Source organism: Myotis nattereri (genome assembly GCF_964212035.1).
Source record: "Myotis nattereri genome assembly, chromosome: Y".
NCBI lineage: Eukaryota > Metazoa > Chordata > Mammalia > Chiroptera > Vespertilionidae > Myotis > Myotis nattereri.
The window spans coordinates 31,652,540-31,781,902 of record NC_138094.1 but is presented as its reverse complement, the minus strand read 5'-3'; the positions used below and the strand labels follow the sequence as shown (position 1 = coordinate 31,781,902).

At 43.5% G+C, this 129,363-nt stretch overlaps 1 protein-coding gene across 1 annotated transcript; it reads left to right on the top strand.

Moving 5' to 3' along the window:
• Positions 1-12,817: 12,817 nt before the first annotated feature.
• LOC308512416 (centriole and centriolar satellite protein OFD1-like) lies at positions 12,818-73,476 on the top strand (the record flags this gene model as incomplete). Its single annotated transcript, XM_081082175.1, is given in 15 exon segments — positions 12,818-12,884; positions 41,160-41,212; positions 41,214-41,278; positions 43,284-43,357; positions 44,937-45,031; positions 45,931-46,120; positions 47,546-47,655; positions 47,659-47,676; positions 48,204-48,299; positions 53,215-53,339; positions 54,807-54,919; positions 55,916-56,029; positions 63,581-63,732; positions 64,388-64,540; positions 73,411-73,476. Coding segments are annotated over 15 exon segments (1,491 nt in total).
• Between the last annotated feature and the right edge of the window lie 55,887 nt (positions 73,477-129,363).

Genomic DNA, 129,363 nt, shown 5'->3' with positions numbered 1-129,363 from the left:
GACTTCCTTCTCCATGTTCAGTATCTGATGCCTGAATCAGTCGCCTGCACTCGTATCTCTGAGTGGGTCATGGGACGGTGACACAAGAACAAGGCACTGGTTCCTGATGTAAGGCTCCCATGTCCATCACCTGGGCCAGCCTGATGGGAGTGTGCCTAGAGAAGTCACCGGAGAATGGGAACATGCCACTCTATGTGTGGCAGCGGTGGACATGATCAGGGTCATGGGCAAAAAGCAGGAGTGTACATTTAGGTGACCATCACTCACCGCAATCCAGGTTCTCAGCAGGTCTGTGCTCAGTCTTGGTCTATAGACCCAGCCAGTTCTTCCAGTCAGATGGGGGAGGGGAAAACATGTTGGAAGAAATAACGACAGAAAACTTCCCTGATACAGGCCAGAAAATAACTATGCAAGTCCAAGAACCACACAGAGTCACAAATAAGATGAACCCAAAAAGACCAACACCAAGCCACATCATAATTAAACATTAATGCAAAAGTAAGAATCATAAAGGTTGACAGACAGAGACAGAAAGTTACCTACAAGGCATCTCCCATTAGAATATCAACAGATTTCTCAACAGAAACACACCAGGCCTGAAGGGAATGGAATGAAATATACAAAGTGATGTAAAACAAGGGGCTGAATCCATACCCAGCAAGGCTATAATTCAAAATTGAAGAACTAATAAGGAAATTTACAGACAAAAAAGGGCTATGAGTGTTTATTACCACCAAGTCAGCAATGCAAGAAATGCTAGAGGGATGGAAGTAAAAAGAAGAAACAGAAAGGCAAGGAGAAGCACACACATTAAGAATAAATATGACAAACAAGTACTTACAATAATAACATTAAAGGTAAATGGATTCAGTGCTCCAATCAAGACATGAGGCAGCTGAATGGATAAGGAAACAAAACCCATATTTTGCAGTCTGCAAGAGACTCACCTCAGAGCAAAGGATTCACACAGATAGTGAAAGAGGGAAAAATAAATTTTCAACAAATGGAAATGAGAAAAAAACTGGGGTGGCAATGCTTATATCTGAACAAAATAGAACTCTAATGAAGGTCATAGCAAGGGATAAGGAAGGCCACTACACAATACTAAAAGTAGCAAATCAACAAGAGGATATAACTCTGGTAAACATATATGCACCCAGTACAGGAGTGCCCAAATACAAAAAACAACTTCTGGAAGGTATCAAGGGATAGATAGATAGCAATAGGATCAATGTAGGGTACTTCAATACCTCACTGACACCACTGGATAAATCCTCTAAACAAAAAACCTCCAAACAAACAGCAATCCTAAATGACTCTCCAGTTCAGATGGACTTGACATCTCCAGAACATTTCATCCCAAAGCTACCAAATATACATCCTTCTCCAGTGCACACGGGACATTTTCAAAGATAGGCCACATATTAGGACACAGGCAAAGTCTCTTCAAATTCAGGAGGATAGAAAACGTAATAAGCATCTTCTCAGGTCACAATGGCATAAAACTAGAAATCAAGTGCAATAAAAACAATGAAAAAAATCAAACACTTGGAGGCTAAATAGCATGCTATTAAACTATAGTTGGGTTACCAAAGAGATCAGAGAAGAAATGAAAAGCATCCTGGAAACAAATGACAATGAAAACACACAATCCTAAAATCTATGGGACACAATGAAAGCAGTCCTGCGAGGGAAGGTCACAACTCTACAGGCCTAGCTTAGAAAACAGGAAAAAAATGGTAATAAATTAAGTAATCTTCAACTTAAATAATTAGAAAGAGTGCAACAATAAAAGCCCATATTACCAAAAAAGAAAGAGATAATAAAGATCAGAGCAGAAATAAAAGCCATAGAGACCAAAAAAATAATACAAAAGATCATGAAAGCAAGAGCTGGTTCTTTGAAAAAAAGAAAAAAAAATTGATGAACCTCTAGGGAGGCTCACCAAGAAACTAAGAAAGGGGACCCAAATAAACAAAATCAGAAATGGAAGAGTTGAAGTAACAAATAACCCGGCAGATATACAAAGGATTGTAAAAACTATAAGAACTCTACTCCAACAAATGGAAAACCTGGACAAAATGGACACATTTCTAGACAAATACAAGCTTCCAATACTCAATCAGAAAGAAGCAAAAAACCTGAACAGGCCGATAACTACTGATAAAATTGAAACGGTAATCAAAAAGCTTCCAAAAAACAAAATCCCTGGACCAGATGGCTTCACAGGGGAGTTTTTCCAAACATTCAAAGAAGCACTAAAACCAATCTTTTTCACACTATTTCAAATAATTCAAGAGGACGGCATACTTCCAAGATCTTTTCATGAAGCCAGCATTACCATAATCCCAAAACCAGAAAAAGACACCACAAAGAAAGTGACTTACAGGCCAATATTCCAGATGAACATTGATGCTGCAATCCTCACCTAAAGTCTACAACCCGGATACAACATTACATTAGAAAGATCATACACCATGACCAATTGGATTTATTCCAGGGATTCAAGGATGGTACAATATCCACAAATCAATGCACATGAAACATCGCATAAACAAATTGAGAGAGAAAAACCACACAATCATATCATCTGGTGCAGAAAAAGCATTTGACCAAGTGCAACAGCCTTTTCTGATAAAAACAGTCAGCAAAGTAGGAATAGAAGGATCATCCTTCCACATAATAAAAGCCTTATATGACAAACCTACAGCCAACATCATACTCAATGGGCAAAAACTAAAACCATTTCCCTCTAGAACAGGAACAAGACAGGGACACCCACTTTCACCACTCCTGTTCAACACAGTACTGGAAGTCCTAGTCACAGTGATCACACAAGAAAAGGAAAGAAAAGGTTCCCAAATTGGAAAAGGAGAAGTAAATTGTCATTATTTGAAGATGACATGATACTGTACATAGAAAACCACAAACACTCCTTCAAAAACTTAGTAAACTTAATAAATGAATTCGGCAATGTAGCAGACTACAAAATTAACGCCAAGAAATATATGGCATTTTTATACACCAATAGTGAACTTACAGAAAAGGAGATTAAAAAAAGAATCCCATTCATCATCCCACCAAAAAAATTAAGATAACTGGGAATAAACTTAGCTAAGGAGGTAAAAGACCTCCAATCAGAAAACTAGAAGATGTTGAAAAAAGAGATAAAGGAAGACATAAACAGATGGAAGAACATACCTTGTTCATGGATTGGTAGAAACAACATCATTAAAATGGCTATACTACCCAAAGCAATCTATACATTCAATGCACTCCGCATTAAAATACCAACAGCATATTTCACAGACCTAGAATGAACTCTCCAAAAATCCATCTGGAATAAAAAAAAGATCACGAATAGTGGCAGCAATCTTGAGTAAGAAGAACAAAGTAGGAGGGATCTCAATACCAGATATCAAGCTGTATTACAAAGCTACTGTGTTCAAAACTGCCTGACACTGGCACAAGAATAGACACATAGGCCAATGGAATTGAATAGAGAACCCAGAAACCAATTCAAACAACCAAGCTCAATTAATATTTGACAAAGGAGGCAAAAACATACAATGGGGATAAGACAGTCTCTTCAATAAATGGTGCCGGGAAATTTGGTCAGACAAATGCAAAAATTAAACTAGGCCACCAACTGACACCATGCATAAAAATAAGCTCAAAATGGATAAATAACTTGAACATAAAGCTGGAAACCATAAAAATAGTAGAGGAATCCATAGGCAGCAGAGTCTCAGATATATGCGGAAGCAATATCTTCACAGACACAGCTCCTGGGGCAATGGAAAATAAAGTTAAAATGAACAAATGGGAAGACATCAAAATAAAAAGCTTCTTCATAGCAAAAGAAACCATCAACAAGGCAACAACAAAGCCCACTGCATGGGAGAACATATTTGCCAATGTTCTCTCTGATAAGGGTTTCATCTACAACATTTATAGGGAACACATACTACTTAACAAAAGGAAGATAAACAACCCAATCACAAAAATGGGCAACGGACCTAAATAGATACTTTTCCAGAGAGGACAAAAGGAAGGCCAAGGGACACATGAAAACATGCTCAGAGTCACTAATCATCTGAGAGATACAAATCAAAAGGACAATGAGATACCACCTAACAGCTGTCAGAATGGCTATCATCAACAAAGGGCGAGTGCTGGTGAGGATGGGGAGAAAAAGGAACCCTCCTTCACTGGTGGTGGGAATGCAGACTGGTGCAGCCACTATGGAGAAGAGTATGGAGTTTCCTCAAAAAACTAAAAACGGAACTCCCATTTGACGCACTGATCCCACTTCTAGGAATATATCCCAGGAACCTAGAATTACCAATCTGAAAGGATGCATGCACCTCTATGTTCACTGCAGCACAATTTACAATAGCTAAGGTTTGGAAACAGCTTAAGTGCTGGTCAACAGATGAGCGGGTTAAAAAGCCCTGGTATATCTACATAGTGGAATAGTATGCTACATCAGAGCAAAAGCTGGCCCAGTATAAAACAAAAAGGAGCGGTTGGGAGCTTCAGTCACCCGCCAGCCTGAACACAACCCTCAGCCCCTCACCCAGACTGGCCAGGAACCCCAGTGGGGACCCCCACCCTGAAGGGTGTGTGACCAGCTGCAAACAGCCATCATCCCTTCACCCAGGCTGGCCAGGCACCCCAGTGGGGATCCCCACCCTGATCCAGGACAGCCTTCAGGGCAAACCAGCCGGCCCCCACCCATGCACCAGGCCTCTATCCTATATAGCAAAAGGGTAATATGCCTCCCAGCACTGGGATCAGCGTGACAGGGCAGAGCGCCCAAACCCCCTGATCACCCAGCAGCTCTTTGTGTGACAGGGGGCATGGCCACAACCTCCCTATCTGCCCTGCTCTGTTCATGACAGTGGAAGGCGCCCCAACCCCCTGATCAACCCTGCTCTGTGCCTGATAGGGGGGAGCTCCCCAACCCCCTGATCGCCCTGCGGCTCTGTGTGTGACATGGTGCGGTGCCCCAACCCCCTGATTGGCCCTGCTCTGTGTGTGACAGGGTATGGAGCCCCATATGGAGCCCCTCTGTGTGGGGTGCAGCACTCCAACCCCCCTTCTCTGTGTGTGATGGGGTAGAGCCATAACTTCCCCATTGACTCTGCCATGAGTGTGACAGGATGTGGTGCCCCAACCCCCTAATCCGCCCTGCTCTGTGTGTGACAGGGGGCGGTGCCCCAACTCCCCTATTGGCCCTACTCTGTGAGTGACAGCGGTGAGCTCCTCAAACCCCTGATTGGCCCTGTTCTGTGCATGACAGGGGGGAGCTTTCCAAACCCCTGATGGGCCCTGCTCTGTGCGAGACATGGGGTGACTCCGCAACCTCCCCATCGACGCTGCCTTGAGTGTGACAGGGGGCGGTGCCCCAACCCCCCAATCGGCCATACCCTGAGCACGACTGAGGGTGGTATGGCAACCTCGCAATCCACCCTGCTCTGTGCATGACAGGGTGCGGTGCCCCAACTCCCCAATCAGCCTTGCTCTGAGCCCGACCAGGGGCTGCACCTAGGGATTGGGCCTGCCCTCTGCCACCCGGGAGCAGGCCTAAGCCTGCAGGTCATTATCTCCCAAGGGGTCCCAGACTGTGAGAGGGCACAAGCCAGGCTGAGGGACCAGCCACCCCCCCAGTGCACAAATTTTTGTGCACTGGGCCTCTAGTTCAAGTATAAGGGGCTTTCAAAGTTGCGGAGGGAGGTATGAGAGGAAATCAGGGGGAGATGTGACTTCAGTAGAGTCACAAGATGCAATATTCCTGGCTTTTAATGATGAAGGAAGCGGTCACCAGTCACAGAATATGGGTGGTCTCCAGAAGCTGGAAAGAAAGTCTCCCCAAGAGCCTCCAGAAGAGAATGCAGCCTCCTGATACCTGGATTGCAGCCTGGTGAGCCCCACACCAGACTTCTGTGCTAATAACTGTAACACATTTGCATTGTTTCAGGCCACTAAATTTGTGATAATTTTTTACGGCAGCAGTAGATAACTAACACACATGTCAAAGCTTAAAAAAAGCCTTGCAGGCATGAGGAAAAAATATTTAAAGAAGTGTCAGCAAAAAGGTAAAAGAAAGTGAGGATAGAGGGAGTTCATTTACTATGGCACATGGATTGTAAAACTTTGTCAGAAAGGTTGGTCTGAGCACAATGCTGCATCAACGTGGAGCTACTTACAGCAATATGGAGAAAGAGTATGGAAAAGAACAGCGTTGTGTTTTTTTCCAGCCTGATTCCCTAACACTGAGACCAGGATATAATAAGTGCTCAATGTTTGCAGAATGCAGCTGCAAGGAGGGGACTGTAATTTAGACAGTATAAGATGACCCTGAGATTAGGGCAGAGGTAATGCTGGCATGAAAGGCAGGGTGGGATTGACTAACTCAGTTGAGGACCTTTGAGGGCATGGAGGAAAGGGGTGGTCTCAGGCCTGAGAGCTGAAGTCTGTGTTTGAACAATTATCACCACCTTTTTGAGAACCGGCTGAAGTTGTTAAGGTCCTTACATAAAGCAATCCTCATTACAAGGGACAGGGCCTGTTGCCTAAAGGTAGGGGAGCCCTGACTGGCTCCTGTGGGGAAGATAGCATCTGTCTCGAGTAGCTAGGGTGACTTTGTTAGGGGCAGAAATAGAACATTCAAGACTAGCTACCCTATATAATAAAAGGTTAATATGCAAATCAACGAAAAGGTGGAACAACAAGTTGCTATGACATGCACTGACTCCAGGGAGCAAATGCTCAATGCAGGAGCTGCTCTCTGGGGGTCAGTGCACTCCCACAGAGGGAGCACTGCTTGGCCAGAAGCTGGGCTCATGGCTGGCAAGTGCAGTGGCAGTGGCGGGAGCCTCTCCTGACTCCATGGCAGTGCTAAGGATGTCTGACTGATGGTTTAGGTCCACTCCCCAAGGGCTCCCGGACTGTGAGCGGGTGCAGGCCAGGCTGAGGGACCCCTCACCCCTGAGTGCCCAAATTTCGTGCACCAGACCTCTAGTTAATTATAAAAAACATTAGTCATGTTCTGCTCACTGTGATTGTTTTGTCCTGATTAAAGAAGGCACATTCTAACCTGGCTGGGAGTTGCAAGCAGGACTTAGGACCTCACTTGGAAATACGGCCCATCCTCCACATCCAGTGATGCCTTCCCCAGGATATAAGTGACACATTTTCCCATGGAACTCTGAATTAGTACCTTTCCCTCTAACTTTCTTCAAATTAAGAGAATCTATGGAGTTCCCTATACTGCACAGTTTTAATGAAAGAAAATAAGACTTTCTAAGAGCATCAAATACATGTGTTTTTTTTATTTATAAACATACATACTCCTCTCTCTCTCTCTCTCTCTCTCTCTCTCTCTCTATCTATCTCTCTCCTCTCTCTCTCTCTCTCTCTCTCTCTCTCTCTCTCTCTCTCTATCTCTCTCTCTCTTTCTCTTTAAAATATATTCTTACTGATTCAGAGAGGAAGGGAGAGGGAGGGAGATAAAAACATCAATGATGAGAGAGAATCGCTGGTCGGCTGCCTCCTACACACCCCGTAGTAGGGATCAGGCCAAAACCTAGACATGTGGCCTGACCTGGAATCAAACTGTGACTTCCTGGTTCATAGGTTGATGTTAACCCACTGAGTCACACTGGCCGGGCTCAATTCTTATTTATAAATTCATTCCAAGGACATATACAGCTTGAAAAGCTTTGAAAGCAGTTTAAAAAAAACAACAACAACTAGCTTTTAAGTAGCAAGAAAACAGTTATAGAAGAAAGTTTAAATTAAAAGAAAAAATAATTGTTTTACTTTATTCAAGAGTGGGAACATCCTCCATGAAAATGTGTACCTTGACTGAGGATGGCTGGGTGGCCTTATCACACCTTAGGAAATCAAATGCTTTTTACAATGACAAGAAAGAGAGTTTCATCTAATTTCTCTCCCAGGGTAGATGTCTGTCAACAGAAGGTGGACATGAATAAAAGGAGGGGCTTGCACAATCAATCCAGAAAATCAGCAATCTATGAGTAATCCAGAACCCAGTATTTATCTCCTCTGCCACACACCCTCCCTCCCAGCCAGTGAGCAAGACAATTACTCTCAAGTCAAGCTAAGTGCCCCCCAGTCACAGTGGCCCAATGGTGACATACAAAGCATACAAATAATTCTCACTCTGGCATAAAAGTGACAACTTTCTTGGAAGAAAAGCAGATACTGTAAATTTCTCAAAGTCTTCCTGAAACATTTTCTAAAGTAATTTTTACTTCTTTAGAAAAAATGCATACCTGGCAAACCATCTGTAATAAAAGGCCCATTCTATAAAACCTTACCTGGTCCTACTCATATCTGCAATCATAATCATATTTACAGACAAATATATCTATACTAAGAAAAGAGCAATATGCTAATTAGACTGGGAGACCTTCCAGGAGACCTTCCAAATGTTCTTCTGGACAAAGCCATGGTGGTGGGGCCAAGGTAGAGGCGGTTAGAGGCCAAGAGGGGAGGGCAGTTGTGGGTGATCAGGCTGGTGGGGGGCGGGGCTGTTGGGGGTAAGCAGATCAGCAGGGGGGCCAGTTGGGGGCAAGCAGGCCATCAGTGGGGGTCAGTTGGAGGTGATCAGGATAGCGGGGGTGGGGGGCAGTTTGGAGTGAGCAGGCCAGCAGGGGGACAGTTGGGGATGAGCAGGCCAGTGGGGAGGGAAGGGAGGGACAAGCAGGCCAGCAGGGGCGGAAGTTTGTGGTGATCAGGCTCGTTGGGGGGGGGGGGGGCATGTGGGTGCAAGCAGGCCAGCAGCGGGGGGCGGGGGGAGGTCAGCTGGGGTCGAGCAGGCCGGCAGGCAGAGTGATTAGAGGCAACGAGGCAGGCAGGCAGGCAGGTGAGCGGTTAGGAGCCAGCAGTCCCAGATTGCGAGAGGGATGTGTGACTGCTGTAAACTGGCAGTAGGACATCCTTCGAGGGGTCCCAAATTGGAGAGGGTGCAGGCCAGGCTGAGGAACACACTGTCCCCCGTGCATGAATTTCATGCACCGGGCCACTAGTAAAAATATAAACAAACAGATAAAAACAAAGATAACATGCTAAAGACCACAAATTTATTATATGGCAAAAGTCAAGATTCAAAAATATCTCCCCTACTAGCAGAATTAGGTGGGAAATTAACAAAGTAGAATTTAATAGGATGCAAAATAAAGTCTCGTACTAGGGCTTTAAAAAAAAAAAAACCTGCACAACAGGATAACCTAGTTTAAGACCAGTGCATCTACAAAAACACATTTTCGTTTATTGCAAGCTCAACAAGAGGCAGCAGTCTGAAACAGTGGTCCCAAAAAGCTAATGCAATTCTAAGTTGCATTAAGAGAAGACAATGTCCTCTTCACAAATAATATCATCCTGGGGACCATACTCAGTTCTGGGAATCACATTTTAAAAGAATCAATAACTGAACTGTGTGTTGGGAGAAGGGTGGGATCTAGCCTAGGGAATATTCTGCACAAAAGCTAGTGAAGGAACTGGGGATGTTTAAACTGTTTTATTTTGTTTTTCATCTCATCTGTAAAGAGGATATGCTGCATAATGGAAAAGGGAGTGGACTAGGAATGGCAAATGGGTTTCCTTTCCTGAGCCAGTTCTAATCAACTGGTAGTGACTCCCAGGACCTGGTGCTGAGAAAGATTCTGAGAGTAGAAAGGAGGGAGTGAGGGCAGAGAGAGAGACATCAACTGGTTGCCTCCCACATTATCCCAATCTGGGGATTAGGGGAGTAGAGGAGCAAACTGCAACCAAAGTAGGTACCTCTGACTGGGAATTGAACCCAGGACCCTTGGGTATGCTGCAATTCTCTAACCACTGAACAACACCCGCAAGGCTTCAGTGCATCTTAGTTCCTATACCATTCTCTGGCTATGTTTTTATTACCGTGTTAACATAAGAAACATTCAAACCTGTAAAGAATTTTGTGTTTATTTGAGCAAACTGTCGACAAGTGCCTGGAAGCAGTACCTCAACGGATTGGGAAAGTGCTCTGGAGAGTGGCGGGTTTTCTTCTATTTTTATACATTACAACCAAAGGAGGAGACATAGGTAGGTTACAAGAAATTCATTGGTGATACATTAGAGAGGCGGGAGAAACCAAAGGGGGTTTGGGGGTGAGGGAGAGAACCTGTGGGACTGGATAAAAAATAAAATGATAGACACATACTTAGAAGGGTGTAGGATAGCCAACAGTCAACAATTAACATGAGAACAATGAAGGAATTAGTGGTAACTGTCCGGGAGCCCAAGCACATTAGGTTGTGCCACAAGGGGCCCAGAAAAAGGGAAGTTAAAAGTTACCCAGATATTTCAAGGGTATCCTAGCTAATAAAAGACAAAAGGGTAATTAACCGTACCTCCGCTATGCTTCCCATTGGCTAATCAGGGCGATATGCAAATTAACTGCCAACAAAGATGGCGGTTAATTTGCATACATAGGCACAATGATGGGAGGCGAAAGGGGAAGGACAGAGGAAGCTGCCTGACGCTGACAGTGATCGGAAACCCAGGCAGCAGGCAAGAGCCGGGTGGCAGGGCAAAGGTGGAGAACCTGGGCCGCCTTTGCCCTGCATGAACTATGCAGCTGGGAAAGGGGTGTGCGGCCGCTGGGAGCAGGGCGGGAACTTCCCGGGGTTTGCATCAGGCAGCCGGGAGAGGGGCGAGAACTATGCAGCCAGGAGAGGGGCACCAGGTGGCTGGGAGCAGGGCGGGAACTTCCCTGGGTTTGCAGCAGGCAGCTGGGAGCGGGCGGGAACTTCTGCCGCATTGTCATGGCAATGCGGCAGAAGTTCCCGCCTCCTAGCTGCTTGCTCATTCACTTACTCGCTCATTCATTCACTCATTCACTCACCCATTATTCACTCACTCACTCACTCACTCAGCAAACCATCTCAGGTCCCTGGCACCAGGCCAGGCACTGAAGTTGAAGAAGGATAAGACAGAGCAATGTCCTCAAGATGTTAGTAATTCAGTAGGGCGAAGCAGGCACATGAACAAGGCAGTTGTACGCACAGATGCAGTGTACTGGGTTCAGTGAGAGCAGTAACTAATGCCGACTTTGTTCTCTTGATACAATGGGGCCTCGGGAGCCAGGCCGCCCCAAGCCTGTAGGCCTGTGCCTAGGCCAGGAGTGGCTGGGGTCCAGGAACATGACAGAAGGCGCAGGTCGGGCTGAGGGGTCTGACCCCACCCCTCACCCTCACCCCCGAGTGCACAAATTTTTGTGCACCGGGCTACTAGTCTATATATATAAAAGACTAATATGCTAAGTGTCCTGCCGTCAGGGTAATACGTTATGTCGCAATGCCCAGCTTCCTCTCCCTAGCGACTAGCCTCCTAGAAGTTTCTTCAGCCCAGGAACACAAGTTGCTTTATAGCCAGGTAGAAACATTCACAGTTAACCAAATGTCTGTGAAGTATTTTCCTGTGCCTCATCTCATTTGATCCTCACACAAGTCGTGGAGTAGGTAGATCGGAGACTTGGTAGAATCCTATTTTCTTTTCATTAAACAGAAAATGAAGATTTAGAAAGTTTAGAAACTCGACCCAACTGAAAAGAATTGAGAAATGGTGGGCCCCCACCCCCTCCCCCAACCCCCCCTTCCCCCGCTCAAAAAGAAATAAAGAAAAGAAATGGTGGACCTTAAAAATGACTTCAGGTTTTTTCACTGCACAAAATATAGTCAAACACTGCTGCAAATTAAATATTTTACCCTTTGTTCTCCCTGCATGATCTACAATAATAATGTGCTTCTTCGTGTTGATATTTACTGCTGTGTTGCTGACAATTACCTGAAAAGAAGTTGGAGTGCTTCACTGGGCTGGAAAAAGTTTAGCTAAATCAGAAAGCAGCTCTAATTAACAAGTTTGTTTTATATCTATAAAAGGCTAAGTTGACTCGCACATGGGTGATACATATAAAGCTCTCATTGGCAGCAATCACATGCATTTCAATCTGTCATTGTCGATCATGAATTTGGTTGACACTTCTATTATTGAGAAAGGGTGAACAGGGATATTAAAATATTTCTTCTAATTAATTTCCTTTCAATGTGCACAAATTCATGCACCAGGCCTCTAATGTTATTATAGATGCAAAAAGACAGATAGGCTCAGTGAAGATAATGTCCTAGAATGTAACTACCCACTATTACTGCTTTTGGTTAAAGTTTAATTTCCGATCGTCCTCTGTGGTTACTTCAGGTCTTTGAGTTTGCAAGACCATCATACAGGCCTTCCCTGAGCTTGTCAGGTTACCATGTGGCCCCTTTCACCCACAGCATCTTGGTAAGCCAGCTTACCTTTATCTTCCTCGGTATGCACAAGAGTGGGTACTTGCCATGGCCTGTGTTGCTCGGTGGTTAGAGCATCAACCTGAGCAGCAGAGTCACCTATTGGATTCCTGGCCAAGGGCACATACCTGGGTTGCAAGTCCAAGCCCACAGTGGAGTGGAATGCGGGTGCTGCAGGAGGCAACCTATAGATGTCTCTTTCACATTGGTGTTTTTCTGACTCCCCCCCCCCCCCGCCACCCCCCCTTCCTTCCAGTCTCTAAAATCAATGGAAAATATGTCCTTACTCCTTGGGAGAGGTACAAAGAAAACCAAAAACCAAAAAACGATAAAAAGGTAGATACTTAAAGTTTAGCTCACTGATTTTCAACCAGTGACTTTTGCCTCTCCAAGAACATCAGGCAATGTCTGAGACATTCAGTAAGGTCAGAACTGGTAAGAGGCGCTGCATTTAGTGGGCAGAGAGGCCAGGGATGCTGCTAAATCACCCCGCGGTGCACAAGACGGAGCCCCCTACAAAGGGTTTTCGGGTCCCAAAAGGCAACAGTGCCGCGGTTACTGCGTGACTTAATGAAAGGCAAAATAAGCAAAGCCCGAGCTGGGGGAGCTCGCTGGGTGCAATGCCTGGTCTGTGATGGGACCAGCTGGCCAGGGGATAGCCAGGTTGGGTCCAGCGCCCTAGGCCGCAACAGGAGGAAGACACAGGGTTAACACCCAGATCCCGCAGGCCCCGGATGTGGTGCAGAGCAGATGGCTTCTCCTCCAATCCCCGCTCTAGCCCAGTGGTCCTTGTGGGACTGGGAGGCCAAGCTCTTGCGAGAAGTGGGCGGAGCTTCCGGCGGTTGTTGGCATTGACTTGGCTGTAAAGCTCTGGGTTCCCGGATTCCCGGATTCCCGGATTCCCGTGCTGGGCTGGCTGGGTCTCGGGGAGAGGGCGGGATCGGCTGTGAGGTCCCCACCCGCCGCGAGGTGCCTCCACTTCCAGGGCCGCGGGTTTCACAGCCTCGCTCCGTATCTCTACTCTCCAGCCGCTGGTGAGAGTCGCGCCCAGTACACAACCCCACTCACCCGTGGCAAGCCGAGGGGAGGAAATGTGTTTATCCGCCATTTCCTAGTTCGAGTGGGCGGGAGAGCCTTGAGGTATACCCGTTCCTCTTGATTCCCGGCCCGCGGTTGGGCTCTGAGGACAGGTGAGGAAAAAGTACCGGGAGCACACGTGAGGAGATGTAGCATCTTGTTTGTTTCCGTTAAAGCACCAACCCGGTGCGCGGGTGAGGAGGCGAACCTTCTTGCTTGTTGTCCTGCAAGCGCCGTCCCCGCTGGGCTTTCGTGCTTTCCCGCTTTCCCGCAGGTCAGCCACTGTTCCGTCTTCAGAAATTCCCGTGCCCTCTGCCTGCCTGGTAACCGTTGGCATCTTCTCTTCCAGCTCACCGTGCCCCCCAAATATGACGTGTTGAGTCAAGACGAACTACGCACAAAGCTGTCCCAGACCTTCAAGCGCCGAGGTATCCTGGACTCCCTCAAGGTGTCGGCTTGAGGCATATCTGTTCTGTAACTTTTACAAGTGGAAGCGGTGACAGGGAGTCCGCATTTAAACCCACTGGGTCTTGGTTTTAAAAATAATATGATATGCAGGTGGTATTGGGGAGTGACGCTTTTATGTTTTGTAGAACTCGTTATCCTGGAAAGCATTCTCAAACGGTTGAGAGTTTGCCCGGTCTTCATATTCAAATAGATTTATTGACTGGCATTCAGGTAGGAGCGAGTAGCTGTATAAAATGAAAACATTTTAGCAACAAGGCAAGTTTTGTGAAACTGGTTTGTAGGTTCTTGAATTAATACGTGGTTTTGTAATAGTCATGTTTGGATGAAGGATATTGAGACAATATAATAAGCATTGTGTGCTGCTTACAGTACAATAGTCTGGAGAATGACAGCTTTTTTCTTTAAAATATAATGAAAGCTCTGAAGGTTTCACTTGGGCAGCACATACGTATAGTACGAATTAACAGCAAGGAGTAGGGTTACCTCAAATGTATTTTCATTACTATATACAGTTAGACGTGTATTTTACACTTATCAGGGGAAATACTGAGTTTTTCCTTCTCCCCCCATTGTTTTCGTAACTTAAAAAACAAAACAGAACACTTTATACCTATCTGAAAAACCCATAAAAACATAGAGGAAGAGAGTCTTTTCTGATTCAGCTATTATTGGCACAGTGGTGTGTGTGTGTATTCTTAGTTCACTGTTGTATAGTGAGCATTTTCCTGTGACCCGAAAAGTTCCTTGAAACCCTCCATTTAAGTGTCCCATGATTGGATGTATGGGTAATTTATGTAGCAGTCCCTGGTGAATGTTTAATCTTGGCAGAGAATAATTTACTAATACACTTTACATGTAAAGTAACATCAGGAATAGAATTGGTTTAAATGTGTTTTCATTACTACATATATTTCAGAAGTATATCTGAAATATAAATGCTGAATAGGTTATAACCAGGTCTGTGCATCCTTCAGTTGCATTTCTCATTTTTGCCTAGGTTACGTGGCATTCTTACATTCTTGTATGACTTTATCTATATAGAAAAGGCTAATATGCAAAGTGTTTCCTTGGAGGTTAGCCCGGGAGACCGGGAATTCGATTGCTCACTATGATGTGGTCTGACCATCGGGGGTCGCACAGAAAATTGCAGGCAGCGAGCTGGTGTTGGCGGGGTACTGAGGGAGCAAGGAAAGGGGGAAGCAGGAACAGGGGAGGGGGGAACCGCGTGGTGGTGGTGCATGAGGGAGCAGGAAAGCAGGGAACCTGATCAGCCGTGATTGCCAGCCAGGCCTAGGGACCCTACCTATGCACTAATTTCTTGCATCAGGCCTTTAGTCCTGGAAAATAAAAGGCCATAAGCATTTTTTAAAAAATCCATTTTATTGATTTTTTAAAGAGAGGAAGGAAGAAGGGTAGAGAGTCAGAAACATTGATAAGAGAGAAACATCGACCAGCTGCCTTCCGCACACCCCCTACCCAGGTACATGCCCTTGACCAGAATCGAACCTGGGACCTTTCAGTTCTCAGGCTGATGCTCTATCCACTGAGCCAAACCTGTTAGGGCCGTGGTTGCCAAACTGTGGCTCGCGAGCCACATGCGGCTCTTTGGCCCCTTGAGTGTGGCTCTTCCTAAGCCTTAGGAGTATCCTAATCTACACTAATAAAAGAGAACAATGGTAATTGGCATATGGCGATACCGTTTTTATTGGCTAATCAGGGCCATATGCAAATTAACTGCCAACAAAGATTGGCCGTTAACTGCCAACAAGATGGCGGCTAACTTGCATATGTAGGCACAATGCAGGGAGGCGAAAGGGAAAGCAGGAAGAAGCCCCCTGCCACTGACAGTGGTCGGAAACCCAGGGGGGAGCTAAGAACTGGGGGGCAGGGCAAAGGCGGCCCTGGGGCCGCCTTTGGCCTGCCCCCCAGCCATGATCGGAGAATCAGGCGCCTTTGCCGCCCTGGCCAGTGATAGCAGGAAGTAGGGGTGGAGCCAGCAATGGGAGCTGGGCACCGTCAAAGCTGGTAGTCCCGGGAGCTAGGGGTCCCTTGCCTGGGCCTAATGCGAAGCCCACGATCACGGCGCCCCCCGCTGCCACTGCAGGTCCCCGCTGCCCGGGACGGACGCCTAGGCCAGAGGCGTTAGGCCTGGGCAGGGGCGGAGCCTGCAACCGTGGGGAGCTGGGGTTCCCCTTACCAGGCCTGACACCTCTGCCGGAGGCCTCAGGCCTGGTCAAGGGGCCGATCCGGTGATTTGTGATCGGAGGGTGATGAGGGTCAACTCCTCTGGCTGAGGCGTCAGGCCTGGGCTGGGGGTGGAGCAAGCGATCAGAGGGAGATGGGGGTCCCCTGTCCAGGCATGATTCCTGGGCCAGAGGCCTCAGGCCTGGGCGGGGGCCAGAGCCAGTGATCGGGGGGCAATAGGGGTCCCCTGTCCAAGCCTGACACCTCTGGCAGAGGCGTCAGGCCTGGGCAAGGGTCGATCAGGCGATCGGAGGGTGATGGGGGTCAACGCCTGAGGGCTCCCAGTATGTGAGAGGGAGCTGGCTGGGCTGAGGGACACTCTCCCCTCACACACACACCCAGAGCACGAATTTCGTGCACCGGGCCCCTAGTTACGTTAATAACAATGTACCTACCTATATAGTTTAAGTTTAAAAAGTTTGGCTCTCAAAAGAAACTTCAATCGTTGTACTGTTGATATTTGGCTCTGTTGACTAATGAGTTTGCTGACCACTGGGTTAGGGCAAAGCATTTTTTTAAGGCTCTTTGGCAGAGCATGTGTATTCTTCTCAGTATAAATGTCTTTTGTACTATAGGATTTTTGATGTGTAAGTACTGTTCTGAACTTGTAGTTATATACTCTTGTTCTTTTCAGGTGTAGGATAGAAGATAGAGGTATAGCAACTCTATTTGTTTCCTGCTTGTATAGTATTGATATGAATACGTTGCGTGGATATAGGCAACATAGTCTTGAGCTCTGCTCAATTAATATGTTTCCAGATTATATGCAAAGTAGATTAGGACAATATTCAGTAGTTCAGTTAATTTAGAGGTTTTCTTAAAACTCAAAGGAAAACTAACACATTATAACCTTGAAGAAAATTACCCACTTTGAACCTAAGTTTTCATATTTATAAAATGTGGGAAAATTACTGTATTTCACAGTGCCTTGAGATGTAAATAATATATATGGAAGTGCATTTTTAAAAATATATTTTTATTGATTTCAGAGAGGAAGGGAGAGGGAGAGAGAGATAGAAAAATGAATGATGAGAGAGAATCATTGATCAGCTGCCTCCTGCACACCCTCAACTGGAGGTGGTGTCCTGCAACCTGGACATGTGCCCTTGACCAGAATCGAAACCAGCACCCAATATTTCTTCCAATATTATTTTCATAGTCTTCATCAATCCACAGAGAGTTGAGGAAGCAACAGAATTTTCTCTTATACATGCTATCTGAATCAAAGACTGCTGAAATGGACTCATAGGGAAGATAGTTAGAGTCTTCATGTGTTCTGACTAAGCAGCAATTCACTTGGAAGCAGGTGAAAACAGCTTCTCTGGCCAGAATCCATGGGCTGCTTATCTCATAGAGTAAGACAAAGTGTGCAGCAGAGTAGTACTAACTTTTGGCCATGGATCTAAAACAACTCCCCCATCAGACCTGCCTTGAGTGTGACGGGGGGCGGTGCCCCAACCCCCCAATCGGCCCTACCCTGAGCATGACTGAGGGTGGCATCACAACCTCCCAATCCACCCTGCTTTGTGCATGACAGGGGGCGGCGCCCCAACTCCCAAATCAGCCCTGCTCTGAGCCGGACCAGGGACTGCACCTAGGGATTGGGCCTGCCCTCTGCCACCCGGGAGCAGGCCTAAATAAAACGATTCTAATAAAACGATTCTAATTTGTGTGGCAAATCTGTGTATTCCTAGTGCAGCAAACCTGAAAGTTTGTTCCCATTTGTTTTTTTTTTTTTTTTTTTTCTTTTTTGTCATTGAGCTAGACACAACTGAGAAAGCAGGTCATTCACGAATTGATGCACCCTGTATTGAGTGGAAGTCCTCCACCATTTCAGTGGAAGGGAGTGCCCTCTTCTTTTTAAAACATATTTTATTGATTTCAGAGAGGAAGGGAGAGGGAGAGAGAGAGAGAAATATCAATGATGAGAGAGAATCATTGATTGGCTGCTTCCCGCATGCCCCCCTACTGTGGATTGAGCCCACAACTTGGGCATGTGCCCTTGACTGGAATCGAACCCGGACCCGTCAGTCCCCAGGCCAACGCTCTATTCACTGAGCCAAGCCAGCCAGGGCAGGAGCACCCTCTTAATAGGCAGGTATACCTGTGTCCCACATGAGAAACCAGAGTCTGCAGAAGTGGGTAATTTGCTTAAGGTCACAGGATTTCAAGATGGCAACACAGGGCAGTAAATCTAGATCTCTAAAATGTGCTCTTTAGATAAGAGAAATAAAGAATACATTAATTTTTTTGAAACCTGTTTTAATCCTCAAGTATTAAAACATATGTTTACCACTTCTTAATTATTTTAACTGTATTCCTACACCATTGCCTTTGAACATATTAGTTACATTTTATCTTAAAGGCAGATATAGCAAACTTTCCATATATTTTTTAAATTGACTTAATATTTTAGAGCAGCTTCATAGCAAAATTGAACAGAACGGAGAGTTTCTGTATGTCTCCTCCTCCTTCATGCACAGCCTTCCCCATGATCAACATTTATACAGTCAATGAGCCTACATGGTGGCATCATTGTCACCTAAAATCCATAATTAACATTAGGGTGCACTCTTTATGTTGTCCCTATGTTTTAATTCTCTTTCTATTAGCTGTAGTTGTCCAAAAGTTTCTTATTCAGAAGTTTTAAGAAATCTTGAACAGTGTTAGTATTTGAAAAACTTGAAACTTAAATATGCTGTATTTAAGTTTGCCTGAGCATTAGTCAATTACATAGTTACTAGAGGCCGGATGCACAAAAATTTGTGCACTGGCGGGGGTGGGGGGTGTCCCTCAGCCCCACTTGTGTCCTCTCACAGTCTGGGACCCCTCGGGAGATTACGACCTGCTGGCTTAGGCCCACTCCCGGGTGGCAGAGGGCAGGCCCAATCCCTAGATGCCTGCACCGCAGCTCCTGGTCGGGCTCAGAGCAGGGCCGACAGGGGAGTTGGGGTGCCGCCCCCTGTCATGCACAGAGCAGGGCAGATCAGAAGGTTGCGATGCCACCTCCAGTCACGCTCAGGGTAGGGCCGATTGGGGGCTTGGGGCACTGCCCCCTGTCACGCTCAGAGCAGGGCCCATCAGGGGGGTTGGGGCTCCGTACCCTGTCACACACAGAGCAGGGCCCATCAGGGGGTTAGGTAGCTCCCCTCTGTCATGCACAGAGCAGGGCCGATTGGGGGGTTGGGGAGCTCCCCCCATCATACACAGAGCAGGGCCGATCAGGGGGTTGTGATGCCACCCTCAGTAACGCTCAGGGTAGGGCCGATTGGGGGGTTGGGGTGCTGCCCCCTGTCACACTCAGGGCAGGGCTGATGCGGAGGTTGCGGCTCCACCCCGTCACACACAGAGCAGGGCCCATGTGGGGGTTGTGGCGCCGCACCCTGTCACACACTGTGCAGGGCCCATCAGGGGGTTGGGGCGCTGCCACTGTCACACTCAGGGCAGGGCCAATGGGGAGGTTATGGCTCTACCCTGTCACACACAGATTAGGGCCCTGCTCTGTGCGTGACAGGGGGCAGCGCCCAAAGCCCCTGATTGTCCCGGCTCTGTGCGTGACGGGGGGTGGCGCCACAACTTCCCCATCAGACCTGCCTTGAGTGTGATGGGGGGGCAGTGCCCCAACACCCCAATCGGCCCTGCTCTGAGCCGGACCAGGGACTGCACCTAGGGATTGGGCCTGCCCTCTGCCACCCGGGAGCAGGCCTAAGCCAGCAGGTTGTTATTTCCCGAGGGGTCCCAGACTGCGAGAGGGCACAGGCCGGGCTGAGGCATCCCCTCCCCCCCCCCCCCGAGTGCACAAATTTTTGTGCACCGGGCCTCTAGTACTAATATAAGGGTAATACGCTAATCAGACTGGATGTCTTCCAGACATCCTTCTGGACAAAGCCATGTTGGTGAGGGCTGAGGCAGAGGCAATTAGGGGCAATCAGGCCAGCAGGGGAGAGCAGTTGGGGCAATCAGGCAGGCAGGTGAGCGGATAGGAGCCAGCGGTTCCAGATTGGGAGATGGATATTGGACTGCCGGTTTAGACCCATTCCTGGCAGTTGGACATTCCCCGAGGGGTCCTGATTTGGAGAGGGTGCAGGCCAGGCTGAGGGATCCTCCCTCACCACTCCCTTACCCCACTCTTTCCCCCTACCCCGTGCATGAATTTTGTGCACCGGGCCTCTAGTATTATATATTTAAATGAATTAATCGTGAAGAACATAGTTAATTAAGCACCTGTTGATTGAGATTTTGTTGTTTTATTGTTTGGGTTTTGCCATTAGAAGCGGTGTGCAGTGTACACTCTTTGTTTCCCTGTGGAAGTGTAGCTGTGTGAATTCCTAGAGGTGAAAAGACTAGGTTAAAGAACACATGTCTTTTTGAATACACAAACACTAACAAATTTCCCTCCTGAGTGATTGAACCTGCCGACTTCCCCGCTTTCTTGCCAGCACTTCAAGTATGATGAGAGTTTTAATCTTAGCAGTCTTATTGGGAAAATAGGACCTCTTTGTTTTAGTATTAATTTGCATTTTCTTAGGATTTTGTTTATCGACATTAAATTGTCTTACTGATTTATTAGATCTCTTTAATATTATGAAAGTTAGTGTGCTTTCTCCTCATTATAGCAAATATTTTCTTCCAGTGTGTCATTTGTCTTTTGACTTTATTTCATGCCATATATAAGTTCTTAATTTTTATGTTATTAAATATTTCTCTTTATCACTTCTAGATTTTTGTATCATGCTTGGGAAGGACTTCCTTCAGAAATTATTCTTAAGAGATACATAACGTACAACAGGATAATGTCATAAGTCCAAAATTTATAAAGTGACTGAGTAATGGTTGAATGAAAGTTGTGAGACAAAACTATGTACATTGTGTTTTTTAGGTTTTCTCGTGGAGTTTTTAAAAGAAATGGCAGAATATCATCAGGCTAAAGAGACTTGTGACATGGACCCTCAGACAAGTGCAATTTTGCCTAGCAAAGACTCTCTTGGTAATTTCAGGCTTTTTTCATGATTCCAGGTTTCTATTTTCTTTTTGAATGAAGAAAAAGATCTGCTTTCCTATGTTGTGTGTGTTCCTAAACTGTGTGCAGGTGGAGTGCTCATTTCCCATTGTGTCAGCACAGTCCTACCTTCAGTGCTGCCCCTCCCTCTGTGATCACCAGGTGGATGCAAAGGCCCATGTTCTTGTTTGTTGGGTCAACCCCTCAACTGGCAGGCTCTTCCCTGTGACTCATCTAACTTTATCGTATAGCCATTAACGTGAGAAGATCCTAGACTATTTGCATTGCGGAAAACTAGAGAAGTCAGTGGCCCGTCACTTCATGTTATAGTTGAGGAAACCAAGGTCACCAGATGAAGGAAAAGTGATACTGGAGTCCAAGTTTTCTGGTCCATGATCCAGATCCTTTTCCATGGGACAGCCTTTCTACATACAGTACCATCCTGCCTTTAGGCGTATGCTCAGAAGGGAAACAGGTGGCTAAAATGCTGTGATTAATCCTGGCTCCTCCTTACTCATTAAAAGCAATAACTTGTTAGACAATAAATTCAAATATCTTAATCTGATTCTGCCAGTCTTTTTTTCCTGTGCATACTTTTTAGTGGGCACTGGTGTTTACATGATTGAGATTGCACTCTCGTGTGGGTTTTGCACTCTGTTAATGTTTGATTCTAATCCACATTTGGTTTGAGGGCTTCGGGTCTGCTGCAGAGAGCACTGGAATGAGAGGAATAGCAGACCTGGCTTTTGTCCCAGTTATGCCGTTGTGTAGTTGCTAAGCCCTCTGGGAGTCACCTACACTGTGTGGGCACCTGTGTCCTCTGTAAAATGGAAGACTTAAAACTAAGAATCTCTGATTCATTTTAAGATCAGTGTTTTGAACATGTGACTCAGCTTTCACCAAAGACCATAAAAGAACTCTTTGGCACTTGGAGACTGGAAAAAGATGCTATTGTTTTCTGACCTACCTTTTGCTTTCTTTATCCTGACTTTTATGATGGAAATTTTCCAGCATTCAAAAAAGTTGAAAGTTTTACAGTTCACCAGTAAGTTTGTATTATGTTTGCTTGATCACTTTCTGTTCATCCAGTAATCTATCTCAATTTTTTGAATTGTTTCAGAGTAAATTGCAGATGCCCCCTGTCCGTATCCCTGTACTCTTTGCTTTTGAACAGACTTCTTGCTCACCTACCCTGAGTCCTCTGCCCTGTTTGTGTTTTTTTAATAGCTGAGAAGCTTCAACATATTGATGACCAGTTTTCAGGTGCTTACCCTCAGCATCCAACATTAGGAACTCTAGAAATAAAGTTAAATGAATATAAGAGAGAACTAGAACAGCAGCTTCAGGCAGAAATGCATGAAAGGGTAAGTTTATCTTGTTGCTGTTAACAAAAGTGGTATTTTTGCTTATCTTTTCATTCTTAATCTTAGGTATATAGGAAAATATCTAGAATCTTTAATAAACTAGAGGCCCAGGGCATGTGTAGGTTCCCTAGTAGCTACCTGCTGGTGGGGCCTCCCTTTCCCTGGCCACCTGCTGCCAGGTGGGGCTGGTCTCAGGGAACGGGCTGCAGGTGGTTGGCCAGCCCCGCCCCTGCTTGAACTCCCGGTGAAGGGGACAATTTGCATATATGGCTTTCATTATATAGTTAATATGATATATACTCTTGTGTATGTTATTATTTTTTTTCCACTTGCTGTTTCTTTTTGCCTTTTGAATGAGTTTTACAGGAACAGTTAATGAGACTAAAGATGAATTAAACTATAAATATAGGGTGTCCCAAAAATACATAAACACACCTTGAATAATTATAAAGGCAGTGAATATTAAAACAACATTTTCACAATTGAGCTATCGGCTGTTAGAGTGTGTATACATTTTGGGGGGATACCCTGTATAATTAATGAATATTGAACTTAAACATGGAGAATTTGTTACTAATTGTTTAGTATTATTATTTACAATGATTTGTAGTCAATTTGCAGTTGAAGCATTTTAAAAATACTGAAGTAGTACAAATTAAAATGGAAGAGAAAGGAAGGTCTGAGGAGTTAGTGGTTTGGGAATGATGTTGGAGAGCTTGTCAAGCAAGATCGAAAGCCTTCTTGGGAAAAGATGTTCCTTGAGAGAAATCAAAAGCACCAGAAGACAATATTTTAAAATCATTTACTGGATGGCTCCTTCCTGCAGCTTGCTTGTAGATTTGCTAAAAGTCCAGGGGTGAGATGAGACATTTGCTGGAACAGTTGAGGACCTAGAGCAGTGATGGTGAACGTTTTGAGCTTGGCGTGTCAAAATTTTGAAAAACCCTAACTTAACTCTGGTGCCATGTCACATATAGAAATATTCATATATTTTTTTTGATATTTGCAACCATAATAAAAAAAGATTTATATTTTTGATATTTATTTTATATATTTAAATGCCATTTAACAAAGAAAAATCATCCAAAAAATATGTATAAAATGAACAAAAACAGAAAAACAATGTACATTTAACAAAAAATAATAATAAAAACAATGATAATCAAATGGTACGAAAACTAGAAATTAGTGACTTTTTTGGTCCTGAACTTTGTCTGCTAATTCTTCGATTGCAGGTTCATACTTGGTGCACTTCAAAGCCAAGCAAGCGCCACTAACATCATGCTAGCCGGTTCCTTTTGTTCATTTTAATATTATTTAATGCTGAGAACAAAGTCTCACAAAAATATGTTGATGAAAAAATTGTTAGCAAAGCCATCGCTAGGTTTTTTATATTGCTGAAAGTGTCAGGAACTCTGTTCCAAGCACTCAAAATTTCTTCTTCATAGTTGCACTCTTCATGTTTCAAACGATTTCGTTCCAGATTTTCAAGTTTTGACCTTAAGTCGACAAACACGAGTCCAAATGCTACCTTGAAAATCTGCAAGTTGCATCTCTAAATCATCAATTTGCATCCATTGGAAATTATTCAATTCCAAAGTACTGTAAACTACATCCAGATACTTAATTATTTTAATGGTCTGTTCTAGGCTTCTAAATTGGTTGAATCTTTCGCTGAACTGTTCAAAGAACGTGTTTACTATATTCTGGTACATAAGTATAGACTCCATTACACTTGTAGTAGCCTTCTCGAAATACTTTTTCATCTGAGGAAAATACGAGTTTTAGTTTCAATATCTTGCTTGAAAATTTTAAGTTTACTTTCAAAAGATTTGATGTATCCAAACATAACGTCAATATTTTTGCCAAAACCTTGTAATTTTAAGTTCAGTTCATTCATATGAACAGAGAGATCTGTAAAAAACATCAAATTGCTGACCCACTTATGATCATTGATCTGAGGAAAGTTTGCCAGATCCTTATTCTCAATAAATACCATAATTTCTTGAAAGCACTCCACAAATCGCTCAAGTAGTTTTCCTCGACTTAGCCATCTCACACGATTGAACATCAGTAGTCCACTGTAGGTTGAATCAGCTTCCTGTAAAAGTACAGAAAATTCTCGCTTGTGAAGGGGTCGAGAAGCTATAAAATCACAATTTTTGTTACAACTGACATTAAATCATTCAACTCAGAGAATCCCGATTTGGCACACAACACCTCCTGATGGATAATGCAATGAAAAGGTGCAAGTGGATGTCTAATAGCTTCCATAAACAATTTCAGGAATCCCACTTTTTTCCCACCATCTTTGGTGCCCTGTCTGTCGTGACTGACACAATTTTAGAGATATCAAGGTTTAGGACACTGAATGTTTTTATAACAACTTTACATATTTGGTTTCCTGATGTACTCATTGGCACTTAATCTAACTTTATCAACTCTTCTCTCATAGTGAGACCATCAGAATATCTAGCAATAATGGCCAACCGAGCATATGATGTGACATCAGTAGTTTCATCAAGAGAAATCAAAAAATATTTACATCTATTTAAGTCTTTTTTTTATTGACTTTGTACGTTTTTGCCAAGATCTGTTATTCTACCTTTTTTTAAATTAAATCTTTATTGTTCAGATTATTACAGTTGTTCCTCTGTTTTCCCCCCATAGCTCCCCGCCACCCAGTTCCCACCCCACCCTCTGCCCTTACCCCCACCCCCTACTGTCCTCACCCATAGGTGTACGATTTTTTTTCTATGTCCCTGATTCTATTATGATCACCAGATTATTTATTCACTTGATTCTTAGATTCACTTGATAGATGCATGTTTGTTGTTCATAATTTGTATCTTTACCTTTTTCTTCTTCTTCCTCTTCTTAAAGGATACCTTTCAGCATTTCATATAATCCTGGTTTGGTGGTGATGAACTCCTTTAGCTTTTCCTTATCTGTGAAGCTCTTTATCTGACCTTCAGTTCTGAATGATAGCTTTGCTGGATAAAGTAATCTTGGTTGTAGGTTCTTGGTATTCATCACTTTGAGTATTTCTTGCCACTCCCTTCTGGCCTGCAAAGTTTCTGTTTAGAAATGAGCTGACAGTCGTATGGGTATTCCCTTGTAGGTAACTGAGTTTCTTTCTCTTGCTGCTTTTAAGATTCTCTCTTTGTCTTTTGCTCTTGGCATTTTAATTATGATGTGTCTTGGTGTGGTCCCCTTTGGATTCCTTTTGTTTGGGATTCTCTGCGCTTCCTGGACCTGTAAGTCTATTTCTTTCACCAGGTGGGGGAAGTTTTCTGTCATTATTTCTTCAAATAGGTTTTCAATATCTTGGTCTCTCTCATCTTCTGGCACCCCTATAATTCTGATGTTGGTACGCTTGAAGCTGTCCCAGAGGCTCCTTACACTATCTTCGTATTTTCGGATTCTTTTTTCTTTTTGCTTTTCCAGTTGGGTGTTCTTTGCTTCTTCGCATTTCGAATCTTTGACTTGATTCTTGCGCTCCTCTGGTCTGCTGTTGGGTGTCTGTATAGTATTCTTTATTTCAGTCAGTGTATGCTTAATTTCTAGTTGGTTCTTTATCACAACATCGAGGGTCTCATTAGATTTCTTGAGGATCTCACTACATTTATCGGCGGTCTCACCAGTCTTTTCGAGGGCCTTACTAAGTTTATCGGCAGCTTCTAGACAGTTCTTGAGAGACCTTAAAAGTGTGGTTTTGAGCTCTATATCTTCCATTTCTGACATTTGCGTCCTATTTCTTTGTCTCCGCATTTTTTTATCTTTTCTTGGTGCATCCCCCAGTGGTCTTTGTGCGCAGTCTTGTTGTAGTTAAGCCTTGATTGTTGTCGGCAATACTGGGGGTGATTTGGCCTCCAGGCTAACTGGCTATGAGAGCTATTCTGCCTTTGATAGTATTTCTACTGAGTGGTAACTTAAAAATTCTTTTAATAACATCATCTTTTTTTTCATATCGTGAAATAGAGCTGGTGCACCTCTTAGAAATGTTTCCTTACTAAATTCTCCGTCACTGAGGGCTTTTTCCATGCTGAGCTATGGAGAGAGCAACATAGTAACTTGCTGATATTAAATTTGTAGATCATCTTACAAATTTAATGATGGAATTTGATTGACTTTTATAGAGGTGTAGCTGCCTAGAAATGCATTCCTTCCTCTCATCAATACTTTTTTTCAAGAACTGACAATGATTAGTTTCAAAATGTCTCTTTACATTCCACGTTCTGCTTACTACTGTTTCATTAAACAGTATGCACAATGAATTGTTGTTTCTGTTGACAATCCCGTACATCTCGGTGCATATGTCTTGAAAGGGTCGGCTACTGCTACTTCCACTTCCCTTATCATTCAATCTTGCTTTTTTATTTTTTTGATTCTCCATCACAAGGCTGCAAAAATAAATATAAATGACGGCATTTTTTACAAAAGGTTGATAGTTTTCTTACCTATTAACTTTTTGCAGTGTTGTTGCACTGACTCCTGGTGCAAAACAATTCAAAAATAGTATGTATAACCAACAAATATATGGTGCTGTAATCAATTATGACACGCAGAATGTCTCGTCGAGCACTGTTGCACTGTATATCTTTTTCTTTTCTTTTTCTTTTTTTTATTAGTTAAGGTATTACAAATGTGTCCTCTTCCCCCCCATTAACCCCCAACCTCCCCAACCTCCCCGCACACTCGTGCTCCCATCCCCCTGTTGTCCATGTCCATTGGTTTGGCTTATATACATGTATACAAGTCCTTCTGTTGATCTCTTCACCTTACCCCCGCCCTCCCCTACTTTCCTTCTCGGGATTGATAGCCTGATTGCTGTTTCTCAGTCTTTGGATCTGTCCCTTTTCATCAGTCTATGTTGTTCTCTATAATCCACAAATGAGTGAGATCATGTGGTATTTATCTTTCTCTGACTGACTTATTTCACTTAGCATAATGCTCTCCAGTTCCACCCATGCTGTTGCAAAAGGCAAGAGTTCCTTCTTTTTTACCGCAGCATAGTTTTCCATTGTGTATATGTACCACAGTTTTCTAATCCACTCATCTGCTGATGGGCTCTTAGGCTGTTTCCAAATCTTAGCTATGGTGAATTGTGCTGCTATGAACATAGGGGTGCATATATCCTTTCTGATTGGTGTTTCTGGTTTCTTGGGATATATTCCTACTAGTGGGATCACTGGGTCAAATGGGAGTTCCATTTTTAGTTTTTTGAGGTGGCTACATACTGTTCTCCACAGTGGCTGCACCAGTCTGTATTCCCACCAGCAGTGCAGAAGGGTTCCTTTTTCTCCACATCCTCTCCAACACTTGTTTGTTGATTTTTTGATGATAGCCATTCTGACAGGTGTGAGATGATAACGCGTTGTCGTTTTGATTTGTATCTCTCCTATAATTAGTGACTTTGAGCATGTTTTCATATGTCTTTCGGCCTTCTGTATGTCCTCTTTCGAAAAGTGTCTATCTAGGTCCGTTGCCCATTTTTTTATTGGATTGTTTATCTTCCTTTTGTTAAGTTTCATGAGACCCCTGTAAATGTTGGAAATTAAACCCCTGTCGGTGGTATCATTGGCAAATATGTTCTCCCATACAGTGGGTCTTCTTGTTGTTTTGTTGATGGTTTCCGTTGCTGTGCAAAAGCTTTTTATTTTGATGTAGTCCCATTTGTTTATTTCCTCTTTAGTCTCCATTGCCCTAGGAGCATTATCAGAGAGGAAATTCCTTGGGCATATGTTTGCAATTTCGCTGCCTTTGGATTCCTCTAGTATTTTTATGGTTTCCCATCTTACATTGAAATTTTTATCCATTTTGAGTTTAATTTTGTGTATGGTGTGAGTTGGTGGTCTAGTTGCATGTATCTTTTTGCATGTATCTGTCTAATTTTGCATGTATCTGTCTATCTTTTTGCATGTATCTGTCTATCTTTTTGCATGTATCTGTCTAATTTTCCCAACAGCATTTATTGAAGAGACTGTCTTGACTCCATTGTATGCTCTTGCCTCCTTTGTCGAATATTAATTGGGCATAGTGGTTTGTGTCGATTTCTGGGGTCTCTATTCTATTCCATTGACCTATATGTCTGTTCTTGTGCCAGTACCAAGCTGTTTTAAGAACAGTGGCTTTGTAATACAGTTTGATATCTGGTATTGAGATCCCACCTACTTTGTTCTTCTTTATCGGGATTGCTGCAGCTATTCGGGATCTTTTTTTTATTCCAGATGAATTTTTGGAACGTTCGTTCTAGATTTGTGAAATATGCCATTGGTAATTTAATGGGGATTGCATTGAATCTATAGATTCCTTTGGGTAGTATGGACATTTTGATGATGTTGATTCTACCAATCCATGAACACGGTGTGTTCTTCCATCTGTTTCTGTCTTCCTCTACCTCTGTTTTCAGTGTCCTGTAGTTTTTTGCATATAAGTCTTTTACCTCCTTAGTTAAGTTTATTCCTAGGTATTTTAATTTTTTTGGTTCAATGGTAAATGGGATTGATTTTGTAGTTTCACTCTCGGTAAGTTCACTTTTGGTGTAAAGAAATGCCATGGATTTCTTAGCATTAATTTTGTATCCTGCAACATTGCTGAATTCATTTATTAAGTCTAATAATTTTTTGATGGAGTCTTTTGGGTTCTGTATGTACAGTATCATGTCATCTGCAAATAAGGACAGTTTTACTTCTTCTTTTCCAATCTGGATGCCTCTTATTTCATCTTGTCTGATCGCAATGGCTAGTACTTCCAGTACTGTATTGAACTGGAGTGGTGAGAGGGGGCATCCCTGTCTTGTTCCTGATTTTAAGGGGAATGATTTTAGTTTTTGCCCATTGATTATGATGTTGGCTATTGGTTTGTCATATATGGCTTTTATTATGTTGAGGTATGATCCCTCAATTCCTATCTTGCTGAGAGTTTTTATCAAGAAAGAGTGTTGGATTTAGTCAAATGCTTTTTCCGCATCAATTGATATGATTATACGGTTTTTTTCTCTCAATTTGTTTATGTGATGTATCACGTTTATTGATTTGCGGATATTGTACCATCCTTTCATCCCTGGGATAAATCCTACTTAGTCATGGTGTATGATCTTTTTGATGTACTGCTGGATCCGATTTGCTAGGATTTTGTTGAGGATTTTGGCATCTATGTTCTTGAGGGATATTGGCCTATAATTCTCTTTCATTGTGTTGTCTTTATCTGGTTTTGGTGTTAGGGTGATGCTGGCTTCATAGAATGAGCTGGGAAGTGTTCCTTCCTCTTGGATCTTTTGACATAGTCTGAGGAGGATAGGTTTAGTTCTTCCTTCAATGTTTGGTAAAACTCCCCTGTGAAGCCGTCTGGCCCCGGGCTTTTGTTTGCTGGAAGCTTTTTGATTACTGCTTCGATTTCCTCCATAGTTATTGGCCTATTGAAATTTTTAGATTCTTCCTGATTAAGTTTTGGAATGTTGTATTTTTCTAGGAATATGTCCATTTCCTCCAGGTTGTCTAGTGTGTTGGAGTAGAGTTCATAGTATTTTCTAACAATCCTTTGTATTTCTATGGGGTCTGTTGTTATTTCTCCTATTTCATTCCTGATTTTGTTTACTTGGGTCCTCTCTCTTTGTTTCTTGGTGAGCCTGGCTAGAGGTGTATCAATCTTGTTTATCCTTTCAAAGAACCAGATCTTGTTTTTGTTGATCATTTGTATTGTTTTTTTTGGTCTCTGTGTTGTTTATCTCCGCTCTGATCTTTGTTATTTCCTTCCTTCTGCTTAGAGTGGGCTTTTTTTGTTGCTCTCTTTCTAACTCTTTGCGTTGTAGAGTTAGGTCATTTATTCTCATTGTTTCTTGTTTCTTGCAGTAGGCTTCTAGAGCTGTGAACTTCCCTCTCAAGAGTGCTTTCACTGTGTCCCATAGGTTTTGGATTGTTGTGTTTTCATTTTTGTTTGTTGCCATGATGTTTTTTATTTCTTCTTTGATCTCTCTGGTAACCCAGTCGTTGCTTAATAGCATGCTATTTAGTCTCCATGTGTTTGATTTTCTTGGATTGTTTTTGTTGTAGTTGATTTCCAGTTTTATGCGTTTGTGGTCTGAGAAGATGCTGGATATGATTTCAATTTTCTTGAATTTGAAGAGACTTTATCTGTGACCCAGTACATGCTCTATCTTTGAAGATGACAAATGTGCAGTTGAGGAGAATGTATATTCTGTGGCTTTGGGGTGAAATGTTCTGAAGATGTCAATTAATTCCATCTGATCTAGTGAGTCATTTAGGTTTGATGTTTCTTTGCTGAGTTTTTGTTTAGAGGATTTGTCCAATGGTGATAATGGGGTGTTAAGGTCCCCTACTATGATTGTATTGCTGTCAATCTCTCCCTTGATCTCCTCCAGAAGTTTTCTTACATATTTGGGTGTTCCTATATTGGGTGCATATATATTTACCAGAGTTATTTCTTCTTGTTGGACTCCTCCGTTTAGTATTATGAAGTGGCCTTCTTTATCTCTTTTTATGTCCTTCACTTTGAGATCTAATTTGTTAGATATAAGTATTGTTACCCCGGCTTTTTTTTCACTTCCATTGGCCTAAAAAACCTTTTTCCATTACTTCACCGTCAGTCTGTGTGCGTCTTTTTTTCTGAGTTGGGTTTCCTGTAGACAGCGGATATATGGGTCATGTTTTCTTATCCACTCATTTACCCTATGCGTTTTTACTGGGGCATTTAATCCATTTACATTTAAAGTTATTATTGATAGAAACTTGTTAGTCACAATTTTTGATCTTTACCATTGCGTTCCTTCTTTGTTTCCTATTTTTTCTTTTTACAGCAGACCCTTTAGCATTTCTTGCATTGCTGGTTCGGTTGTAATAAACTCCCGTAGACCGTTTTTGTCTGTGAAGCTCCTGATTTGACCCTCAATTTTGCTTGATAGCCTCGCTGGGTACAGTATTCTTGGATTCAGACCCTTCCTTTGCATGACTTTGTATATTTCATTCCATTCCTTTCTTGCCTGATGTGTTTCTGTTGAGAAATCGGTCTCTAGTCTGATGGAGGATCCTTTGTAGGTAACTTTCTGTCACTCTCTGGCTGCTTTTAATATTCTTGCTTTGTCGTTGTTGTTTGCCAATTTAATTATTATGTGCCTTGGTGTCGGTCTTTTTGGGTTCATTTTGTTTGGGACTCTGTGAGCTTCTTGGATTTGTGTGAGTTTTTTCTTCCCTATCTCAGGGAAATTTTCCGTTATTATTTTTTCAAACAGGTTTTCTATTCCTTGCTCAGTTTCCTCTCCTTCTGGGACCCCTGTTATTTGGATGTTGTTTCATTTAGTGTTGTCCCAGAGTTCTCTTAGGCTGTCCTCATGCTTTTTAATTTTTTTTTCTAGAAGCTGCTCTGTTTGGGTATTTTTTCCTACCTTGTCTTCTAGCTCGCTGATGTGGTCCTCTGCGTCTTCTAGTCTACTGTTGATGCTTTCTATTGAGTTCTTTATAGCAGTGATGTCATTTTTCATTTCTTCTTGGTTTTTCTTCATTTCCTCTTGGTTCCTACACATATTGTTGAATTTGTCTTCCATTCTTTTCATCCACCTTATGGCCATTTCTCTGATTTCTTTTTTTGACAGGGTGCTTGCCTCCATTGCCCCCATTTCGTTTACTTCCTTTTCTGATGATGCCTGTTTTTCTTTCATATGTGGGTTGGTTCTTTTTTCACCATGATCTCTCTTCTCCAGGTGTTTGGTTATGTAGTTCTCTTTCTGATGCGTTGATTTAAAGGCACAAAATACAACACAACAAGGCACAACATACAAGGCACCGAAAACAAATGTATTTACGATATTAATAACCCCAAATAAAGGTGACCACTGAGCGAAGAGAATTAGGGGATAAAGAAGATAAAAGAGAAAAAAATTAAAGAGAAAAAGAAAAAAACAAAAAGGAATGCCGAAATGAGATTGGGAAAAGGGAGAGAAGAAAGAAGAAAAAAAAAAGTGAGAGAATGAATTAGAGGTGGGGAAGAGGCTATTTGGGGAGAAAACTCTAATAGAACCACAAATAATCCCAATGAATTCCAGCAGCAGATCCCTGGAGATTAATGCAAACTACAATCAACCACTAATATCAAGCGAGGCAAGGGAAAACAGAAGCACAAAAATAACCAGAGAAAGAAAAAGCAAAACAGGAAAATAAAAATGAAAAACAAAACAATCTCCCAAACAAGCATAAAAAAAAAATATACTCAAAATCAAGCAAACACTAGCAAAACGACAGAGAAAAAAAATTGGATAGTGAAGAACAATAAGAGAGAGGTGTATATGGATTTAGAGCAAGGGATTGGAAATTAGGTATATAAGTAGGGTGAAATTTAGACAGTGGGTAAAAAGAATGAATAGGGAAAATCTAAAGCAGGAATAGGGTAAGAGAAACAGGACAACAAAAGGGGAAAAGTGAGGAAGAGTTATGGCTTAAGGGTAAAGGTGAGATAGAGAGAACTGATGCTAAAGGAACGATGAAAATAGAGTGTAGAACACTAATTCCAAAATAAAATAACGAAAAAAAAATAAAATGACACTTGAAAAAGTGGTAAAATGATAGCAATAATACTGGCTAAAAAAATGTAGTAATTACAAAGGTAAAATCAGGTGATGAAAAAAAATAATAATAGGTTCTTTATGAAATGGTGAAAAAAGAATTAAAAAGATAAAAATGTGCAGTAGTGAAGGTGCTTCAGATCTTCTACTCTTCTTTTTGTCACGCCTTAGTCCTGCCAGGCATTTAGGAGAGTGTTGAATTTCCCTGCGATACACTGTCCCTCCGTGCTGTAAACCACAGTCCTGATTTTAAGGCAGGTTGTATTTGTTTACCAGACTGCCTTTATTTGCATTTACAGAAGAGACAGTTCGTGGCTCTGCCTCTGGGTGGCAGTGTGTCTGGATTGACCTCCGAGGCTATAAGTCCTCTCTATCCAGTAGTTAGGGTTTATTTTCTCTATGTTACTTGAAACTGGTTTGGGAAAGTCCACTGCCCAGAGCTGGTTCTTTAATCATTACTCCCCGCTCTGTTTCCCAGGCTCCCCAAAAAGATCTTTCCCCTACAGGCTATGTGAATGACCCCACCTGGGGAATCCCATTCACTGGGTTTAATAATCAAACACACGGATCTAAGGGGAACTGTAACAACAAGAGCCTGAGAAGTTGTGCGAATTTGCAAGCCTCCACCTTCCAGGTCTGCGCACAGTCTCCACGCACCCACTTGCCCCTGGCACCAAGCACCCGGCAGACTGGCAGAATCCGAGGCTGCTTTTTTGCATCCAGTCTAGCTATGTGCTTATTTTTATCGTTCCCTTCTGCCAGCAGCCCTGTGGGGCCCCTTCCCCACTTGAGGGTCACGCTGGTTCCAAGGGCCACGGACTCTGTGGGGCGCAGATTTCACCCCTCGCGGTTCTCTCTCCAACCTGAATTGCAAACCGCACCTTTAGGGGAAGTCTAACCTTTCTGTGAGAAGAAGCAGTGCTCGTCTGAGTTCACGCAGTCACGCTGCTTGAGATCCCTTGTTTCCAGGTTAGTAGCTGATCTCTGGTTGTCTGTAACAGCCACTCAAGATGGCACAGTCTCCGCTGCTGAGCCAGCACACAGGGAGACGTTTCAGCCGCAGTCTCCAACCGTCCTTTTTTTTCTGGGAGTTCTCTGTCTTTCCCAGCTGCAGACTGTCTCTCAGCTGAATATCCTCTGCCTATTCGGGCTGTATGTTACCCGTTTCAGCTGCTCACCCTTATCTGCTCCAGGACAAGGCACAGGACACGTCCGTTTATACCTCCGCCATTTTTCTCCCCTTATATCTTTTTCTTCTAACCCTCCCACTCCTGTCTCCTAATGAACTTGGCGATCAAGTGCGTCCGTTTGCCGAATGCACCCTAACGCACAGGAAGCTTACCCGAGGCACATGTTGACAATAATGAGGCCGTTTCCAGAATTGGGCATTTTGTCACTCAAGTAAAAATAAAGTGTCTTGAGTAAAGATTAATCTCTTTATAGTGCAATTCTTAACCTTTTCATATTAATGCCAATATTGGAACAGTGTATCTTGGATGTTTTCACAATGTATCTTTGCTACGCAACACTGATGTACATGCTTACATCTGGTTTTAGAATTGTGTAATTGATCATGAGTAACATGAGTAATAATATTACTCGAGTGATGCCCAGCTCTGGCCATTGTGAGAGACAAATATATGAATACGCAATTTTTTGTCTCTGTCGATGCGTGTCACCCAAAATGGTACGCGTGTCATAGGTTCGCCATCACTAGCCTAGAGGACTAGTAGGGACTGCGGTCAAGAATACACCTGGAAGAATCAGCTTTGAAAAGGATACTAAGACTTCTTTTTTCGAGATTACTGGAAGGAAGAGTGGAAGTGAATGTCCGAGTCAGGGGCGTGAGACAACCTCACTAAAATTGCAGCAGATGTGAGAATTAAGTGATAAGTGACCTTTGAGGAGAGGACCAGAGGTATGGAATGGCCACTGGGTGGCGGGGGGTTGCAGAAGGAGCAGAGCAGCTCTCTGAAGCTGACAGGATTCTCGAGCTGTTTTGAGGGTACTGCTGAAGTGGGCAACCTGGAATTGAAGTAGACCAGACCAAGTGCATGTAGGTGAAGAATTTCAAACACTAACACGAACCAAGTTTATGTGGGCTGCAAAACAAAAGCTTCAATTTTCATAGAAAGGTTTATTTCGATAAAGACATGCTGAATACAAAGGGCTGAAATAAATGAGTAATCGTTAACCAAAAATAATAGAACGTTTTAATAAAAATTAGTATTTTGCATTGAACATTAACTTCCCAGACACTGAATAACTGGACAGATTAATAAGCACAATGCAAATAAACCTACTTTTCTCATTCTCCAAAAGCAAAGTATTTCCTGTTGCACATACCAAACAAGTCAGTACAAGACTAATGATGTGGCCATCGGGTGCTAAAATATTGTCTGCTAGTATTAATGGAGAGAAATGGCACGCCTGCGCATAAGGCGCATAAGGGAAATGAATGCAACACAATTATAATCAGTCATTAGCAAATGTAGTTAGTAATTAATAATTATGTAAAACAGGTTATTGTAAAAATCAGGTTACGAAATTTTTATTAAAACGCTACATACTGTTATATTCGCTGAGCCACAAAAATATTCATTGTGGGCCACGTGCGGCCTGTGGGCCATGCGTTTGACATGCTTGTTGTAGGTGATTGTTCTGTTGCAGCTCTTGGGAGGATTTGGAAGGTCAATGAGGGCAGAAAAATGGTCGTAGTTGAGGAGTGTAGCTTTATAGAGCTGAATTTATTTCATTTGAGAAAGGCAGCCTGTTTAGTTGAAGACATTGGGGTTCAGCATGATGGTGAGCGGAACCAGAGCAGAGTGTGGATGACTAATAATCCAGGAGAGAAGGGAGAGCTACGTGGCAGTCTCAGACATCAAGGAGTAAGTCTGGGGATACAGACAGATGGAAGAATAAGGGTGGACCAACAGGACAGAGTTGCAGGTTGGGGTTCTAGGTGAAGTTGGAAACCAAATGCAATGTGCTTCCATCTGAGCAAAGGCAAAGGTCCCTGCAGTAGAAGGGTCTGGGGCTTATAAGTGTCATCCAGTGGCCATTTGATCTTGTCACCCAGAAAATGACTGGACAGGACATGAAGAGGTTGAGGAATGGTGGGGAGTGCATGCCAGCAAAAGAGATTGGATTGTTTCTTTTGGAAAAACAGTTCCTTTCCCAAGGGTTGTCAGACCTAACTAGGTTGGGGTCATGGTTTCCTCAGCCAGGACTACTGATACCAGGAGATGGTTGAAGTTAAAAGGCTTCCTCCCAGTGTCAACCTTTCTTGGAGCTTCTCAGTAAAACCCAGTTATTAATGGTGACCACACCCCCTCTCCAATTTTTTCTGGCATTTCTGGGAATTGGGTTAATTTTAGCTATAAAAATAAATGGAAGCACTGGTCTTTGAGATGATGGGTTGTGTTCAGACTAACACTTTGAACCTTAAAATGAGTGACTGACTAGATCAGATCAACCAGTTGACAGCCTGTCTCCATTCAGTCAGATTCTCTGAAGGCACTGGAGAAGCTTGGCATCCTCATAAAAGGCACCATACTTTTACTCTGCCACCCGACTGTTCACCCCCTTCTCTCCCTGATAAAACTGTCCTGTCCTTCAAACTTTAGCTTCAATGATGCTTCCTGGTGACGCCTTCCCTGAATCCCATTGATAGACTCATTTAGGCATCATTCCTGCCGTGGAGACTGGACTCTGGTTGTGAAATTATCACATTGTAGTATTATTTCTCTCTCCCTCAGTAAATTGTGAATTTTTTAAAAGATGGGGACTGTAGCTGTTCCTCTTTTTATATCCAGCTCACTGTGCTTTTTGACATGATATTCAGTAAATCCTTGCTCAGTGAACACACAAATGTAAGTGTGATCTATTTTTCACAATTTCATTCCAGCTTGTTCATTCTGAGTCAGAACCGCCCATGAATTGAAACTTTCAGACGACTATTGAACCATGGGGATTCTACTTTGTTAAGTTCCCCCATTTTGTTTTTTGTGTTTTTTTTTCTGGAGAACTTACAAAAATGTTAAGGAAGTGTCAGGATATTCTGCACAAGGGATATTAGGGCAATATAGCGTAACAGTCATTGGGCTAGGGAGGCCATGGGCAAACTACGGCCCGTGGGCCGGATCCGGCCCGTTTGAAATGAATAAAACTAAAAGAAAAAAAGACCGTACGCTTTTATGTAATAATGTTTACTTTGAATTTATATTAGTTCACACACACACTCCATCCATGCTTTTGTTCCGGCCCTCCGGACCAGTTTAAGAACCCATTGTGGCCCTCGCGTCCAAAAGTTTGCCCACCCCTGGACTAGGAGGTAAGTTCTTGTGTAACTAGAATAGGCAAAATGCATACCTTGAGATGGAATGTTTTAAAAGTGAAATTGTTCCTCTAAATGTCTGTACTTTGTTCTCTGGAATGTAGGAAGCAGTCCATTAGTTCAAACCTGTCTTATTTTCCTCAGCTTGCTTGCTACAATTAATGCTTTCCTCTACAGATGGAAACAAAAGAACTTTATGCTCAAATACAGCTTCTACTGAAAGATACCGATTTCCTAAGAGGCAGAGAAGCAGAACTGAAGCAAAGAATTGAAGCTTTTGATTTGTAAGTAATGTTTTCATTTTGACTATTCAGAGACTGTGAGTTTAAAACAAATACTACTAATTATTCTAATGCTAATTGCCAAGTAGAGTTCTTGCTTGTAAAGGTACATTCGGCTAGTTTTAAAAGGCATAAGTTGAGAGAAACAAAGACTAGGATTTTGCTTTTGAAATATTAGTTATTGGGATGAAAAGCAGTGAGACACCATCATCAGGCTACAGTAAAACCAGACCAGTACTTTGAAGAAGCTAACAACTGTTAACAAATTATGTTCAGTCACACACTTATGTTTAGTCATTGAGATCTAACGGTTCCACGTGCATGTAGTAACTCAATGCAGTGGCTCTGACTTGATTTGTACTGGGTGATGGATGTGTGTGTACTAAGTGCTCACCACTATTTCATTCTTCACATTGTACCTGCCATTAATGGCAAGCTCACCAGTCTAGTTTATGAAACAGGTTTCATTTCCATTAGGTTCTACTATTAGTTGACTCTTACTTCCTTAGTGGATTTGTCCTGGTCTTCATTAATGTGGTTAGATCATTTATATAGGCTTTAATTCATTTTATTTTTCATCTCTGCTACATTACTCTGTTCTAAGCAGTACTGAAGTGGTAAATTGATCATGACAGAAAAGGAAAGTGACAAATAAGCCATCGATTTTCAACTGGTGTGCTGCAAGAATATATAAAACATGACATACCTGACTGTAGTCAAGGGCATTAACCTCTTTTTCCTTAGCTTTTCAAATAAAAAAAAAAAGACAACAGTCTACACAAAATAGCGGTTCATTGTGAACGATTCAAAAATATACCTGTTGTGTTTTTTATAAATGGGCAAATATATTTTTGGCATGCTGCAGAATTTTAGTAGTTTATGTGTGTCAGAGATAAATAAGGTTGAAAATCGCTGATATCTTACGTAATAAAAGCCTAATATGCAAATTATTCCCTCTACTGGAGTTCCACTGTGAGTTTGACCACTGGATCAGTCGATCAGTCACTATGACGTGCACTGACCACCAGGGGGCAGATGCTCGGACCAGTAGGTTAGCTTGCTGTGGGCACTGGTGGGCTGGACTGGAAAGTGAGATGTGAGGTGAGAGCTGTCAGGAAGTTCCTGGGGTTTGTCTTGAGCCCTGGGCAGAGGCAGGTGGGGGCGGGAGCCAGCAGGGACCGGGTGGCTGGGGAGGCTTCTATGCTGAGAGCCTGGACTATGCAGCCCTCCGCAGCCTGTGGCCTTCTCAGTGCTCAATTTATAATCTTCAGAGCTGCTTATGTTTATTTAAGTTTCACTAACTACTCCAGGAGAGTGGGTAACACCATTATAGGGGGCAGGCCAGGCATAGCTGCCCAAAGCCAACGTGCAGCCTCAGGCTCCTGGAACGCAGCTGAGAGGGGGGTGGGGCTGAGTCAAAGAAACTGAGTCCAAAACTTGAGGCGGAGGCAGCAAGAGGTGGAGGATGATAGCTGTGCAGGGGCCTAGAAAAGCTGCTGTGTGGGGATAGCCCAGGAACCCAGTGCCTCTCCCACGGGACAAGGTCTACATCCCTCCCTCCTCCTCCCGGTAACCTGTCACCCCAGCTCTTCTCCAAAGGTTGGACTTGGCCCACAGAGCTCTCCACCACTGCACACCCTGTACTGCCTTGTCTGCCCCACCCCACTCTGCACAGCCCACTCCATTCCCACACAGCCTTTGGAGAGCTCTGCCCCCAGAGGAGAAAGTGGGAGGCTGCGGACAGGAGGTCACATGAGGAGGGGGCAGAGCAGGGCCCACCAAGTTAGATGGAGGGGAAGGAGGGAGAAACCCCACAGGACTGGGGGCAAAGACAGTCGGGGAAGGAGGTCCATGTGGAAGCTTTGCCCTTGGTTGAAGTAGAAATCCTGACCCCATTTTACAGACCGCAGCAGAGTGTGTGTGTGGGGAGGGTCAAAGACAAAAGAGGGTTTGAGGGGACTGGATGGAGAGCAGCAACGTTTGATTAATGGCCTACTTACTATTTTTATTGATTTCAGAGAGGAAGGCAGAGTGAGAGAGAGAGAGAGAAACATCAATGATGAGAGAGAATCCATGGCCTCCTGCATGTGCTCCATACTGGGGATTAAGCCCGCAATCCAGGAATGTGTCTTTGACCGGAACCAAACCTAGGTCCCTTTAGTTCGCAGGCTGCGGCTGTACCTACTCTACCAAACCATCTGGGGCGACCCATGGCCTATTTAAAAACCACTGCAGTAGGCTGAGCAGGGGTCTTACCATGATGGTGTTACCTGATAATGAGGGTGTCTGTCTTTATGTTGGAGTAATTGGAACTGCAACGAAGTAAAGACACAGCAATGGAGCCTACAAAGGGTTTCCACGCACACAATGCAATTTACTTCATGTGGCAGCTGAATTTGGTGAGCAGAGCCTTAGAAGAACATGCGGTCTCCAAGACCAGGGGCAGGGGAAAGTTCATGCTGAACATTCTGTGCTGTGAGTTACAACCTATATATATAAAGGCATGATATGCTAAGTGTCTGACCGAGTGGTCAACTGACTGGTCGCTACGACTTGCACTGACCACCCGGGGGCAGATGTTCCAACCAGTAAGTTGCTTGCTGCTGGGGTGGGGCCCATCAGGACCAGGCAAGACAGGACCAGACTTGCCCTGGAGCCCTCCTGTGATCCCACCCCAGCCCCAATTGGGACTGGGTGAGAAGATCAGGACTGTGTGAGACCACCGTGATCAGCCAGGTGGAGGGACCCCTGCCATTCATGAATTTGTGCACCAGGCATCTAGTAAGCTAATAAGTATTGTTTACTGCTCCTTTGCTTTACATGTTAGTCAGCAGAGGGTGCTAACACATAGAGCTTTTATCCTTTGCTTGGAATGGTCAGCATTCCCTAGCACTTACCTGGCTCGATCAAAGGGAAGACCATTCCATTCTTCAGTATTTGGAAGTTCTGATTGACCTATCTATCTTTTTCTATTGTTCAGCACTCTTCAGTATTCAATCACTAGATTATTAAATATCAGAAACAAATCTTTTGTCTTTCATACCTATGGGCTGATCAGTTAAACCTCACAGAAATAATCTTACTGAAGAAATAAGTACTAAAGCAAAAGTACACTAACTTAAGTTTGGTATGTAGCTTTTCTCTGAATTTATTATGGCCATTTATTACCTGCAATCATTTTTTAAGTGTTCATCATCTTCTATGAAAAGCACTTTGGTCTTGAAACTTGCACACTCCCTGCAGCCTGGTGCACCATGCTGCTCCATCTGCTACTTCAGATCCCACATAACTTGGTCAGTTCATAAAATAGATGGAGAACTCCAGCTCTTTCCAGTTACTTCCCAGCAGTGACAGTCACATAACAGTTTTAGCTTGTGGAGCTAAAATTATGTTATTTTTTTCTCCTAAAGTCTTTACTTCAGCAATTACAGTTTTATTTTTTTTGCTTTTTATATTTTTGCTAATATCAGAGGCTACAGAAGAAAATCATAAAAGTGTGGCTGATGCACTTAGGAGACAGGATCCTGAATATAAAGAGCATGGAGGAGACCTGTGACCAAAAGCTCAAGAATGAAATTCTAAAGAAATTGTTTGGTGTTCTTAAACAAGTAATAGATTTGGAATAAGTTGATGGAAACACAGCAATACTAGTGAAGTAGATAAGACTTAACATTTTATGGTGATAGTGTTTAAAAAAATACGTGTTTTTTATTGACAGTCAAGCCTTTCCCATGAATATTTAAGATAATTTTACGGAGTTACAGTATAGGGAATAGCATCCTCTGCTCTTTCTTACTCATAGCTTTTCTAACATGTATTGAGGGTCTGTGATTTGCTTTCATTTTATGGCACATTGTGAGTTGCTCAGCTCACATTGTAGATAAACTATAAAAGTGGTTGATCTAAGGCAGTTGTTCTCAACCTTCTGACCTTTTAAATACGGTTTCCCATGTTGTGACCCAACCATAAAATTATGTTCGTTGCTACTGCATAACTGTAATGTTGCTACTGTTATGAATCGTAATGTAAATAGCTGTTATGCAGGATGGTCTTAGGCGACCCCTGTGAAAGGGTCGTTCAACCACCAAAGGGGTCGCGACCCACAGGTTGATCAACTTTTTAAAAATTGACTTTTTTAAAAAAAAATAATAATAATTTTAGGGAGGAAAGGAGAGAGACAGATAAAAATCAGCATGAGAGAGAAATATTGATCTGTTGCCTCCTGTATGTGCCCTGATCAGGAATTGATCCCATGACCTTCCAATGCACTGGACAGTGCTTCAGCCATCTGAATCAGGCTGACCAGGGCTGGAATTATAATCCCTTTTAGTTCTCTTTTCCTCTCCCGCCTCATACTTGCCACTACGATGGAGGTATCTATCAATTTATAAATTATTCTGCCTAGTGGTTTTAGTGCTTATCAGGTAACATGTGCCCTGTATTCCTTCAAGATTCTGCAAAGCCAGAATCAAAAGAAATAAATGGAAATTAACAATGGAGCAAAAAAATTATACAGGAAAAGGAAAATATGATAACTATGGTTACTATGACTTCCCTATAATCTGAGTTTTAATGTGTTGCAGTGATTAACTACTCAGTGCAGACATCAAGCCCATATGGTAACTTTTCTCTACAGTGCTCAGTGTAGTGTCTAGCACACAGGTGTTCATATAATATTCATTGAGTAAATGAATTTGTGGTGAAGAGATGACTCAACTAACTTTTGGTATGTCTTAATAAGTGGTCTCTTTTTATTGCCTTGCCCGTAATTTGTCATGAGATTACATTACATAGTACTTACATTACATAGTACTGAGCTTATTCTTTAAAAGAATTCTAATTAAAATATAGTACCTTTCCATGTATAGATTTTGAAATGATGACATACATATAGTATGTCAGCTTCTCGAGTGTAATAGCAAGTGCTGACATGTCTGTAGTTGTTAAACCCTTAGGAATAAATGAATGAGTAAATGTGTATGTTAATTTTCCCACTGCTTCGCAGATCATGTACTGTTTGATGTTGTCTGGTTTGGGTATCCTCTATGACTTGAGCAAGGGTGGGAATTCACAGGATACTCACCATCTCTCTCAACTGAAACGTCTGCTAGTGGCAGTTGGTGGAGATAAGTAAAACTTGAAAGTGTGCTTTTGGTATTGCTAACCCAGATATGAGGGTGGTCGAAGTTGGCCCCGAACCCTATGCCCAGCCCTTGAGGGCAAAAGTTCTTTGGGGTGGGGATGGGGTGCAAGGCAAGGCAGGTGGATGTGACTGACTTCTTGTTCTTGGGATTTAGAGTCAGTTGTACCAGTGTAAATTGAACTTAATTTACTTTTGTGTGCCAATCCAGACCACCATGGAATAATTGTTCTCAATAACCTCACAATAACGAGTTTTGGGGACCAAATTAAAGGATTGTAGCAGGTTTTATATTCAGAATTTGCATCTCTGGGCTTTGGTACTGATAGTCCTTGAAGTTATGCATGGCCATGTTCATGCCCTTAGGTGCCCGGGTGCCACAGAAACCCATACATTGATAGGAATCTGTTCAGGAAAGTGACAAGAAAATCATTTTGGTCATTCTAATTCTCAGGTATCAACTTGAGCTAAAGGATGACTACATCGATAGATCTAACAGACTGGGTGAAGAGGACAGGAAGAATAAAGGTGATTCTTGTGGAGAAGAAAGCTGCATTTGTAAATTTCTGGTATAGGTTATTAGCTTCCTAAATTGGGCCTGTTCTAAATTTATATGTGTGTGTGTAGCTTACATTTTACTTTTACTACAAAATTAATCATTATTTTGTTCTTTTAATTTTACGTATCAAAAATGACCTTAACCTGAGAGAGGTAGGGTATTCAGGAGGTTTTTCTTCCCCCATCTACTTTCCTCCCTCCCCTTTGACCACCACTTGCTTGTTATCAATATTTATGGGCCTGTCTGTTTTGTTTTGTTTATTTTTATTTCTTAAGATTCCACATGTAAGTTAAATCATAAGGTATTTGTTTTTCTCTGTAACTTATTTCATCATAATATCCTTTAGATTCATCCATGTTGTCACAGGTGGCAAGATTTTATTCATTTCAGTGGCTGAGTAATATATCACATCTTCTGTATCCACACATTCATTTATTGATGGTAGTCTAGGTTGCTTCCAAATCTTGTCTGTTACTAGTAATGCTGCAGTGAACATGTGGGTGCACATGTATGTCTTTTCAAATTGGCATGTTGTTGTTTTTTACATATACTGAGAAGTAGAATTATTAGAACATATGGCCGCTCTTATTATTATTTTTTTTGGGGGGGTGGGGGTGGGGAGAGTGACTTCACACTGTTTTTCCATAGTGGCTGCACCAATCTGCATTCCCACCAACAGTGTATGAGGGTTCTCTTTTTTCCACATCTTGGCCAGCACTTGTTATTTATCCATTTATTGATGATAGCTGTTCTAACAGGTGGGAGGTGATATCTCATTGTGGTTTTAAGCATGAGAGACTTCATTTTTTACTTATGGAAAATTTTAACTTCTCCATTCCCTGTGACCTCTTTCCTTATTTCTTTTACTTGTAACATATGTTTATGCCTCATGATATTTTTACCTGACATATAACTTCCTAAACTGTTTTATAACTAACCCAGGAGTAGGAAAGTTGAATAATTTTTCAATCTCTTGATATTTTATGTCTCAGTATATTTGTAGAAACTTGTCTATGAAAAGAAGTGAACTTAAGTAGAAATTTCAAAGGAACCAGAGCTGGGTACTTGATAAGGACCCATAAGGTCACCCAGTGTGTGGCTGCTCCTCTGTGACTATCTTGTGAAAACTAGACTAATACTTCTTAGGAATTAGTACCATCATGTAGTCAGCTAATTTTTTTTTAATGATATATCTGCATAGACTCATATTGAATGAAGTGGAAATGATGAAATAGACATTAAAATCATAAGACAAATCTTTGTATTTAAGGAAATTCAGATCTTTGTGTATGAGGGCTCTGAGCAGCTGGTGCAACTGGTTGGTATGTGTAGTGGAAGAAAGTTCACAATATATGTGACCATTAAGACTTCCCATCACCTGTTGGGTAATAGGACTTATTTCTTACTTTCCCTACTGATTTTTGACTATGACACCTGCTATTTTAGATGATGAAATAATCGTCATTAGGTCTGACATTGTACATAAATTCTTAAATGAGTTTTTATTCACTAGAAAAACATCTTAAATTGGTTGGCTTTCTCTTTCAGAAAAACCTATTCTTTTGCAAGAGCAGTCCATGGCTACCAATTCAAAACAGGAAGAAGAATGCAATCATTCTGCAACTCGTGTGAAAGAACTTGAGGTAATTGCTAAGCCTATTGTTTTTTGAAGTCGATAAAACTTCAAGGCAGTAGATGAAATTTTAGCTTCAGCCATACATTATTTAGCTTGATGTGTTTAGACTGTTTATTTTATGACTGAGAAGGCCCAACTTAAGTTAATTTAGTAGTTCTTCCTTTTAGTCCTTCCTGCTTGTTGCCTCGAACAAGTTCCTTAATCATTGGGGTGGTTGAGGTTCCGTGGTGAGCTGACCTATGTGCCTAGCCCATAGCAGGTGGCCAGTGCTTTTAGTTTCTGCCTTAGCCTCTCCTTCCTTCCCATCAGCAGAAGGTGAACATTCCTGTCATTACATTGGGATCTTACAGGATAAAACAGAATGAGATGTGCTTTTCACATGCCATTTATTTTCTTGCTGTTCATCACGTGTGCTCTCTGAAGGACAGAGCTGGAACTTGATGTACCTGGATATATCCTGCACATAAAATGTATTTTTGCAGCTGTAATGATCTATTTATTTGAGAACATTGTAGACTTTTGTATGTAAACATGAAATGTATAAAAAAAGGAAAGCACCACAGCATGTTTGTGATAGCTCAGCTTTTCATTTTTATAAACATTGCTGCAGTCTGTGATTGCTATTGGGACCTTAGTTGTATCTGGAAAATGGGCAACAAACTTAATCTGAAGCACTTGCTTTGTAGGCCAGGGTTCTGCATAAGTATAAGGTTGGATGAACTTCCCCCGCCCCTTCTAGGGCAAAGATGAGCTTCCATGTTGGAATCAGGTTCTTCTTACTGCAGAGAATGAGTCCTCTGTCCAGTGACCTTACTTACTATGACACCCAGTTTATAGCAGCCTGCCAGTTTTTGCATAAGAAGTACTGCAGTAACTGTTCAAATGCAAGTTTTTTTTCAATTCCAGCTTGAACTCGAATCTCTCAAGGCCCAGTTCTTGGCAATAACCAAGCAAAACCACCTGCTGAATGAAGAGATGAAAGAGATGAGTGGCTATTCGCTTCTAAAAGAAGAGAAATTAGAGCTTCAGGCTCAAAATAAATTACTTAAACAACAACTGGAAGAGAGCAGAAATGAAAACTTGCATCTTTTTAACCGTATGTCTTTTTCCTGATTTGCATGTCTTTGTAATTCATATTAGCTTAATATTATGACACTATGCTTTGTATCTGTAAGGAAGGCTTCAATCAGGAAAATTTTTGTAAAATTAAGATTCTCAATTTGAAGTTACTTCCTTTTTTGCTTGCTATTACTATAGTATATTATTAGTGTCACTAAGAAGTATCTTTAAACTACAAATCTGCCTTCTGGGTTGTACAAATCTCCCCTCACTTTCTGCTGCTCAGATTTGGCCATTGAGAAGGAGGAATGAGAGTGAGGTTGAGGTTATTATTCCCTCTCCACCATTGCATCCTCACCCCCACTGTATATATTGGCTGTGGGCTGGCCCTGTGCCTCTCAGCAAGGCAAGATCCAGTGCTTACAGGATGACCTCTCACCATTGCTCTGTGCCTGTGCCAGATCTTTCTCTCCCAATTCTGGGAATTCTTCCCTCCCTGATGGTTTAGGCCAAGTGCGGAGACTGTCCTGCCCACAGGCTATAGAAGACCCATAAAATCTTTTGATCTGGCCCTGCCAAGGCATTAGGGGTGAGTTAATTAAATGTTTGACCAAATATAGGAGGCTAATTAAGTTGATAATTTTGTATGACCTGCAAATGATGTTATAAATATCCATGTCAAAACCGGTTTGGCTCAGTGGATGGAGCGTCGGCCTGCAGACTGAAGGGTCCCAGGTTCGATTCCGGTCAAGGGCATGTGCCTGGGTTGCGGGCACATCCCCAATGGGGGATGTGCAGGAGGCAGCTGATCGATGTTTCTCTCTCATCGATGTTTCTGGCTCTCTATCTCTCTCCCTTCCCCTCTGTAAAAAATCAATAAAATATATTTAAAAATAAATAACTAACTAAAAATAAATATCCCAATGGCCCTTGGCAGAAGAAAGTTTCCCCACTCCTACTTTGGGCCCACGGAGTTAACAGCATGGCCCCATTACTAGCCCAGAGAACTATACCACCCTTAGTGGCTAACCAACATGAATCACCCTTTAGTGGTTCTTCAGTGACTGAAATGGTGGAACTCCATCTGATGTCTGCTTGAACCCTGAGTGTTGCTGACTGGTGCACAGATCAGATTAGACCTAGGGGTACTTAACAGGTTTTGATGGAGAACTCCTTTTATGCCTCCTGTGTGTGATAGAGGAAAGAGGTGGGCTTTCAGGTTAGTTAAAGGATTTGAAAGAATTTCTTTCATTTGCATTAGAAAAGAGTAGTGAACTTTGCCTCTGCATGCATTAAACTCTTCTGAAATTTGTGCTCTTAGTCCATTCCATAGAATTAATATGGTATTAACTACATGTGTACAAAGAAAAGAAAGAACAATTTAAAATATCTTTAGCTGCTTTTGCTAAGTGAAATGGGAAAACTTACTGTTGATAATCACTAGGCTTTTTTACCTTCTTAGTTATAGCTCAACCACCTCCTGAACTGGTAAATTTGCAGAAACAGTTGAAGGAAGCAGGAGCTGCTTTCGTGTTAGGGCATAAGAAGTTTGAAACTCACAAGGAGGCTCTGTAGAGACAGCTGCAAAGTGAAGTGAGTACTGATCTTTATTTGGTCGGGTGTTAGTCTGATCCACTGTGTACACATGTAAGCTTGGTGTGTGTCACACCAGTGTAAATCAGATTGGTTTTAACATCAAAAATTATCCCCCCACTATTCTAAGGTAACCTTCTCACCTGAGAAATTCCTGGGTGATGATATAACTATATTTATAACAGTAATAAAATCCCAAGGAAAGCGCACTCATAAACAGAAATTGTCCCAGTCTCGGTTGTGCCCTCTAGTAATGTCTCTTGATTCTTGCCCTGTGACTTAGAATTGTTGACACTCTGGTGTCTGCCTCATACCTTATAGAACTGTTCTTAGAGATGAGTGCAAATGGAGGTGGCAAACTTGTTTGTGTGCTCTATTGTTTTCTAGGGACCTGTGGACCACAGGCATGAAGCTGCTCAGAATGGGCAAAATGGAAAAGAGAATAAGCCCTATAAAAGACTTGTTCCTTTTGAAGTGAACTGGGATGTCTTCTACATTGATTTCTTCCCTTCTTTAAATCTTTTCAGACTGAGCATTCTGCAAAGCTGAAGGCCTGGATATTAAATTATGATGCTTCTGTAAGGAGGTTAACTATGCAGGTGGCTGATTTAAAATTGCAACTGAAGCAGATTGAGACAGGTTAGAGAGATTTTTAACTTACAAATGTGTATGTGTCAAACTTCCAGTATATATGGAAATGTAATGATCACTACTGAAGTTTCAGTAATTCTCATAGTAGGGGAAAAGCCATAGAAATATGTCATCTTAGAAGTAAAAACTCTGTCCATTTCAGGAATACCAACCAGTCAGTCATCAGCTAACGTGACTTGCTTTTATAGGTTCCTTTGGCTTGGAAGAGCCTTGTACCCCAAATAAGAAAGGTGTAATGGCACAGAGGTTCCCAAATTCATGGACCTTGGTTTTTCTTTTATATTTGTTACCTTGATAATAAGATCAATCTGACCCTTCAGGGTTTTTACGTGTTCCTTGAGAGATGAGTAAAATATGTGAGAAGCAGGGTGACTTATGTCACACTAGAGGCCTGGTGCATGAATTTGTACATGGGTGGGGTCCCTCAGTGTGGCCTGTGGGGATTGTGCTGAAACTGGCAGTCCAGCGCCACCTGCTGCTACTGCCTACCACTCTCGCTCATCCTGATCCTGCTGCACCTGCCACAGGCTCACGCCCAGTCAGTCCTGATCAGGAGAAGCTCGTCTGCTGCAGTGGCGCTTGCCTGCATCTGGCGCCTGTCCCAAAGGGTATGGGATGGAGGGGTCGGTGGGGGGAGAACGCAATCTGCCCTTTGGGCAGGTGGTGGGATGCCCTTGCCTGCCCAGGATCCAGATCTGTCCCTGATGTTCGCAGGGATTGTCAAGATTTCTTCCTTGCAGAGTATCTAGGGAGGGGAAGCAGCTGCGGTGCCTGAGGCCAACTTTCAGGAGGCTAGTGGCCCTGTGCTAGTGGTACTGGTCTGTTGGTGCCTGGCCTGTTCTCTAGAGATTGGACCTGCAGGACTACTGAGGGAGTGAGTGGCTACTGCTGCTGGCTGGTGGGCCTCCAGGAACAGGTCAGTCAGCAGAGCAGCACTCCCCCTGTGGGAGCGCACTCACCACCAGGGGGCAGCTCCTGCGTTGAGTGTCTGCCCCCTGGTATCAGTACATGTCAGAGTGACTGGTGGACCTGTCTTGCAGTTGCTTTAGATAGAGGTTAGTATATATCACATTGATTATATACAATGTTTATGTTTTTGCACCTCAGTTTTGAAGTTACTGATTAACCTTGGTTGGACACATTTAACTTCTTTGTGATAACCATTATAATAACCTGGTTATTAACAGGGAAGGAGTAAAAGGAAGATTAGGTAATAGAGACATGCCATTTATACAGCTTTGCCAGGGAATTGCAGTTAATAGTCTCCAAGTTTATTACCTAAAGATCACTGTGGGAAGGCACTAGACAATGGACCCATGCCCAGTGAGGTCTGCATGACGTGGGATGTTGCTTATCTGTTAGTCAGTCACACCAGGGAATAAGTCAGTAGCCAGAAATAGGCATGCCACCGCAAGTACAGGAATATTTAATTTTTAAGCTCCTGAACAAAGAAGCCCCTCTCTCTCGCTGCTCACCTCAGATTCCCAGCTTATGGTGTTCTTACCTCCCTCTACTCACCCTGTGACCCACAGCCATGTAGACTTCACACAGTGTACTGATGTACTAAATGTAGCCTGACACTAAATCATGCCCTGCTCCACCATGGAATGGACACTCTGGATACTGGCCCTACTCTTTGATTCTGCTGGAGCCCCGTCTGCACTCTTTTCAGGACTAGGCTAAGGGACATTGAACCCTGCAGACCAGAAAATATAATTACACACCAATAAAATACATTCATTCTCCCATGGGAGTCTTAGAAATGTCTTTTTCTAAAGATACTGCAAGAGCCACCCACTACCACTAAAGTCGGAAAAATTTGACCCAGTGATTTCTCCAGCTACAGTTGGACCTCAGTTTCCTCATTTGCAATGGGGATATGAATATCTACTTTGTCATGGTGAAGAAGGCAAAATGAGATGGCTCTCAGTTGAGTGCCTGCAACACATCAGATACTCAGAAGGATTACTGCTATCATGTTACTGCATGTTTGCCCTGAGGATGCATACTGCCTGCCTCTTCTTCATAACAGGTGTACTGAAGCTGAGATACAAAGCTCAAAAAGAAAGTTTCTGTGTGTTAGCAGTTGAACTGGTTTCCACATTTCCTGGCCTGGAGCCTTCCTCAGTTCCTATTTGTACTCACTCCTCCTCAGTTCCTTTTCCCATCTTCCACGCTAGTTTCATTTTTATCTCTTGACTCCTTCCCTGTTCCTTATTTTCTCTCACGCCTATTTGCTAAACTGCCCACAGCTGAAATCACAGTGATCTCGAAAGATGAATAGTGTGAGGATGGAACCTTTTCAAACACATGCATTGCCCTGGAGGCATTGCTGGAGAGTAGCGGCCACAAGACTGGCTATGCATGTTCAGGTTTTGCTTAGGGAGTCCCAGCATCTGTACACCTCCCTACCTGTATGACCTAGCCTTAGCTCCCCAGGTGTAATGTGGGAGGAGCAGAGTTGTTAGTCTTGTTGTGGCTGCAGGTCCTCATACCCTTATCTGAAAACTAGAGGCCTGATGCATGAAATTTGTGCACTCACCTTCGGTGGCTCGCCTCAGACCTCGCAGCTGTGGCTTTGTCTGGAAGGTTGTCCAGAAGGATGTCTGGAAGGTCATTCGGCTGTCCGGTCTAATTAGCACATTATGCTTTTATTATCGACTAGAGGCCTGGTGCACAAAATTCCTGCAGTCAGGCGGAAGGGGCCCCCCAGCCTGGCCTGTGCCCTCTCAGTTCTGGAGCCCCACGATAGATCACCCCAAAGATGTAGGCTCCTGGATGAATTGCCCCAAAGAGGTAGGCTGGAGTAGGGTCCCTGCCTGCAGGCATGTAAAGCCTCGGGACCCCCAGTGCTAGAAGCTAAGACCAGCAGGTCATAATAAATGCGAGAAGTTCACCAGAAGGCTGATGGGCTTCGATATTCAGCAGGGCTGAAAATCTGCAAATTATTACCTGCTGCTAGAGGAAAGGCCAAAAGCAGTTCCTCTAACCTGATAATTTTTTCCTGTTTATCAAACCTGACCTTTGATATGTGTGTTTATTTTGCTAAAGGGCAAAATGTGTAAATAAAAAGCCATGGGTCCAGAAATTCGGCAAGCCACTCCACTAGAGAGCTGGTTTCCGCCTGGCTTTCCCCCATCCCTTCCAAATTTATACTTCTTGTCCAGTGTATCCATTTATGTGTCAGCCCCTTCTCCAAATTCCTGAACCCTTGATGCAAAAAGACTGCGGCACCCCAGGCCACGCCATGTGGAGCTAGCTGCCAGGCCCCACCTCCGTGCACACAGCATCAAGTCTGCGCCCACCTGTGCACGCAGCCTCCTGATGATGGATGTGATGGGCATGAGGGCATTGCGGCGTGAGGGCTTAACAACCACATAAACTTATATTAGCATAGATAGATTGGGCCCTATAGTGGTTTTGCCACAGCCCTGGGAGTTCTGGGGCAGCATCCTTTAGTGAACCATGTTTGCAGTCAAATATGTGACTATCCATGCTGGGTAGAATAAATAAAGGTAATGAATGGATTTGCATCAGTTCAGGTAAAGTTTATCAACAGTGAATTCAGGTCTGCTTAGGCTTTGTTACCAAATTTATGAATATGATTGTGGATCGTGGGTTGTGAAATAATATCATGCATTAAGAAGGAAGGCCTAGCTCTGGCTAATTTTGTTCAGTGGTTAGAGCGATGGCTTGCAGACCAAAAGATGGTGGGTTCCATTTCTGTCAACCACATATACCTCAGTTGTGGGTTTTCTCACCATCTTTGGTTGGGGGTGCATGTGGGAGGCCAAGTTGAGGTGTCTCTCACATCAGTGTTTCTCTTCTCTCTCCCTATTCCTCTACTCTTCCCTTTCACTCTTCAATGGAAAATACATCTTTAAATCAGGACTAAAAAAAAGGCCTAAAAACAAGGTCTGTGAAGTTATAACTGGTACATAAAGCTCTCAAAAAAATGCTAATAAATAAGAATTGGCTTCAGAAATTGTTTAGTGTGCATATTTGTTCTTATTAATACCTCTCTCTTCATTTAAAAAAAATATCAAGCATATTTGAATTTTTTTTCCTGCTCATTGGTCACATTATTTTCATTTAGCCCCCAGCCAAAGCCATCTCTGTTTCATCATTCTGCCAGCAGATTTATGGTGTCTCCTACTGGTGAAACAAGCAGGGATTTCTTGAAAAAAAAAATCATCTCAAACAGGAAAAGCTGATGGGAGAGACAGTTACACCAAGGATCATAAATCATCCAAATACAAGCACAGTTGTTTGCTCCCACATTTCTGATCTTTAGTTTGTAATCACACCAAGGCAAGAATGAAAGAGCTAGAGCAAGAGATTGATTGCTTAGAAAAAGCTTTCTTCGGTATTCTGTTGCTAGAAGCCCACTAGCATCTAAGAGTCTGCCTCCACTCATGTAGGTAAGCTTCTGCAGAAAGGGTTTCAGGACTTTCATGGTCCTTTTATCTGAGTACGAGTGAGTGAGCTGTAGAGAGCAAGAAGGAGGAGAAGTCTATGCTTGCTGTACCTGGGAAATCTTTAGCCTGAGTAGCTTCATCCTCACTGCACCTATGGTTGCCTGCTTACCAGAGACTTCTCCCCTGTGACATAACATTGTGGGAGGCAACGGGTTAGAGCAAGTTCAGCATTTTGCTTGACATGCAGACGTGTTCAGAGAATGGTAATCAATGGCTTTTCCCTTACTGCTGATTAGTTTTATTATTAATGCTGAATCCTTAATAATGTGGGTCAGTTATACGTCATACTCAACTATTTGCAAGGATAATAGAATTTCTTTTCAAATTAAACTCCTTAGGAACCATGTTGCTGTTTTCACTGTGTAATTTGTAATACTCTTGTCCTGATACCTTTTGCCCTTTAGGTCTGGACCAATCCCAGTCCTTTGCTTTTCCCAGTCCTTGTCCTGAAAGAATGCTCCCGCCTTCAGCAACTGAATCTAGGCACAGCCTTTCCATCCATTCACTCTCAAGCCTTCTGGAGCAGAAAGCCAAGTAAGTTCCACATTCTGATTGGCCCAGCCAAGTCTGGTTAGCTGAATGGCCCTGACTTTGCGTTGTTTTAAAGTGACGCTCAAGACCATGTGGAGTGTAGAATCAGATTGTAAGATGATGTGTAATCTTCAAGAATCTTCTGAATTATTTGGGGAAAATTCCTTTTAGCAAATAATTAATTTTTCCTTGTTTGCTAAACCTGATGTGTACACAGTGCACTATGGTAGCAGTAAGCATTTTCATAGTTCTATGAATAGACTTGGTTTATAGAAATAAAAAAGCAACATACAAAATCTACAAAAGCAAATTCAGTTTATTTTTAAACTTGAAGTAGTTTCACACATTTTAATTTTAAAGTCCTTCAAAAAAAATAAGTCAGTTAAAAAATATTTGGGCATTTAGTCCAAACAAAAGTCTAATTTGTCTATTGAGATAAATACTGAATTGGTAGTGGGTTGTAGGGTCTGATTGCTGAAGTAGAATGGCGTATGTAGAAGTTGGGTGGCGGGTCACCCAGGCTGGGATTGAGGCGCATAGGAGACTCCTGTCTGTGCTTGATCCATATGGACGGCACTCTGACTCCTTAGTTCTGGGCTCCAGGCTGGACATCTGTCTGCATATTTTGATTCACTCCCAGTGTACAGAGTTGAAAACTGCCACATGTGTCCATCATGGTCCTAATGCGTGTAATGTGCATTTATTTATATTGCTTTCTCATGATAAAGCCAAGAGGAGAAACAGCACACCCATGTGGGAGTTAGGGCACTTGGATGCACATGGGGCTTGTAGTTTTGCATCTTCAGCTGACTCATACTGATGCTGTGCAGAATTCGTTCTTTTCAAAAACGTTTTGTGGTTCTTGAAAATATAAAAGCATTGAGAGTGCCACATTATTTCTTGTCAGCAATATAATTAATACCTGCCTCACAGTGTAAGGTGGTTCTGCAGAGTGCCCAAGCTAATGTCTTGATTACTTGGAATGATGCCAGTTGCATGGAGCGTGCCCAGTGCAGGACAGCTTTCATTTTCACAGAGCACAGTTCATTCTCTAGAGCAGCGGTTCTCAACCTGTGGGTCGAGACCCCTTGGGGGTCAAATGACCCTTTCACAGGGGTCGCCTAAGACCATCGGAAAACATATATATAATTACATATTGTTTTTGTGATTAATCACTATGCTTTAATTATGTTCAATTTGTAACAATGAAAATACATCCTGCATATCAGATATTTACATGACGATTCTCAACAGTAGCAAAATTACAGTTATGAAGTAGCAACGAAAATAATTTTATGGTTGGGGGTCACCACAACATGAGGAACTGTATTAAAGGGTCGCGGCATTAGGAAGGTTGAGAACCACCGCCCTAGAGCCTTTTCCAGAGTCACAAAGGCTTTTCATAGCCCTGTGCTCTTGGTTTTACCTTATTACAACTTCACACTCATGAATTTTATTCTTTCAACCCAGTCTTTATCAAAGACAAACTGAAGTTCAAGACAGACATAAATTTTCAAATGTGGATGAACTATCTTTTGAGGATAATGAGGAATTTGGATCATCTTTTGAACGTAAGTTTAAATGTAAGTACCAGTTTTTAACAGTTGAAAATGTAGAAAGCTAACTCTTGGTGAAATATATCCATTGTTAAATCAAAGGCCTTAAAAATTACAACATTTGTATTTTGTGATAAAAACATGGATACAGATGTATTACCTTTTTTATATCACAGATTTTGATGGGTCTATTTGAGTGTTACTTTTTTTTAATTTTCAAGATAACCAATAATTTCAAAGTTGGAGCTAAGCTCACAAGTGAACCCTTAACTTAATTTACCAAGTTTGGGATTGCCTCAGATTAAAATACCTGATTCTTAATTTTTTTTTCTTTTTATGGAATATGAAGATGCTAAGTTATTTAAGTTATACAGATTCTGATGACTGCATCAGATGTAGAAACCTCATTCTTAGTGAATGAATGGAGGTGGAAGTATATTAGCTTCCTTATCTGAAAACTGGAGGCCTGGCTCTGGCTCTGCCTTAGATTGTTCTCTGGGAGCATACTGCTTAAGTATAAAATTAGGATATAGAAGTCAGTCAGCTCTAAGGTTCTCTCTAGCCTAGGAAATCTTTATATTTGTATATAATCTGTAGTTTTGCATTGTGAGCTTCATTGTCAAATCTGAAAGTACTCTACTTTGAACAGTTAAATGAAAGAGCTTAGTAAAATTGGTAAATTCTTTGCAACTAACTTTTTAACAATTTTGTTAAGGCTTTACTATCTAAATGGAGTTCATATAATTATCAGCAAGTCAGGTGAATTCTGTCACTTTCCTGTTGGGTTATAAATCTAGTTTTGGAAACAAATCTAATTCTTTTAAGTGTAATAACACTTTGAGAAGCAAATAGATTGTCAAGTGGTATGCTGAAAGTCTTAGGATTAATTCTGTAGGAAAAGATCTGGCTTGGTTGCTTTGGCTGAGACTTGAGCGCAGCCAAAGTTACCCCCATACTGCCCTGCCTTCTTTTGCTGTTGTTAAGGACTCCTGGGACACTCATTTGTACCTATTATAGATGCAGCAGACATGCCGATACAGTTTGAAGTGAATGGCCTCCATCCTGCTGGTGACATGCCTCTCTTGGGAACTGCCTTGGGTGCTCCTCCTGCCAGACCTATCTCCTCTCATTACCCAAGTAAGTTTTCCTTGGTTGTAACTACAGATAGTATGATAGCTACTAAATGCCAGCCTGTTCCTAGTGAGTTATTTCATTTATTGAGGGAGGACCTTTATAAGCATAAATTATTCAAAGTCTTAGAGTTGAGTATTGCCATTGTTAATACATTTCTGAAATAAATTTGAACATGTAAAGAGGAGAAAATTAAAGGAGTTGCTTCTCATTAATCTTCCCCAACAGTGGCTTTTTAAAAAAAAAATCTTTATTGTTGAAACTATTACAGAAGTCCCCTTCTTTCCCCCATTGACCTCTTCCAGCCTGCTCCTGGCACACGCCCGCCCCCCCACCCCCACCCCACACACACAGGCCCTCACCATCCCATTATTTGTGTTCACTCATTATGCATATATGCATACAAGTTCAATGATTGAGCTCTTCCTACCCACCTCCCCTCCCCTGACTTCCCTCTGAGGTTTCACAGTCTGTTCCATGCTTTTATGTCTCTGGGTCTATTTTTGTTCATCAGTTTATTTTGTTCATTAGATTCTACACATGAGGGAGATCATGTGATACTTATCTTTCTTTGACTGGCTTACTTCACTTAGCATAATGTTCTCCAGGTCCATCCATGCTGTTGCAAATGGTAAGGGTTCTTTCTTTTTTACTGCCACACAGTATTCCATTGTGTAAGTGTACTATAGTTTTTTTTATCTACTCATCTGCTGATGAGCACTTAAGGCTCATTCCAAATCTCAGCTACTGTAAATTGTGCTGCTATGAACATAGGGGTGCATTTATTCTTTCTAATGAGTGCATTGGGTTTCTTAGAATATATTTCTAGAAGTGGGATCACTGGGTCAAATGGGAGTTCCATTTTGAATTTTTTGAGGAAACTATACTGTTTTCCACAGTAGCTACACCAGTCTGCATTCCCACCAGCAGTGTACTTTTCTCCACATCCTCGCCAACAGCTGTCATTTGATTTCTTGATGATAGCCACTCTGACAGGTGTGAGCTGGTACCTTATTGTTGTTTTGATTTGCATTTCCCAGATGATTAGTTACTTTGAGAATTTTTTCATATGTCTCTTGGCTTTCTGTATGTCCTCTTTGGAGAAGTGTCTATTTATGTCCTTTGCCCATTTTTTAATTGGACTGTTTACCTTGTTTTTGTTAAATTGTATGAGTTCTCTATATATTTTGGAAACTGACTCCTTATTGGATGTATCATTGGCAAATATGTTCTCCCATGCAGTAGACTCTCTTGTTATTTTCTTTTTAAAAAAATACTTTTATTGATTTTTTACAGAGAGGAAGGGAGAGGGATAGAGAGTTAGAAACATCGATGAGAGAGAAACACCAATCAGCTGCCTCCTGCACACCCCCCACTGGGGATGTGCCTGTAACCAAGGTACATGCCCTTGACCAGAATCGAACCTAGGACCCTTCAGTCCACATGTCAACGCTCTATCCACTGAGCCAAACCAGTCAGGGCTCTTGTTATTTTCTTGATGGTTTCTTTTGCTGTGCAGCTGCTTTTTATTTTGATGTAGCCCCATTTGTCTATTTCCTTCTTAGTTTCCTTTGCCCTAGGCATTGTATCCATAAACATGTTGCTGTGTAAGATGGCTGAGATTTTGGTGCCCGTGATTTCTTCTAGGATTTTTATGGTTTCCCAACTTAAATTTAAGTCTTTTATCCATTTTGAGTTTATTTTGTGTATGGTATAAGTTGGTCTTATTTCATGTTTTTGCATATATCTGTCTAATTATCCCAACACCATTTCTTGAAGAGACTGCCTCTGCTCCATTGTATGCTCTTGCCTCCTTTGTCAAATACTAGTTTAGTATAGTGGTGTGGGTCAATTTCTGGGTTCTTAGTCCTGTTCCATTGCTCTGTATGCGATACTTGTACCAGTACCAGGCTATTTTGATTACAGTGGCTTTCTAGTATAACTTGATATCTAGTATTGTTATTCCTCCAACTTTTCTCTTTCTCAAGCTTGCTGCAGCTTTTGAGGTCTTTATTGGTATAATTTTTAGAGTATTTTTCTAAGTCTGTGAAATATGCCATTGGTATTTTAATAGGTATGCATTGAACCTAAAGATTGCTTTGGGTAGTATGGACATTTTGATGGTATTTATTTCTGCCAATCTATGAACATGGTATATTCTTCCTCTAGTTTATATCTTCTTCTACCTCTTTTTTCAATGTGCTATGGTTTTCTGAGTATAGGTATTTTACCACTTTGGTTAAGTTTATTCATAAGTCTCAATTTTTTGTTGTTGTTGCAGTGCTAATTGGGATTGTTCTTTTATTTCTCTTTCTGAGCGTTCAATATTGGTATATAAAAATGCCATAGTTTACTGGGTGTTAATTTTATATCCTGTTATGTTGCATCCCTGTCTTCCTATTCTTAGGGAAAATGGTTTTAGTTTTTAGCCTTTGAGTATGATATTGGCTGTAGGTTTGTAATATATGGCTTTTTAATATGTTGAGATATGATCTATTTCTACTTTACTGAAAGTTTTTATCAAAAAAGGGTGTTGGATTTTGTCATGCTTTTTCTGCATTGATTGAAATGATCATGTGATTTTTGAGTGTTGCAGTCTGTTAATGTGATATATCACATTTATTGATTTGTGGATATTGTACCAGCCTTGCATTCCTAGAATAAATGCCATTTGGTCATGATGTATGGTCTTTTTAATGTATTGCTGGATCTCATTTGCTAAAATTATGTTGAAGATTTTAGGGTCTGTATTCATCGGGGATAATTCTCTTTCTTTGTAGTGGCTTTATCTGGATTTGGGATTAGGGTAATGCTGTCCTCATAGAAAGTGTTCCTTTCCCTTGGATATTTGGAATAGTTGAGGAGATTAGGTATTAGTTTTTCTTTGAATGTTTGATAAAACTTCCCTATGAAGCCATCTGGACCAGGACTTCTGTTTGCTGGAAGTTATCTAATTACTGCTTCAATTCCATCAGTACTTACTGGCTTATTCAGGTTTTCTGATTTTTCCTGATTGAGTTTTGGAAGATTGTATTTTTCTTATTTGTCCATAGTCTGACAAAGCAGTTACCTTTTTGCTTAAGACAGTTCTTCAGAAACCATTCCATTTTGGGAAATCATAGTATAAAATTGAAATGGCGGTTAATACCCATATACATCTTCAATGTGATTGTAGTATGTTAATAATTCTTTGTTTCCTTCATGTCTTTAAAAAAAAAAATAAGGACAGAAGAACCTTTATATTTCAGTTTTCAGAAGAGCTGATGACATTGGAGGAAAACTCGTCATCAAACTTGTCTGGCCCACTTTCTCTTTCTTCTTACTGTCTCTAATTTACACACTTCCCTCCCCTGTGTGGAATCAGGGAGGAAAGCTCTAGGGGGAGATTAGAGCTTTGTCTCATACTCCAGCCAGATCTTTTTCTCCTTGAACTAAAGAGTTTAAGCCTCAAGCTTGAAAGGAGATTTCTTAAGTAAAACCACCTCTTGTTTTTCCAGTGTTTGGATGGGACTATCATGTTCAACACCTCTTGTAAGTAGTTTCTTGGTTCAAGTCAGCATACTCAGGGAGATGAGGAATTGCCAAAGGAAACAAGACTTTGAAAGGATTGTTCTCACTGATTCCAGGGTACACCATCCTGTAAAGCACTCATTCAGCGAGACTTCATTGAGAACCTTCACTTCATATATGAAAACTCTATCACCCAATATCACCTCATTGATTTAATTGTGAAAAAAGAAAAACAAACACCTCCTGTGTGCTGGGTGCTGGGCATACTGCAGTGGGACAACCCAAGCCCTTTCTTCATGGAGCTTCTAGTGGGAAAGTCAGCAGTCAGCTAGCCATCACCAAGACCTCTGATGGGATAGATAGTGAGTAGGGGCAGTGGCCACCCAAGAGTGGCTGTGATAGGTTGTTTCGCAGAGACCTGGGTGAGTAGGAAATAAAAATAATACAATAAAGGAAACCAACTGAGTTCATAGGTGTTCTATCTCAGAGATAGAATGAAAATTATAACAATGGCTTTTAAAATTATTCTTAAGTAATGTTTACATTGATCATTGAAAAATTCTCTTATAATCATCATTTCCCCTCTTCGTTTGGATACAAAGGGAAGTGAAAAAATCCAAAACTTGATATCTTTGAGATGTCCAGTGGAAATACTAATTAGGTAGCTACAAAGTACAGTCATGCACCTTTTAATAGCAGGTATATATTCTAAGAAATGTGTCCTTCGGGAATTCATTGTTGTGTGAACATCAGAGTGCACTTTTGTAAATCTAGGTGGTACAGCCTCCTGTACATCCAGGTAGCCTATTGCCCCTCCGGTACAAGCACATACAGCATGTTACTGTACAAAACAAGATTAAATCAAGCACAGGAGAAAATGACGCCATCGAGAGATGTAATAAACATGAGGTATATGAAGTTGCTGCCCATATAACATGGGATGCTGTTTCACAGCACACTTTTCTTTATCATTAGAAAAAAAAAAAAAAAAACACTATAAAACAGTGATTAAAAGGGTAGTGTAGTAAATACATAAACCAGTGACATGGTCCTTTATTATATTTATTAAGTATTAGGTACTAGACGTAGTTGTATGTGCTGTACTTTTATATGACTGGCAGCACAGTGGGTTGGTTTACATTAGCATCTCCATAGACACGGGAGTAATGCATTGTATTACATTACCATGTGGTGATAGCCACACCACTTAGACAGTAGTGATTTTTCAGCTCCATTATAATCTTACCAGAGGCCTGGTGCATGATTTTGGGGGGTCCCTTGGCCTGGCTGGTGAACAGGGCCATCTTGTCCACTCCTGATCGGGGCCTACTGGCAGGGGTGGGGTCGCGGGAGCAACCATGGGAAGTTGTCTGGTCATGGGAGCTTGGCTATGGGAGCACACTGACCACCAGGGAGCAGATTCTGCCTTGAGCATCTGCCCTCTGGTGGTCAGTGCACATCATAGCTACCGGCCAGTCTTAACCGTTGCTTGGACTTTTATATAGAGAGAAGATGGGACCACTGTCATATATGTGGTCTGTTGAACGAAATGTTGTTATGCAATGCACAGCAAAGATATAGTCCTTTTTTCTTCTTTATTGTTTAAAGTCAGCAACCAAACAGCATTTCTATTTTGAGATTGCTATTCCATGTGATAAAGTGATGGCATTTAGGTCTGCAAGCAAGAAGAAGATTGCATTTCTTCCTGTGAAAATGATCAACTGCCTCCTCTGGTATTTGAATTTCATGACCAGGAGTATGAGTCCGAAATGACTGTGTTGTTTCTGTCCTGTTAGCAAAAACCTTCAAAATCCTTTGGTGAACCTATGAATTTGTCTCTTAGCATTGCTGGGGGGAAAGTGTAGCCTACAAAAGTTTAGGCTCTTCCAGAGCCAGAGGAGAAAGGCAAGCATAGCCATCTGTGGGATTGACATTGAGTTAAACCTGTGACAGGTGAGGACTTTTGCTTTGAGCTACAGGGAATAGACAAATAAAGCCTGGAACAATAGATGTAGAACAAACAGATTCATGTGGTTGTGAGAAGGCAGGTACAAAATACTGTGTAAATGTGGTGGTGGAGAGGTGTCACTTTAGGAATACTGTTTTTCTTAGTGGCTGTATCTTGTATTCCTTAGCCAGAAGTGTGCTAAGGTTCCTTCTTATCCACAACCTCACCAGCACTTATTGTATGACTTATTAATGGTTGCTATTCTGGCTGGTTTGCAGTGGCACCTCATTGTCATTTTAATTTGCATCTCTCTAATAATTAGTGACATTGAGCCTATCTTCATGTCTCTTGCCATTTGTATGTTGTCTTTGGAGAAGTATCTATTTAGATTTTCTGTCCACATTTAATGGGGTTGTTTTTCTTTTGGTGGATTATAGGAGTACTTTATGTGTTTTGGAAATTAACCCCTTACCATATGTATTATTGGCAAATATGTGCTCCAATACAGTGGATTCCCTTTTCATTTTGATGCTGATTTTTTTTTGCTTTGCAGAAGTTTTTTTAGTTCAATGTAGTCTCATTTGTTCCTGTTTCTCAAGAATGTTGAGGCTAGGGGACCCTACCCCCCTCCCTATGTGGGAGTCTGTTCTGTGGTACTCTTTCCCCCTCCCTACTTTGGAGTCTGTACTTGTTCTTTAACAAATCTCCGCCTTTGCTATACCGAAAAACAAAAAACAAAAACAAAAACAAAAACAAAAACAAAAACGAATGTTGTGGCTATTTTGGGGTCTTTTTCAGTGTTCTGTATCTCATTTGAATGTTCAGAACATTCAAATTTATATGCAAATATAAATTTTTTGCATATTTCTAGATCTGTGAAATATGCACTTGGCATTTTAATAGTGATTGCATTGAATCTAAGGATTACTTTGGATAGTAGGCACATTTTAATGATATTAATTCTACCAGTCCATGAACATGGTATATTCTTCTGTTCGTTTATCTCTTTTTTCAGGGTCCTGGGCGCTTGCTCAGTGGTGGGGTTGTGTGGGAGAGGTGGGAGGAAGTGAGTATTAGGTTAGGGAGAGATTGAAAGCAAAGCACAGAGCAAGGGAGGCACAAATATACCCAGGTAGCATGAGTCTGCTGCTGGAGGTGCAGTGTTCCCAGTGCAGAAGTAGTGTACTATTTCAGGTCAGTCCGGAAAGAAGGTGTGGACACCACCAGAGCAGAGACAGCAACAGAAATCCAGGTCTTATTTTCAGGAAATGAAGGGTGCTGCTGATGGTGGTTGCTTGAAGGCAGAGAGACTGATGTCAGGGTGAGCACATTGATTAGGTTATTTCAGCTCAGCTGTCCAGGTAAAAGGTGAGAGGTAGTCTTATTGCAGTATCTGGGGGAGTTAGAGCCTGTAAGCCCTGGTGGATGAGTGAATGTAGTGTAGAAAGGCATGATAAAAAGGGACAGGAATGATAACTTCAGGTCTGAAGCTGATGCTGTGGGATTTCCAAGTGTTGATGGTAGGGAACTGGCCAGAAATGCGGATGAGACTCGGGGAGAGATCTGTGCTAGAGAAAAAGATGTGAGAATGATCAGGGCAGAGGTAATAGCTAAAACTCCAGGAAGGGATCGGCCCAGGGCAAGTGGGAAATGTTGGTAAGATGACTAGGGGGGTTCAGGGGCGGGGTGCTGGTTTTGTACTAATTTTGTACTGTTCTGGGCGGGAGAGGCTCGATTGCTTTTGTGGGAATTAGGGGAAGAGTTATACAACTGCTGTATAAATACAGACTAATGTTTAAGTTAGAATCCTGAATAGAGAGTTACAACTGAGGATAGAGGCAGAAATGCAAGGCTGGCGAAGGGCAGAGTACAGAAGAAGGGGTGAGGAAGATAAGGAAATGTGTTGTGGCAGGAGGACAGTTGAAGTTGTTCATGGCAAGGGTGACTTGTTTTCATCTAAGTAAAGTAAAAGGCAGATGCTGTGCCAGGTGTGGGGCTGGAGGCTGCGAGACCATGAAGATGGATCAGCAGGCCAACACAATCAACTGAGAGTCGAGCAGTCTCCCTGGGCCTCTGCTCTTTATTTTCTGTCTCTTTAGGTGCAGATGAGAAAGAAGTTAGAGAAGAGAGTGAAGAAGCAAGAATATGGAACCTGCTGAAAGAACAGAAGCTGAGAGAAGAAAGAAGGCAGAATGAACAGAAAGCTTTGGAAAGAGAACGGAGAAAACTAGAAAAACTGGATCGAGAAAAGGTATAATAAGCATAGCTCAGTTCTCCATGCTAGTAGGTAACTTTTAAAAAGCTTGCTGCAGGCATCCCAATCCTCTCCTGTGCTTAAGCCCACTGAAAAGGGCTGTACATGGGCATAATAGGAGTCTCATAGGAAAAGGGAGCTTTGCAAGTCTGTGAGCATGCATTCTCATGTTCCTGAAAACACACTCGGAAAGGAGATGGACTCTGCTTTGCTGTAGAACTTCCCTGTGTAAGGGGTTTCAAGGTCAGCTGGCTAGGACCAGAAGAAACTGGGGGAGGTGGCTGCCAATCTGGTGGCTTCCTCAGGCTGCCCTGCCCTCCTCCCTCCTCATTGTCTTTGACTTTCTATGTCCTGATTCTGGTCCCAGGCAGATGGATTACCCTGCTACTTCTCATGCCTGCTGGACCTTACGTAGATTAATCTTCTGTATCATGTTCCTTGAATTCCTGGCTCATTTGATCTGGAACACAGACACTTTAGGCACAGTAATTCCTGTTCTTCATTACATGATATATTTGTGCCACTTTGATAGTAGCAACGAATGAAACAGTTTTCTGTCATGCACATGTCACATAAAGAAACAGAGTTATAGTACTATGTGTTTTTAAAATGTATATGTGTATCTCCTATTTTGCTGGTCATCTATTTACAGCAGATTATTGAAGAGTCTTTCAAGACGGAAATGGAGAAAGAATTAGAAGTGAGTGCTCAGGAAATGAAAGACAAATCTGTTTGTGGTGAATATGCTTTAAAGAAATACATGCATATCACCCAAAAGGACCAAGACCTGAAGAAGGTGGATAAGGTACTGATGCTATGGACCAGTGGTCTGTATGTGAGGATGTGAGGGCTTCTGTGGTTTGTTAGAAAACCTTGGGACAGGAGTTGGAGACAAAAGGTAACAGCAGAGGAAATCCAAAATTCAAATGGAGCCTCAAGTCGTATGTATATTACACTTCTGACAAAATGTTATCTCCTTTGCTTGGGCCAAAGAGTGAACAGATCTTGATTGGTAAGGTTTGTAAAATTGGAGCTATCTCATTATTTTCAGAACAAGAATGAAAGTGCTATCAATGAAAAACAAATGGATTGGTACTATCTGAGACATGAATTCTATATAATAAAATCCTAATATGCAAATGGTTGAACCGCAGAATGACCAGTCATTATGATGGGCACTGACCACCAGGGACAGATGCTCAATACAGAAGCTGCATCCTGGTGATCAGTGCGCTCCCATAGGGCTCATGGCTGGCGAGCGCAGCGGTGGTGGTGGGAGCCTCTCCCACCTCTGTAGCATCGCGAAGCGATCAGTGGGACATCCCCCGAGGGCTCCCAGAATGTGAGAGGGTTCTGGCCGGGCTGAGGGACCCCCTGAGTGCACGAATTTCATGCACTGGGCCTCTAATATATTACATAAGTCTAGAATACTATGGCTATTGAGAATGCGCACAGGACAGTTAGAGTGCTTGGTAAATTTCACATCTAAAAGTCAACGTTTTGGACTCAAATTATATTTAGGCAGTCCTCGGGTTACGTTGAACTCGATGTATGTTGTTTTGCGGTTACATCACTATCTCCCATTTACAGTGTTAATAAAAAAAAGTTCCGTCATTTCGACATATGTACATATGTGCTTTGTTTTTTATTATCTGCCACAAGTAAAAGTCAGGAATTGTTATCTTGCTTTAATTTTTTTTTTTACTCTTTCACTTCATTACTGCTGTGTATGTGCTCCATGTGAGTGATGTAGGTGATTCTATAGGTGGGTTCCGACTTAACGAGGAAAATCGCATTATGTCGCGATATAACCCGAGGACCTACTGTATATTTCAAAAAGTTTTCAGCCCAACCAGCATGGCTCAGTGATTGAGTGTTGACCTATGAGTCAGAAGGTCACAGTTTGATTCCTGGTCTGGACACATAACCCAGGTTGCTGGCTCGATCCCCAGTGAGGGACGTACAGGAGGCAGCCAATCAATGATTCTCATTGTTGATGTTTCTATCTCTCCCTCTCCATTCCTCTCTGATATTTTATTTTATTTTATTTTTTATTTTAGTATTTTTTATTGTTTTATTGCTTAAAGTATTATAAAGAGTATTACATATGTCTCCTTTTTTTCCCGCCCTTGACAATCCCCTGGCCTCGCTTACCCCCAGTGTCTTATGTCCATTGGTTATGCTTATATGCATGCATACAAATCCTTCAGCTGATCTCTTGTCACCCCTCTCCAGCCACCCAGCCCTCCCCGGCTTTCCCGCTGTAGTTTGACAGTTTGTTTGAGGCAGCTCTGCCTCTGTATCTATTTTTGATCATAAGTTTATAATGGTCTTTATTATCCATAAATGAGTGAGATCATGTGGTATTTTTCCTTCATTGACCGGCTTATTTCACTTAGCATAATGCTCTCCAGTTCCATCCATTCTGTTGCAAATGGTAAGAGTTCCTTCTTTTTTACAGCAGCATAGTATTCCATCGTGTAGATGTACCACAGTTTTTTAACCCATTCATCTACTGATGGGCACTTAGGCTGTTTCCAGATCTTACCTATGGTGAATTGTGCTGCTATGAACATAGGAGTGCATATATCCTTTCTGATTGGTGTTTCTGGTTTCTTGGGATATATTCCTAGAAGTGGGATCACAGGGTCAAATGGGAGTTCCATTTGTAGTTTTTTGAGAAACTCCATACTGTCTTCCATAGTGGCTGCCCCAGTCTGCATTCTCACCAGCAGTGCACGAGTGTTCCTTTTTCTCCACATCCACTCCAGCACTTGTGTTTTGTGGATTTGTTGATGATAGCCATTCTGACAGGTGTGAGGTGGTACCTCATTGTTGTTTTGATTGGCATCACTCGGATGATTTCAGTGACTTTGAGCATGTTTTCATATGTCTCTTGGCTTTCTGAATGTCCTCTTTTGAAAGGTGTCTATTTAGGTCCTTTGCCAATTTTTTGATTGGATTATCTCCCTGTTATTAAGTTGTATGAGTTCCCTAGTTGGAGATTAAAAACTTATCGGTGATAACATTGGCAAATATGTTCTCCCATGCAGTGGGTTTTCTTGTTGTTTTGTTGATAGTTTCTTTGCTGTGCAGAAGCTTTTTATTTTGATGTAGTCCCATTTGTTTATTTTCTGTTTAGTTTCCAATGCCATAGGAACTGTATCGGTGAAGAAATTGCTTTGGCATATGTCTGAGATTTTGTTGCCTTTGGATTCTTCTAATATTCTAATGGTTTCTGGTCGTATATTTAAGTCCTTTATCCATGTTGAGTTTATTTTTGTGTGTGGTGTAAGTTGGCGGTCTAGTTTCATTTTCTTGCATGTATCTGTCCAATTGTCCCAACACCATTTATTGAAGGGACTATCTGGACTCCATTGTATGTTCTTGCCTCCTTTGTCAAATATTAATTGAGAATATTGGTTCGGGCCCGTTTCTGGGCTGTCTGTTCTATTCCATTGATCTATATGTCTGTTCTTGTGCCAGTACCAGGCAGTTTTGAGAACAGTGGCTTTGTAATACAACTTGATACCTGGTATTGAGATCCCACCTACATTGTTCTTTCTCAGGATCGCTGCAGCTATTTGGGGTCTTTTTTTATTCCAGATGAATTTTTTGAGAGTTCGTTCTAGGTCTGTGAAATATGCCATTGGTATTTTAATGGAAAGTGCCTTGAATTTATACATTTCTTTGGGTATTATGGACATTTTAATGATGTTGATTCTACCAATCCAAGAACATGAATATTTTCTGAATAGAGGTCTTTTACCTCTTTAGTTAAGTTTATTTCTAGGTAGCTTAGTATTTTTTGGTGCGATGGTAAATGGGATTGCTTTTTAAGTCTCTCTTTCGGTAAGTTCACTATTGGTGCATAGAAATGCCATAGACTTCTTGGCAGTAATTTTGTATCCTGCTACATTGCCAGATTCATTTATTAAGTCTAATAGTTTTTTGATGGAGTATTTAGGTTTTTTTATGTATAATATCATATCATCTGCAAATAAAGACAGTTTTACTTCTTCTTTTCCAATTTGGATGCCTTTTATTTCTTCTTCTTCTTGTCTAATTGCAGTGGCTAATACTTCCAGTACACTGTCAAACAGGAGTGGTGAGAGTGGGCATCCCGGTCTTGTTCCTGTTCTTAGGGGAAATGGTGTTAGTTTTTGCCCATTGAGTATGCTGTTGGCTGTGGGTTTGTCATATATGGCTTCTATTATGTTGAGGTATGATCCTTCTATTCCTACCTTGCTGAGAGGTTTTATCAAAAATGGGTGTTGAATTTTGTCAAATGCTTTTTCTGTATCAGTTGATATGACTGTGTGTTTTTTTCTTTCAATTTGTTTATGTGGTATATCATGTTTATTGATTTGCGGATATTGTACCATCCTTGCATCCCTGGGATAAATCCTACTTGTTCATGGTGTATGATCTCTCTTATGTACTGCTGGATCTGATTTGCCAAGATTTTGTTGAGGATTTTGGCATCTATGTTCATGAGGGATATTGGCCTGTAATTCTCTTTCATTGTGTTGTCTTTACCTGGTTTTGGAATTAGGGTGATGCTGGCTTCATAAAATGAGCTTGGAAGTGTTCCTTCCTCTTTAATTTTTTGTAGTAGTCTGAGGAGGATAGGTTTTAGTTCTTCCTTCAATGTTTGGTAAAACTCCCCTGTGAAGCCGTGTGGTCCTGGGCTCTTGTTTGCTGGAAGCTTTTTGATGACTCTTCAATTTCTTCCATAGTTATTGGCCTTTTGAGATTTTTAGATTCTTCCTGATTGAGTTTTGGAATGTTGTATGTTTCTAGGAATATGTCCTTTTCCTCCAGGTTGTCTAGTTTGTTGGAGTGGAGTTGTCCATAGTATTTTTTAACAATCATTTGTATTTCTCTGGGGTCTGTTGTTATTTCGCCATTATCATTTCTGATTTTGTTTATTTGGGTCCTCTCTCTTTATTTCTTGGTGAGCCTGACTAGAGGTTCAACAATCTTGTTTATCCTTTCAAAGAACAAGCTCTTGGTTTCATTGATTTTCTGTATTGTTTTTTTTGTCTCTATGTCATGTATTTCTGCTCTAATCTTTATTATCTCCTTCCTTTTGCTCCTTCTGGGCTTTCCTTGTTGCTCTCTTTCTTATTCTTTGAGAGGTAGTTTTAAATGATTTACTACCATTTTTTCTTGTTTGTTGAGATAGACCTGTAGAGCTATAAAGTTCCCTCTCAGGACTGCTTTCATTGTGTGCCATAGATTTTGGATTGTTGTGTTTTCATTGTCAGTAGTTTCCAGGATGTTTTTAATTTCTTCTTTGATCTCATTGGTAACCCAATCAATATTTAATAACATGCTATTCAGCTCCTAAGTGTTTTTATTTCTAAGTGTTTGAAAATGTTGAGTTGTTTTTATTCTAGTTTATTTCTAGTATTATGCCCTTGTGGTCTGAGGAAATGCTTGGTATGATTTCAATCTTCTTGAATTTGGGGAGACTTTGTTTGTGACCCAGTATGTGGTCTGTTTTTGAATATGTCCGATGAGCACTTGAGAAGAACGTATATTCCGTGGCTTTGGGGTGAAATGTTCTGAAGATGTCAATTAAGTCCATCTGATCTAGTGAGTCATTTAGGATTGCTGTTTCTTTACCATTTTTTTTTTTTTTTTTTTGTCTAGAGGATTTATCCAGTGATGTCAATGGTGTATTAAAGTCCCCTACTATGATTGTATTGTTGTCAGTCTCTCCCTTGATATCTTCCAGGAGTTTTTTTTTTTTTATGTATTTGGGTGCTTCTGTATTGAGTGCATATATGTTTTTCAGGGTTAAATCCTCTGTATATTCAATCCTTTAGTATTATGAAGTGGCCTCCCTTATCTCTTATTATGGCCTTCACTTTGAGGTCTATTTTGTCAGATATAAGTATTGCTACCCCAGCTATATTTTCATTTCCAGTTGCCTGAAAGATATTTTTCCATCCCTTCACTTTCAGTCTGTGTGAGTCCCTGATTCTGAGGTCAGTCTCTTGTGGACAGCAAATGTATGGGTCATGTTTTTTGTTTTTTTTTTTTTGTTTGTTTTGTTTGTTTTTTCTTTTTATCCATTCAGCCACTCGATGTCTTTTGGTTGGAGCATTTAGTCCATTTACCTTTGAAGTTATTATTGAAAGGTACTTGTTTGTAGCCATTTCTATTTTTTCTGTGTGTTTTCTTTCTGAGCTTTTTATTTCTTCTTTTTACACTGATCCCTTTAGCATTTCTTGCATTGCTGGGTTGGTATTGATAAACTCCCTTAGCCTTATTTTGTCTGTGAAGCTTCTTATTTCCCCTTCAATTTTGAATGATAGTCTTGCTGGATAGTGTATTCTTGGATTCATTGCTTTGCTTTGCATCACTGTGTAAATTTCCGTCCATTCTTTTCTGGCCTGATGTGTTTAGTTGAGAAATCATATGATAATCTAATGGGAGATCCCTTGTATGTAATTTTCTGTCTCTCTCTTGCAGACTTTAAGATTCTCTCTTTGTCCTGAACATTTGCCATGGTAATTATGATGTGTGTTGATGTGGGTCTTTTAAGGTCACCTTGTTTGGGACTCTCTGTGCTTGTGTGACTCTTTTTTCTTCCCCTCCTCAGGGAAGTTTTCTGATATTAGTTCTTCAAATAGGTTTTCTAAGTCTTGTTCCTCTTTCTGTTGTTCTGGCACCCCTATTATTCGCATGTTGTTTCGTTTCATGTTGTTCCATAGCTCCCTTAGGCTCTCCTCCTGTCTTTTATTTTTTTTTCACCAATTGCAATTCAGTTTGGGAGTTTTGCTTCCCTGTCTTCTAATTCGCTAATTTGGTCCTCCGCTTCTCCTAGTCTACTGTTGAAACTTTCAATGGTGTTTTTTATTGCAGCTATATCACTCTTCATTTCTTCTTGGTTCTTACATAATTTATTGATTTTTTTTATCTGTTTCTTCTTGCTTCTTGCATAAGTTGTTGAGTTTTTCCTTCATCCGGTTTATGCACTCTAGGACCCTTAATCTGAATTCTTTTTCTGTCATGCATGCCTCGGTTTCACTTAGCTGCTTTTCTGGTGAGTCCTCCTTCTCTTTCTTTCGGGGGTTTCTTTGTGTACCCATGTTTGATCTCACCGACATATCTAGATGTTGAGTCATTCAGCGACTGCTCCTTGGGTGGCAGTGGCTCCTCGGGCTGTGGTTGCTCCTCTGGCGGTTATTGTAGCAGCTGCTCCTCAGTTGGCAGCAGCTCCTCTGGTGGGTGCTGTTCACAGTTGTGGTGGCTCCTCTGGCTGGTGGGGGGAGGCTTCACACACAGAATCTGTTCCTGAGACAGAGGATGTGCTGATCACGAAGCTGCTGTTCCTTGGTTGGGGCTGGCTACGCACGCAGCTGCTACTCCTTGACCTGGGGCGGACTGCTCACGTGGCCGCTGAACCTTGATTGGGGGCTGGCTGCATGCTGCTGTTGTTCCTCTGTGGTGGGCTGCTTGTGGGGCTACTGCTCCTAGTATCGGCTGCTCATCAGACAGGTGCAGGCTGTTGTGGCTCTTCTCCTCCGGTGCATGCTGTGTAGAGCTGCCACTCACCAGATGTGGCCGGTCTGCTCATGTGGTTGCTGTTTCTTGGACCGGGTTCGGCTGCCACTGCTCCTCGAATGGGGCCAGGCCACTTGCAGAACTGCTGCTCCTCGGATGGGCACACAGCTGCTGTTCCTTGGATTGGGCAGGCTGCTTGTGCGGCTGCTGCTGCTTGGACAAGGGCAAGATGCTTGTTCAGCTGCTGCTCCTCGGACAGGTCAGACTGCTCATGTGGTTGCTGCTCTTCAGACGGGGAAGCGGGCTGCTCACACAGCTGCTGCTCCTTGGATAGGGGCAGGCCACATGAGGCTGCCTCTCTTTGGCTCGACGCAGGCTGCTCACGGGGCTAATGCTCCCTGGACAAGAGTGCACCGCTCACATGTCTTTTGCTCACGTGGTTGAAAAAAATAATGTGTACAGAAGTAGGAAATAAAGGAACAAACAACAAAAAAAGAAGAACAAAGAAAGAAGAAAGAATAAAAGCAACAAACAAAAAAAAGGGGTGGGACGACAAAAAAGAAAAACAAAAGCTAACAAAATAATAAATAAAATTGAAAAATTGAAATGTCATTCCTTTGGCTGGGTTAAGATCCCAGTTTTCTGGAATGTCTGTGATCTTCTGATATTTTCAAAATCATTTTTTTAAGAGTTTCAGAGAAATCAAAATCTACACTAATAAAAGAGAAAAATGGTAATTGGCGTACGGCACTACCCTTTTCATTGGGTAATCAGGGCTATATGCAAATTAACTGCCAACTGAGATGGCAGTTAACTGCCAACAAGATGGCGGCTAATTTGCATATGTAGGCACATGCAGGGAGGCGAAAGGGAAAGCAGGAAGAAGCTCCCTGCCACTGACAGTGATGGGAAACCCAGGGGGGAGCTAAGAGGTGGGGGGCAGTTCAAAGGTGGCCCTGGGGCCACCTTTGCCCTGCCCCCCAGCCATGATCTGAAAATCAGGCGCCTTTGCCACCCTGGCTAGTGATAGCAGGAAGTAGGGGTGGAGCCAGCAATGGGAGCTGGGCACGGTCGAAACTGGCAGTCCCGAGAGCTAGGGGTCCCTTGCCTGTGCCTAAAGCGGAGCCCATGATCGCGGGGCCGCTGCAGCTGCGGGTCCCCGCTACCCGAGCCGGATGCCTCAGCCTGAGGCGTCCTGCAGGGGCAGGGGCGGAGCCCGCGCAATGGCGGCGCCCCCCGCTGCCACTGCGGGTCCCCGCTGCCCGGGCCGGACGGCTAGGCCAGGGGTGTTAGGCCTGGGCAGGGGCGGAGCCTGCAACCACTGGGAGCTGGGGGTCCCCTGCCCAGGCCTAATGCTTCGGCCAGAGGTGTTAGGCCTGGGCAGGGGCAGAACGGGGGATCACGGCGCTGCTGCCGCTGCGGGTCCCCGCTGCCCAGGCCGGACGCCTCGGCCAGAGGCATCAGGCCTGGGTGGGGGGCGGAGCCTGGGATTGGGGGGATATGATGGTCCCCTTGCCCAGGCCTGAAGCCTGGGTCAGAGGTGTCAGGCTTGGGCAGGGGGTGGAGCAAGCGATCAGAGGGAGATGGGGGTCCCCTGCCCAGGCATGATTCCTGGGCCAGAGGCCTCAGGCCTGGGCGGGGGGTCAGAGCCAGTGATCGGGGGGAGATGCGGGTCCCTTGTCCAAGCCTGACACCTCTGGCGGAGGCGTCAGGCCTGGGCAAGGGGCTGATCAGGCGATCGGAGGGTGATGGGAGTCTACACCTCTGGCCGAGGCATCAGGCCTGGGCAAGGGGCAGAGCCAGCAATCGGAGGGGTCTGGGGGTCCCCTGCCCAGGCCTGACGCCTGGGCCAGAGGCATCAGGCCTGGGCTGGGGGCAGAACCAGTGATGGGGGGAAATGTGGGTCCCCTGCCCAGGCCTGACGCCTCTGTCAGAGGCGTCAGTCCTGGGCAAGGGGCCGATCCTGCGATTGGAGGGTGATGGGGGTCAACGCCTGAGGGCTCCCAGTATGTGAGAGGGGGCAGGCTGGGCTGAGGGACACTACCCCCACACACACACCCGGTGCACGAATTTAGTGCACCGGGCCCCTAGTTGTTTAATAAAATTAATACATTAATACACCTCTAATTTCAAAATTATTCTTTCTCCTCTTTTCAGAGCTCAATAAAGAGTGTCAGAGAAGACTCACAAGTGGACAAGCTGCTCCCTAGTGATAAAAATTAAAGGTATGCTTTCCCCAACATTGTGTTCTTATGCAAATCATTCATCACATTGCTGACTTTGTTAGCCCAAGAGCATTGTTCATATGTTGAGGTCTGCCTCTAAGAAACTATTGAATTAATCAAAATTACTGACTGCCAAAAGAATCTTTTACATTTTGAAGTTATGATATGGCTACTGATTAGGAAAGGAATGAGAACATTAGAAAGGTCCCCTAATGAACTGACAAGAATTTAACAAATTTTTAAAATTTTTGTCTTTCTCTAATTTAGTTTCACAGGGCTGTCTCATGAAGAACCAGATGACTTCTGGTAACCACCTGTGTTGCCCAGCTTTTTTCTCATGTAACACAATGTAATAAATACAATTCTCAATAAAAAATGTTTGTTTAATACAGGGTGGTTTCTTTTTCATCATTTAATTTGGTACTCTAGTGTATAAAATTAAAAATAATCAGAATTCCTCATACTTAGACCTTTCATTACACTAGAATGAGCTGTTACGTGTTTTTTTCCTCATTTTTGTGTTAGATATTTCTTTGAAAATCATGTTATTGGTCAAATTTCCGGACTGCATTTTGGTCGTTTCTTCTGTGTTCCTTGCTCTCCAGAGTTGGGCTATTGCCTGTCAAACCAGAGGCCATCTTCCCCAGCACCATCCTTCTGATTTGTCCCTCAAAATAAAGACAAAGGTTTTTCATTCTAGGTGCCAGAAACAGCATAGTACACTGGGCTTTATTTCTGACATCTTTGTCTTGAGAATGAACCCAAACCCTGAGAAGAAAAGGTAACAGTTACTGAGCACTTACTGACTGTGTGTCAGGTATTCTTTAAACTTGTACCTGTATTAACTCACTTAATGCTCATATCAGCCATATGAAGTGTGACTGCCTGCATTTTATAGATTAGGGAACGTGGGACACAGAGGTTAGAGACTTGACCAAGGTCTTGTGACCATCCAGTTGTGCAGCCAGGACCCAGGTGTCTAGACCAGCATCGCTGCCTCTAGCCTGGGCTGTGCTGGAGCTGCTTCTATGGAATACATCCCAGGACTGGGAATGGCTCAGCCCCTAGAAGCTCTTCCAGAATGGCCTTTAGAAAATGCACTTCACCCAAATCCAGCCTAACACAGGAAGGATTTATCTGGTCAGTCCTTCCATGAAAATCCTGGAGTGGATCATCTTCCTTTACAAATACAAGCTAAGCTGAATTGTTTTTGCCATTAATACTTGTCTAGCCCTTGAGTTCTACAACAAAATGATAAGGCTTTTTAGTGTTATTCTTTAGGCTTTAAGAAATGTATCTTTGAAGTATTTTTAATCCTTGACAATATGTTTTTCATTTCTTAGTTTTTTTTTAATTTTAGAGACGGGGACAGAGAGAGACATCAATTTGGTTGCCTCCCCTACGTGCCTGACCAGGGATCAAATCTGCAACCTGGGTATGTGCCCTGACAAGAAATCAAACCTGTGACCTTTTGGTGCACTCCAACCAAGTGAGCCACATCAGCCAGGGCTATTGAAGAATATTTTGGAAAGTAATTGAAAGAATTTAAGCACTATTTTTTTTTGTCACAATTAGCATAAGCAAAACATTTACTCATGTTGCCACCAAGAATTTGACATCTCTTGCAACAGCTCTTAGATAACATTATTTTTCTTCCAGCTTTATTGAGATAAAATTGACAGAAGATTGTGAGTTTAAGGTAAGGTATATAATGTGTTCATTTGGCACACTACTGCAGAATGTTTGCCACCATGGAATTCAATGACACCTGCATCATGTCATATAATTATCAAATATTTGTGGTGAGAACATTTAAGACCTACTCTCATCAATATTCAATTATACAACATAGCATTATAACTATAGTTACTATAACACATAATAGACTTCCCAATCTTACTCATTCCCTAACAGGGAGTATATGCTTTTTGGCCAACATCTCTTTTTGCCCACTACTCAGCCTCTGGTAAACCCTTACTTTAGTCTCTGTTCATATGAGTTCTCTTTAAGATTCCACATATAGAGATTTAGCATTTGTCTCTGTAATTTATTCACTTAGCATACGAATCATCCATGTTGTTGCATATGCGAGGATTTCCATGTCTTCTCATGGCTGTGTTTCTAGGAATTTATCCAGGATGTTCAATTGTTGGCCTGTAATTGTTCATAGTAGTCTCTTACACACACCCACACATATTTTTCTCCATTCATCCCTTATAGACACTAGGCACTTAGGTTGTTTCTATATCTTGGCTATTGTGATTAATGCTGCATTATATCTGCTAACATTGGAGTGCAGAGTCTTCAGTATTCTGTTCTCATTTTCTTTTGATAATACCCAGAGGTGGAATTGCTGATCATATGGTAGTTCTATTTTAAATATTTTGAGGGACCTCCATATTGTTTTTCATAGTGGTTGGACCAATTTACATTCTTACCAAGAGTGCACAAGGGTTCCCCTTTTCTCCATATTATCACCAACATTTGTCTTCTTTATGATAGCCAACCTAAATGTGTGAGGTTATAGCTCATTGTGGTTTTGATTTTGCATTTCCCTGATTAGTGATTTTGAACACATTTTCATGTACCTGTTAGCGATTTGTATGTTTTCATTGGAAAAACGTCTTCAATTCTGCCTATTTTTTGGATTAATTGTTTTTTGTTTGTTTGGGCTTAGGTGCATTTTATTGGTTTTCTGTCAGAATCCTTCTACAAAAGGGCAAAGTTAAAATCCAAGTCCCTAGTAAGGCAGTGAGAACCCTCCCCTTTACCCAGAGCCCTCCACCCTTCTCATGTTCATGGAGGTGGAGAGGGGGCTAATTCCATCCCACTTAGTGGGCTCCGTTAATGTCATAGGTAACATACAAGTTTTACATTTGTCACAGACCTGTTAGAAACCCCAAAAGGGGAAAGACCTTCCCCCTAACTCACCCTGCCCCTCAACCCCACCCCTCACACGTTGGTCCTGGCTGCAGGAGCCTGTCGTTAAGAACTGGTGCCATCCAGCAGGAGTTCTAACCCCAAGAAGGCCGCGGCCAGGTTATAATCCAGGAACATCCGTCCTCCAGCAGCACTGCGGAGCCCAGCACCATCTCACTCCCGGAGGCCTGCTATGTGCAATCTGGGCCAGGGAGAAGCCGAGGATGGGCAGGGAGAAGCCGAGGATGGGGCCGTGTCCGGGAGCTGGTGCAGGTAAATGCAGTCAGACTTGAAGGGGCAGCGGTCATTCCCCCGCGCCAAGTACCAGCATCGGATCTGGCTGGTCCGAGCCTTGAAGTTCCTGATGATTTGCACCTTCTCTGCCCCCCTCACTCACCCAGAATTTGTGGGGGATGATGTAGCTGGAATAGACACGGCACTGGGGACAGGCCTTGATGACATTCAGCGGGAAGTGCTGGCGGTTCATCCGCCAGGTGCTCAGGCAGCCCAGGCAGTGGGCTTGTGTGCAGTTGGGCAGGATGCCGAAGATCCGCTTGCCCTCCGGCTTGTCCCACACCTTGTCCATGCAGATGCCACACACGACATCGCGGCTGTCTTGCTCGCTCGCAAGGTCCGTGCTCTGAAGTGGGGCCCAGAGCCCCTGGGCAGGGTCTGACTTAGGCCGAGACTTCTGGGAGTAGCCGTGATCTCCATCAGGTGATGTCAGCCACCAAGCTCCTCATTCCGGCTGGCCAGCCCCTCGAGGCCAGGCTCCGTGTCCCAGATGGCCTCAGCCTCGGCCTCAGCCCCTCCCTAACCCACAGCCACTGTGGGCAAGTAGGTGGGCTCGGAGCCCCTGCGGGTCAGCCCCAGCGGGGGTCCTGGCTGGGTGACAAGCGGCTAGGAATGGCGGCGGCCCCCACTGCAAGTGGCCCGGGGGCTGCGGGTGCTGATAGCTGCACCAGTCTCCATGGAAGCAGAATCCTCGCTGAAGTACCTGCAGTCCTGGGACGCCTTCCTGTCTTGAGCAAAATGGCAGCTGGATCCCGAGTGATGGGCCCGTCAGGTAAAGGTCCTGAATGGCCACTGGGAGTGGGGTCTGTCCTCCTCACCATGGCTGCCGCCACCGCCACCGCCATCCAGCCCTGCAGGGTCCATGCCAGCTGTAGCTCCTAGTGCCTGGATTAATTGTTTTTAATGTGTTTTGCTGTTGAGTTGTATGAAAGGGACAGAATATATACTTTGGATATTAACCTCTTATCATATAATAGTAGATGAATTGTGAATACTTCCTCCCATCCTATCTAGTTTGCCTTTTTATTTTGTTGATGATTTTCTTTGCTGTGCAGAAGCTTACTTTGATGTAGTCCCACTTATCTGTTTTGGCTTTGTTAGCTTTGCTTTTGGTCTTAACCCCCCCCCCCCAAAAAAAAAATAATAATAATTGCCAAATCTGTTAAGGAGCTTGCTTATGTTTTGTTCTAGGAATGTTACTGTTTCAGGTCTTACATTCAAGTCTGTATTCCATTTGGAGTTGATTTCTGTATAGGGTGTAAGATAGCGGTCCAATTTTTATTCTTTTGCATGTGCCTACCCAACTTTCCCGATAAAATTTGTTGAAGAGACTTCTTTCCTTATTGTACATTGTTGGCTGCTTTGTCATAACTTAATTGACCATATAAGCGTGGATTTATTTCTAGGATCTCCATTTTGTTTCATTGATCTATGTATATTTTTATGCCAATACCATACTATTGATTACTATATCTTTGTAACATATTTTGAAATCAGAAGTGTGATGCTTCCAATTATGTTCTTAACATCATTTTAGCTATTCAGATTTTTGTTGTTTTGTGATTTTATACAAATTTTAGGATTTTTTTTCTATTGCTATGAAAAAAAATGACTTTGTAATTTTGATAAGTGTTACATTGACTTTTTAGATCTCTTTGGGTAATATGAACATCTTACCAGCATTCTTCCAGTTGAGCATGGAATATTTTCCATGTATTTGTTGTGTCTATAGTTTCTTTTATCAGTGTCTTACACTTTTCAATGTATAGATGTTTTATCTTTGTTAAATATACTCCTAAGTATTTTCTTATTTTTACTAGAGGCCCAGTGCACGAAATTCTTGCACTGAGGGTCGGGGGTCCCACAGCCCAGCCTGCCCCTTCTTATAGTCCGGGAGCCCTAGTGGATGTCCTACTGACAGGGAGTGGGCCTAAGCCACAGTCTGGCAGCAGAGGCTCAGAGCAGGCCCTCTGTGTGTGTGTGTGTGTGTGTGTGTGTGTGTGTGTGTGTGTACGCTGGGGGCCTGCCCCCAGCCGCGTCGGAGGCTTGGCGAGCAGGCACCCCGTGTGTGTGTGTGTGTGTGTGTGTGTGTGTGTGTGTGTGTGTGTCCATGTCCACTGGGGGCCTGCCCCCAGCCACACTGCTGAGGATTGGAGCAGGCACCCCTCTGTGTTGATCTCTCAGGCTCTTGGCCGCGGCTGCGTGTTGTTTCCTCCCTTGAGTGTGGCCAGGGTAGGGGGGAAGCTTGGCTTCCTCCATCACCGGGGGCAACTCAAGCCTCCTGCTCCATGGCTGCTGGCATCTTTGTTGGGTTAATTTGCATACTCTCCTTGATTGGCTGGTAGGTGTAGCTTAGTGACACCAATTTGCATGTTTCTCTTTTATTGGTGTAGATACTGTTGTAAATGATAGTTTTCTTAATTTTTCTTTCTGAGTTTTCATTGTTAGTGCATTGAATTTTATATATTGGTTTTTCATTGTTTACAGATTTTTCTTATTGGTTCCAACAGTAGTAGGGTACTTAGGGATTTCTATATATGATACCATGTCATTTGCGAATAGAGACACTTTTACTTCTTTCTGATTTGGATAGGTGGGTTATTTATTTCCTAATTGTTTTGGCTGGGTCTTTCATCCTGTGTTGCATAAAAGTTACAAGAGTACACATCCTTCTGATTTTAGAGGAAAAGCTTCTGGCTTTTCACTGTTGAGTATGATGTTAGTTGTGGATTTGTCATATATAGCCATTGTTGTGTCTCAACAAACTGGTATTGGCACAAAAACAGGCATAGATCAGTGGAATAGAATAGAGAGCCCAGAATTCAATCCACGCCTTTATAGCCAATAAATATTTGACAAAGGGGGCAAGAGCATAGAAGGGAGTAAAGACAGTCTCTTCAGTAAATATTGGGAAAACTGGACAGATACATGCAAAAAAAAAAAAATGAAAATAGACCACCATCTTAAGCCAATCACAAGAATAAACTCAAAATGGATTAAAGACAAATATAAGTTGTAAAATAATAAAAATCTTAAAAGATTACAAGTAGTAAAATTTCAGACATCTCTTGAAGCAATATATTTTCTTATTTGTCTCCAAGGAAAGAGAAACAAAGGAAAAAGAGACAAATGAGACTACCTAAGAGCAAAAAGCTTCTGTACAGCAAAAATGTGGCAGAAATCATGGGAGAACAATCAGTTAACACTCTGAGGGAGGAAAGTTTAACCTTTATTTCACAGATCTGCTAGTCCAAGGAATTCCAGATTCAAAGCCAGAACTGAACTAGTGGGGAGGCTCTGACCTATATATCTCCTCCTGTGATGGGCCCCAGAGTCCCCGCAGCTCTGCCTGTCAGTCTTGGCTCCGCCCAAGTGGGCTGTGGCAGGGACCTGGGATTAGGCTCTGCTGCTCCACCCAAGTTCAATACTCATTCTGCAATCAGAGGCATCAGATACTGAAAGCATGTTCTAGTAGAGTCAATATTAAAAGGCAGAAGAAAAGTTATACAGATATAATGCACTTGGAAAAATGGCCAAAGTTATTAAGAAAAGGCAAATATAAAACAAGGGGGTGCTTTTACCATAGAGTAATTTCATAAACTAATGCAGAAATTAAGAAACATTGTGGTTATTTTCAAGTAACTGTAGAGCAAATATCTTTCCTATGAAAGGTCTTTTACACAATAAAAATCAATTACACGAAAGACCTAAAAAATGTAAACAATGTTTATTTTGGGTAAATAATAACTACATAATTAACATAAAATAATTAAGTGAATTTCAAAATCAACCTTAAAAATTACAAGCAAAGCATGCAGTCTGTGTTAACTAATTTCTAGTAGTAAAAATACATTTTTCATTTTATAACTATTTCATTCCAAAAAAGTAAAAATTCTGATTGGGAATTTTTACAGTTGATGTGGCAACACTTTTTCACATTTATTTCCCTCATCTTTCCTACAAAATCTACATTTCAAGTTCCTTATATTTCAACATATTTAACACTTTCAGATCCAGGAACAGTTTTTCTTCCCATAAAAATCTTACATGTAATTTGAGAACTGGCTTTGATAAATCAGCTACTACTCAAAAAGAATTTACAGTTACCAATTTTGTGGGCTCTGCAAGGAAAGACTGTGTTGGGGGAAAAACAGGCCCGCCCATAAAAGTCCTTTATCACAGAAAATAAATGGGTGGTCTTTATTTTACTTCAAATCTTTATCTGATTTATTCAAGGGGCATTTATTTGGTAGTGATCCATGTAATCAAAGAGCTAAGTAATATTGAGGCAAACAACTTATCTGACAGTTCAGGAAAAGGTTATAAGGATGCTCAAAGAACTTAGAACCACAAGGTACTTAATGAAAACTACAACCACATGAAAGAGAATATAGAAACCATAAGAAATAACCAGTCAGAAATAAAGGATACAATATCTGAACCTGGCCAGTGGCTAAATTAGTTGGAATATTGTCTCATAAACTAAAAGTGGGTTCAATCTCCAGTCGGTACATTTGAAGGAAATCAATTATTTTTCTTTCACACTGACATTTCTCTCTCCTGAAAATACATTTAAAAATACCTCACTTTTAACTGCTCATTAAAAAAAAAGAATACTAGTATGATATTTGAAATGAGGAATACACTGAAAGGAATAAATGGTAGGTTAAATGAAGCATAGGTTTGATTCACCAATTTGGAAGATGGGGTATAAAAAAACACAATCAGATGAACAGAAAAAATGATAATTAGCCCTGGCTGGTTATCTCATTGGTTAGAGCATCAACCTGCACACCATGTTCCTGGTTGAGGACATGGGCCTCGGTTGAGGGTTTGTCCCTGCCCCTGTTTAGAATGCATGCAGGAGCAATCAGTTGATATGTCTGACATTGATCTCTCTCTTTTCCATGCTCTGAAAAGCAATGGGAAGAATACTATTAGGTGAGGATTAACACAGAGAGGAAGGGAGGGAGAGAGAGAGAGAGAGAGAGAGAGAGAGAGAGAGAGAGAGAGAGAGAGGAGAGAAGGAGGAAGAGGATAATTCAAGGGAACTTAGGGACAATATAGAATGTACCAACATCTGCATCACAGGGGAACCAGAAAGAGAAGGGATTGAGTAAGGGAATGAGAACCTATTTTCAGAAATAATGAACAAAAACTATACTAGCCTGGTGAAGAAAAACAGCACAGTCATGAAGCATAGTCCCAAACAAGAGGAACTAAAGAAGCCCACACCAAGACTTATAGTAATTAAAACTGCAAAGGTTAAGGACAAATAGAATATCTTAAAAGCTCCAAGATAAAGATAGTTACCTAAAAGGAGGGTCCCGTAGGACTATCAGCTGAAACACCAGGTCAGATGGGATTGGCATGAAATAGTCAAAGAGATGAAGATAAAGGACCTACAAACAAGGCTACATTATCAAGAAATGCAATTATTTAAAACTAGTGGCCTGGTGCACGAAATTCGTGCAATGAGTAGGGGGTGTTCCTCATCCCAGGCTGCACCCTCTCCAATCTGGGACCGCTCGAAGGGATTGGGCCTAAAATGGCAGTCGGACATCCTTCTCACAATCCAGGACTGCTGACCCCTAACTGCTCACCTGCCTGCCTGCCTGATTGCCCCCAACTGCCCCCTCTGCCAGCCTAGTCACCCCCAACTACCCTCTGTGCCAGTGTGCTTGCCCCCAACTTCCTGCCCTGCCAGCCTGCTCACTCTCAACTTCCCCCTCTGCGGGCCTGCTTGTCCCCAACTTCCCTCCCCACTAGCATGCTTGCCCCCAACTGTGCCCCTGCTGGTCTGCTCACTCCAAACTGCATTCCCCCTCCCCCCGCACTGTCCTGATCACCTCCAACTGACCCCCACTGATGGCCTGCTTGCCACAACTGGTCCCCCTGCTGGTCTGTTACTACCAATAGCCCTGCCCCCCACCAGCCTGATCACCCACAAATGCCCTCCCCTCTTGGCCTCTAACCACCTCTACCTCAGCCTTGCCACCATGGCTTTGTCCGGAAGAATGTCCAGAGGTCTCCTGGAAGGTCTCCCAGTCTAATTAGCATAGTACCCTTTTATTAGTATAGACTAGAGGCCCGGTGACAAAAATTTGTGACCTTGTGGGGGGAGGTCCCTCAGCCTGGCCTGTGCCCTCTTGTAGTCTGGAACCCCTTGGGGGATGTCCACCTGCTGGCTTAGGCCCAATCCCCAGAGGATCAGGCCTAAGCTGGCAGTCAGACATCCCGCTGGCAACCCGGGAGCCCTAAGGGGATGTCCATTTGCCAGTGGGGAGCAGGCCTAAACTGCAGTTGGACATCCTTAGCGCTGTTGAAGAGGTGGGAGAGGCTCCCACCACCACCGCTGTACTGGCAGCCATCAGCCTGGCTTGTGGCTGAACAGAGCTCCCCCTGTGGGAGTGCACTGACCACCAGGGGACAGCTCCTGCATTGAGCATCTGCCTCCTGGTGGTCAGTGTGTGTCATAGTGACCAGTCATTCCCAGTCATTCTGCTGTTAGGGTCAATTTGCATATTACCCCTTTAGTATATAGGATAGAGGCCTGGTGCATGGGTAGGGGTTGTCTGGTTTGCTCTAAAGGGTGTCCTAGGTCAGGGTGGGGGTCCCTATGGGATGCCTGCCAGCCTGGGTCAGGGGCTGAGAGCCGTTTTTAGGCTAGCCACACCCCCTTCAGGGTGGGGGTCCCCACTGGGATGCCTGGGCAGCCTGGGTGAGGGGCTGATGGTTGTTTGCAGGCTAGTCAAGCCCCCCAGTGGGGACCTTCACCCCATGGGGGTTTGGCCAGCCTGGGTGAGGGACTGATGGCTGTTTCCAGGCTGGCCACGGCCATGGCTGGAAGCAGGTATCTGGGATTTATTTATCTTCTAGAATGGAAACTTTGTAGGCTTGAGCAGAGCTCAGGGCCGGCAGGGCAGGCTGGAAGCTTGGCTTCCTCCATTGCCGGGGCCAACCCAAGTCACCTGCTTGCCCCAGCTCCGTGGCCGCTGCCATCTGAGTCGGGTTAATTTGCATATTTGCTCCTGATTGGCTGATGGGCGTGGCTTGTGGGTGTAGCAGAGGTACAGTCAATTTGCATGTTTCTCTTTTATTAGATTAGCTAGAGCCCTGGTGCATGGGTGGGGGCCTTCTGGTTTGCCCTGAAGGGTGCCCTGGATCAGGGTAGGGGTTTTCTTCATGCATGGGGCAGCCTAGGTAAGTGGCCTGTGGTGGTTTGCAGGCCGGTCATGCCCTCATGGAGTGAGGATCCCTGCTGGGGGAGTGTGGCCAGCCTGGGTGAGGGGCTGAAGGCTTTTTTAAAGCTGGCCACATCCCCTTCAGGGTGGGCGTCCTCACTGGGGTGCCTGGCCAGCCTGGGTAAGGGCCTGATGGCTCTTTGCAGGATGGCCATGGCCCCAGTGACCCAAGCTCCTAGCCCCTTCTTGCCGGCTGGAAGCAGGTATCTGGGATTTATTTATCTTCTATAATTGAAACTTTGTAGCCTTGAGGGAGGCCAGGGACTGTCAGGGCAGGCCAGAAGTTTGGCTTCCTCCATCACCAGGGGTAACCCAAGCCTCCTGCTCATTCCAGCTCCATGGCTGCCACCATCTTGGTTGGGTTAATTTGCATACTTGCTCTTGATTGGCTGCTAGGCGTGGCTTGTGGGTGGAATGGAGTGATGGTTAATTTGCATGTTTCTCTTTTATTAGATAGGATTAAAGGAAAAAGAGCTTCCCAGGCAAGGAAAATCAAAAGGAGTTTGTTACCACTAAGTATTACAAGAAATGTTAAAGGGGCTGCATTAAGAAGGAGGGGAGAAAGGGAAGAGGAAGAGGTAAAGAAGAAAAACAAAGGAACATAGTTAAAAGACTCAAATGGCAATATATATGAAACATAATATTTACTTTAAATGTAAATAGCTTAAAAGTTTCAAACATAAGACATAAGACAGCTGAATAGATAAGAACAGAAAAAGTATACATATGTTGTCTACAAAAGATACATACACTAAAAGCAAAAAAAAAAAATTAAGATATTTCACACAAATAGAAAAAATTGCTGGGTGGCAAAACTTATATCTGATAAAATATATTTTAAAGCAAAAGTTATAGTTAATACAACTAAAACACTATAAAATGATAACAATAACAATCCAACAAGAGGATATAATCCTTGTAAATATTTATGTACCAAACATAGGAGCACTAAAATATGTAAAGCAAATCTTGATGGACATAAGGCAGGAGGTTACCAGCAATACAGTCACAGTAGGGGATTTAAACACCTCATAGATATCAATGGATAGATATTCCAATCAGAAAATCAGTAAGGATATGGTGGCTTTAAATGACACACCAGATCAGATGGATTTAATTGATATCTTCAGAAAATTTCACCCAAAGCAGTACAATATACATTATTTACAAGTGCACTTGAAATATTTTATAGGTCAGACACATGTTAGGACACAAAATAAGCCTCAATAAATTTAAGAAGATTGAAGCATATCAAGCATCTTCTCTGACCGTAATGCTATGAAACTTGACATTAATCACAACATGAAAACTAAAAAACACAAAAAGATAGATGCTATAGGCCTACCTCAAGAAACAAGAAAAAACACTAATAAACTCTTTAACCCGCAATACATAATTAGAAAGAGAACAGCAAGAAAACCCAGTGCCCTGACCGGTTTGGCTCAGTGGATAGAGTGTCGGCCTGAAGACTGAAGGGTTCCAGGTTTGAATCCTGTCAAGGGCATGTACTTTGGTTGCAGGCACATCCCCAGTTTGAGGTGTGCAGGAGGCAGCTGACTGATGTTTCTCTCTCAACAATGTTTCTAACTCTCTATCCCTCTCTCTTCCTCTCTGTAAAATATCAATAAAATATATTTGAAAAAGAAAAGCCCAGTGGAAGTAGAAGGAAGGAAATAATAAAGACCAGAATGGAACTAAATTATGTAGAGAATAAAAAAAAACAGTACAAAAGATTAATGAATATAAGAGCTGGGTGGTTGGTGGTTTTTTTTACAAGATAAACAAAGTTGATGAAAATCCTTAAACTCATCAAGAATCAAAGAGAGAGGATCCAAATAAATAAAATCAGAAATGAAAGTGGTGGTATAATAACAGACACCACAGATATACAATGAATGGTAAACAAATACTACGAACAATTATATGCCAACAAAATGGACAAATCCCTAGAAACATACAGTCTTATAAAATTCAATCAAGAAGAGCCAGAAAAGCTGAGTAGGCCAATAACTATTGATGAAATAGAAGCAGTAATAATAATAAAAACACTTCCAGCAAACAAAAGTCCTAGGCCAGATGGATTTACAGAAGAATTTTACCAAATGTTCAAAGAACAAACACATATCCTCCTCAAACTATTCAAAAAAATTCAAGAAGAAGGAACACTTCTAAGCTCTTTTTACAAAGCCAGCATTATATCAATTCCAAAACCAGAAACTACAAAAAAAGAGAATTATAGGACAATAACCCTAATGAACACGGATGCTAATATCCTCAGCAAGAGGAGAATCAAGATGGCAGGTTAGGTAAATGCCTGTACTTGCTGCCTCCCACAACCAAATCAAAATTACAGCTAAAATACAGAACAACCATCCTCCAGACCATGAGAAAACTGGCTGAGTGGAAATACTACAACTAGAGAGGTAAAGAAGAAAGTGCATTGAGACTGATAGGAGGTTCAGAGGCATGGAACGGGCTGGTCTGGCACCTAGGTGTGCCACTTTGTTAATCAGGAGGGAGATTGCCTCTGCAGAGGCCACCTGAAGGAGCAAGAGGTCCCAGCCCCATATCAGACACCCAGCTCAGGGTTCCAGAGCTGGGGAAAGAGGTCCCTACAGGAAGTAAGAAATATGGGCTGCAAAAACCAGTGTGGATTGGGGCTGAGTAACATACAGGTTGCTGGAGACCTAGCTGCTCCTCTTAAAAGGCTGACACCACAAACTGCATTTATAAGCTCTGAGCTCCTCTGCTGGATGAGGCTGTCGTGGTCCCAGACATATACGGAGAGAAATGGGACTGTTTAGCAGCAGGGCAGGAACTCGGAGGTGGCTTTCTTCCAGATGGAGGAGCTCTCAGTGGTCATTGTTCCCAAGCTGAGACCTCCCTGGTGCAGAGCTGACTGGCAGCCATTTCTCTTTGCTCCACCAAGGTGAATACCTAAGACCCCACCCCACCCAATTTATAACACCACCCAAGCTCTGTGCAGCAGCTTTTGCATATGAATGGCCTGTTCTTTCTCAGGCTAAAACCTGTCAAACAAGCTGCAGCTGGGTCAGGGAGTCCCAAACTTATAAATAAAAGGCATCAAAACTGGCATCAGAACCAGCCTGCCTTGCTTCACAGCTGGGCCTCCTCTGGACACTTCCAAACCTGATTCAAAGAGGAGGAATCTGCATATGTCTCTGTAGCTCCTGCTGGATGGCTCCAGGCAGAGGCTGTCTTTGCACCGCCCTGGAGACCCAAGAACCAGTGTACCCAGTAGTCAGTGTGAGACCATACCAGATTACAACGTTTCACATCCATAAGAGATACACTCAAGGGGCAGACTCAGTGAGCACCAAAGTCCCACTAAAGCAAGTCCTGCTCCATAAGGGTGTCTCCTGCACACCAGCTCTCCCACTCTAGTCACAGCTGGTCCCTACAGCCAATTGGCCTGGAGGTCAATTCCTCTAAATAACACGAACAGCAATTAAGGCTTAACTGCAACAAAACTGTGCGCACAGCATACAAAGGATGTCCATATCAGGTGATTGGGTAGGCTGAGCCACTGGGCCCTATAGGACACCTACTACACAAGGCCACTCTACTAACTCAAGGAGACTTAGCAGCAACCTAATACATAGAAACAAACACAGGAAAGCAGCCAAAATGTGGAGACAAGGAAACATGTCAAACATGAAAGAAATGGAAGAAAACAAACTACTAGATATAGAGTTCAAAACCACAGTTATAAGATGACTCAAGAATCTTCTAGAAACCTCTGAGGAACTTTGCCAGAAGCCGGTCCATCCTGGCTGCTTGACACAGTCGCTGCAGGATAGAAACATCTGCACAGCATATGTTTCAAGGGACCTGGCGTACATAGCATACTGTTCTTAATATGTTTGCTCCCCTTAGCGCTGTGTGTTTTAACCAAGGTCACCTCTCCAAGACAGGTTGTTTCCCCAGGTAGGGATTTTTCCCTGAAGTTAGGGAGGGGATGAAACTCCTTAACTAAGTGCCAGGCGGGTAGTTAATCACTTTAACTACAAACAATCATGCTTAAGCTACATAATCTTTACTCCCTGGAATGGAGATAAGAAACACCCTAACCTTTGTAATAGAAATTGACAGGATTGAAATCAACTGGTATAAATACGGATGTAACAAGACAATAAACAGCAGAACCTCTCTGGAGATCCAGACCAGAAGTTGGCTGGAGATCCTGGCTGGAGATCATGGCTAGGCTGCTGATCAACTGAACACCGTCGCTGTGTCCTTCCGTCTTCGCCGACTCCGTCTTCGCCGACTCCGTCTATGCCTTTGGGAACCCCTGGACCTGCTGGGGTTGGACCCCGGCATCTGGCGCCCGAACAGGAACCCTTAGGTAATTCCCCCTATACTTGGGACGGATAGGACTGCACCTTAGGGTGCTGCAGACCCCCCACCCCCCAGAGGATAAGTAGGGTAAGTGGGTAGTTAGTACAGAACTTAGATTGACAGGATGGGTCATACTGAGTCTAAAGAAAAAAGACTCTGTATTAATCTTTTAACGCATATGCTTGCTAGCAGAGGAGTTAAGGTTACTCCCAGTCAGACAGAAAGTTTTATAGAAGACGTATGTCAATGGCTTCCTGAGGATGGAACTGTTAATTTAGAAACTTGGACTAAAGCAGGAAAGCAATTAAAGAACTATTACAGCTACCATGGATCTGAGAAAGTCCTGCCAAATGTCTTTTCCCTCTGGAATTCAATCTGTGACACCTTGGCACCAGAGGCAAAAACGGTTGAACTTTCTCAAATTTTAAATAGTCCCTCGGCTCCACCCAGAGAGGACACATCATCATTGTCTTCAGCTCAATCTAAAAGCAATTTAGCTATGCCTACTGATCGGGAGGAGAATAAATATCATAAACATGACCATTGGTCCTTTCCAGTCAGTAGAGAGGAGAGAGGCCATCCCATTCAAAACAGGCTCCCCAAATTAGAAAGGAAGACTGTGGCTCCTAAGAGCTCCATGTCTAAATTTCAAAGGGCGATAAGAGAAGCTGAAGCTAATGGAGATCTTGAATTCTCACTCTGCTTCCCAGTTGCATATGAGAATGAGTCTGGTGGGGACGGAAACCCCACCTGGGAGCCTATACCTTACAAAGTACTTAAAGAATTAAAATTGGCCTGCTCTGAATATGGACCTCTAGCTCCTTACACACAAACCTTGGTAGAAACCCTAGCCAGTAAATGGATGACTCCTTATGATTGGTCACAGGTTTGTAAAGCCTGTGTCTCAGGAGGCGATTACTTATTATGGAAAACTGAATATGATGATCTTTCTAAGAAAGCTGTAGCCACTAGCAAAAAAAAAAAAAAAAAAAAAAAAAAAGAAAAAGAAAAAGAATAACCCTAGACATGATATTAGGAGAAGGTGATTTTAACATGGCTCAGGAGCGAATGAATATGCCCACAGGGGCACTTACCAAAGTAACCAGTTGTGCAGGAAATGCCTGGAAATCCCTACCTTATACAGCAGGAAAAACAACCACCCTTACAGAGGTTAAACAGAAGGTCGAGGAACCATATCAGGATTTCCTTTCTCACCTCATACAGGCAGTCAAGAGAGTAATCAATAACAAAGAGGCAGCCGATATCCTAATCAAACAACTGGCTTTTGAAAATGCTAATAATACCTGTCAGGCTTTATTAAGGCCGATTCGCAGAACAGGAACTATAAATGATTTTATAAAACAGTGTGCTGATGTAAGTCCAGCATTTATACAGGGTGTAGCTATAGCTGCAGCTCTCAAAGGGGAGACATACCCTCAATATGTACAGGGTATAGGACAAGCCAGCAATACTACAGGTAATAAAAGAAATATGAACTGCTACTCTTGTGGCTTATCTGGGCACTTTAGCAGAGAATGCCCAAATAAAAATAATAATACTCAGGCCAGATGGCAAGCTCCTCGACAGCCTGGAAATACATTAGGGAATAATATTAACCCTCCAAAAACCGTTTGTCCCCGATGTCAGAAAGGATTCCATTGGGCAAAGGAATGTAGATCAAAATACCATAAAAATGGTTGGCCAGCCGAAACCGGTTTGGCTCAGTGGATAGAGCGTCGGCCTGCGGACTGAAAGGTCCCAGGTTCGATTCCGGTCGAGGGCATGTACCTGGGTTGCGAGCACATCCCCAGTGGGAGATGTGCAGGAGGCAGCTGATCGATGTTTCTCTCTCATCGATGTTTCTAACTCTCTATCTCTCTCCCTTCCTCTCTGTAAAAAAATCAATAAAATATATTTAAAAAAAAAATGGTCGGCCTTTAAACTCTACAAATAGCTCCCAAGGAGGTTATATCCCATCACCTCAATTGGGAAACTTGAGAAGGGGCCAGCCCCAGGCCCCTGCAATAAAAGGGGCATCAACCTTCAACCCCTCTGCAAATTTCGATCAGTCAGTGACCTCTTCAGGGCAACCCCAGGCAGTGCAGGATTGGACCTGCACTCAACCACCCATGCAATACTAACCCCAGACTCACCAGTAGCAGCCATTCCTACAGGAGTGTCTGGGCCGCTGCCTGAGGGAACTGTAGGTTTAATATTAGGACGGAGCTCCACCTCGTTACAGGGGATCTTAGTCATCCCAGGAGTTGTTGATGCAGACTACACAGGAGAAATACAGATTTTACTTTCCCCACCCACCACAGCTATACAGATTCAGCCCAACCAGAGAATTGCCCAATTACTCCTGTTACCAATACATAAAATAGGGACAGCTGTTACCCAGAAAGCTAGAGGGGCCAGAGGCTTTGGATCTAGTGATGCAGCATTTTGGATACAAGAAATCCATGCTACTAGATCTACAAAAATTTTACAAATTCAGGGAAAACCAATTGAAGGTCTATTGGATACAGGAGCAGATGTGTCCTGCATAGCAGGGAAGGATTGGCCCTCTTCATGGCCCACGCACACCACCTCCACTTCCCTAGTAGGCCTAGGCAAGGCATCTAATGTAAAAAGGAGTTCTCAGATTTTAACTTGGGCTGATGAAGATCAACATTCAGGAACATTCTGTCCCTATGTAATTACGACTATCCCGTTTACATTATGGGGAAGAGATATCTTATCTCAAATGGGAGTTCTATTATATAGCCCCAGCGGTGTTTGATTTACTCCTGTTACAAAATATTACAAGAAAATGAGTTTAAATATTCCTCTCCTCATCATGTTCTACAACATACTCTATTTGTAATTAATATACTAAATGTAGATTCTGAGGGAAATTCCCCGATGTACAGGCATTGGAACCCTGATTTAACTAAACCTAAAGCCCTCGTCAAATGGAGAGACTTGCTTACAGGAACCTGGAAGGGACCTGATGTACTTTTAACCTGGGGGAGAGGATATGCTTATATATTTCCACAGGACGCAGACTCACCTGTGTGGATTCCAGACCGTCTAGTCCAACCTTATGTCTCACCGCCCTCCATCTCTGCCTCACCATAGCACACCTGACCAGTGCCCGTCTGCAGCAGATGTGCAGCCCTGAGCTGGAACAATCTGTCCGTTGGGAGGATCACATGTGCCTCCTTTTTGTCTTTCCACATGTCCCAGCTTTGCCCCACATCTCCTTTCCTTTTTTCCTTCTTTTAAAACCTAACTACTTGTTTGATGGTTCTTTGGCCTTTCTCCTTCTTTCCTGAACACAGCCTTTTCTAGAATCTCCCTACCCTACTGTTCCAGGAAGGGCACCTCTCTTTTACGCCGTGACTAGGGGTGTTTGGTATATGTCCCATACATGGAGTTGCCTTGTGCCAAGAGCCTGACATCCTGGGCTGAGAAAGCCCTGTTCCTGGACTCTCCTTTGTCCTGTATTGGCCTCTCTTACCCTTGTGCCAAGAGGGACCCTCTTCTTACAATCCAATTGCCCATAGCTATTGCCTGAGCTCTCTGTTCATGCTGAGGTTGAAGCCTCATGGTGGCTGGTACCGTGGATCTGTCTCTCACCCAATAGCGTGAGCTGGGCCCTCCCTGGAGAAGAAACCCGGGTTCCCCAAGATATGTGATCAATGTCGGGGCCCCGCCAGCAGGCAAGGGGATCCCAAGGCAGTTGCTGGGCATGGAGGCCAGAGGGACATAGGCTACCAAGGAGACAGAACTGAACCTCACATCACCCTACTTGGCCCAGAGATGGCTGGTAGTCAAAGACGGGTAAGACCCCAAGGGGTGGGGCAACCTAAGACAGGCACAGTTCGGAGGGCCAGTAGGAGAGAACTTGGGGTTCAACAGAGGTGGGGCACAGATCCTCACCCCCCCCCCCTATGGTTCAGGGGCTTGAACACTCGCCCCTTCTGAGGAAGGTCTCCTGTCGCCATGGCTGCTTCCTGCTTCCCACACCCAGCTCAGATCGGGACCCAGGTAAAGACAGAGACTGGCTGACAGCAGCTGCCCTCTCACTGCAACAGGACTTGTTTCCCATTTTCTACCTTGGACCACGGGGAAAGGGTCAGCGGAAAGTAAGGGCTGTGTCAGGATGCTGCCTTCTTCCCTGTCTTCTCCCTCTTTTTTCTAAACACTTCCATGCCTTGTAGTTCTTTTGCTTTCTCTTCTTTTTCTCTCTATTGCCCTCCATCTTCCATATCAGCTGACCCAGAGGGCACAGCTTACTCCTCCTCGGACACTGGCACCACCATCAACCACGGCCCTGATGGACGCTTTGATGCAGCCCTTCAACTCGCTGATGCTTCGGGAAGCCCGTCGCCAGTGACGCCGCCCGCTAGCCAGACCAACAAAGACAATCAAAACAACAACTTGAAGACAGCTGAAATCCCTTGACTGAAGAGGCCGGCAACCTTCTACAGGAATGGGGCTCCTTGTGCACTCCATCCACTATGTTTATAGTTATGCTCACTGTCATTGCTTGCCAGTCTTCTTCCGAGTTTTAAATGGCCCAATCTGAGAGGTGGCCAGTGATTTGCATGTGCTATCATTTGAAAAACAAGAAAGAGGGAATTTGCCGGAAGCCGGTCCATCCTTGCTGCTTGACACAGTCGCTACAGGATAGAAACAGCTGCACAGCATATGTTTCAAGGGACCTGGCGTACATAGCATACTGTTCTTAATATGTTTGCTCCCCTTAGCGCTGTGTGTTTTAACCAAGGTCACCTCTCCAAGACAGGTTGTTTCCCCAGGTAGGGATTTTTCCCTGAAGTTAGGGAGGGGATGAAACTCCTTAACTAAGTGCCAGGCGGGTAGTTAATCACTTTAACTACAAACAATCATGCTTAAGCTACATAATCTTTACTCCCTGGAATGGAGATAAGAAACACCCTAACCTTTGTAATAGAAATTGACAGGATTGAAATCAACTGGTATAAATACGGATGTAACAAGACAATAAACAGCAGAACCTCTCTGGAGATCCAGACCAGAAGTTGGCTGGAGATCCTGGCTGGAGATCCTGGCTGGAGATCATGGCTAGGCTGCTGATCAACTGAACACCGTCGCTGTGTCCTTCCGTCTTCGCCGACTCCGTCTTCGCCGACTCCGTCTATGCCTTTGGGAACCCCTGGACCTGCTGGGGTTGGACCCCGGCATCTGGCGCCCGAACAGGAACCCTTAGGTAATTCCCCCTATACTTGGGACGGATAGGACTGCACCTTAGGGTGCTGCAGACCCCCCACCCCCCAGAGGATAAGTAGGGTAAGTGGGTAGTTAGTACAGAACTTAGATTGACAGGATGGGTCATACTGAGTCTAAAGAAAAAAGACTCTGTATTAATCTTTTAACGCATATGCTTGCTAGCAGAGGAGTTAAGGTTACTCCCAGTCAGACAGAAAGTTTTATAGAAGACGTATGTCAATGGCTTCCTGAGGATGGAACTGTTAATTTAGAAACTTGGACTAAAGCAGGAAAGCAATTAAAGAACTATTACAGCTACCATGGATCTGAGAAAGTCCTGCCAAATGTCTTTTCCCTCTGGAATTCAATCTGTGACACCTTGGCACCAGAGGCAAAAACGGTTGAACTTTCTCAAATTTTAAATAGTCCCTCGGCTCCACCCAGAGAGGACACATCATCATTGTCTTCAGCTCAATCTAAAAGCAATTTAGCTATGCCTACTGATCGGGAGGAGAATAAATATCATAAACATGACCATTGGTCCTTTCCAGTCAGTAGAGAGGAGAGAGGCCATCCCATTCAAAACAGGCTCCCCAAATTAGAAAGGAAGACTGTGGCTCCTAAGAGCTCCATGTCTAAATTTCAAAGGGCGATAAGAGAAGCTGAAGCTAATGGAGATCTTGAATTCTCACTCTGCTTCCCAGTTGCATATGAGAATGAGTCTGGTGGGGACGGAAACCCCACCTGGGAGCCTATACCTTACAAAGTACTTAAAGAATTAAAATTGGCCTGCTCTGAATATGGACCTCTAGCTCCTTACACACAAACCTTGGTAGAAACCCTAGCCAGTAAATGGATGACTCCTTATGATTGGTCACAGGTTTGTAAAGCCTGTGTCTCAGGAGGCGATTACTTATTATGGAAAACTGAATATGATGATCTTTCTAAGAAAGCTGTAGCCACTAGCAAAAAAAAAAAAAAAAAAAAAAAAAAAGAAAAAGAAAAAGAATAACCCTAGACATGATATTAGGAGAAGGTGATTTTAACATGGCTCAGGAGCGAATGAATATGCCCACAGGGGCACTTACCAAAGTAACCAGTTGTGCAGGAAATGCCTGGAAATCCCTACCTTATACAGCAGGAAAAACAACCACCCTTACAGAGGTTAAACAGAAGGTCGAGGAACCATATCAGGATTTCCTTTCTCACCTCATACAGGCAGTCAAGAGAGTAATCAATAACAAAGAGGCAGCCGATATCCTAATCAAACAACTGGCTTTTGAAAATGCTAATAATACCTGTCAGGCTTTATTAAGGCCGATTCGCAGAACAGGAACTATAAATGATTTTATAAAACAGTGTGCTGATGTAAGTCCAGCATTTATACAGGGTGTAGCTATAGCTGCAGCTCTCAAAGGGGAGACATACCCTCAATATGTACAGGGTATAGGACAAGCCAGCAATACTACAGGTAATAAAAGAAATATGAACTGCTACTCTTGTGGCTTATCTGGGCACTTTAGCAGAGAATGCCCAAATAAAAATAATAATACTCAGGCCAGATGGCAAGCTCCTCGACAGCCTGGAAATACATTAGGGAATAATATTAACCCTCCAAAAACCGTTTGTCCCCGATGTCAGAAAGGATTCCATTGGGCAAAGGAATGTAGATCAAAATACCATAAAAATGGTTGGCCAGCCGAAACCGGTTTGGCTCAGTGGATAGAGCGTCGGCCTGCGGACTGAAAGGTCCCAGGTTCGATTCCGGTCGAGGGCATGTACCTGGGTTGCGAGCACATCCCCAGTGGGAGATGTGCAGGAGGCAGCTGATCGATGTTTCTCTCTCATCGATGTTTCTAACTCTCTATCTCTCTCCCTTCCTCTCTGTAAAAAAATCAATAAAATATATTTAAAAAAAAAATGGTCGGCCTTTAAACTCTACAAATAGCTCCCAAGGAGGTTATATCCCATCACCTCAATTGGGAAACTTGAGAAGGGGCCAGCCCCAGGCCCCTGCAATAAAAGGGGCATCAACCTTCAACCCCTCTGCAAATTTCGATCAGTCAGTGACCTCTTCAGGGCAACCCCAGGCAGTGCAGGATTGGACCTGCACTCAACCACCCATGCAATACTAACCCCAGACTCACCAGTAGCAGCCATTCCTACAGGAGTGTCTGGGCCGCTGCCTGAGGGAACTGTAGGTTTAATATTAGGACGGAGCTCCACCTCGTTACAGGGGATCTTAGTCATCCCAGGAGTTGTTGATGCAGACTACACAGGAGAAATACAGATTTTACTTTCCCCACCCACCACAGCTATACAGATTCAGCCCAACCAGAGAATTGCCCAATTACTCCTGTTACCAATACATAAAATAGGGACAGCTGTTACCCAGAAAGCTAGAGGGGCCAGAGGCTTTGGATCTAGTGATGCAGCATTTTGGATACAAGAAATCCATGCTACTAGATCTACAAAAATTTTACAAATTCAGGGAAAACCAATTGAAGGTCTATTGGATACAGGAGCAGATGTGTCCTGCATAGCAGGGAAGGATTGGCCCTCTTCATGGCCCACGCACACCACCTCCACTTCCCTAGTAGGCCTAGGCAAGGCATCTAATGTAAAAAGGAGTTCTCAGATTTTAACTTGGGCTGATGAAGATCAACATTCAGGAACATTCTGTCCCTATGTAATTACGACTATCCCGTTTACATTATGGGGAAGAGATATCTTATCTCAAATGGGAGTTCTATTATATAGCCCCAGCGGTGTTTGATTTACTCCTGTTACAAAATATTACAAGAAAATGAGTTTAAATATTCCTCTCCTCATCATGTTCTACAACATACTCTATTTGTAATTAATATACTAAATGTAGATTCTGAGGGAAATTCCCCGATGTACAGGCATTGGAACCCTGATTTAACTAAACCTAAAGCCCTCGTCAAATGGAGAGACTTGCTTACAGGAACCTGGAAGGGACCTGATGTACTTTTAACCTGGGGGAGAGGATATGCTTATATATTTCCACAGGACGCAGACTCACCTGTGTGGATTCCAGACCGTCTAGTCCAACCTTATGTCTCACCGCCCTCCATCTCTGCCTCACCATAGCACACCTGACCAGTGCCCGTCTGCAGCAGATGTGCAGCCCTGAGCTGGAACAATCTGTCCGTTGGGAGGATCACATGTGCCTCCTTTTTGTCTTTCCACATGTCCCAGCTTTGCCCCACATCTCCTTTCCTTTTTTCCTTCTTTTAAAACCTAACTACTTGTTTGATGGTTCTTTGGCCTTTCTCCTTCTTTCCTGAACACAGCCTTTTCTAGAATCTCCCTACCCTACTGTTCCAGGAAGGGCACCTCTCTTTTACGCCGTGACTAGGGGTGTTTGGTATATGTCCCATACATGGAGTTGCCTTGTGCCAAGAGCCTGACATCCTGGGCTGAGAAAGCCCTGTTCCTGGACTCTCCTTTGTCCTGTATTGGCCTCTCTTACCCTTGTGCCAAGAGGGACCCTCTTCTTACAATCCAATTGCCCATAGCTATTGCTTGAGCTCTCTGTTCATGCTGAGGTTGAAGCCTCATGGTGGCTGGTACCGTGGATCTGTCTCTCACCCAATAGCGTGAGCTGGGCCCTCCCTGGAGAAGAAACCCGGGTTCCCCAAGATATGTGATCAATGTCGGGGCCCCGCCAGCAGGCAAGGGGATCCCAAGGCAGTTGCTGGGCATGGAGGCCAGAGGGACATAGGCTACCAAGGAGACAGAACTGAACCTCACATCACCCTACTTGGCCCAGAGATGGCTGGTAGTCAAAGACGGGTAAGACCCCAAGGGGTGGGGCAACCTAAGACAGGCACAGTTCGGAGGGCCAGTAGGAGAGAACTTGGGGTTCAACAGAGGTGGGGCACAGATCCTCACCCCCCCCCCTATGGTTCAGGGGCTTGAACACTCGCCCCTTCTGAGGAAGGTCTCCTGTCGCCATGGCTGCTTCCTGCTTCCCACACCCAGCTCAGATCGGGACCCAGGTAAAGACAGAGACTGGCTGACAGCAGCTGCCCTCTCACTGCAACAGGACTTGTTTCCCATTTTCTACCTTGGACCACGGGGAAAGGGTCAGCGGAAGGTAAGGGCTGTGTCAGGATGCTGCCTTCTTCCCTGTCTTCTCCCTCTTTTTTCTAAACACTTCCATGCCTTGTAGTTCTTTTGCTTTCTCTTCTTTTTCTCTCTATTGCCCTCCATCTTCCATATCAGCTGACCCAGAGGGCACAGCTTACTCCTCCTCGGACACCGGCACCACCATCAACCACGGCCCTGATGGACGCTTTGATGCAGCCCTTCAACTCGCTGATGCTTCGGGAAGCCCGTCGCCAGTGACGCCGCCCGCTAGCCAGACCAACAAAGACAATCAAAACAACAACTTGAAGACAGTTGAAATCCCTTGACTGAAGAGGCCGGCAACCTTCTACAGGAATGGGGCTCCTTGTGCACTCCATCCACTATGTTTATAGTTATGCTCACTGCCATTGCTTGCCAGTCTTCTTCCGAGTTTTAAATGGCCCAATCTGAGAGGTGGCCAGTGATTTGCATGTGCTATCATTTGAAAAACAAGAAAGGGGGAATTTGCCGGAAGCCGGTCCATCCTTGCTGCTTGACACAGTCGCTACAGGATAGAAACAGCTGCACAGCATATGTTTCAAGGGACCTGGCGTACATAGCATACTGTTCTTAATATGTTTGCTCCCCTTAGCGCTGTGTGTTTTAACCAAGGTCACCTCTCCAAGACAGGTTGTTTCCCCAGGTAGGGATTTTTCCCTGAAGTTAGGGAGGGGATGAAACTCCTTAACTAAGTGCCAGGCGGGTAGTTAATCACTTTAACTACAAACAATCATGCTTAAGCTACATAATCTTTACTCCCTGGAATGGAGATAAGAAACACCCTAACCTTTGTAATAGAAATTGACAGGATTGAAATCAACTGGTATAAATACGGATGTAACAAGACAATAAACAGCAGAACCTCTCTGGAGATCCAGACCAGAAGTTGGCTGGAGATCCTGGCTGGAGATCCTGGCTGGAGATCATGGCTAGGCTGCTGATCAACTGAACACCGTCGCTGTGTCCTTCCGTCTTCGCCGACTCCGTCTTCGCCGACTCCGTCTATGCCTTTGGGAACCCCTGGACCTGCTGGGGTTGGACCCCGGCATCTGGCGCCCGAACAGGAACCCTTAGGTAATTCCCCCTATACTTGGGACGGATAGGACTGCACCTTAGGGTGCTGCAGACCCCCCACCCCCCAGAGGATAAGTAGGGTAAGTGGGTAGTTAGTACAGAACTTAGATTGACAGGATGGGTCATACTGAGTCTAAAGAAAAAAGACTCTGTATTAATCTTTTAACGCATATGCTTGCTAGCAGAGGAGTTAAGGTTACTCCCAGTCAGACAGAAAGTTTTATAGAAGACGTATGTCAATGGCTTCCTGAGGATGGAACTGTTAATTTAGAAACTTGGACTAAAGCAGGAAAGCAATTAAAGAACTATTACAGCTACCATGGATCTGAGAAAGTCCTGCCAAATGTCTTTTCCCTCTGGAATTCAATCTGTGACACCTTGGCACCAGAGGCAAAAACGGTTGAACTTTCTCAAATTTTAAATAGTCCCTCGGCTCCACCCAGAGAGGACACATCATCATTGTCTTCAGCTCAATCTAAAAGCAATTTAGCTATGCCTACTGATCGGGAGGAGAATAAATATCATAAACATGACCATTGGTCCTTTCCAGTCAGTAGAGAGGAGAGAGGCCATCCCATTCAAAACAGGCTCCCCAAATTAGAAAGGAAGACTGTGGCTCCTAAGAGCTCCATGTCTAAATTTCAAAGGGCGATAAGAGAAGCTGAAGCTAATGGAGATCTTGAATTCTCACTCTGCTTCCCAGTTGCATATGAGAATGAGTCTGGTGGGGACGGAAACCCCACCTGGGAGCCTATACCTTACAAAGTACTTAAAGAATTAAAATTGGCCTGCTCTGAATATGGACCTCTAGCTCCTTACACACAAACCTTGGTAGAAACCCTAGCCAGTAAATGGATGACTCCTTATGATTGGTCACAGGTTTGTAAAGCCTGTGTCTCAGGAGGCGATTACTTATTATGGAAAACTGAATATGATGATCTTTCTAAGAAAGCTGTAGCCACTAGCAAAAAAAAAAAAAAAAAAAAAAAAAAGAAAAAGAAAAAGAATAACCCTAGACATGATATTAGGAGAAGGTGATTTTAACATGGCTCAGGAGCGAATGAATATGCCCACAGGGGCACTTACCAAAGTAACCAGTTGTGCAGGAAATGCCTGGAAATCCCTACCTTATACAGCAGGAAAAACAACCACCCTTACAGAGGTTAAACAGAAGGTCGAGGAACCATATCAGGATTTCCTTTCTCACCTCATACAGGCAGTCAAGAGAGTAATCAATAACAAAGAGGCAGCCGATATCCTAATCAAACAACTGGCTTTTGAAAATGCTAATAATACCTGTCAGGCTTTATTAAGGCCGATTCGCAGAACAGGAACTATAAATGATTTTATAAAACAGTGTGCTGATGTAAGTCCAGCATTTATACAGGGTGTAGCTATAGCTGCAGCTCTCAAAGGGGAGACATACCCTCAATATGTACAGGGTATAGGACAAGCCAGCAATACTACAGGTAATAAAAGAAATATGAACTGCTACTCTTGTGGCTTATCTGGGCACTTTAGCAGAGAATGCCCAAATAAAAATAATAATACTCAGGCCAGATGGCAAGCTCCTCGACAGCCTGGAAATACATTAGGGAATAATATTAACCCTCCAAAAACCGTTTGTCCCCGATGTCAGAAAGGATTCCATTGGGCAAAGGAATGTAGATCAAAATACCATAAAAATGGTTGGCCAGCCGAAACCGGTTTGGCTCAGTGGATAGAGCGTCGGCCTGCGGACTGAAAGGTCCCAGGTTCGATTCCGGTCGAGGGCATGTACCTGGGTTGCGAGCACATCCCCAGTGGGAGATGTGCAGGAGGCAGCTGATCGATGTTTCTCTCTCATCGATGTTTCTAACTCTCTATCTCTCTCCCTTCCTCTCTGTAAAAAAATCAATAAAATATATTTAAAAAAAAAATGGTCGGCCTTTAAACTCTACAAATAGCTCCCAAGGAGGTTATATCCCATCACCTCAATTGGGAAACTTGAGAAGGGGCCAGCCCCAGGCCCCTGCAATAAAAGGGGCATCAACCTTCAACCCCTCTGCAAATTTCGATCAGTCAGTGACCTCTTCAGGGCAACCCCAGGCAGTGCAGGATTGGACCTGCACTCAACCACCCATGCAATACTAACCCCAGACTCACCAGTAGCAGCCATTCCTACAGGAGTGTCTGGGCCGCTGCCTGAGGGAACTGTAGGTTTAATATTAGGACGGAGCTCCACCTCGTTACAGGGGATCTTAGTCATCCCAGGAGTTGTTGATGCAGACTACACAGGAGAAATACAGATTTTACTTTCCCCACCCACCACAGCTATACAGATTCAGCCCAACCAGAGAATTGCCCAATTACTCCTGTTACCAATACATAAAATAGGGACAGCTGTTACCCAGAAAGCTAGAGGGGCCAGAGGCTTTGGATCTAGTGATGCAGCATTTTGGATACAAGAAATCCATGCTACTAGATCTACAAAAATTTTACAAATTCAGGGAAAACCAATTGAAGGTCTATTGGATACAGGAGCAGATGTGTCCTGCATAGCAGGGAAGGATTGGCCCTCTTCATGGCCCACGCACACCACCTCCACTTCCCTAGTAGGCCTAGGCAAGGCATCTAATGTAAAAAGGAGTTCTCAGATTTTAACTTGGGCTGATGAAGATCAACATTCAGGAACATTCTGTCCCTATGTAATTACGACTATCCCGTTTACATTATGGGGAAGAGATATCTTATCTCAAATGGGAGTTCTATTATATAGCCCCAGCGGTGTTTGATTTACTCCTGTTACAAAATATTACAAGAAAATGAGTTTAAATATTCCTCTCCTCATCATGTTCTACAACATACTCTATTTGTAATTAATATACTAAATGTAGATTCTGAGGGAAATTCCCCGATGTACAGGCATTGGAACCCTGATTTAACTAAACCTAAAGCCCTCGTCAAATGGAGAGACTTGCTTACAGGAACCTGGAAGGGACCTGATGTACTTTTAACCTGGGGGAGAGGATATGCTTATATATTTCCACAGGACGCAGACTCACCTGTGTGGATTCCAGACCGTCTAGTCCAACCTTATGTCTCACCGCCCTCCATCTCTGCCTCACCATAGCACACCTGACCAGTGCCCGTCTGCAGCAGATGTGCAGCCCTGAGCTGGAACAATCTGTCCGTTGGGAGGATCACATGTGCCTCCTTTTTGTCTTTCCACATGTCCCAGCTTTGCCCCACATCTCCTTTCCTTTTTTCCTTCTTTTAAAACCTAACTACTTGTTTGATGGTTCTTTGGCCTTTCTCCTTCTTTCCTGAACACAGCCTTTTCTAGAATCTCCCTACCCTACTGTTCCAGGAAGGGCACCTCTCTTTTACGCCGTGACTAGGGGTGTTTGGTATATGTCCCATACATGGAGTTGCCTTGTGCCAAGAGCCTGACATCCTGGGCTGAGAAAGCCCTGTTCCTGGACTCTCCTTTGTCCTGTATTGGCCTCTCTTACCCTTGTGCCAAGAGGGACCCTCTTCTTACAATCCAATTGCCCATAGCTATTGCTTGAGCTCTCTGTTCATGCTGAGGTTGAAGCCTCATGGTGGCTGGTACCGTGGATCTGTCTCTCACCCAATAGCGTGAGCTGGGCCCTCCCTGGAGAAGAAACCCGGGTTCCCCAAGATATGTGATCAATGTCGGGGCCCCGCCAGCAGGCAAGGGGATCCCAAGGCAGTTGCTGGGCATGGAGGCCAGAGGGACATAGGCTACCAAGGAGACAGAACTGAACCTCACATCACCCTACTTGGCCCAGAGATGGCTGGTAGTCAAAGACGGGTAAGACCCCAAGGGGTGGGGCAACCTAAGACAGGCACAGTTCGGAGGGCCAGTAGGAGAGAACTTGGGGTTCAACAGAGGTGGGGCACAGATCCTCACCCCCCCCCCCTATGGTTCAGGGGCTTGAACACTCGCCCCTTCTGAGGAAGGTCTCCTGTCGCCATGGCTGCTTCCTGCTTCCCACACCCAGCTCAGATCGGGACCCAGGTAAAGACAGAGACTGGCTGACAGCAGCTGCCCTCTCACTGCAACAGGACTTGTTTCCCATTTTCTACCTTGGACCACGGGGAAAGGGTCAGCGGAAGGTAAGGGCTGTGTCAGGATGCTGCCTTCTTCCCTGTCTTCTCCCTCTTTTTTCTAAACACTTCCATGCCTTGTAGTTCTTTTGCTTTCTCTTCTTTTTCTCTCTATTGCCCTCCATCTTCCATATCAGCTGACCCAGAGGGCACAGCTTACTCCTCCTCGGACACCGGCACCACCATCAACCACGGCCCTGATGGACGCTTTGATGCAGCCCTTCAACTCGCTGATGCTTCGGGAAGCCCGTCGCCAGTGACGCCGCCCGCTAGCCAGACCAACAAAGACAATCAAAACAACAACTTGAAGACAGTTGAAATCCCTTGACTGAAGAGGCCGGCAACCTTCTACAGGAATGGGGCTCCTTGTGCACTCCATCCACTATGTTTATAGTTATGCTCACTGCCATTGCTTGCCAGTCTTCTTCCGAGTTTTAAATGGCCCAATCTGAGAGGTGGCCAGTGATTTGCATGTGCTATCATTTGAAAAACAAGAAAGGGGGAATTTGCCGGAAGCCGGTCCATCCTTGCTGCTTGACACAGTCGCTACAGGATAGAAACATCTGCACAGCATATGTTTCAAGGGACCTGGCGTACATAGCATACTGTTCTTAATATGTTTGCTCCCCTTAGCACTGTGTGTTTTAACCAAGGTCACCTCTCCAAGACAGGTTGTTTCCCCAGGTAGGGATTTTTCCCTGAAGTTAGGGAGGGGATGAAACTCCTTAACTAAGTGCCAGGCGGGTAGTTAATCACTTTAACTACAAACAATCATGCTTAAGCTACATAATCTTTACTCCCTGGAATGGAGATAAGAAACACCCTAACCTTTGTAATAGAAATTGACAGGATTGAAATTAACTGGTATAAATACGGATGTAACAAGACAATAAACAGCAGAACCTCTCTGGAGATCCAGACCAGAAGTTGGCTGGAGATCCTGGCTGGAGATCCTGGCTGGAGATCATGGCTAGGCTGCTGATCAACTGAACACCGTCGCTGTGTCCTTCCGTCTTCGCCGACTCCGTCTTCGCCGACTCCGTCTATGCCTTTGGGAACCCCTGGACCTGCTGGGGTTGGACCCCGGCATCTGGCGCCCGAACAGGAACCCTTAGGTAATTCCCCCTATACTTGGGACGGATAGGACTGCACCTTAGGGTGCTGCAGAACCCCCACCCCCCAGAGGATAAGTAGGGTAAGTGGGTAGTTAGTACAGAACTTAGATTGACAGGATGGGTCATACTGAGTCTAAAGAAAAAAGACTCTGTATTAATCTTTTAACGCATATGCTTGCTAGCAGAGGAGTTAAGGTTACTCCCAGTCAGACAGAAAGTTTTATAGAAGACGTATGTCAATGGCTTCCTGAGGATGGAACTGTTAATTTAGAAACTTGGACTAAAGCAGGAAAGCAATTAAAGAACTATTACAGCTACCATGGATCTGAGAAAGTCCTGCCAAATGTCTTTTCCCTCTGGAATTCAATCTGTGACACCTTGGCACCAGAGGCAAAAACGGTTGAACTTTCTCAAATTTTAAATAGTCCCTCGGCTCCACCCAGAGAGGACACATCATCATTGTCTTCAGCTCAATCTAAAAGCAATTTAGCTATGCCTACTGATCGGGAGGAGAATAAATATCATAAACATGACCATTGGTCCTTTCCAGTCAGTAGAGAGGAGAGAGGCCATCCCATTCAAAACAGGCTCCCCAAATTAGAAAGGAAGACTGTGGCTCCTAAGAGCTCCATGTCTAAATTTCAAAGGGCGATAAGAGAAGCTGAAGCTAATGGAGATCTTGAATTCTCACTCTGCTTCCCAGTTGCATATGAGAATGAGTCTGGTGGGGACGGAAACCCCACCTGGGAGCCTATACCTTACAAAGTACTTAAAGAATTAAAATTGGCCTGCTCTGAATATGGACCTCTAGCTCCTTACACACAAACCTTGGTAGAAACCCTAGCCAGTAAATGGATGACTCCTTATGATTGGTCACAGGTTTGTAAAGCCTGTGTCTCAGGAGGCGATTACTGATTATGGAAAACTGAATATGATGATATTTCTAAGAAAGCTGTAGCCACTAGCAAAAAAAAAAAAAAAAAGAAAAAGAAAAAGAATAACCCTAGACATGATATTAGGAGAAGGTGATTTTAACATGGCTCAGGAGCGAATGAATATGCCCACAGGGGCACTTACCAAAGTAACCAGTTGTGCAGGAAATGCCTGGAAATCCCTACCTTATACAGCAGGAAAAACAACCACCCTTACAGAGGTTAAACAGAAGGTCGAGGAACCATATCAGGATTTCCTTTCTCACCTCATACAGGCAGTCAAGAGAGTAACCAATAACAAAGAGGCAGCCGATATCCTAATCAAACAACTGGCTTTTGAAAATGCTAATAATACCTGTCAGGCTTTATTAAGGCCGATTCGCAGAACAGGAACTATAAATGATTTTATAAAACAGTGTGCTGATGTAAGTCCAGCATTTATACAGGGTGTAGCTATAGCTGCAGCTCTCAAAGGGGAGACATACCCTCAATATGTACAGGGTATAGGACAAGCCAGCAATACTACAGGTAATAAAAGAAATATGAACTGCTACTCTTGTGGCTTATCTGGGCACTTTAGCAGAGAATGCCCAAATAAAAATAATAATACTCAGGCCAGATGGCAAGCTCCTCGACAGCCTGGAAATACATTAGGGAATAATATTAACCCTCCAAAAACCGTTTGTCCCCGATGTCAGAAAGGATTCCATTGGGCAAAGGAATGTAGATCAAAATACCATAAAAATGGTTGGCCAGCCGAAACCGGTTTGGCTCAGTGGATAGAGCGTCGGCCTGCGGACTGAAAGGTCCCAGGTTCGATTCCGGTCGAGGGCATGTACCTGGGTTGCGAGCACATCCCCAGTGGGAGATGTGCAGGAGGCAGCTGATCGATGTTTCTCTCTCATCGATGTTTCTAACTCTCTATCTCTCTCCCTTCCTCTCTGTAAAAAAATCAATAAAATATATTTAAAAAAAAAATGGTCGGCCTTTAAAATCTACAAATAGCTCCCAAGGAGGTTATATCCCATCACCTCAATTGGGAAACTTGAGAAGGGGCCAGCCCCAGGCCCCTGCAATAAAAGGGGCATCAACCTTCAACCCCTCTGCAAATTTCGATCAGTCAGTGACCTCTTCAGGGCAACCCCAGGCAGTGCAGGATTGGACCTGCACTCAACCACCCATGCAATACTAACCCCAGACTCACCAGTAGCAGCCATTCCTACAGGAGTGTCTGGGCCGCTGCCTGAGGGAACTGTAGGTTTAATATTAGGACGGAGCTCCACCTCGTTACAGGGGATCTTAGTCATCCCAGGAGTTGTTGATGCAGACTACACAGGAGAAATACAGATTTTACTTTCCCCACCCACCACAGCTATACAGATTCAGCCCAACCAGAGAATTGCCCAATTACTCCTGTTACCAATACATAAAATAGGGACAGCTGTTACCCAGAAAGCTAGAGGGGCCAGAGGCTTTGGATCTAGTGATGCAGCATTTTGGATACAAGAAATCCATGCTACTAGACCTACAAAAATTTTACAAATTCAGGGAAAACCAATTGAAGGTCTATTGGATACAGGAGCAGATGTGTCCTGCATAGCAGGGAAGGATTGGCCCTCTTCATGGCCCACGCACACCACCTCCACTTCCCTAGTAGGCCTAGGCAAGGCATCTAATGTAAAAAAGAGTTCTCAGATTTTAACTTGGGCTGATGAAGATCAACATTCAGGAACATTCTGTCCCTATGTAATTACGACTATCCCGTTTACATTATGGGGAAGAGATATCTTATCTCAAATGGGAGTTCTATTATATAGCCCCAGCGGTGTTTGATTTACTCCTGTTACAAAATATTACAAGAAAATGAGTTTAAATATTCCTCTCCTCATCATGTTCTACAACATACTCTATTTGTAATTAATATACTAAATGTAGATTCTGAGGGAAATTCCCCGATGTACAGGCATTGGAACCCTGATTTAACTAAACCTAAAGCCCTCGTCAAATGGAGAGACTTGCTTACAGGAACCTGGAAGGGACCTGATGTACTTTTAACCTGGGGGAGAGGATATGCTTATATATTTCCACAGGACGCAGACTCACCTGTGTGGATTCCAGACCGTCTAGTCCAACCTTATGTCTCATCGCCCTCCATCTCTGCCTCACCATAGCACACCTGACCAGTGCCCGTCTGCAGCAGATGTGCAGCCCTGAGCTGGAACAATCTGTCCGTTGGGAGGATCACATGTGCCTCCTTTTTGTCTTTCCACATGTCCCAGCTTTGCCCCACATCTCCTTTCCTTTTTTCCTTCTTTTAAAACCTAACTACTTGTTTGATGGTTCTTTGGCCTTTCTCCTTCTTTCCTGAACACAGCCTTTTCTAGAATCTCCCTACCCTACTGTTCCAGGAAGGGCACCTCTCTTTTACGCCGTGACTAGGGGTGTTTGGTATATGTCCCATACATGGAGTTGCCTTGTGCCAAGAGCCTGACATCCTGGGCTGAGAAAGCCCTGTTCCTGGACTCTCCTTTGTCCTGTATTGGCCTCTCTTACCCTTGTGCCAAGAGGGACCCTCTTCTTACAATCCAATTGCCCATAGCTATTGCTTGAGCTCTCTGTTCATGCTGAGGTTGAAGCCTCATGGTGGCTGGTACCGTGGATCTGTCTCTCACCCAATAGCGTGAGCTGGGCCCTCCCTGGAGAAGAAACCCGGGTTCCCCAAGATATGTGATCAATGTCGGGGCCCCGCCAGCAGGCAAGGGGATCCCAAGGCAGTTGCTGGGCATGGAGGCCAGAGGGACATAGGCTACCAAGGAGACAGAACTGAACCTCACATCACCCTACTTAGCCCAGAGATGGCTGGTAGTCAAAGACGGGTAAGACCCCAAGGGGTGGGGCAACCTAAGACAGGCACAGTTCGGAGGGCCAGTAGGAGAGAACTTGGGGTTCAACAGAGGTGGGGCACAGATCCTCACCCCCCCCTATGGTTCAGGGGCTTGAACACTCGCCCCTTCTGAGGAAGGTCTCCTGTCGCCATGGCTGCTTCCTGCTTCCCACACCCAGCTCAGATCGGGACCCAGGTAAAGACAGAGACTGGCTGACAGCAGCTGCCCTCTCACTGCAACAGGACTTGTTTCCCATTTCTACCTTGGACCACGGGGAAAGGGTCAGCGGAAGGTAAGGGCTGTGTCAGGATGCTGCCTTCTTCCCTGTCTTCTCCCTCTTTTTTCTAAACACTTCCATGCCTTGTAGTTCTTTTGCTTTCTCTTCTTTTTCTCTCTATTGCCCTCCATCTTCCATATCAGCTGACCCAGAGGGCACAGCTTACTCCTCCTCGGACACCGACACCACCATCAACCACGGCCCTGATGGACGCTTTGATGCAGCCCTTCAACTCGCTGATGCTTCGGGAAGCCCGTCGCCAGTGACGCCGCCCGCTAGCCAGACCAACAAAGACAATCAAAACAACAACTTGAAGACAGCTGAAATCCCTTGACTGAAGAGGCCGGCAACCTTCTACAGGAATGGGGCTCCTTGTGCACTCCATCCACTATGTTTATAGTTATGCTCACTGTCATTGCTTGCCAGTCTTCTTCCGAGTTTTAAATGGCCCAATCTGAGAGGTGGCCAGTGATTTGCATGTGCTATCATTTGAAAAACAAGAAAGGGGGAATTTGCCGGAAGCCGGTCCATCCTTGCTGCTTGACACAATCGCTGCAGGATAGAAACATCTGCACAGCATATGTTTCAAGGAACCTGGCGTACATAGCATACTGTTCTTAATATGTTTGCTCCCCTTAGCGCTGTGTGTTTTAACCAAGGTCACCTCTCCAAGACAGGTTGTTTCCCCAGGTAGGGATTTTTCCCTGAAGTTAGGGAGGGGATGAAACTCCTTAACTAAGTGCCAGGCGGGTAGTTAATCACTTTAACTACAAACAATCATGCTTAAGCTACATAATCTTTACTCCCTGGAATGGAGATAAGAAACACCCTAACCTTTGTAATAGAAATTGACAGGATTGAAATCAACTGGTATAAATACGGATGTAACAAGACAATAAACAGCAGAACCTCTCTGGAGATCCAGACCAGAAGTTGGCTGGAGATCCTGGCTGGAGATCCTGGCTAGGCTGCTGATCAACTGAACACTGTCTCTGTGTCCTTCCTTCTTCGCTGACTCTGTCTACGCCTTTGAGAACCCCTGGACCTGCTGGGGTTGGATCCCAGCAGAACTTAGTGATACTTACAGGGATCTTAGGGAGAATGCCAAGAAAATTGAAAAGGACCATACACTGAAATAAAAAATAATATACAGGGATTCAACAGTAGACTAGTGAATCCGAAGAATCAAATCAATGATTTGAAACATGAGGAAACAAAAAACACCCAACCAGAAGAGAAAAAAAAATTATTTATTTATATTTTAATTAAATCTTTATTGTTCAGATTATTACATTTGTTCCTCTTTTTCCCCCCAGAACTCCCCTCCTCCCAGTTCCCGCCCCACCCTCCTCCCTCACTCCCCACCCACTGTCCTCATCCATAGGTGCACGATTTCTGTCCAGTCTCTTCCCGCATCTCCCACACCCCTTTCCCTCCCAAGAATGGTCAGTCCATTCCCTTTCTATGTCCCTGATTCTATTATAATCACCAGTTCATTCTGTTCATCAGAATATTTATTCACTTGATTCTTAGATTCACTTGTTGATAGATGCATATTTGTTGTTCATAATTTGTATCTTTACCTTTTTCTTCCTCTTCCTCTTCTTAAAGGATACCTTTCAGCATTTCATATAATCCTGGTTTGGTGGTGATGAACTCCTTTAGCTTTTCCTTATCTGTGAAGCTCTTTATCTGACCTTCAGTTCTGAATGATAGCTTTGCTGGATAAAGTAATCTTGGTTGTAGGTTCTTGGTATTCATCACTTTGAGTATTTCTTGCCACTCCCTTCTGGCCTGCAAAGTTTCTGTTGAGAAATGAGCTGACAGTCGTATGGGTATTCCCTTGTAGGTAACTGAGTTTCTTTCTCTTGCTGCTTTTAAGATTCTCTCTTTGTCTCTTGCTCTTGGCATTTTAATTATGATGTGTCTTGGTCCTCTTTGGATTCCTTTTGTTTGGGGTTCTCCACGCTTCTTGGACCTGTAAGTCCATTTCTTTCACCAGGTGGGGGTAGTTTTCTGTCATTATTTCTTCAAATAGGTTTTCAATATCTTGGTCTCTCTCATCTTCTGGCACCCCTATAATTCTGATGTTGGTACGCTTGAAGCTGTCCCAGAGGCTCCTTACACTATCCTCGCATTTTTGGATTCTTTTTTCATTCCGCCCCTCCGGTTGGGTGGTTTTTGTTTCCTCGCATTTCAAATCATTGACTTGATTCTTGCGCTCCTCTCGTCTGCTGTCGGGAGTCTGTATAATATTCGTTATTTCAGTCCATGTATGCTTAATTTCTAGTTGGTTCCCCATCATAACATCGAGGGTCTCATTAGTTTTCTTGTAGATCTCAATAAGTTTATCGGCGGCTTCTAAACAGTTCTTGAGAGACCTTAAAAGTGTGGTTCTGAACTCTATAGCTTCCATTGACAATTTTGTCCTGTTTCTTTGTCTCCGCATTTTGTTATGCTTTCTTGGTGCACCCCCTAGTGGTCTTTGTGCGCAGTCTTGTAGTTAAGCCTTGATTGTTGTAGCTAATACCAGGGAGGGTTTGACCTCCAGGCCAAGTGGCTGTAGAAAAAAGAATTATAAAATATGAAGATAGAGTAAGGAGCCTCTGGGACAACTTTAAGTGCACCAATATCCAAATTATGGGGGTGCCAGAAGATGAAAGGGAGAGCAAGATATTGAAAACTTATTTGAAGAAATAATGGCAGAAAACTTCCCCTACCTGGTGAAAGAAGCAGACTTTCAAGTCCAGGAAGCTCAGAGAACCCAAAAGAAGAGGAATCCAAAGAAGACCACATCAAGATACATGATAATTAAAATGCCAAGGCTATAGATAAAGAGATAATCTTAAAAGCAGCAAGTTAGTTACCTACAAGGGGTGCCCATATGACTCAGCTGATTTCTCAACAGAAACTATGCAGGCCAGAGGGAGAAGCAAGAAATATTTAAAGTGATGAATAGCAAGAACCTATGACCAAGTTTACCCAGCAAAGTTGTCATTTCGAATTGAAGGTCAGATAAAGAGCTTCAGTCAAGAATAAGCTAAAAGAGTTTATCACCACCAAACTAGTATTATATGAAATGCTGAAGGGTATTCTTTAAGAAGAGGAAGAAGCCAAAACCGGTTTGGCTCAGTGGATAGCGTCGGCCTGCGGACTGGAGGGTCCCAGGTTCGATTCCGGTCAAGGGCATGTGCCTGGGTTGTGGGCAGGAGGCAGCTGATCGATGTTTCTCTCTCATCGATGTTTCTAACTCTCTATCTCTCTCCCTTCCTCTCTGTAAAAAATCAATAAAATGTATTTAAAAAAAAAAAGAAGAGGAAGAAGAAGGAAAGGGTAAAGATAAAAAATATGAGCATCAAAGTGACAACAAAGATATATCTATCAACAATTGAATCTAAAAATCAAATGAATAAAAAATCTGCTGAACAAATTAAACTGGTGAATGGCATAGAATTAGAGGCATGGAAATGGGACAGACTGACAATTCTTATAGGCAAGGGGATTTGGAGGGATGGTGGGAAGAGATTAGACAAAGATCTTATATGCATTACCTATGGACACAGACAATAGGATGGCGAGGGCCTGGAGTAGGGTGGGAACTGGGTGGAGGTAAATTATGGGGGGAAAAAAGATGGGCATCTGTAATAATCTCAACAATAAGTATTAATAAATGAAATAAATAAAAAATAAATCCTCAGCAAAATATTAGCATATCAGATCCAACAATATTTTGAAAAGGCTAGAGACCCAAGCACAAAATTTGTGCAAGGGGCTTGGCCCTTGCAGCTGCCTTGGCTTGCCTAGGCCTCACAGTCCTGGCTTCGTCCAGAAGGCCATCTAGAAGGATGCGAGGAAGGTTGTTCAGCTGTCCAGTCCAATTAGCACATTATGCTTTTATTATTAGAGATCATATACCATGATAAAGTGGGATTTATTCCAAGGTTATAAGGCTGGTACAATATTTGCAGATCAATAAGTGTGATACATCACATAAATAAATTGAAAAATAAATACCACATGATCATATCAATAGATGCAGAAAAAGGATTTGATAAAATCAAGCACTCTTTTTTGATAAAAACTCTCAAAAGAGTGGAAATAGAGAGATCATATCTCAACATAATATAGGCCACATATAACAAAACTACACACAACATAATACTGAATGGACAAAAACTAAAAGTGTTTCCCTTAACAAGAGGAATAAGAAAAGGATGTCCACTTTCACCACGCTTACTCAACACTGCCTGAATCCATGCATGGTTGGGGTCCCTCTGCCTGTCCAATGATTGGGGCTGATCAGGGCTCTCTCACCCACTTCTGATTGGGGCCAGTAGCTGGAGAGAGACAAAGGGAGGGCTCCAGGGCCTGTCTGGCCTAATCTCACCCAGTCCTAATTGGCGGGACTCAAGCTGCAAATTAACCTAGTGGTCCAAGCATCTGCCCCCTGGTGGTCAGCACATGTCATAGTGACTAGTCGGCCAACTGCACAGTCCGACACTTAGCATATTAGGCTTTATATATATACTAGAGGCCCTGTGCACAAAAATTTGTGCACTTGGGGGGAGGGGGGTCCCTCAGCCCGGCCTGTGACCTCTCGCAATCTGGGACCCCTCGGGAGATAACAACCTGCTGGCTTAGGCCTGCTCCCAGGTGGCAGAGGGCAGGCCCAATCCCTAGGTGCAGCCCCTGGTCAGGCTCAGAGCAGGGCTGATTAGGGAGTTGGGTTGCTGTCCCCTGTCATGCACAGAGCAGGGCGAATCAGGAGGTTGCAATGCCACCCTCAGTCACGCTCAGGGTAGGTATGATTGGGGGGTTGGGGCACCGCCCCCTGTCACACTCAAGGCAGGGTCAATGGGGAGGTTGCGGCGCCACCCCCTGTCATGCACAGAGCAGGGCCAGTCAGGGGGTTGGGGAGCTCCCCCCCTGTCACGCACAGAGCAGGCCCATCAGGGGGTTGGGGCTCCGTAACCTGTCACGCACAGAGCAGGGTCGATCAGGGGTTTGGAGAGCTCTCTTCTGTCACACACAGAGTAGGGCTGATAGGGGAGTTGGGGCGCCACACTCTGTTACACTCAGGGCAGGACCGATCAGGGGGTTGGGGCGCCACACCCTGTCACACACAGAGCAGGGCCGATCAGAGGGTTGGGGTGCCGCACCCTGTCACACACAGAGCTGCAGGGCGATCAGGGGTTTGGGGAGCTCCCCCAATCAGGCACAGAGCAGGGTTGATCAGGGGGTTGGGGCGCCTTCCCCTGTCACAAACAGAGCAGGGCGGATAGGGAGGTTGTGGTCCCGCCTCCTGTCACACACAGAGCCACACAGCAATCAGGGGGTTTGGGCGCTGCCCCCTGTCACGCTGATCCCGGTGCCAGGAGGCCTCGCGGCTCCGCTGATCCTGGTGCTGGGAGGCATATTACCCTTTTACTATATAGGATAGAGGCCTGGTACATGGGTGGGGGCCAGCTGGTTTGTCCTGAAGGGTGTCCTGGATCAGGGTGAGGGTCCTGCTTGGGTGCCTGGTCAGCCTGGATGAGCAGATGATGGCTGTTTTCAGCTGGTCACACCCTGTTCAGGGTGGGGGTCCCCAATGGGGTGCCTGGCCAGTCTGGGTGAGGGGCTGAGGGCCATTTTCAGACTGGCAGGTGACTGAAGCTCCAAACCTCTCCTTTTTTTCTTTTTTCTTTTTTAAATTCTGGGATTTATTTACCTGCTATGGCTGTCACTGGAGCTGAGAGCCGGCTTTAGCTCGGAGGCTTGGCTCCAGCTCTGAGACCTTGGCTGCTGAAAGCATTTATCTGGGTTTGTTTGGGTTCTATAATTGTAACACTTTTGCGGTCCTGCTCGCTCCAGCTCTGACACCTGAAATCAGGTTTCTGGGGATTTTTTAGCTTCTATAATTGCAACATTGTTTCTTAGAGTGCAAGCTCAGAGGCTGGCAGCAGCAGGCGGGGAACGTTGGCTTCCTCCTTCACTGAAGCAAGCCTCCTGTTTGCTTCAGCTGTCCGGCTGCCGGCTGCCATATTGGTTGGCAGTTAATTTGCATATCTTGCTGATTAGCCAATGGGAAGGGTAGCGAAGTTACTGTTAATTACCATGTTTCTCTATTATTAGATAAGACTAGAATCCCAGTGCACAAAATTCATGCAAGGGAGGGGGGTCCCCTCAGCCCAGCCTGCACCCTCTCCAATCTGGGATCCCTTTCACAATCTTGGACCTCTGGCTCCTAATCGCTCATATGCCTGCCTGCCTGGTTGCCCCTAAATGCCTCCTACTGCCGGCCTGGCCACCCCCAACTGCCCCCATGCTGGCCTGGTTGCCCCCAACTGTGCCCCCTGCCAGCCTGGTCACCACTGATGCCTCCTCCCCCACTGGCCTTGTCGCCCAACGCAGCCTGCTGTTTATTTATTTGGTCATCCCTCACTAACCCCCCTGCCGACCTGGTCACACCATGCAACTGCTTGTTCAGTTGTTTGGTTGTCCCTCACTATCCCCCCTGCTGGCCTGGTCTTGTGAGGGTGTGAGGGTTAATTTGCATATTACATCTTTATTATATAGGAATAGATAGTAACTCAAGGTGCGGAATGCCCCGCATGCACTTTCTCCTGCCCCTGGTCTTGGAGACCGCATGTCTTTCCAAGGCTCTGCTCACCATCATCAGCTGCCACATGAAGTAAATTGAATTGTGTGTGTGTAAACCCTTTGCAGGCTCCATGAATGTGTCTTAACTTAGCTGCAGTTCCAATTACTCCAACATAAGGAGAGACACCCTCATTATCAGGTAACACCATCATGGTAAGACTCCTCCTCAGCCTACTTCAGTGGTTATAAATAGGCCATGAGTTTCCCTAGATGGTTTTCCTCAGTGAATAGAACCACATCCTGTGGACTGAAGGGTCCTGGGTTTGATTCCAGTCAAGGGCACATTCCTGGGTTGCAGGCTTAATCCCCAGGAGGTGGTGTGTGGGAGGCAGATCGATTCTCTCTCATCATTGATGTTTCTCTCTCTCTCTCTCTCTCTCTCTCTCTCTCTCTCTCTCTCTCTCTCTCTGCCTTCCTCTCTGAAATCAAAAAAAAATATATTAACAAAAATAATAAATAGGCCATTAATCAAATGTTGCTGCTCTCCATCCAGTCCCCTCAAACCCTCTTTTGTCTTTGACCCTCCCCACACACACACTCTGCTAGGGTCTGTAAAATGGGGTCAGGATTTCTACTTCAACCAAGGGCAAAGCTTCCACATGGCCCTCCTTCCCCGCCTGTCTCTGCCCCTAGTCCTGTGGGGTTTCTCTCCTTCCCCTCCATCTAACTTGGTGGGCCCTGCTCTGACCCCTCCTCATGTGACCTCCTGTCTACAGCCTCCCACTTTCTCCTCTGGGAGTGGAGCTCTCCAAAGGCTGTGTGGGAATTGAGGGGGGTTGTGTAGAGTGGGGTGGGGTAGGCAAAGCAGTGTGGGGTGTGCAGTGGTGGAGAGCTGTGTGGGGCAAGCCCAAGCTTTGGAGAAGAGCTGGGGTGACAAGTCACCGGGAGGAGGAGGGAGAGATGTGGTGCTTGTCCCATGAGAGAGGCATTGAGCTCCTCAGCTGCCCCCACCCATTAGCTTTTCTAGACCCCTGCACAACTATCACCCTCCACCCCTTGATGCCTCCACTTCAAGTTTTGGACTCAGTTTCTCTGACAGCCCCACCCCTCTCTCTGTTGCATTCCAGGGGCCCAAAGCTGCACCTTGGCTTTGGGCAGGTATGCCTGGCCTGCCCCCTGTAATGGTGCTACCCACTCTCCTGGAGTAGTTAGTGAAACTTAACAAATAAAAATAAGCATCTCTGAATATTATAACTCGTGCACTGAGAATGCCACAGGCTGCAGAGGGCTCTTGAATCAAGTGTAGCAGCCTCCCCTCCCGCTCCATCCCTCTTGGCTCCCACTGCCATCCTCATCCATCCAGCGGCCAAACCCTGGGAGCTTCCTGACAGCTCTCTCCTCACACCTCACTTTCCAGTCCAACCCACCAGCGCCTGCAGCAAGCTAAGTTACTGGTCCGAGCGTCCGCCCATTGGTGGTCAATGCATGTCATAGAGACTGGTTAAGCTGTCAAACTCCCAGCCAAACTCTAGTCGAGGAAACAATTTGTATATTAGGCTTATATTATATAGGACTAGAGGCCTAGTGCACAAAAATTCATGTATTTGGGTGGGAGGGTTACCTCAGCCCGGCAAATCCTGACCTTTACTTGTGGTAAATAAATAATAAAAAACATAAAGCACATATGTACATACATCGAAATGACGAAACATTTTTTTATAAATAAATGGGAGATGAAGACTAACCACAAAACGGTAAGTCGAGACCTACATAACCCAAGGATTGACTGTATTTAGGTCCGTTCCCCATTTTTTGATTGGATTGTTTATCTTCCTTTTGTTAAGTTGTATGACTTCCTGTAAACTTTGGAGATTAAACCCTTATCTGAAATAACATTGGCAACTATATTCTCCCATGCAGTGGGCATTTTTATTGTTTTGTTGATGGTTTCATTTGATGTGCAGAAGGTTTTTATATTGATGTAGTCCCATTTGTTTATTCCCTTATTAGTTTCCATTGCCCTAGGATCTGTATTGGTGAAGACACTGCTTTTATTATGTTGAGCTATGATTCCTCTATTCCCACTTTGCTGATGGTTTTTATCAAAAATCACGGCATATGTCTGAGATCTTGCTGCCTGTAGATTCCTCTAAGATTTTTATGGTTTCCCATCTTACATTTCAGTCCTTTATCCATTTTCAGTTTATTTTTGGGTACGGTGTACGTTGGTGGTCTAGTTTCATTTTTTTACATGTATCAGTTCAATTTTCCCAACACCATTTATTGAAGAGACTGTATTGATTCCATTGTATGCTCTTGCATCTTTTGTCAAATATTAATTGAGCATACTGGCTTGGGTAGAATTCTGGGTTCTCTATTCTATTCCATTGTTCTATATGTCTGTTCTTGTGCCAGTACTGGGCAGCTCTGAGAACAGTGGCTTTGTAATGTAGCTTGATATCTGGTATTGAGATCCCACCCACTTTGCTCTTCTTTCTCAGGATTGCTGTGGCTATTTGGAGTTTTCTTAATTCTATATGAATTGTTGTTTTCTCTAGGTTGCAAAATATGCTGTTGGTATTTTAATGGGGATTGCATTGAATCTATAGATTGCTTTGAATAGTATGGACATTTTAATGGTGTTGATTCTACCAATCCATGAACAAAGTGTGTTCTTCTATCTATTTATGTCTTTATCTATTTTTTCAATGTTCTATAGTTTTCTGAGTACAGGTCAATTTCCTCCTTAGTTATCAGCCTGTTGAGATTTTTTGATTCTTCTTGGTTGAGTTTTGGAAGGTCTTATTTTTCTAGAAATATGTCCATTTCCTCTAGGTTGTCTAGTTTTTCATAGTATTTTTTTTAACAATCCTTTGTATTTCTGTGGGGTCTGTTGTTATTTTGCCTCTTTCATTTCTGATTTTGTTTATCTAGGTCCTATCTCTTTGTTCCTTGGTGAGCCGCCTAGATTTTCATCAATTTTGTTTATTCTTTCAAAGAACCAGCTCTTGGTTTCATTGACCATATATATTTGGTCTCTAAGTCATTTATTTTTGTTTTGGTCTCTATTATCTCTTTCCTTCTGTTCACTCTGGGCTTTCCTTGCTACTCTCTAATTCTTTATGTTGTAGAGTTAGATAATTTATTAACATTTTTCCTTGTTTATTTTGAGGTAGGCCTGTAGAGCTATAAACTTCCCTCTCAGAACTGCTTTCACTGTGTCCCATAGATTTTGGATTGTTGTGTTTTCACAACAATGGATTGTCATTTGTTTCAAGGATGTTTTTAACTTCTCTTTGATCTCTTTGGCAACCCAATCATTATTTAATAGCATGCTATTCAGCTTCCAAGTGTTTGAAATTTTTGATTGTTTTTATTGTAGTTGATTTCTTTTTTTAAAAAATTCTTTATTACTTAAGGTATTACAAATGTGTCTTCGTCCCCCCCATTAAACCCCTTTTCTCCTCCTCCTACTCCCACTCATGCTCTCATCCCCCTGTTGTCCGTGTCCATTGGTCTGGCTTATATGCATGCATACAAGTCTTGCCCCCTCCCTTGCCTACTTTCCCTCTGGGGATTAATAGCCTGATCGCTGTTTCTCAGTCTTTGGATCTGTCCCTGTTCATCAGTCTCTGTTGTTCTCTATATTCCACAAATGAGTGAAATCATGAGGTATTTATCTTTCTCTGACTGGCTTATTTCACTTAGCATACTGCTCTCCAGTTCCATCCATTCTGTTACAAAAGGCAAGAGTTCCTTCTTTTTTGCCGCAGCATAGTATTCCATTCTGTAAATCGACCACAGTTTTTTGATCCACTCATCTGTTGATGGGCACTTACACTGTTTCCAAATCTTAGCTATAGTAAAATGTGCTGCTATGAAGATAGGAGTGCATATATCCTTTCTGATTGGTGTTTCTGGCTTCTTGGGATATATTCCTAGAAGTGGGATCACGGGGTCAAATGGGAGTTCCATTTTTAGTTTTTTGTGGAAGCTCCATACTGCTCTCCACAGTGGCTCACCAGTCTGCATTCCCACCAGCAGTGCACGAGAGTTCCTTTTTCTCCACATCCTCTCCAGCACTTGTTGTTTGTTGATTTGTTGATGATAGCCATTCTGACAGGTGTGAGATGGTACCACATTGTCGTTTTGATTTGCATCTCTCATATAATTAGCGACTTTGAGCATGTTTTCATATGTCTTTGGCCTTTTGTATGTCCTCTTTCGAAAAGTGTCTCTTTAGGTCTGTTGTCCATTTTTTGATTGGATTGTTTATCTTCCTATTGTTAAGTTTCATGAGTTCTCTGTAAATGTTGGAGATTAAACACTTATCCGTGATATCATTACCAAATATCTTCTCCCATGCAGTGGGTCTTCTTGTTGTTTCTTTTATTTCTCTGCTTTTCTTTTTTTTTATTTTTTTAAGTTGTTTTATCGCTTAAAGTATTACAAAGAGTATTACATATGTCTCCTTTTTTCCTGCCCTTAACAATCCCCTGGCCTCCTGTACCCCCCACTGTCTTATGTCCATTGGTTATACTTATATTCAAGTCCTTCGGTTGATCTCTTACTCCAACCCCTTCTGCCCCACAACCCTCCCCGGTCTTCCCACTGTAGTTTGACAATCTGTTCGAGGCTGCTCTGCCTCCATATCTATTTTTGTTCATAAGTTTATAATGGTCTTAATTATCCATAAATGAGTGAGATCATGTGGTATTTTTCCTTCATTGACCGGCTTATTTCACTTAGCATAATATTCTCCAGTTCCATCCAAGCTGTTGCAAATGGTAAGAGTTCCTTCTTTTTTACAGCAGCATAGTATTCCATCGTGTAGATGTACCACAGTTTTCTAATCCATTTTTCTACTTATGGGCACTTAGGCTGTTTCCAGATCTTAGCTATGGTGAATTGCACTGCTAAGAACATATGGGTGCATATATCCTTTCTGATTGTTGTTTCTGTTTTCTTGGGATATATGCCTAGAAGTGGCATCATGGGGTCAAATGGGAGTTCCACTTTTAGTTTTTTGAGGAAACTCCATACTGTCTTCCATAGTGGCTGCACCAGTCTGCATTCTCACCAGTAGTGCACGAGAGTTCCTTCTTCTCCACATCCACTCCAGCACTTGTCATTTTTTGATTTGTTGATGATAGCCATTCTGACAGGTGTGAGATGGTACATCATTACTGTTTTGATTTGCATTTTTCTAATGATTAGTGACTTAAGTAACTTCACAGCTACCTCTTTATCCGAGAATAAAGGCCAATATGTATATAATGGTCTATAAAATATTTGACCCACTTACTTTTAAAATCTCATCTTCTATAAGTATTCCTGTGCTTTTTGTCCACACTAATTCAGTGTTATTCTTGGAACACCCAGTTATCTTCCTCTCACAGGGACCATGCTTTTTATGTTCTTACTAGAGGCCTAGTTCATGGATTGATACACCACTGGGGTCCCTCAGCCTGTCTCTCAGGTATCAGTGGACTTCCATGCTTCTACTGCCTGGTCTTATCTGCCAGCTCATCAGGCCCTAGCCTGCTGTCTGCATCAATCCTGCAAAACATGAAGTAGTGTGTGAAGCAGCAGGTGGCTGGGGAGGAGCCCAAGCCCAGGCTGGGTGCCATGCTATTCCTGCTCATCCCAGCCCCACTTCACCGGCCACCGCCAATTGGGCGCACATGGGGAGTGTCGGCAGGAGAGGCTTGCACTGCTGCAGATGTGCTCATCAGCTGTGAGCTTGGCATCTGGCTGAGCAGTGCTACCCATGTGGAATGCACTGACGACCAAGGGGAAGCTCCTGTGTTTAGCATCTGCCCCTGGTGGTCAGTGCATGTCATAGTGACCAGATGACCAATCATTCAGTCGTTTGGTCACTTAGGCTTCTACACTAAGAATAGACAAATATGTAAATTGACCATACCTTCATGATGTCCCACAATCAAGCAGGTGTTAGTCTGTAAACCCAACAAAGATGGTGGGCCTGTGAGCAGCACTCACATGTGTAGGCACCAATTGGCCAGGGGGTGGGGCAGGGCACTTGCGTCATCACCATGGCATTCTGCACCATCTCAGCTGCTCCGGGCCTCTGGGCAGTGTGGGAAGGTAGAAAGGTGGCTCTGGGCTGGAGCAAAGATGGAAAGGTGGTTCCAGGCTGAAGCGAAGGCAGAAAGGTGGTTCGGCTGGAGCGAAGACGGTGCCGGCATCCAGGGGAAGGAAGTCCCATTCTTGTACGAATGCTCATGCATTGGGCTTCTAGTTTATATGCATACTAGAGGCCCAGTGCACAAAAGTCTGTGCTCTTTGGGGGGTCCCTCAGCCCTGCCTGTGCCCTTTCACAGTCTGGGAATCCTTGGGGGATGACTACCTGCTGGCTTAGGCCCACTGCCTGGGGGATTGGGCCTAAACTGGCAGTCAGACATCCCTCTGGCAGCCTGGGCGCCCTCAGGGGATGTCCACTTGCCAGCAGGGAGCAGGCCTAAGCTGCAATCAGACATCCTTAGTGCCACTGAGGAGGCAAGAGAGGCTCCCTCCACCACCGCTGTACTGGTAGCCATCAGACTGGCTCGTGGCTGAGCAGAGCTCCTCCTGTGGGAGCGCACTGACCACCCGGGGGCAGCTCCTGCATTGAGCATCTGCCCCCCTGGTGGTCAGTGTGTGTCATAGTGACCAGTCATTTCCAGTCATTCTGCTGCTAGGGTCAATTTGCATATTACCCTTTTATTATATAGGAGTGCCTGGCCAGCCTGTGTGAGGGGCTGATGGCTGTTTTCAAACTGGCCACAGCCCATTCAGTGTGGGGGGTCCCCACTGGGGTGCCTGGCCAGCCTGAGTAAGGGGCTGAGGTCCATTTTCAAGTTGGTCACACCTCCTTCAGGGTGGGGGGGTCCTTCTTGGCTGCCTGGCCAGTCTGGGTGAGGGGCTGATGGCTGTTTGCAGGCAGGCCAAGACCCGCAGCGGGGGCCCTCACCCCATGAGGGTGTGGCCATCCTGGGTGAGGGGCTTATGGCTGTTTGCAGGATGGCCACTACCCCCAGCTACCCAAACTACCAGTGGAGGCTGGCTGGAAGCAGGTGTCTGGGATTTATTTGTCTTCTATAATTGAAGCTTTGTTGCCATGAGCGGAGGCTGCAGCCAGCTCAGGGCCTGTGGGAAGCTTGACTTCCTCCATCACCCGGGCAACCAAGCCTCCTGCTTGCTACAGCTCCATGGCTTCCAGCCACCATCTTGGTTGGGTTAATTTGCATATAGTTGCTCTGATTGGCTGGAGGGCATAGCTTAGGGCATAGCGAAGGTACAGTTAATTAGCATCTTTGTCTTTTATTAGTAGATAGATTTTTTTAAGTCAATATTGAGGCAATAGCAATGGTCTCCTAATTAGTGTCTCACTCTTACAATTCTGTTACAGATCTCTTGATTCACCTATGCCAGTGTTATGGTAGATAGTTCTGAGAGTGCACATGAAGTTGTACAGGAAGAATACAATTTTACACATATTCAAGGAGCTTCTTACTTTTTCACAGTGTTCTTATAAAAAGATAGCTCATAAGGTGAAAGTTTACAATTGCAAGAACAAGTTTCAACCAATAGGGACAAAGGCCTGTGAAAAAAGCTTTAGCTATCCTTTCTAAGGGCCAATTCTAAAATGCATTATTTCACTGTGCAAGAACCTGAGTAATTTGAACCCGCATTGACTTTGACAATGACTATGATAATGTACTCTTTTTAAAATTTATTTTCATTGTTTACACTATGTCCTCATTTCCTCCCCTTCACCCCCTTTACACAGCCCCACCTCCCTTTCCTTTGGCTTTCACCATACTGTTTGTTGTATGTGTCTATGGGTATGCATGTATGTTCTTTGTCTAATCCCTTCTTCTTTCATGTGGTATCTTCTCCCCAAAATCCTTCCTCTTTGACAGCTGTCAGTTGTTCTGTTTTTATGCCTCTGTGTTGTGAGAGTGAACCAGTGATCTTTTCTGTCAAAGAAAGGAGCTTACTGCCATATTAGATCCCACTATTTTGATCTGACCTTCAGGCTATCAGAGTGCCACCATCTTAGCTCCGCCTTACCCCTCCTCTTCCTCTGAATTAGCCGATCATGAAATAATGTGAACCTGAGCTCTGAGCCCTGACCAATCAGGTCAGAGTTCAGAGTGAGGCACAGGGCAGACCCACATCAAGAAACAAAAGCCAAATGGACTTCACATTCATTGTTTTCTGCCCCTGGTTTCCAGCTGGCAAAATCACCCTTTGGCACAGGAGGGTGCAATGAAGTTTTGAGTGTCTGTCTCATTCCAGTGACATTGTTGAGAGCATTTCTAACAGTGTCCATTTTATTAATCAGTTCATTTTGATCATTAGATTAACACATACAACTGAGATTATATGGCATTGACTCGGCATAATAATCTCCTCTGATATTGGCTTTTCCCCTTCCCTGTCTTATTTTCTAAGCTCTCTCACTTCTGTTTCCTTAAATTATGTCACAAATAAACTTTCCAGTTTTTTTTTTCTTTAATTAGTTCCATGTAAACTAATGGCACTCAAATTCTTATTTTCATATTTTATCTAGAGAACGAGAGGCCTGGTTCATGAATTCATGCATGTGTGAGGTCCAGCTGGCTCGGGGGGAGGGGCTGGGACAGCAGGGGCAGAGGGACCAAGAGAGTTAGAAGTGGGTGCTGATCGGGCCCCAATCAGGCTGGTTGGCTGTTGCAGTGTACATCATAGGGACTAGTCATAGTGGTTGTTCCGTCATTCCAGTCACTTGGCTATATATGTGTAGATAATCCATGGCAACAGAAGCTAAAATACATATTTATAGATATTCACATTGAAGTCAAGGATATATTTCTAAAATAGATATCTCCAGTCATTCCCTAACCAAATAATTTTTTAATTCTCTCTCACCTAGCCTAAAATCTACCATATTAAGGACGTCTATAAGACTCGAATAAGAGGCTTGTGTAGCCTGCACCCATCCAAGGAAGAGCAGCCTCGTGATCAGCACACCCTCAGTCTGAGAAACAGCAGCTGTGTGTGAAGCCTCCCCCCACCAGCCAGAGGAGCCACCACAACTGTGAACAGCACCCACCAGAGGAGCTGCTGCCAACTGAGGAGCAGCTGCTACCACAACTGCCAGAGGAGCAACCTCAGCCTGAGGAGCCACTGCCACCCAAGGAGCAGCCACTGAATGACTCAACATCGAGATATGTCGGTGAGATCAAACATGGGTAGACAAAGAAACCCCCAAAGGAAAGAGAAGGAGGACTCACCAGAAAAGCAGCTAAGTGAAAAAGGCATTCAGCATGACAGAAAAAGAATTCAGATTCAGGGTCCTAGAATGCATAAACCAGATGGAGGAAAAACTCAACAACTTATGCAAGAAGCAAGAGGAAATGGATGAAAGAATAAACAAATTATGTAAGAACCAAGAAGAAATGAAGACTGATATAGCTGCAATAAAAAACACCATTGAAAGTTTCAACAGTAGACTAGGAGAAGCGGAGGACCGAACTAGCGAATTAGAAGACAGGGAAGCAAAACACACCCAAATTGAACTGCAATTGGAGAAAAAAATTAAAAGACAGGAGGAGAGACTAAGGGAGCTATGGGACAACATGAAACAATACAACATATGAACAATAGGGGTGCCAGAACAACAGAAAGAGGCACAAGGGTTAGAAAACCTATTTGAAGAAATAATATAAAACTTCGCTGAGGTGGGGAAGAAAAAATCACGCAAGCACAGAGAGTTCCAAACAAGGTGAATCGGAGAAGATTCACACCAAATCACATCATAATTACCATGGCAAATGCTCAGGACAAAGAGAGAATATTAATGGCCACAAGAGAGAGACAGAAAGTTATATTCAAGGGATCTCCCATAAGATTTTCAAATGATTTCTCATCAGAAACACATCAGGCCAGAAAAGAATGAACAGAAATTTACAAAGTGATGCAAAGCAAGGGACTGAATCCAAGAATACTCTATCCAGTAAGCCTATCAATCAAAATTGAAGGAGAAATAAGAAGCTTCACACACAAAAATAGGCTAAGGGAGTTTATAACCACCAGGCCAGCAATGCAAGAAATGCTAAAGGGACCAGTGTAAAATGAAGAAATAAAAAGCTCAGAAAGAAAACAGACCCCCCCCCCCAAAAAAAAGAAATGGCTACAAACAAGTACCTTTCAAGAATAACTTTAAAGGTAAACGGACTAAATGCTCCAATCAAAAGACATCGAGTGGCTGAATGGATAAAAAAACATCATCCATACGGTTGCTGTCTACAAGAAACCCATCTCAGAAGAAGGGACTCACACAGACTGAAAGTGAAGGGATGGAAAAATATCTTTCAGGCATATGGAAATGAAAAGAAACACAAAAAAAACAAAAACAAAACAAAAACAAACAAACAACAACAAAAAAACTATGGGTAGCAATACTTATATGGGAAAAAATAGACCTCAAAGTGAAGGCCATAACAAGAGATAAGGAAGGCCACTTCATAATACTAAAGGGATCAATACAACAAGAGGAAATAACCCTGATAAACATATATGCACCCAATACAGGAGCACCCAAGTACATAAAAAAACTCCTAGAAGACATCAAAGGGGAGATTGACAACAATACAATCATAGTAGGGGACTTTAATACACCACTGTCATCACTGGATAAATCCTCTAGACAAACAATCAGCTAAGAAACAGCAATCCAAGATGACTAACTAGATCAGATGGACTTCATTGACATCTTTAGAACACTTCACCCCAAAGCCACGGAATATACATTCTTCTCAAGGGCTCATGGGACATATTCAAAAATAGACCACATATAGGGTCACAAACAAAATCTCCCCAATTTCAAGAAGATTGAAATCATACCAAGACTCTTCTCAAAACAGGATGGCATAATATTAGAAAAAACTACCAAATACTAAAACATTTGGAGGCTGAATAGCATGTTATAAAATATTGATTGGGTTACCAATGAAATCAAAGAAGAAATAAAAACATCCTAGAAACTAATGACAATGAAAACACAACAATCCATAACCTATGGGACGCAATGAAAGCAGTCCTGAGAGGGAAGTTTATAACACTACAGGCCTATTTCAAAAAACAAGAAAAAATGATAGTAAATCATCTAATTCTACAACTCAAATAATTAGAAAGAGAGCAACAAGAAAAGCCCAGAGAGAGCACAAGGAAGGAGATAATAAAGATTAGAGCAGAAATAAATGACATAGAGAGCAAAAAAAACAATACAGAAAATCAATGAAACCAAGAGCTGGTTCTTTGAAAGGATAAACAAGATTGATACACCTCCTGCCAGGCTCACCAGGAAGCAAAGAGAGAGGACCCAAATAAACAAAAGCAGAAATGATAGAGGCAAAATAACAAGAGACCCCACAGAAATACAAATGATTGTTAAAAAATACTATACTATCCTCCTCAGATTATTCCAAAAAAATTCAAGAGGAAGGAACACTTCCAAGCTCATTCTATGAAGCCAGCATCACCCTAATACCAAAACCAGATAAAGACAACACAATGAAAGATAATCATAAGCCAATATCCCTCATGAACATTGATGCCACAATACTCAACAAAATTCTAGCAAATTGAATCCAGCAATACATCAGAAAGACCGTACACCATGACCAAGTAGGATTTATCCTGACGATGTAAGGGTGGTACAATATTTGCAAATCAATAAATGTGATACATCACGTAAAGAAATTAAGAGATAAAAATCATATAGTCATATCAATTAACTCAGAAAAAGCATTTGACAAAATCCTACACGCTTTCTTGATAAAAGCTCTAAGCAAGTTAGGAATAAAAGTATCATAACTCAAGATAATAAAAGCCATATATGAGAAACCCACAGCTAACATCATACTCAATGGTCAAAAACTAAAACCATTTCCCCTAAGAACAGGCACAAGACAGGGATGCCCACTCTCACCACTCCTGTTCAACATAGTACTGTGAGTACTAGCCATTGCAATCAGACAAGAAGAAGATACAAAAGACATCCAGATTGGAAAAGAAGAAGTAAAAGTGTCCTTATTTGCAGATGACATGATACTGTACATGAAAAACCCTAAAGACTCCATCAATAAAATTATTAGATGTAATAAATGAATTTGGTAATGTAGCAGGATACAAAATTAATGCCAAGAAATCTTTGGCATTCCTTTACACCAATAGTGAACTTACAGAAAGAGAAACTAAAAAAGCAATACCATTTACCATCATGCCAAAAATATTAAAATACCTAGGAATAAACTTAACTAAGGAAGTAAAAGGTCCATATGCTAAAAACTACAGAACACTGAAAAAAGAGAAAGAGGAAGACATAAAGAGATGGAAGAACATATCGTGTTCATGGATTTGTAGAATCAACATCATTAAAATGTCCATACTACTCAAAGCAATCTGTAGATTCAATGCAATCCCCATTAAAATACCAATGGCATATTTCACATATCTAGAACGAATGTTCCAAAAATTCATCTGGAATAAAAAAACCTTGAATAGCTACAGCAATCCTGAGAAAGAACAAAGTAGGTGGGATCTCAATACCAGATATCAACCTGTATTACAAAGCCACTGTTCTTAAAATATCTTCGTACTGGCACAAGAACAGACATATAGATCGATGGAATAGGATAGAAAACCCAGAAATCGACCCAAATCAATATGCCCAATATTTGAAAAAGGAGGCAAGAGCATAAAATGGAGTCAAGACAGTCTCTTCAATAAATGGTGTTGGGATAATTGGATTGATACATGCAAAAAGATGAAATTAGACCACCAACTTACACCATACACAGAAAAAGAACTCAAGAGAAACTAAGATGGTGGCATAGGTAAACACCAGAAATTGATGCCTTGCACAACCACTTCAAAAATACAACTAAAAGACAAAACGGACATCATCCAGAACCACAGGAAGGCTGGCTGAGTGGAAATTCTACAACTAGATGGAAAGAGAAAAGCACACTGAGACTCAGAGGATGTGCAGAAGTAAAGTGCAGAGGTACAGAGGCACCCACTGAAAGGGCTGGCAACTAAGGACGCAGCACTGGTGGAAAGGGCTCGCAGCTGAGGATGCAGCACATGTGGAAAGGGCGCAGCTGAGGACGCAGTTGTCTTTTTCAATTGGGAGGGAGTCTCAAGCTCCCGACTGCTCTGAACTCCAGTTCCAGGTGAGTCTTTGGGGACCCAGACTCATAGGGGGAGATACTGAACTGCCTGGCATCAGGCAGAATTCGAGGGCGACTTTTTTTCAGAGGAGCTTTCAGTGATTACCACGAAACACTGAGACCTAGGGCCTCTTGGGGTACGACTGGGGACCAGCCATAGCTGCTTGCTCTTCCCTGTTGATCCCTTGAGACCCCGCCCCACCCAAGCTGTGCTCAGAGGCTTTTGCATATGAAAGGCCTAGCCCTTTGCAATTTAAAAATTACCTAACAAATTGCAGCTGGGTCAGAGAGACCCAGAACTTCCAAAAGGCCCAAGGCCCCACTGCAGCTTGCATTGATTCACAGCTGGGCCTCATTTGAACACCTCCAAACCCCAAACAAAGAAGAGGAATCTCTCCATAGCTCCTTCTGTGTAGTCTCAGGCAGAGGCTAAATTCGCACCTCCTTAGAGATCCAAGAGCCAGTGTACCCAGTGGTCAGAGTGGGACCATCCAGATTACAACTCCTCAGATCCATAAGGGACACACTCAGGGGGCAGACTCAGTTGCCAGAAGCCGGTCCATCCTTGCTGCTTGACACAGTCGCTGCAGGAAAGAAACATCTGCACAGCATATGTTTCAAGGGACCTGGCGTATATAGCATACTGTTCTTAATATTTTTGCTCCCTTTAGCGCTATGTGTTTTTCCCAAGGTCACCTCTCCGAGAAAGGTTGTTTCCCCAGCTAGGGATTTTTCCCTGAAGTTAGGGAGGGGATAAGACCCCTTAACTACGTGCCAAGTGGGTAGTTAATCACTTTAACTACAAATAATCACACTTAAGCTACATAATCTTTACTCCCTGGAATGGAGATAAGAAACGCCCTAACCTTTGCAATAGAAATTGACAGGATTAAAATCAACTGGTATAAATACAGATGTAACAAGACAATAAACACCAGAACTTGGCTGGAGATCCTAACCAGAACTTGGCTAGAGATTCTGGCTAGGCTCCTGATCAACTGAATGCTGTCTCCATGTCATTCCTTCTTTGCCGACTCTTTTTACACTTTCGGGGACCCCTGGACCTGCTGGGGTTGTACCCCAGAACTCAGTGAGCACCAAAGCCCCACTGAAGCAAGTCTTGCACCATAAGGGTATCTCCGGCACAGAAGTTCTCCTACTGCAGACACAGCTGATTCTCACAACCAATTGGTCTGGAGATCAATTCCTCCCAGTGATACCTACAACAATCAAGGCTTAACTACAAAACTGTGCACAAAGCCCACAAAGGGGTGCACCACGAGTGTCCACCTCAGGTAATTGGGGAAGCTGAGCCACTGGGCCCTGTTGGACACCTAGCACAGAAAGCCACTCTATCAACACAGGGAAGCATAAAAAATGTGGAGACAAAGAAACAGGTCACAAACAACAGAAATGGAGAAAAGCAAACTACTGGATATAGAGTTCAAAACCACACTTTTAAGGTTTTTCAAGAATTT